This window comes from Ammospiza caudacuta, chromosome 13 (assembly GCF_027887145.1).
Source record: "Ammospiza caudacuta isolate bAmmCau1 chromosome 13, bAmmCau1.pri, whole genome shotgun sequence".
In the NCBI taxonomy this organism is placed as follows: Eukaryota; Metazoa; Chordata; class Aves; order Passeriformes; family Passerellidae; genus Ammospiza; species Ammospiza caudacuta.
The window spans coordinates 4,191,254-4,335,432 of record NC_080605.1 but is presented as its reverse complement, the minus strand read 5'-3'; the positions used below and the strand labels follow the sequence as shown (position 1 = coordinate 4,335,432).

The 144,179-nt window shown below is 42.4% G+C and overlaps 2 protein-coding genes and 1 non-coding gene across 4 annotated transcripts; 2 read left to right on the top strand and 1 right to left on the bottom strand.

Annotated features, from left to right (window-relative positions):
• The first annotated feature begins 1,400 nt into the window (after positions 1 to 1,400).
• Positions 1,401 to 1,474, top strand: TRNAT-AGU (transfer RNA threonine (anticodon AGU)). The gene has a single exon. It is a non-coding gene; the product is annotated as a tRNA-Thr (tRNA).
• Positions 1,475 to 23,469: 21,995 nt separating this feature from the next.
• Positions 23,470 to 50,982, top strand: LRP3 (LDL receptor related protein 3). Of its 2 annotated transcripts, XM_058813501.1 has the most exons (8): positions 23,690 to 23,723; positions 25,276 to 25,354; positions 28,523 to 28,570; positions 36,240 to 36,378; positions 45,037 to 45,245; positions 45,530 to 46,616; positions 48,631 to 48,763; positions 50,149 to 50,982. In XM_058813501.1, exons 4-8 carry the CDS (start codon positions 36,365 to 36,367, stop codon positions 50,953 to 50,955), a joined length of 2,250 nt encoding a protein of 749 aa, XP_058669484.1. In that variant the 5' UTR covers positions 23,690 to 23,723; positions 25,276 to 25,354; positions 28,523 to 28,570; positions 36,240 to 36,364; the 3' UTR covers positions 50,956 to 50,982. The 2 variants fall into 2 exon arrangements, with proteins under 2 accessions (XP_058669483.1, XP_058669484.1); XM_058813500.1 differs by lacking the exon at positions 25,276 to 25,354 and having other exon boundaries at positions 23,470 to 23,723.
• Positions 50,983 to 60,644: 9,662 nt separating this feature from the next.
• Positions 60,645 to 101,119, bottom strand: SLC7A10 (solute carrier family 7 member 10). The gene is made up of 11 exons (XM_058813480.1): positions 101,026 to 101,119; positions 78,087 to 78,291; positions 72,014 to 72,165; positions 70,195 to 70,320; positions 69,116 to 69,269; positions 67,384 to 67,507; positions 67,185 to 67,288; positions 66,066 to 66,162; positions 62,182 to 62,331; positions 61,741 to 61,918; positions 60,645 to 60,870 (listed from the first exon to the last, which is right to left on the bottom strand). The coding sequence occupies exons 1-11, from the start codon at positions 101,117 to 101,119 to the stop codon at positions 60,719 to 60,721; spliced, it is 1,536 nt and encodes a 511-aa protein (XP_058669463.1). The 3' UTR covers positions 60,645 to 60,718.
• Positions 101,120 to 144,179: the final 43,060 nt, after the last annotated feature.

Sequence of the window (144,179 nt, the reverse complement as noted above, 5' to 3'; positions counted from 1 at the left end):
TCCGTCCCTCCGGCTGCTTGTGGTCTGAGACTCGTTTGGATTTCACAATCTTTATAAAATACATTCTTTGATAGCATGAATTATTTCTAACATGTATTACAAGAGGATTCGCTGCCACTGCGGAGTGTTCATCCTGCTCTGACTCCACTCTCTCTATTCACTCTTACTCTCGCAAGAGCAGCTCTTGGATCGGGACCTTTTCCAACCCCGATCTCGCCGGGAAGGGAACCCCGACCCCAATCCCTTCCCGGCGGCAGCGTCTCCAGGACTGCAGCAGCCCAGCCCTGCTGTTTATCTGCCTCTGCTGCCAGGGATTTTTGGCTCCATTTTAACGCGACACCCCGCAGGTTCCGGCAGAGCTTCCCGCGCTGCCCCAGCCCACGCTGTGCCGCCGCCATTCCGCCGCCCTGAGGCACCGCCCGCCCCTGCGGCTGGGCAGGGGAAACCCCGTGTGCCTCCCTCCCTGCCGCAGCCACAGCGCCCCCTGCAGGCGCGGGGGAGCCACGGCCCGGCCGCAGCCACAGCGCCCCTGGCGGCGGAGGCGGAACTGCAGCCGGTGCGCGGCCCGGCTCGGCCCCGGTTTATCGGTGTGAGAAACACCGGCACTCCCCTGGGAAATCAAACAAGGCTAAGGAAGGACGGTAGGAGACAAGAACCACAGATCAAAGGTTATTACAGACGGGTGCATCTTGGCACTCGCTTCGGGGATACGCCTTAATACCTTTTCCCTTCAATCAGCCTGTTGCATATTCATAGTCTCTTATGCATAGTAAAGTTTTCCCCTAAAATAGTTTACATGCTCTAAGAATTGTTCAGCATGGCTTCTCCTTGGGTCTGCCTTTTCAGAGCATGCAGATTCCTTGGTTGTGGTTTTAGTCCATTTTTATCCCCTCCAGTTTGGGCCTTGGTACATTCTGCCTTCAGAGGGTGAGTGCTGATGGCTGGCAGATGTGTCCAGGTGTGCTCATCCTGTGTGCATTGGGTGTTATCCCATCCCAGCAGGCATTTAACACAAGCACATTGATATCAGCTTAAATAACAAAAGAAATAGAAACTGTATCTTTATAACAAGTAACTTTAACACCACACATATAAAATCCATTTAAAATTTGCAAAAATCCAATATTATAGTATGTATCTATAACACCATGAACCGCAGCCAGCTGAGGCCCTGCAGGATGAGGCAGAGCTGGAGCTCTGGAGGCAGTCTCGCCCATAAATGCCTGAGAAGCCGACATTTATGCATTTTCCTCGCTCTCTATGTGCGCTGTGCCGCAGCCAGGGCGGGCGGAGCGCGGTTCGCGGTCCCGCACGGGGCAGAGCCGGCAGGGCGGACGGACAGACCAGGTCCAGCCCCTCTGTAGCCGTTCAATGGCGCACGGAGGAGCCGCTCAACGCGCGGCGCCGTGGCTTAGTTGGTTAAAGCGCCTGTCTAGTAAACAGGAGATCCTGGGTTCGAATCCCAGCGGTGCCTGGGCCGGGGAGCCGGCTTTTTGTCCCCGCGGTGTTTTACCGGCCGCCACGGGCCCAGCCCGAGAGAGGGGGAAACTGCGCGGGGCGTGTGAGTAACTACAGCAAACTGTGGGGTGAGTGTGAGTAAACACAACAAACTGCGTGGGGCGTGTGAGTAACTACAACGACGTGTGCGGTGGGGGGTGAGTAAATACAACAAACAGCGCGGGGCGTGTGAGTAAATACAACAAACAGCCTGTGGGTGTGAGTAATTGCAACAAACACCCTGTGGGTGTGCAATGGGTGTGTGTGTAAATACAACAAACAGCGCGGGGCGTGTGAGTAAATACAACAAACAGCCTGTGGGTGTGAGTAAATGCAACAAACACCCTGTGGGTGTGCGATGGGTGTGTGTGTAAATACAACAAACAGCGCAGTGAGTGTGTGAGTAAATATAACAAACAGTGCGGTGCATGTGAGTAAATACAACAAACACCCTGTGGGTGTGCAATGGGTGTGTGTGTAAATACAACAAACATGCGGTGGGTGTGTGTGTAAATACAGCAAACTCTGAGGTGGGTGTGAGTAATTGCAACAAACAACGTAGTGGATGTGCGGTGGGTGTGTATAAATACAACAAACACCTCGGTACCTGTGTGTGTAAACATAAGAGCCCATGGGTGTGTGTGTAAATACAACAAACACCCCAGTGTGTGTGTGTGCAAATACAACAAACAGCCTAGTGTGTGTGTAAATGCAACAGCTCTGTGTGTGTGTGTGTAAATACAACAACCCTGGTGGGTGTGTGTGTAAGTACAACAGCCCCCTGGGTGTGTGTGTAAGTACAACAGCCCGTGGGTGTGTGTGTACACACGGACCCACAGGAACAGCCGCAGCTGGGGGTCCAGGCTGTCTCCTGTTGCCTTTATGGGAAGCTGTTTTCCAGGAGTGTTTATGCACACAGAGTCGGGAAATGCCTCTCAGCATTTTTTCTTCTAATTGCCACATCTTCAGCAGCCCCTCGGGCAAACAAAGCCACGATTGCCTGTTCTCCTGCCCTCACAGCCGGAGTGCCGCTGACTCCGTGGCTGCTCTGAGGCTTTTGCTGTCCATCAGCACTGAGTCCTGCCTGTCACCCCTTACCTGCTACTGTCACATTGAGTCTGGCTTTGCCAAGTGACACTTGCAATAAGCACTCTGTGCTACCACGTCATCAGTGACACAGCAGAGGTGTTAAAAATAGCTTAGAAAGTGTTGTAAAATAGTTGATAGATCACTAAGCATGTACTGTTAGTTTGGTTGTTATATTGTAGAAGGGGTTAAAAGGGGAGTTATAAGTAATACAGCACTCAAGGTGCCATAACACACCTCAGTAAAGTGCAGCACCAGCCAGCCTGGACAGAACTGTAATGGCCAATCAAGGCCTAAAACCTTCATGGAAATGAAGGATCCAAACAGAAGCCAATCCGGAGGGACAAAAAAAGGGATAAAAAGGGGGATCTGACCCAGGGGAGCTGTGCTGTTCCCCTGGAACCTCGGGGCCATCGCTGCTGAGCAGCCCCAGCGCCGGCGCTGCTCCATCCTCTACAGCAACGCTCCTGCTCGGCCCAGGCCCCTCGCTTCAGGCCTTTATTTATTTATCATAAATGCTGAAATCACTTTAGTACCGGGAGCCTGCTCTCTTTTTATCAGAGGGACAAAAGGGTTTTCTAGAAATCCTGCAAAATTAAAAGCCAAACCGTGTTCTGTTAGGCATGGGAATTAGGTTCAGCAAAAAGATTCCAAATTTGTGTTACTCTAAAGAAAGGCAGAATCCATCCTTAAATCTAAAGGTGAAAGGCTTAAAATCCATTAGCACAAGTTCCAGCCTAGCAACCATATCCTTCAGGTGGTTTTTTTTTGCACTCACACAGCAGTGATGGGAGTAAAGGGATTCACAGCCACATTTGGAGATCAGAGTTTTGAGGACTCAGATCAGCACCCAAATCTCAGTTGTCTGAAATGTAATGTATGAGGCTTAATGTCTAGGATGAACATTTTGGTTATAATGTTTACCTGCAGAAAACAAAGAAAAGAAAGGAAAGAAAGATTTCTTTGAGTAGCACTTACTGTAAAAATGCAGGCTAGATAGTATTTGGTATGTCATAAATATAAGTATCCTTTCAAACTGCAATATGTCAGCCTAAAAAGGTGTAAGTCCATCTAAAAAGGTGTAAGTCCATCTGCTTTTTTCATTAATTTTTTCCCAGTGTTCTAAATTACCTCTGTGCATATTGCAAGGAGGAAGGGTAAGTGCTGTCTAACGAATGGCAAAATTATATTTTCTCCAAAAAGGTTGGGTTTTTTGAGTGTCCTGAAATGGAGAATATGGGCAAGTTTCAATTTTCAGATTAAAAGGGTGTCTATGCTTGTTGAACTTGATTTTGGCTGAGCACTACACCACTCACTTGTTTTCCTTGCCAAAGTGGGCAACTGGACTATTCAGTCAATCCAGCCGACCTCAGTGAAACCATTCCTTGACAATTTTTTTTTCCTTTTTCCCCAGGATTAAGGCTTCAGGTGTCCTCCCTCTGTTGCAGGTAATATTTAGTTCCAAAGATGAGAGTAAGGGGAGCAACCCAAGGAAAACACTCACCAATGGGGATTGTGTAAAGCGCTTTAATGAATTTGATTAAAAAACCTCTGTTAAAACATCTAAATACTAATAATGCCGAAAAGATTTAGTACTGTTTATCATTGGACTTTCTCCAAAGTCTTTAAGGTAGTTTAGAACTGCTAAACAAATCACTAACTCTTAAGCTAAATGCATATGTTGAGTGTGTATGGGGATTTTTTTTGTTTTGCATTTATTTGTGGAAATAGACCAGAAAAAAACTGTTTTTGGTCTACTTTTCCAAAGTAGAATTGTAGTAACAAATTTGTGAATATTGTTAAAAATTGCATTAAAGCTTATTCGTGGTGTGCCAGGTAGCAGGCAGTAACAGCTGTCTTTGCATAAATATTTGCTTTTTTATTTGTAACGTGAGCTGAATAAGCTTCCTTCTCCCACCCCTCACCCAAATGCTTTGTCATCACATCACTATCCAGAGAGGAAAAGCAGCTGTACTTTTTATATTAATATATAATTATAGATATTAACTACTTTAAAATATGTTATGTTATATTGTATTATATTGTATTATATATTATTTATATTATATTATATTATATTATATTATATTATATTATATTATATTATATTATATTATATTATATTATATTATATTATATTATATTCAGCATGCTGTCCTTGTAGGCCGCCTGGCCCTTATGCTACTGGTATTTGCAAGGCTGTATTTGGATATATATATATATTATATATATATCCATATAAGCTCTGTATATATTTCTCATAGATATAGATATAGATATAGATATAGATATAGATATAGATATAGATATAGATATAGATATAGCTCATATATGATCTATTTAATTTCCAATGAGCAGGAGCACCTGGTCAGAATAGCCCAGTGCATCAAGACCTGTCCTTGTCCCTCAGCTGCTCTTTGGCTCTGCACAAGCTGCTCTGACCTTTTCATCTCTTCTGCCATCTGCAGAATGACCACAATACCTGCTGCTCTGCTCCCACAGAGTTAATGAATGTAGTATGAAGCACTCTGAGCCCTCAGATAAAATCAATGTTATTAAAATCATGTTTTTGTTTTTCTCCTCAGTGAGTTCAGGTCATGCTGGCACCAAACCTTTTCAATAATGCTGGCAGGATTCACAGATGCATTTAGATTGTTTCTGAGAAAAGGAGCCCCATCCACTGATGAGACAGAAAAAACAACCTGCAAATAAAACTTTTGAAATTATTAAATTGGGGAGTTCATGTACAATTTAGTATGTAGGACTGTTTTAGCCTTCTTGTTGAAGGTGCTTATTAACTGTTAAGATAATTTTATGTTTATCCACAGAAATATATGTAATACATGTTTTTACAGGCCAGTATTTTTCTGGCAAGATACTTCTACCTTAATCTCTCAAAATACTTCAAGATTTTACATGAAGGTGTGTGATTATGATACCAATATGTGATTGATATTACTATTATTATTATTGGTATTACTATTATTGTTATTACTATTATTATTATTACACATGTTTTTACAGGCCATATTTTTCTGACAAGATACTTCTACCTTAATCTCTCAAAATATTGCAACATTTTACATTAAGATGTGTGATTATGATACCAATATATGATTGATATTATTATTATTATTATTATTATTATTATTATTATTATTATTAGTAGTAGTAGTAGTAGTAGTAGTACTACTACTACTACTACTACTACTACTACTACTACTACTACTACTATTATTATTATTATTATACATGTTTTTACAGGCCAGTATTTTTCTGACATGATACTTCTACTTTAATCTCTCAAAATATTGGAACAGTTTACATGAAGGTGTGTGATTATGATATCAATATGTGATCGGTATTACTATTATTATTATTATTATTATTATTATTATTATTATTATTATTATTATTATTATTATTATTATACAGGTTTTTACTGGCCAGTATTTTTCTGACATTAATCTCTCAAAATATTGCAATATTTTACATGAAGGTGTGTGACGATGATATCAATATATAAATGACATTACCTGAGAAGGGTTAAGTGTAATATGTAGGTTATGACGAGTATTTAAGAAACACTTTAGAATCTTTCCAATTGCAACATTTATTGATGCCAAATGTAAACCAAATGGCCACAGTCTGTAAGAAAGCAGGTGGATACCCAATTTATGTTCCCATTATGATTGCCTCCTTCAAATGGAAGCCTAAAATGCTCTCCATTATCTGTCAGCCCTGGCTCAGCAGGGAGGTCCCAGAGGTGCCAATGTGATGCCAATCCAACAAGAACAGAAGGAGGCTCGGGGAAACTCCAGATGTGTCAGCCTGGCCTGGTGCCTGGCAAGGGTCTGGACCATAAGTTGAATGCCAGAGCATTGAGTTTAAACAGGACCAAGTGCCTGGTTGTGCACTTTGGCCACGCCAACCCCCTGCAGCTCCCAGCTCTGGAGAGCAGCTGGCGTGAAAAATGTGCGTTTTATTATTGGCTTTTTGCAAATATTAAAATGAATATTATATGTGTTATGTTAGAAAGTTATGCTGTATTAATTCTCTTAAGTAGTGTGTTAAATATAGTCTTAGGTTATAACATAAGGTTAAAATAGAAACTATGCTATGTAGGATACTTTTTTTTTAAAGAAAGGACTCGCAGTGAGATATCAGCCACAGGACACCTGAATCTTTCAGAGAAAGAGAATTTATTGCTCCATTATCAGAAAAAATGAACTTCTTCCTGCCTTGCTCGGGCAGGATGATGCCATCAGGATTAAGAAGAAGAAGCTGACGCTGCCCAGACAGAATCCTGTGTTTGAGTGGAATTTATGCCTCTTGGATGAGGTGTATGAATATGCAACAGGCAGTTGTTTTTAAGGGTTAATCCTCTGTTAATGTGGGTCCTTTTTCAGGCTTGTGCTGCCCAGAGAAAGGTACCTGGACCATCTGTAACTCTTCATTTTTATTGTCTCAAATTGTCCAAAATTTTAATTTATTTTTATAACCATTTTGTTACAATTAACTTTTAAAATTTTAAAACCAAGCGATTGGCGTTTCTCACAGCTGGGAAGCTGATTGAGAGCAGCTGAAGCTGAGCCCAGGTGTGCCCAGGGGGGCAAGAGGCCAATGGCACCTGCCTGGATCAGCAGCAGCAGGGCAGTGATTGTCCCTCTGTGCTGGGCCCTGCTGAGGCCACTCCTCAGTGCTGTGGCCCCTTCTGGCCCCTCAGTTCCAGAAGGACATTGAGGGGCTGGAGCAAGTCCAGAGAAGAGAAGGGAAGTTGATGAAGGGTCTGGAGAATAAATCTGATGAGAAGTGGCTGAGAGAGCAAAGGGAGCTGGGGAGAGCTCAGTGCTGAGCAAAGGAGGCCCATGGGGAGCGTTGTCCCTCTCTACAGCACCCTGGCAGGAGATGGAGTGAGATGGGGATTGGGCTGTCCTCAAAGTGACAGGACAAGGGGACAAGGGCTTAAGCTGTGCCAGGGAGGTGAAGTTGGACATCAGAAGGAATTTCTTTACATTAGGAGTTTTAAACCATTGGAAGGCACTGCCAGGGAGGTGGTGGAGCCACCATCTCTGAAGGTGTTCAGGGCCCAGCCGGATGTGACATTCAGTGCTCTGTCTGGTTGACAAGGTGGTGTTTGGGCTGGAGCGTGATGCAAAGATCCCAGAGATCTCCTACAACCTAACTGGTTCTGTGATTCTCTGAAACTAACACCTGGTGAAGACAGGGAATCCTTTCAAGGTAAGTAGGATAAACCATAACATTTTGTAAAAGGATTTTGCACAAGGTCACATATTCCGCTGACCAATCTATAGACACAAATCCCTAGAATTGTTAGCTGTTCTCTGGTCTTTTTATCCACAAAGCACACAGTGTTCTACAGTTTTAGAGCTATAATGAATCTTTGAAATCGTATTAAGGTGAAACCAAATAATAATTTAATTGCCAGTAGCAAGAATCCTGTTAAATTATTTGAGCAGGAAGAGCAAATCTACCTGCATTTGAAAATTTGTGATGAGGTTAATGGTGTGAGTTCTTCAGCAGCATTTGTTTGGGTTGTCTCTGGATATAACACATGGGTAATTTAACCTTGATTGTCTTGAATGGTTCCTAAATTGCTCGGTGTTTTCTTAATGATTGTGCATGCTTTCCTTAATTTTCTAGCCTGTGTGGGCAAGGACAAAATGCACAGATACAAATTCATGAAGAAGTCAGGAGGTTCTGGATTATTCACATGTAGTCTGTGACCAAAGCCTCATGTCAGTCATACAGTGCAGTCTCAAGCTTAGAGGTTTTCAGCTTAGAAAAGCACAGTTTATATAAACACCTATGTTACCTCTATGTATCTGGTGGCTATTTTTATTATGCCTGCCTTTGACTTGGTTTAAAAGCAAGACACTCAAAATACACTCAGCCAAAAGAGCTCATCAGGTGAGTCCAGCAGGTTCAAACCAGTGCTCTGGCCAGAATCTGCTTTTTGGTTTTCATGTGGCACTCTCATGTGTTACAAGTTGAAAGTGAAGTCTTGTCTTGAATTAGTCTAATAAAAAATTTTCCATCTGCAATGGAAAAGACTGTAATTCCAATCTTTCATGAAAGCCTTACAAATTAACTTGAGAACAATAAATAAATTATCTTTTAATGTATGTTCTAGCAGCTTCTGGTGATTTATCCTAATGGTGGCAAATTTATTGAGATGAGAAAGAGAGGAGCAAGGAAATCTGCCTGCCTATGTGTTTCCTCTTGTCTAACAGCAGCTGCATCTCTGGAAAATGTGTTCTAATGAGAATATTTATTTTTTCAATAGGAGACTAAACTGCTTTATAGAGTTCTGGATTGAGCCAAATGACTTTTAAAGCCCAGAAATTAAATTTTGAAATGTGTCAATTTAGGTTCTAGCTTTGTTTTCAGCTGCTGCTGATGCAGGTTTTTTCTTTTGGAGTCTGACTGACATAATGTGTGAACACTTAATAAATAAGTTGCACATAAGGTGATGGAAAAATATTATATATTGCCATACTTTCTTTGACTTAATCACAGCCTATGCAGTATCTCTAAGGACCTGTGGGGAATAAATTTAAGTTTTCCTGATAGGTATATTTTTAATAAGCTTTTATGCTAGACAGTTGCCAGAATGTGATCAGTATCTGTTATTGATTAATAGCTGAATTAGGAACACAAAACGAACCTGTTCTTGAGAATCAGCTCCTGGGATTCTATCAAGCTGCTATGGAAGTACAGCACGTGCAACAATACATTAGCAGCTTAGTATTTATATAAAAATATGAAGTGGTAAATAGAAAGGCAGTATCTGGCAATAGAAAGAATTCTTCAAGTGGCAGAATTGCTGCAGAAGATCTTTAACTCGTGTGCTGTTGTGATTAATAATTGTTTTAGGCATTTCATAGCTTGCCCTGTGAAATCGTATCCAGAACTTACCACAATAACAGTTAAGTATTACTTAACATAAGAAAATACCTAGATTCAAACTGAATCAGACTGATAGTGGATCTGCCCAGTGTCCTCTCTAATAACCATGGCCAGCAGCTCATGTCTGGGGCAGAACATGAGCACAGGGCAAGCAGGCAGCAATATTTGCCAGAATACCCTGCCAGCCTCTGGTGATTTCCAGCTCAGGGTCCTGAACTTTCAAACACAGATCTGATCAAATTGAATTTTTCATTCCTCCATGTCTGTGAATAGGGAAAAGCAAAGTGACTCCTGCAGGCAGATTTGCTCATTGGAGATCTGTTTTATCAAAGTGGCAGTTGCCTAAAGAAGGGAATTAGAGGCTGCCAGATATTTACTGGCTGTTTATTGCAACACTGACTGTAGGCTTGGGGGAAGAGATCTCCACTTTGCCTGGGAGCTGCCACTGCTGCCTACACCTTATTCACAAAGATGTGGGTGAAAACATTTGACAAAAACATCAAGTGAAGCCACAGTGCCTGTTAACCCCGGTTTGTAGGACTGCTTTTTGTCTGTCCTGACGTGCTGAGCTGTGATGTGTCATTCCTCAGCAGGCATGTTCAGCCACACGTGTCATGTACAATGTGATGTCTGTATCCTGGAAGGATTTGCCAGTGTCAGCTCTGGATTTTGGGGCAGAGGGAGGGGGAGAACTGTTTGGGGTACTGCAGTCTGCACATTGGAAAACAAAGACATTTCCCAGTTACTCCTTGTAGAAAACATCCATATGGATGGTTTCATTTGTAAGTAAATTGCAGAAATCGTACCTGTTGCTTGTTTTAAGGTTTTCATTGTCTGTTCTTACAAAGTAAGCAATGACATCAGAGTGTCTTACTGAGAGAAAAGTGACTTGCCTCCATCACCCAGCAGAGAAGGCCCTGATGCATTTTGCTATTGATGTTTACAGAGATGGAACTGGCCTGTGAACTTGGAGATAGACATGGTAGATATCCCATAGTGTCACTTTAAAGACAAAAAATTCAACAGAGGCCAGGAGGAGAGGGAGCAAGAGGACACTGAGCAATTTAGATTGTTTAGGACCTGTGCTGCTCCATCCTCCAGACAGCCTAGCTCATAAGTACACCAGATTAAAAGCATTTTTGAATTTTGGTTCATCATGAAACACTGTATTTTGGTTCATAATGAAACACAAGTTTGTTCAAGCTGTGAGTGTAGCTGGCTAGTAAATTGCAAGTTGTGTGCCTTCCTGCAGCAGATAGAACATTTTTCATCCAAAAGGCTGAAACCCATAGCCCCAAAACATGAGATTCTGTGGGACTGATGGGAGAAGTAAGGCAGTTTTGGAAGTGTTCTTTGACCTCTTCGAAAAATGTTTTTTCATTAGCTGTGCTTGGCTCATGTGCAGAATTTTGCCTTTGTGCAGGTGTTTACACTTCTTACATTTTAAAAGTCTATTTGCCTATCTTGGCAAATTGTGCTTGCATTTTTTTAGATGGTGAAGCCATTACACTTCAGTTTATTTTCAGTTTACTGTTCTACTTTTGTTCCAACAGGGAAGGAGTCTGTAGGGATTCAAATAACAAGCAGTGCCTTGTAGGTGCAGATGAAGTCCAGTATACAGAAGTGATGTGGCATCAGTTTCTGCAGAGTGCACCATTGCCATGTGCCAGCTCACTGGTGTGCACAGAAAGAGAACCAGCAGTAGATAATTTGGTTGCCCACCAAATGAGATGAAGAAAGTTTCTTTTCTCATATGGGCCTGTGTCTCAGCTGTGAAAACTGTCCAAGTATGTTAATTTTCTCATTTCATAGCTCTTTCCAGTAAATAGTTCTTAACTCATGCTTTTTCTGTGCCTGCAATTCTCCTCTCTGTCCCACTGCTGTGTGAGGGAGAAGTGAGGGAGTGCCATGTGGTCTGTGGTGTTTCACTGGCAACACTAAATCATCCCTAAACATGACATAGGGCCTCCTACATGTACCATTCCTGTTTGGCCAAAGACCCTTTCAATCCACAAATGAGTTTAAATTTAGTGTATTTTGAAGGCATTTATTACTGGCTGTGGTCTCTCTGCAGTCTCTGTACATCTCTTTCATTGTGATAAAGGTCGAGAGGTGCAGGCAGGCTTGTGGAACCTGCAGCACAACTCGTGCCGGTTCAGGGCTATTTTCTCACCCTGGAGATGTGAGATTGCACAAGTTGCATGGGCACACATGTGTGAGGGTTGTGGGAAGCTCTGTTTCGCATCCTGTAAGGCAGGCATGCATGTTTCCATGCATTCAGCAACTATCACAGAGCCAGCAGCTTCTTTCTTTTACATCATTGAAAGATGACACCAGGGGGAAGCATCTGTCTTTTGTGGTTTTGCAACAGGACTTCTTTCTTTCAGAAAACTGTAGTTAGGCTATGATTAAGGTTTAGATATACAAGTTATTTTTAATATTATTTGGAGAGGTAGTCAAGCAGTGGCCTCACTTGACGTGGATGGCAAACTCCCACTGACTGTGCCATGGTGAGGTTTTCATTCAATACAAAGGCAATAAAGAATCTGATTCATAACGAAGGGAGGAAAAGATGAATCAATTCAGGCTGTGTGGGCAGATTCTTTCCTGTGCTGTTAACTGTGCAATGCCATCAAAACAACAAGGTCTCTCCTTATCTCCTGCTGTATTAATAGTTGTTCTTTACTTACAGATGACTAAACACAATTAGCCCCTATAATTAGCTGTTGTTGTCAATGGAAACTGTTGAGTGATGGCTTTTTCTGAAAAACCCTTGTAAATACTTTAACATGAGAAATATTTTGAAATTGTCTGAATTACAGCTTTTTAAAAATTATGTAAGGGTTGACCAAGTGTTGTTTGTAGACTTTTTTAAAACAATGTGTTTTTTAGTATGTGTACTACATCCATCAGAAATGTCTTTCTTTTTGTCCAGTGATAAAATAATTGTTAAAAATATCATAAGAGTTATAACTGTCATAAAAGGAAATAATATGACCTTTTATTCATATTATTTCATTTGACATATCTTGCTGAATGAACCTGCTAGAGTCATAGCTCAGAAATAATTTATTATAGTGTCCCTAATTACTATGAGTATGGTTTAATATTTGAAAAAATTACTGATATAAACTATTCAATTAACTCTGCATATTTATTTCTGATTAATTATACTATATATAGTGCTTCTCTATTAAAATAAATAATATCAGTTACAAAAATTGTCAAATAGTATGCTAAGTCAGGTCTGTTTGGCCAGCCCAGAGTGGCTATTTTTTCAGTACTAGACTTAATTTTTTTTTTTTAATTAACATTTTAATTTCCATGTCATTTTCAGGCAGAACAGAATTACTTTTCTTTTCCTTCTTATGGGTTATGTTTTTCTATTATGTGCTTCTCAAGGTACTTTGAATTATCTTTATGTAATAAATATGTATTGATGCACTGTCTTAATTGATCAGTGTACCACTAACCTATTATTTCCCTACCCTTGAAGCAAACCAAACCCAACCCTTATTCCATATTATCTATACTGGCTGAGTCCTAAAGTTTGCATATTGAATGAAAAAAAACCTCAAGACTTTTACTTCTCAACTCTAACCAGCTGAAAAGATATGCAGGTCTCTGTCTGCAGTTCTTTCACTACTATGTTAGAAAATTAAAGCATTGGGTGAACAGTTAACTTGGGACACCTGGTCAAAATGAATAAACTGCCTTGGTGGCCATGGCCAGAACCTGCTGCCCTTCTAAGAACCGGGTGAAATTCATGTGCTCCTTAATATTGATTCCCATGACAAGCTGTGATTTCTTCTGGCATTCTCTCTGGCTGCGGTCTGTGGGAACAACACCAGAAGATTAAGGGAGAATTGAATTAATGAATTAGTAGTTGCAAACACAAATTTGGAATTATTAGAGACTGTTATGAAATAGTACATCTCAAAAAAGGTGCTAAAACCTAAGGCATCTCTTGGACACATAACAGTGATGTTTAGATATTGTGGTCCAAATTCAGTGTCATGACTGTAAGAGAAGGGTTTAGTCACTTCTTTTGATGTTGTCTTGTTGAATCTCTGACTTAATAGTTGCCAAATGTTTTCACATAAACTGATTATGCAGCTGCTGCTGGTTTCTGTGTTTCAGCAGCTCTAAATGTGGGGCCCTTAGGAGAGCACAAAAATAGATTTGGGGCTGGCTGGGCAGGATTGGGTTTAGGGCTGCCTGGCAGGGATCACAGCTAATGCAGCTGCAGAGCTCTTGGTTGGTACTGTGCAATCTGAAATTGATCCATTTATTTGCTCTGCATCTGCTCTTCCCTGTGAAAAACTTCAGGAAGAACATTAGTAAATGACCATGGCAGGGAAAATTGCCCATAAGGAAGAGGGGCATAGTTATGCAGTAAATACAAATATTTCTGAAACAAACTTACATTGTGGGAATATTAAGATGGTGAATGCTTGCACATCAAGATTTACATATCACTGATGGGGTTTGTGTTAACTTTTTGTGCCCTTGAGAGGCTTTGCAGAAATCTGAGCCCTTCTGTGCTGGGATGCATCAAGTAAATTACCAGCAAAAGCAGTGAGATTGGTGCCATGCTAAATGTGGGCACTGCAATGAATATTTGTGTTTACAACTGGGAATAATGTACTTTTAGTAGATGTATAGACACAGGATGAAATATTTAAAGTTTCATGACATTAATTGACAGTTAAATATTTGCTAGTGTGGTGTGGTTTGCTTTTGAGAAGTAGGAAGCCCTTGTGATTTTTTCTTCTGTGTCACTGTGATCAATGGACACTGCTTTGCCATTAAGCTCAGCAAATGTAGGATTGAGAACAAATTAACTCATCACTATACAGCAGGGGAGGCAAGAAGAGGTGAATTTGTGATTGCTGCACCTGTGGCCATGGAAAAAGATCAATGCCATGTTGGCTAATGAAATAATGGTATTAAATATTATCTCTTTCAATCACTATCTTTGTTCAAGCTAGCACAATGCCATTTTTATGGACATAACTACTATTTTTTCATAGTTAGAGCAGAAGAGCATGGAATAAGTAAGATTAAAAAATAGCAATTGTTGTAATTACTGTCATTTATGAATGCTGGCAAATTACTATAGTAAAGGAATAGTTTAAAAGGAGTAGGTTTTCCAAGTTACATGACAATTATATGTGAGCTGCCATACTTTTGGTAGTCAACAAAACAAATGCATACACATAGTTTTGTTCATTTGTTCCAAGAGGGTCTGTGAATAATGATAGATTTATAAAAGCTAATTACAGTTAACTCCCAAAACAATTGGTTGTGTGAGATAGTAACTGAAAAATCTATAAACATCTCATGTGTGAGTCTGACAATGTGAATACAAATTTAAATATAAATGAATACTTGGGTATTTTATTCAAACAGGTTTTAAAGCTGGTTTAATCTTTACAGCACCTCCCCTGCCATGGGCAGAACAATCACAATGGGAAGAAGCGCCCTAATGAAGGGTATTTGAACACTGATCACTGCAGATGTGTGCACCAATCTGGAGATCATGGGATTTTCTGTGCTATGTATGCTGTGTTACCCTGGAGTCCTCTCAAATCTGTACAAGAGCAAAGAACTTTTCTGTTAGCTACTTTCAATTTAGGATTTGTGACCCCAGTGGTTTTATCAGCTTGATTGTTTCCTGTTTAAAAGAATTCATAAATGTGCAATATATAAATATAGAGCAACATATGGAGCAACGTATGTATAAATTGATTTTATTATTGTTGCCTGCTGCAGGATTCTCCCCTGTGCCCTCTGAAATATGATTGGTTCTGAGATTTCCCAGAGTGAGAACTCTGTACAGAAATTATTTATTTAGTAAAGTTGTAGTTACCTTCAGGTAATTGTGATTTTAAGTAGGTACCTTTTGCAGCATCCCTGTTCATCTGTCACGATAGACACTCATGGATTCTATCCTAAGTGGTTTCACTGCAGTTTTCTTTGATTTTATTTCCTAATTTTTATTAAAATAATATTTTTCATTAATTTAGTCGGCTGCCCTATCTGGCACCTTTATTTTCTGCTGAGGAGATAGCTGGAATGTTTGACAGCCACGTGGATGCTGGGGAGGGGATGCCCCCTTGGGGAGCTCTGCATGCAGCCCTGGCACTGCTGCCCTGGGGATGAATGAGTGAATGAATGCCAGCTCAGGGGAGCACCACTGATCCCTGTCAGAGGCTGATGTGTATTGTCACAGACACATTTTATGAAAAATCCTTTCCTTAGGATATTTCCTCCTGAGAAGCTGGGAGGCCTCAGGAACAAAATGTAAACAATGGTTATCTGCTGCTGTGGAATGCAACAGGTGCATCTGGGATTGGTCTCATGTGGTTGTTTCTAATTAATGGCCAATCACAGTCAGCTGGCTTGGACTCTCTGGTCAGTCACAAGGTTTTATTATCATTCCATTCCTTTCTATTCCTTTCAAGCCTTCTGATGAAATCCTTTCTTCTATTCTTTTAGTAGAGTTTTAATATATAATTTTCTTTTAATTTCATATATATAATAAAATAATAAATCAGCCTTCTGAAATATGGAGTCAAGATTCTCACCTCTTCCCTTGTTGAGGTTGCCTGTAAAATTCAACATTTGGTTACCCTGAGTGAGGAACATTGCCACAGTGTATGAAAGGGGATCCCAGATGACTCAACCTTCACTAACATGGAGGTGCACAGGCAGAAATTTTCTTGATATTGTCTTCCAATTTTTGACAAATATCTCACTGCCTCAGGCATTGGGTTCACAGATGATGTTGTGTCCTAACAATAGGTATAGTTTAAGCTTTGTCAAAACAAGTACCAATGCTCTCTTAAAACAATTTTGATCATCTAAATCACTGATTATCCTCATACCCGCTGCCCTTTTTTTTCCTTCTCTCTAGGCATACTTACAGCTCAATCCACAGTCCTGTTCACTCATTGTTCAGCTGTTGAAATGATTTGCCCTTCTCGTTCTTCAACTCGTCACAGGCTCTTCTCTTATTTTCATGCATTGGTTGGAACATACAAGTAGGATCCACAGCTCTGCTGCACAGACTGTGTCATAGTTAAAGGATATATTTGATTACAGAGTTTTCTTTATGCATGAGAAAATCTGACTTTTCATGGTTTTAAACTCCATTGAATGTTGAAGCAGCTTTGATTTTTCTAGAAATCTCTGACAGTAGTTTTGTTCCATGGTTTATGATTATCCTTTTTTTTCTCTCCTCTCTGTAATGTAGCATGCTGGTTTGTGAAAACATTACTGGGTTTTATATTTATCGGATTTCACTTGTATAAAGATTTTACTTTTTAGAAATTTTGTACAACGTGCAATAATACAACCAGCCTAGGCAGCATGGAACAGAGATGAAAACATTACACCTCCAGGGCAGGGGTAATTCCCCATCCCAGCTGTGAGCCCACCACCCTTGATGGCATGCTACCAGTTTTTGCCACTCTAGCTGTCACTGTCAATGGCTGGCAGGATCACTGAGGATCCAGAAGGACAGTGTTTGATGATCCAGGGGACAAACCAAAGAGAGCAGAGCATTCTGTGTCATGGAAATCCACCTCATGACTCAGTAGTGATGGACTGGAGATGTTCTGTGATCTCTGCCTGGTAAGTGTTGGCTCAGCCTGGGTAAAGATCAGACATCCACACTTTAACACAGCTTGGTATGTCTTCTTTCTTAGTGCTTTAAACTTATCTTTTAGTGAAATTAGCTAATCACTAATTACACTGATACACTAATAAATTGTCTTTCCTTTTATTTCCTTTTATTTCCTATTTATTTCCATTTCTATCCTTTTTCACTCTCTCTGTGGAACAGTTTCACTGAGGCACAGTTCTAAATTCTTGCTGTGTTATCAGTCTACTGATTTTAAGAAGAGCTTTAGGAAATAAGATGTAATTTGCTCTTTTATGCACACAAAAACACTGTGCTATGAATATATATTGAGAACATTAGGAAGAAAATTTAGAATTTCAGTAATAATTATTCTAGTTGATTCCAAGGATACCTTCAGACTGTAAAATCATTAGGACTTTTAAAACTATGTGGGGTTTTGCAGCGAATAAGAAGTCCAACCCTTCATGCAGAATGGGTGTAACAGAAATTTATACTCCAAAATATACCATTGGAACTTGAAAAATATAATTATAGTAGACAAATAAGAGAAACAAAGCCATACATCAGTCTTAGTGACAACTCCTGAGACAGGTGAAACACAAATTGCATTTTTTAGGGCCAAATAAGCCCCTTAAGTATCTGGGCCAAATTTTAATGAAGACTAGCCAGAGACACTAAATTTTAGCTATTGGTTACACAAGTAGTAGGAAATAAAAAAAGTATTTAATTGTCAATGAAATGGGAGAAGACTGGCTATCCTTACTCTCTACTGTGCTTTTCCCACCCAACTGGTAATTGGGTGTAAGTAAAAAGGCAGTCCATAGTAAGTGTATAGACTGCAGCTTTTATTCAGTTGACAGTGGCATGGCTGCAGTGCTTGTAGTCTGGTTCAGAGCTGTTCTGTCAGTGTTGCTGTGATTGTTAACCCAGAGCTTCTTGGTGAAATGGCAGAGCACCAGCTCTGTGGTATTTTCTGGGTCCCCCGTCATTGGGAGGAATGAATGAATGAATCTAATTCCCTGTTCTTAGAGGGCTAATTTATTATTTTATGTTACTATATTATAGAAAAGAATGCTATACTAAAGAATAGACAAAGGATACAGACTGAAGGCTAAAAGATATTTATGAAAAACTCATGATTCTCTCCAGAGCCCTGACACAGCTGGCTGTGATTGGTCATTAAGTCAAAACATTTCACATGAAACCAATCAAACAATGACCAGTTGGTAACCAATGTCCAAACCACATTCTAAAGCAGCAAACACACGAGAAGCAATCAGATAATTATTGTTTTCATTTTTCTCTGAGGCTTCTCAGCTCCCCAGGAGAAGAAATCCTGGCAAAGGGATTTTTCAGAAAATGTGATAGTGACACCAGCTCTGAGTTCCTTGCTGCACCACTCCTCAGCCAGCAGTTTGCTGACCAGCCTGCTCTGGCTGAATCTTTGCACAAGTTTCCCAGCTGTAAGAATGGATGGAAGACAGGTCTAGGAATTATTGGTGTTCCCAGCTAATGGGTAGCACTGCAGCAGAGAGCATTTTCTGGGCTGGTAGGGGGAACACTACAGGGTGGTGTGACAGGGGAGCTGCTCTGCAGCCTCTGCATCTGCACTGCAGTAGTTTACAACCCTTCTCCACAGCACAAAAAACAGTCACTGAACTGATCTGAAGTGTCTGTTCAGTCCTAATTTGCTTTTCTGTGCATGCTCCATTTCAGATAAGCCTGATTGTATGTAACACTTTAAGTAATTTCTAATTTTTTTTCCTTTCTTTTTAACAGAATTGGAGGCTGGGAGCACATTGCTGAGCAACCTCAGGTGGCTATTTTCATCTGTTCTGATAACAGTATTTATTCTGAGCAAAGATATTTGTTCTCTCCCTAGGAGATAGCTTTAATGTGCATTCATTCTGTGAGTTAGAGGAGCTTTCATGCTCCTAATTCCAATCTGTTTGATCTCCTACTTAAATTCTAAAATAAGCCTAGTAACTCATGCAGCTAGTATATGTTGGATAAGAATGTATTGATAGTTTGTTCCATTTCCTTTTGTAGAAAAGAAGTAAAGTAATAAAGACAACCTCAGGCCCCACTGAGCCTGTTATTTCTGTGAATTTTTGCAGGTGAAGGGGTCTGAAAACACATTAATTCACCTAAAATGTGATTCAGCCTTATTTTAGTACTGCTCTTCTATGATTTACAAGCAGAAGAGACTTCTTGAGTCACTTTAGCCCTCATTTACCAAACATTTTGTATGTCAAGGAAAATGGTAAATCCTTTAAGACTCCAGCTACCAGAGGGAGTAAGCCCCTAATATAACCAAAGCACAAAAGGATCTATCATAAACTAAACTAAATTATCCAAACTCATCTCATCAGTAGATTTGAAGGAACTGGCAGAAGAGAGAAATCAGTTCAGCATCCTAGAAGACAAAGTCAGCAGGGAGGTGGGAGATGTGATGGTGAAACAACCTTTCAGGGTGGCACCACAAGTGAAATCCATGTGCAGGAGCTCCCTGTCCTTGTGAGAGCTGCAGAATTCCTGTGTGTGCAGGGCACTGGCAGGAGCTCAGAGATTCCAGGGCACGGGGATGAGTGAGCTGTGCTGGCCTGTGATGGATGGCAGCTGAAACAGCTGTCACAATTCCTGACATAAAGCAGCAACTTGAGATTAAAAACCCAATCACACTGAAAATATTTAAAGCCGCAAAGAAGAGAGAAATAAAACAGTGCTGGTTGTGGCCTGGCTTCTTTTTTCAGGTGTCTGGAATGACTTGTCCAGTGGAGCTTAATGATAAAGTGCAGCTTGAAAAATGTGTTAAGGAACTGTGATAAACTTCCTCCAATTATCTCTGTAAGTATTTGAAACACAGACAACTCTAATCCTCCTCTGTAATTATGTTGCATGTTTCAAAAATCTGATCTTAGTAACACAATTAAACACAAATGAGACATAATTTACTTAATGGAGAGGTTGTGTGGACCTTCAGTTTTGTTAAGAGAGCTAAGTTACAAGTATAAAAAAACCCCTAATATGCAATTAATGCTGCCTTGATAGTAGTTACAAAGACAACTGAACCCTTTCAAGAGAGAATAATTTTATTTTGTTTTTCAAGCAATTACCCTAATGTAATTGCTGCTCATAATCTGGTCTGCTTGATGCAAGCTCAGAATTTCATAGAATGTTCAGTGTAATAGAGGAATATCACAGCTTTGCACTGTCTTTGCCTATACATTGGTGATGTTCTTACACTATTTCTCCATCAAACAATTTGTATTTGCCCTCCTGTGATACCAAATTGCTCATATTTATTCCCATCACATTTCATGAAATGAATGTGAATTATAACAGGCTTTTTTCAGCTCTACACAGAATTAATGAATAACAAATTCCTAAAGAAGAGGAAGGAAAATAGATCACTGTGGAGTTTAGTAATGATCTGTAATGGATCAAGGCTGAAATAGTGTTAAAGTTGGTGCAGCAAAGCACCCTTGAGAATTTCCTTCTCTTTCAGGGAGAGTGCAGTTGTCACTAAATGTAAACCTTATTAAATGCAGCTCGAGAGTGCTGTGCAGTGATGCAATAAACCCAGGGATGAACAAATAATGTCTCACCACACCTAATGTTTTCTACCCAACTTTCTTTAATGCCAGCTGTCAAAAGAGAACAGTGGTGATTATTATGGGATCACAGCCTTGCTGATCTGCACAAGGCTGTACATGCATTGAAACTGATACATGCTGAAAAGGAGATAATGCATATAAATTACTTGTGGAAATGGTAAAATTATAGTCTTAGTTTAAAGACATCTCAACCAAATTAATCCATTAATACAGATGCTTGTAAAAGAAGCATTAGTTTTATTAGTTACAAAAACTAGGTACAGGGGGAACTGATGTGAAAGTAATAAAATGACATGTAATGAGAATAAGACAGGTATTACACACATGGATAGGCTAATGTTTTTTATTTTAATGTTTTACTACTAATGTTGATGGAATCCATAATCTTATGTCTTCATTTTTCTAATGCATATTTTAAAAAATTGTAATATCTTTCGACTACACTCAGTAAACCTTTATCAAAATTTTATTTTGGTGGTGTAACATGACTTTTTTGTGATCCAATTCTGTCAAAAGCATTAAAATGAATGAATGTACCTATAGCTCCAGCATACATAATGTATAATATCTACTCCTAGAGCCATCTCTGCACCATGTTTTGAAATGGGATATGAAGGTTTGACACGTGGCTTGAGCAATGATTCAGTTTGGCACAACTGTTTTAAAGGGATTTTAAAATAATCTGCAAATCACCCTGAAGTAGAGCACCTAGGATGGAGTGTGTTTTCAAGGTAGATGTTGTGATGTGATAATTAATTCCCCCAGGCCAGCAGATGATGGAGCATACACATATCTACGTTCATATATGTTTTCTAAAATATACATATATTTATGTCAACACAAAAGTGTGTGACTGAAAATCAGGTCTCAAAATTTTAAATTAGTCCTATGTGAACATCAAAGTATAACTCTAAACTGAGTGGATTTTATCTTAACAAGTTAGTGGCATGGACACAATCTGTTAAAAAAGGAGTCTGCAGCCATCATTTTGCTTTCAATCCTATACAGTGTGCTGTTTTTGTGAGATGCAAAGGTGTTATTTAATGGAAATGAGAGATATAACTTACTCATAATTATCACAAAAAAGGTTAATGCAGAATATAGAAGTGACTGTATATGTTTTTCAAATTATAATAATAGACTCACCAAGGAAAAATTCTTTTATGAAACATTCCATTATTGCCTTTACAGACCCATAATTTGAGGATTACTGCTCAAAACCCCAGATGAAATGATTTTACAATCTTGGGTCCATTAAAGGTTTAAGAATTGTCTGGTTAGATTACAAAGAATTTAGATGTGAAAAATGTTGTGTGATTTATTATGCCATTTAAAGTTGCACAGACACATGTGAAACAGGCTGTATCTGCAGAACAGACAGATACTGCTGGGCTGAGTGTGGGGCCTTCTCACCTACAGGCAAACTTTGTACCACTTATTATTTCTGCATCTCTAGCACAGTAGAAGTATTTATTATGACATCCATTTCTCTCATTCCAGGTACACCCAACATGATACTGCTGATCCTCAGGCCAATTATCCATTAGGCATTAATTAAGAGCCAGAGTGATAGGAAAATGCAAATTACAATTATAATAATTCCAACAAAGGAGTTGATAAGGAAAAGGTAAGGCACAGGTCTGTAGCTCAGTGAGGCTAAGGATCTCAACCTGAAGCACTACTATAGCCACACTTTATAATACCGAAATGAAAAGGCCTAAAGCACCGGTACTGGTTCTCAGGAGCAGTGTGTGAGCATCTGCAAAAAGGAAAACAAGGAAAAGTTCAGCAAACATGAGGTACAGCAGGTTCACTGTCGCTGTTAGGGCAGCCTGGGCAGGGGTTCCTGTCCCCTTGCACTGCTTTGCAATTCTCCTCGTGAAGTTCCCAGTTAACTTCTGCCCTCTTGCTGCTTGTAAACACATTAAGCTTTGTCCGTTTTCAGTGGGAGAGGATGGGTTTACGTCGTTTACAGCAATCCGAACCGGCTGCCTTGCTGTGGATACGTTACCTGTGCGATGACAGATGAGTTGTTTCACGGTCGGCAGGGCCTGGGAGGTTCGGGCCTGGGTCCCAGCGCTCGGTACGGCTGAAGGCGCTGAGAGCTCCAAGGGCAGCCGGGCTCCTGGGGAGCTTTTCTCTGTGCGCCCATCACCGATCACAGCCTTCACTCTCGGGAGCTGCAGCGGAGCCAACTCAGCGTAGCTCCGGAGGAAACTGCCGGGAAAAGGCATCCGGGTGACCGCAGGGCCGAGGCGGCTCCCGGCCGGGGGCTGGCGGCGGCGGCACTGGGCGCGGCCTCCCGGCCTGGGCCCGCAGCCCCGCGCACCGGCCCGGCTCAGGGGCGGCCCCGCGGGGCGCAGCGCTGGGCCCGGCCCGGCCCGGGGGCTGCCGGCACCATGGCCGCGGGCGCAGGGGCGCGGCGGGAGCCGGGAGAGCCGAGCCTGACAGGAAGCGCGGCGGCCGGCGCGGCGCGGGCGGGCTCGGCCCTCGCCGTCCCTTCCGCCCCCGGCCGCGCTCCGCCCGGCGGCCCCTCAGGTGTGCGCGGAGGGAGCGGAGCGGGGCGGCGCTGCGCTCCCCTGCGCTCCCCTCGCTGTCTGGCCCGGCCGCCGCAGCCGCTCGCAGGCGGGCCCGTCACGTGGGGCAGCGGCGGCGGCGCTGCGGTCGGGTCTGTTCTCTGCCACCTGCCCCGGAGCGGCGGCGCGGGCCGGCCATGGGGCCGCGCCGGCCGCCCGCTCCACTCCCGGCTCCCCGGCGGGCAGGGACACCGCGGGCCGGCGGCGCCGCCGAGGACTCCTGCGGCTCGGCGTAGCGGCTCGGCGGGCGCGGAGCCGCCGCGGTTCCCCCCGCGCTGAAGGGCAGGCGACAGCGACCCGCCATGGAGAAGGCAGCGGCCGCGGAGCTCCGTCAGGGCGCGCTGGCGCCGCTCACTGCCATCTGCCTGGGTGAGTGCGGCCCGGCCGCTCCCTGGCGGCGGGGCACGTCCGGGCACCGGCTCTGGGGACGGCTGGGCTCTCTCCTCCCCTGCGGGAAGTGCCCGTGGGGCGCGGGATGGGACCAGGCTGCACGGCCCGAATGGTGCCGGCCGAGCTCCCTCCCGTCACCGCTTCCGAACGGGCCCCGGGCCGGCGCGGCCCCGGCTCGCTCAGCGCCGCTCGGGCTGCTGTGCCCGGCCGTGTGGGTCCGCGCAGAGCGCTGCCGGGTCCAGCGGAACCCATCGCCTTGCCCTTGGCCCTGGAAGCGCTGCCATAACCTCGCATAGCCGTGAATAAAAAAAAAAAAAAAGTTTAGGAGGCATCAGCGGTTGTTCCGTGGGTTCTGAGCTTGTGCTGAGTGCGGTGCGGGCTCGGCCAGGGACTGCCCGGCGCTTCTCTTGAGTGGCAGCGGGAAGAAACATTTCGTCTCCCTCCGTGTCTCTGCCATATTCTGCTCTCTTCCTTCCCTTCTGCTTGAAGCCGTTGCTTTCCGCTCTGCTTCTCAGCAGGTGTTAATTTATGGCAACGTGATGAAGCGTATTGCTGCTTTCCAGTCTGTCAGCCCGTTCAGGCAGGGCATGGTTTTTGTTCGGCAGAAGCTTCGGCGCCTGGCTGTGACAAGAAGGAGCGAACGACAGGCCCGGCGTGTTTAACAGGGACACGAGAAGTTAGGAGCTGCTAGAGCTGCCTTAACTCTGCCAGGGCATCCTGGTGGGGCAGCGCATCAGGAGCAGCTGAGCAGAGCTCTGCTGAGCCCTCCACACTCACTTGGTAAACTGTCACAGCTCCTTGATGCAGAATGCTTTAACTCACATCTCTGTGCTAATGAAGTGGATTAGAGTTAATTTTTAATAATCCCGAGTGACAGTTACTATTCGTTATGCAGACGATCAGAAAGGGATAGCTTGTGGCCAGACTGCTTGTTCTGTAAAGCAGACTGCTTGTTTGTGTAAAAGTGCTTCCTTAACATCAGCGCTTACCTAGAAAAATGTAGGAAGTTGAAGTTTAAAGGCTGCTGTGGTTATTTCAAATGTATCTAGTTTAATTAACATAAGTGCAATGTAAAAAGCTAGCTAAACCATAAAACACTTTGAACATAGAGGTCGTGCAACTCTTCTTTTTTGCAGAGTCTTAACGTGATTTGAGACATGTGCACAGCATGAGAATAATGTCTGCTGCACTTCTTATTTAAAGTTAGAGAAAGATACAGCTTTTCCTTGTATCTCTGAATTTCTTATTGTTTTTTGGGGGTGTTTCGGGTTTTTTAAAATTTTATTTAGGTTTTTTTTTGTTTTTTTTTTTTTTGTGGCCCAGTCAGACCTTTCTTAAACCTGTTATTAGTTGACATAAATAGCATGGTTGTTGTTAAAATGATTAATGAGATAATAAAAGGTTATGTAAACTCCAGAGCTGAAGTGAGAACACTTCTTGTTTTTAGGTGTGGGTGATGTCAGGCTGAAAGTTTAGTAGATTTCTGCTTTCTATGACTTCTAGAATTTCACTGTCTGGCTCTTCTTTTCAGCTGGAATGTTTTATTCCTATTCCTTGCACAACTGACAGTAGTGGAAGTTAAGAAACATGAGAGGTGGGAAGCTTGTAAGGTATTTTGCTTTAGTGAACCCGTAAGAATTTAATGCTGCTACTTTAACTATTTTTATGTTTTACTTCCTGCTTGTCTGTCCTTTCCTTTCATCCTTGTTTTTGGTCCTTGCCATTCTTTCCTTGTTTTCCCATGGGCTGTGTGTGGGTGTTTGGTGTCTGTATCAATGCACTGACCATTGCTGTGTGACCTCATCTGTAAACTGCTGCTCCAAAGGCTGCAACTGGGTTTGATTCAACTGCTCTTTTGTGAAGCCATTCTGTTTATCATTTTGAGAAATTCTGGAGGACACAGAAAGTTACCAGATAAGAAGGAATCAGTGAAACTGAAGTCTCTCCTTCTGGCTGTGGGGAAAGCCTGGTAGCTGTCATTTGGTTTGGAGGTGCCAAGATGTAAATTTCCCTTTTGATCTAAACAGCCACTTTCCAAGCTGTAAACCTCACCCTGAGAATTATTTAGCAATCCAGATGAATGCCACAGTAAGTTTCTTGCATGGAGTTCAAGCCTACTGAACCACTTCTGGGATTTTTTTCTGGCTTTCCCATAACTGCTCAACAGTTAAGAAAAAGGGAATCTAGGAAACTTTCTAATACTCTAGTCTCTCAGCTGTTTTTATTTTGACAAGAGACAAGAAGATCAGCAGGGAATGGGTGTTCTTTCTTATGGGCCTCTGCCAATTTTGAGAGCTGGGTGCTGGTTTAACAGTGCTCTTGTGGCTTGAGTTGAGGGGTTTGAGTGAGCAAAATGGATATTGGAAACTGTAAACTTATTCAGTTGCTTGGAAAAATATCTGGTGTGACACTTAGATTTTATTTTAAAGAGCTATTTTGGCTGACTTCTTGAAGAACTTGCAACTGCAGCCAATAAAAGTTTTTTGCAGAGATAAAGGAGTATTTTTGGGTGTTCTCTTAGGTATCTGCCAGGTGTGGTGTGCAAGGCTGCCTATATTTACCACTGCATTTGTGGTAGTAAACTGGGGCTCACTGTTTAAAAGTCCTCTGTAATGCAGCTCTGAGTTGGCTGATTGCACTCTATTATGCCTTTTGTCTTTATCCTACTTATTTCCATTTAAAGGGCATAGGAGCCTCTTTTAAGCCATGTGAGGAAACCTCTGCTTCAGAGCTTGTTTCTCTTATGGCTGTTGGGAGTGTTCAGGTAGGAAACATAAAGAAGGGTTACAGTGGTAGTACAGACCCAGACTTCCATACATTGGATCTTCAAACCCTGCTTTCAGTTGTGCTGATGTTAGTTATGCAGAGTATATTCCCGTACTTTCTTTGGAGCAAAACCAAGTATTTGACTTCTCATGAATATAAATTTGTGACATAATCATGGATTAATTTCATCTCAGCCTTTAGGACTATATTTCTATGGTTACAGAAGTAGTGGCACTTTAATACTGGATGAGGAAATGTTGTGTTGCTGTTGCTGCTGTGATCCTGAGTTTGTCACAAACGGACGTGCTGCTTGCCAGAGTTAACAGGGCTGTGTTGTTTCCTGGTACAGGACAGTATTTTTGCTCCTAGGTACTCTTACTCACCTAACAGAGCAAACCAGCTCTGTGACAGAAAAAATAATTGCATGGCACACTGTTATTGTCACATAACAAATGTTACAGGTGTTAGCTAATCATGTAATAAAACCAGTGCTGTTAGGGTCCTTTGAACATCATAATAATGCTTATTAACACAAGTCTGTGGCTCGGGTGTGTTTCTCCTCAAGCTGTAGCATTACATAGACTGCCATTCCTGGTTTTGTGTATTCCTAAAAGCTCAGTCCCAAGACTTAGAAGGAGGGGGAGGTCACTGCCCTTGTCCCTGAGGTGGAGCCCTGAAGTCTGTGATGAGTGACCCCAGGAGCAGTCCTTCTCTCTGTTTTGTAGGGCCTGACCTCATCCTGAGCTCTGAGGTCCTCCCAAAAGGAGAAAATCCAAACTGTGGATAGCCAGATACATGCTATGGAGGGACAGCTGTAGGCACCTGGGCTGCTGCACTGTGGTGGTGACTGAAAAATGTGACTGGGCCTGAACTGGGAAGCTGAGGGATTGTTTTTTATTTCCACCCCTTTAGGACTTCTTGTACCGGTTTAAGTTATAACAGAAGGTAGGGCAAGGGTCATTGTTTAGGGATGTGTTTGGACAGTGTAGAAGACAATGGGGGCCCACTCTGAGCCATAAATAGTGTTAATTGTCAGCTGCTTCCTAAATGAGTGTTGGGAACAGGGACGGTTTCTCTTCCTCTCTTCTCCTATTGTTGATGTTTAAATGATGTTTTTAACTAAATTCTTGCCAAGAGATTGCCTATTAAAAGATTTAGGACTTAACATGTGCAAAATAAAGCCAAAGCGAGTTCTCAGGCTGGGATGTTGTAAATTAAGTTTTTGCTAACATTTTAAACCTTTCTAATTTTTTAAGCGTTTGTAATTTTACTGATAGGCTATCTTTGTAGATTACAGATTACAGCTGAAATGAGAGCAGTCAGTGGGACAAGCTGTAATTTTTAAAGAATGTGTGGGGAAGCTAATTGGGAACTACATGTTAATGCTGACTTCTGGAGCAACAATGACACAGGACACATTTTCTTTGGCAATAACTACTCTTTCCAGATCACTTTAATGGTATACACTGTGAGAGGAGACTTGAGAAAGTGAAGAGTCTTTGGAACTTAATTTGCAAGTCAGATATGTATTGCAAGTACTGCCTCATCCTGTTTTGATTGTATTAGTGGACCTTGTTGAAAACTTCATTGCTTTTGCTTAGTCAAGGCAATCATGTTAGCTTTAGCAGCTGATTTTCAAGGTGACATTTACCTGGGGGGAGCAAACTTTGCTGTATTCAGAGAAGTATTTAAGGATAATAATGGTGTTTTAATGTGATTGTTCTTCTGTGTTCTGCAATTAAAATTAATCCTACGGGAGATAATTTGAAATAGATTGGCAGTTGTTTCTTTTGGTAGCTGTTTCAGAGATACTAAACTTCCACTGTGTATTGACTTGTTTTAGCTGCAGTGAAGGATAACAGTTGAGTACACAACTTGCCTGTGCAGATAAGCAAAGTTCTTGTTGGGAAACTGGAATGAGTTTGTGCTAACACCCCAGGGATGGTGAACTATTGACTGCCACCCTGTACTGCTAGAATTTGTCTGAACGTTGTTTTTCTGTCTTTACACAGTGAATCTCTTCCTGACTGGGAAAATAGAGAGTGCTGTTACCTCATTAGGTAAGACATACTTTCCTTACCTCTATTTACTGTTCATTTGAGCTGTTACCATTTCTTCCCTGTGCAGAGAGATGTTCTAATGAAAGAGTGACTTTTTAAATGACATTTGTTTAAGACAGACTAACGATGACATCTTAGGAAGTTTAGGACTTCAGGTCTTCCTGGGCTTTGTCCTGGTGTCAGCCAAAGTGAAGGATCTCTGTCCTGCTGTCCCCAAGGCCAGGGATCACCATCCTGTTGTCACTAAGGCGAGGGATTGCTGTCCCACTGTCCCCAAGGCTTGGGTGGCTGTCCCTGTGCCAGGGCTGTCCCCATGTGTGCCCGGTGGGGGGACAAGGCCAAGGTGCCATGCAGAGGCCACGCCACTGTTCTGGTCACTCTGGCCCTGTCTCTGCCCCTGTGCTCTGGTCACTCTGGCCCTGTCTTCTGGCCACCCTGTCCCTGTCCCTGTGTTCTGGTCACTCCTGTCCCTGTGTTCTGGCCACCCTGGCCCTGTCCCTGTGTTCTGGTCACTCCTGTCCCTGTGCTCTGGTCACCCTGGCCCTGTCCCTGTGTTCTGGTCACTCCTGTCCCTGTGCTCTGGTCACCCTGGCCCTGTCAGGCTCCAAGGGCTTTGGCCATCGCCCTCTGTCACACGCTGCTGTCATTGGTGGTGTCACTGTCACTGATTGTTCTCTCATCTGGTTGCTGTTAAATTGTGAATTGTAACAGTAAATTGTTATCTCATCCCCTAATCTGTGTTTCATCTCTCTCACCTGTGGGTTGGGGGACAGGAGTGGCTGTGGGGTTTATTTTCCACTTGGGTTTAAACCAAACAGGATTATGGACTGCATCATTGTCAGTGATAGATAAAAATTGTAAGCTTGAGGCTAAGGTCATAGTGCTGGGTATGTTTAGAGGAAAACTCTGTTTGGGAAGTGTGCCTGGGAGCACCAAGTCAGGGAAAGTGGCTCATTCCTGAAGAAGCTAAAACAAGAATATTAAAAATGTCTCATGAATGTCAGTGTGGAAATTTAACCAGAATCACAGCACTTAGTGTAATTTCCTTCTCTCTAGCAGTGCTGTGACTTAGTGGCATTATTGGAACATTGCAGTCAGGGTCTTCTCAGTGATAAAACCTTCTTGTGACTGTCACTCCACCATCATACATGTAGATGTACTTTATTCCCAGAGAGGCTGCAACTTATATTAAAACTGAAAATGGCAAATAAGGGAGATGGGAGGAAAGATATTGGAGAACAGAAAAATAATTCTAGGACAGCAGATTGAATAATACTGGAGCTTGAGTGTTCAAGTCAAAATTGGGGGTTGAGAGCAGGTTTAAATCAGGAGAAGGTAGTAATTTTATGATTAGGTAACCTGCTTAAATTAAGCCTTAAATTAGAGGAAGTGTGGATAAACCATGCAGGACATGTTGTTTGCAAGACAGTATTTTCCATTCCTTCACTGGAAAAAGTACAGAGTGTCACTTATGTCCTGTATGTTCTGCCTGGATGGTTCTTTAGCTTTTGATGGAGTTTGGCATCTGTTTGGTGTATGATGCATGAGTTTACAGAATGTAAATTAAGTAATTACACAGTTACTTACTGTTGTTGCTTACTTAGACTGGTGGTACTGTCCCAGCCTAAAATACATAGAGCTTCTTCCAGTTGGCTCTGCTGCTTTTTAACACTTTTTTCACTAGAAATAAGTTGTAACATCTGGCTTTTATTCCAAAAGTATGCTGAAAACCTCAGAGTACTGTACCCTTCATGTTTTCTTGTCTTCATAGTTTTGAGTTAGCTTGTCTCCTGATGGTGTAACTGGAGCTTGGGATGAAAATGATCATCAAAGGTCATTGCAAGAGAGGGGTAAAAATGATCATCAAAGGTCATTGCAAGAGAGGGGTGAAAATGATCATCAAAGGTCATTGCACCAGAGGGATAAAAATGATCAACAAAGGTCATTGCAAGAGAGGGGTGAAAATGATCATCAAAGGTCATTGCACCAGAGGGATCCATCCCTGTGCAGCTTCTCTGACCTGTGCTCACACCAAGCCAGGTGGGCCTGTTGATGGAGCACTGTGAGCTCAGGGTTTGTCACATCTGTGGGTGGAACCCTTGACTCTGCCTTCACTGGCTCTGGTCAGGGACAGAAAAAGTCAGCTGGAGCCTGGGCAAAGCAAAGGGGAGCCTGAAATCTTCTTTTTCCACAGGCATAAGGGATCTGCATTAAACCACGTGTGCAATCCCCCCTTGAGGGAGCATTGTGAGAACTTGGGGAGAGTTTCCTGCTGACACTGAGAGAGCTACTTGAGGAAATGTGTATTGCCAAGAATTTGGGTTTGAGAGGAGGTTCCTGTGGCAAGTGCAAAACATCTTTTATCCTGGAGCAGATGGTTGGGATGTGTTCCTTGTGACTGGTGCAGAAGAATGTGAAGCTGCAGGATTTATTTTTGTCTGGGATTGTCTGAAAATGTATTCCAGCACAGCATAGAACCCTCAGTTCTGTCCTTTGCTGAAGCTTAATGTATGTTTTATTACAGTTACTCTTGCAAAAATAAGAGTAATATTATTAATGTAAAGATTTTGGAAATGTCATTGCACGTATTTGTGGCATACTTAACTGGCAGAGGGAGTCTACTGCTGTCTACAGTAGAAGAAATCCATTTGATTGTTACAGAAAGCCTCATTAAGATTTATGCCCTCATTAAGATTTATATCCTCTTGACAGAAACTCTCTGAACTCAGATCTCTTCTGGCATTTGTTTAAGTTTGGGGTTTTCTTTTTCTTTGCTTGTTTAGTTGTTGTTGTTGTTTAGGGCTTTCTTTAACTGTGAAAGATTTATTATTGTTAATTATTTCATAATTTATGTTTTTTTTAAAAACACCATCTCAGTAAGGTTTTTGGTGGGTTGGTTGGACAGTCCAGGAATTGGTATTTTTATGTTTCTTCAGTAAGCTAAATGTGGGAAATTTAGGCAGTTTGGAGTTTTTTAGTAAATTGGGATTTCACTTTTCTTCTAGGTTTGTGCAGAAAGGCTATGGAAAGACACTGAATTGTTGAAAAAGTGTTATCACTATTCTTTTGTGTTGTAACTGATGATAAGGTCTACGGAATCCAGGACTGTGCCTTTCTATTTAGGAACTTCCCTTTCCTTTAGATGTTTTGGCAATTTGAGCAGGCTTTTGTTTGTTTTCCTGAAGGAATCACAGTGTCATGCTGAAGCCCTAAGTACTTATTAACACAGTACTTAGGCATGTGTGTGATTTTGCAGGCTTCATGGCCAGGAGCTGAGGAGGGAATTGGGACCCTTTTATTAATAATGAAGCCCCAACAGTATAAATTCTGCCCTTGTGTGGTTTTACTGTTTTGTTGTCAGCACTGAAGGCTGTGTTTAGTAAAGTATTTCTTTCAAGATTAAAGTGTGTGAAAAAAGAGCTGCTGAAAGCTGTGCTGGGATATTTCACCTTTTCTTCCTTGCAGCAGTCAGAGCACAAGGAGTGGAGGGGCAGGGGCTGCTTTAGGAGGAGATCAATTGATGTTTGCAAAGGCTGTAGTAATGAGCATTGGTGGGAAAAAAGGCACCAAAAATATGAGGCAATTAAGTGAGGTTTGGGTAAACACTACAGTGGTTTTGGGAGGGGTGTATGTGTGTGTCCCCAGTTTGCTCCAACAGGTTTAGGGGACTGTGGACATAGAATTAAAACAGTGTAATTAAGTTTTGGCAGTACTGGCTTGGTGTCTTTCATAATGACAGTGTACCCCATAATAATCTGTGCCCAGAAATCCTTCCTGTGTCTCGGAGGTTCCCCGGCCAGGAGCGGTGTGTGTGTGAGCGTGTGTGTGTGGTGTGGTGTGTGTGAGCTTCTGTGTCTTTGAGTGCATTGTGTGAGTTTGTGTGTCTGCGAGTGTGGTGTGTGCGAGTTTGTGTGTCTGTGACCGTGCTGTGTGTGTCTGTGACCGTGCTGTGTGTGAGTTCGTGTGTCTGTGTGTGGTGTGTGCTAGTTTGTGTGTGTGAGTGGTGTGTGTGTCTGCATGTGGTGTGTTGTGTGTGTGTCTGTGAGTGTGTTGTGTGCCAGTTTGTGTGTCTGTGTGTGTTGTGTGCCAGTTTGTGTGTCTGTGAATGGTGTGTGCGAGTTTGCTTTGGCGCGTTGTTCAAGAGCTGCCCGAGCAGCCTCTCTGCCCCTCATGGTGGCGGGCTCGGAGATAAGGGAAGCTGCAGCGACGCCGTTTCTAGCCCCAAGCTCGGTGTCTTCTGAGAGGCAGCAGCAGCCATCAGCCATTTCCAGCCCTGGTGTCTGTCGGTCTGTCCCCTCCCCGCGGTTTCGGGACCCCGGTTGGACAGGGCGCTGCCGCCCGCTGCCGTTCCAGCCGCTGCCAGCCGAGCACATCCTGCCCAGCCACCCTCTGACCGCCCCTGCCTCCCGCGGGACAGGTGCCCTCCGTGAGCTGGCAGCCCTGAACCCACAGAACTTCAGGCCGGGCTCAGCCCACAGGAGATAAGCCCAGTGAGAGATAGGAGAACGGAGCGGGGCGGTGGAGAGAAGACTGACACCATTTCCCCTTTGCTTGCTCGAAATCCAGGGCACCACCTTGGGGGCTGTGCCTGGCAATTTTTGTTTGGGGTCTCTTTTTGTTCTGGGGAGTCCACAGGGTTGAGCAGTTTTGTATTCAGTCGTTATTTGCTGTTGTTTCTTGTCGTTGTTGGATTAGGAACGGTGAGAAGCAGTGACATTGACGCCGAAACTCAGGAGGCATCAAGTGAAACTTTGTTAGGAACTTCAGATATTTATAGGCAGGATTGTTCACCCAAAGCCTGACTGGTTCTCAAACAACACCCCTCTCACAACTGGTTTAATTAGGAACAACACCTTGTTGTCCAAAAACGTCACATACAACATTCCACATGTTTTCACAAACACCAGGAGTACAGACTTGAGATAAGAATTGTTTTATTTCTTTTCTTTGAGCTTCCCACAACTTCCCCAGGACGATGCCTGGGAAAGTTCTCTGTTTCTCTCTCTCTGACTAAACTGTCTCAGCCACAGTTTCTGACTGTTGCTATTCTGCTTTTTAGTAAAGGGTTGTTTTCTCATTTAATCTACTTACATTCATTGCTTATTTTGATCCCTGAGGGAGATAGCTAGACCCAGATGCTTCTCCTTTAAATTGTCTTAAACCAAAACAGATATTAATTCAGATTTGTGGTCCATTCAGATCAGGACCCTTTGCAAGAGCTAAGCAATTGTCCTTTTGATTTTGAGTAGGACAAGTCTGAAAAGCTTGATTTGTGTCAGAGGGGCTAAGGCCGTGGTAAAGTATTGGCAACAATAGCCATTGTCAGAGGAGCTGCCAAAAATGGCACATAGTGTCAGTGCAGCCCTTTCCTTGCTATGTCCTTAGATTTGCACAGCTACAGTTCTTCTGGTGAAAGGAAGAATCTGTTTCTTTTGTCACTTGTTTTTTTCTTGCCTCACTTTTATATCAGATGTGCAGTGTTAGTAAGAAAAAGCATTTCTCACTGAAAACCTGAACTGTGATGTTACAGAAGATCCTCTACATAAGGAAACAATGGTATTCCAAAAGGAAAATATGTAGTGATATTACTTCAGAAAAGCTGGGATACTTAAGTAACTATTGTTCAGAATCTTTGTAATTACTTCCTAAAACTGAGAAACAAGTATTTGGGACAATAATAGTTCCCCTAACTACACTGATGGATGTGTGAATGGAAGTTCTCATGCAGAGCCATCAGCCTGTCAGTGGGACTTCCTCAGAATAGAAACTAAATCAGTTTTGTGTAATTTTAACTCTTTTTTTTTATTGCAAGTACTATGAATAAGGGATATTAATCCAAAACATAATATGGTAAAAGGACAGCAGATATATTTGCACAGGTGTCACTGGAAGCTTCTCGACAGTGCTGTCTGCTGTATTTGTTCTTTCACTTTCTGTTTCCTTCCCATTTTGAAGTGTTATTAACCTGGCAGTAGGAGATGCAGCCTTTGCAGCTCCTTTATGTGTTTGCTAGCTCTTGGTCCTCTGCTACTGTGATATGTTGATGCAGTAACAAGTATGTGGAGGAGCCCAGCTATGGACCTAAAGAAACTGAGAATTGGAGTTGGAAAGTCCTGTGGATCTTAAATTTCTTTTATAATTCTGTAATGGCAACTGCATCTCAGTATTTGCCAGCAGCTGGCATGGAGCTGCTCTGGTTTTAGAAATGTGATAACAAAAATCTTGTTCTTGTTTTTGTAACTTCATTACTGCAAAATATTTGTTTGGAAATAGATATTTTCATGTATTTATGTATTCTGTATGTTTTTGTGGCCTTTGAAACTAGTAGGAATTATATACTTGTATTTCAGTGCAATGCTCTACCTGGAGAGTAAAAATAATAGCATTTTTATGTTTTGCCTCAGGTAAGTTACTCACCTGGTGCTTTTTGTATTCCTGTGGCTCTCACTTCAGAAGTGCTTACTGTGAACAAACAGAGCAGTGCCAGCCTAGGTTCCTGAGGGGATGTGCTGCAGCCCTGCCACCTGACCCCACTGCAGCCAAGCAGCTGTGCTGGTTCCCCTTCCTCCATCCCTCCAGTGCAGCTAAATCCCATCCCAGCTGGGAATTGCAAGTGGTGTATTTGTGTGGCTGGATTTCAAGCAATACTGTAAATCTCTCATTTATAATGCAGTGTATTTGGATGTGTGTGTGGATGAGGTGACAAGGTATAGGCAATCTTTTTTTTCCCCTTTCTGTATTTTTCAGCTACAAGAATGTAAGCTTCTTTCAAAAATGAAATATTCAGCTGCAGTCCACAAGTCATGCTCTAGATAGTAATTTGTTTTAAAAATAGTTTAAATAATATTTTTGGAGAATGTTCAGAATAGCTATTGCATTGCAGAGAATTTTCCCTCTTGTAATCTGCTTGGAGTATGTTTTCTTATCAGAACAGCTTTTCAACTTGTCCTCAGAACATTTAATTTTCATTTTTGAATTGCTTAATTACAAATTAAAAGTATTTGATAAAGCCTGCTGTTTTCCATAGGAAGAACTAAATGTGCTTTGAAAATGCTGAGCTTTATTTGGCCTTGTTTGCTCCTTTCCCTGTCTTGAATTTTTTCCCATCTATGTGGGTTCAGAAGGAATTTAGAGTACTTTAGTAATGTTCAGTGAAAACATTTAACATTAGATTGCAGTTTACTTTTTTGTGGGAGGTGTGGGGGTGTGGTGGGTGGTGATATTTTGTTAACCCTTACAAACTCTTCATGTGGTTAAGAGAATAAACAGCATGGCCAGAAACATGGCACAACAAAATGAGTTCCTAGTTACTTTACAGTTAATACAGATCATCTTCACTTGCTGGGTGACCTGCCTAGGCTTTGGAGGCTGCTCAGAAGGATTTCTGTATTACATCCTCTTGGCAATCCATGCAGTAATATTGATTGTAGCCTGTGGTAGATTCATACAAGATTATTGATTGGTCCTGCATTGAAATGCAGGTTATGCTTACCTACACTTGGTGTGGGTGTCTTAATTAAAAAACAGGGCAGGGAAGAGAGCAGTAAGGGGATAAAACTGTTCACTCTCATATGTCTGCAGTCTCCAGAAACTGATGAAAGCTCTTGAAGCTAATATGAATTGTTGATTAGTCAAAGCATTAATAATATTTTTCTCCCTTTATTAACAGCTGCTTGCAGTGGAGAGCTGGAACAGCACACAGAGAGACGGGGAGTCATCTACAGCCCTTCCTGGCCATCCAACTATCCTCCAGCCATAAACTGCAGCTGGTACATCCAAGGAGATCATGGAGATATGATAACAATTAGGTATGGCTGGATATATGTGGAGGTAAAGCACTGCTTTGCTGAAACAAAACAAAATGGGAGTTACCTGGTACACCAATGTGAGGCTGTGTTCAGAGCCACTGACTGATCAAAGAGAGCTGAAATTGGTTACACTGGAACTTGGTTCCAGGTTGGGCACCTCTCTCTAATTAAAAGTGCTTCACTGTGGCTTATTGGCTATACTGGAACTTGGTTCCAGGTTGGGCACCTCTCTCTAGTTAAAAATGCTTCACTGTGGCTTATTGGTTATACTGGAACATGGTTCCAGGTTGGGCACCTCTCTCTAGTTAAAAGTGCTTCACTGTGGCTTGTTTCTGTAGGCTGCTCCTGACATCTGTGATTACAGAAGTCACTTGTGGTCTGTTAATGTATTTATCTTCACAATGCCTGTGTGAGATTTCATATAGCCCTGACATTTGAGGGAGTGGGAAACAGCAATATATTTACTCACATTATATAGTCCCCTTTCCCTTCATTGCTTATAAATAGGAGTTGGTGAAGGCTAAAAAACCTGCAACAGCTTCAGTGGGCATGTAAAATTTTTAGAAAAAAATTAGCATTTTCACCAATGTCTTGAAATGGTGTTATGTTTAATAGACAGTTGAAGATAATTATTGCTTATTGTTACTTGTTTACCAAAAGATACATGCTTTTCTGCTTAATATTAATTTCCAACAAATCAAATAATAGTTAGCATTTGTGGTACAATTTCAGCTCAATTCTAGAAAAATGCTCTTCGATAAAGACTAAAATGTACTGTAAATGGTTTGTTAAGAATGTTTAGGGTATAAAATGAGCATAGTGTGAATGTGCCTGATTTCTCTGGGCTAGTGGTGGGATCCATCATAAGCCAATAATTTCTTACTTAAAAAATAAAACCTAGGAAAAGTTTTTTGGAGGGTTTTAGCACTGTTACATTTGACACCATCTGCTCATTCTTTGCTCAGCTGCTTAAAAGGGTTGCAAAACCTCTTCAAGTGCAGATGCTCAGAAATTGAAAACAAATCTGCCACAGATGGAAAATAGGAAGGCTCTACCATCCGTAGTTCAAAATAGGAACTACTCACCAAAAGTCATGAAGTAAATACCTGCCAGCATTTGACATTCATAAATAGAAACATGCATTTAAACCCCATTACACTACATTGGATGTGGGGAATTTGTTTCAAAGCAGAAATTGTTGGAAGCTGAGAAAGCAGACAAATGAGAGACAGGACTTGGCTCTGGAGAATAATGCTGCAGTTTAGGCTGTGAAAATGTCCCAGAGTTCCAGTTAGAATTAGAACTCTCTTCTGCAACTGTGAGTGTAACAGGCTGGAGAAACAACATATGAGGTGTGGCAGCTGGTAATAATGTGTGTACAGTTCAGATATGTGCACAGCAATATGAATGGCAAGATTTCTGAATGGGTTTGTTTTCTCTCACTGAATGCACAGCCATATCCTGCCCTCCTCTGCACATGCAAACAATAGAAACAATGTGTTTACATCCCAGGGATGTGTTGTGGTGTGTTTGGGACTATGAATGTGCTTGGAATGACTCACTCCAGGGTATGAAATGCAAAATATTACAGCATCTGAGGATTCCTTGACAAGGCTGTTGCCCTTGCAACGGCAGGGATGTAAAAGAAGGAGCTGACTTGCCTGGGCTGGGAGGTTTCAAATGCAAACATGTTTCTGCTTTCCAGTTGGGTATGCTTCTTATTCTAACAATGTGTTGGTAAGGGCATTAGAGTGGCTTTTTAAATTTTCCTAGGAAAATCAAACACAGTTGTTGTGCTAACATCTGCATTTTGAAAGGTTTCAGAAAAGCCCATCTCCTTTGTGTTATGTTACACAGTATGCACTTCCTTTGATCTTGAATTCTCGTTGACAGCAAGACAGCAGTGTTATATAAGAGAAATATAAAATGAGATACAGCAGGAGTCATTAAGGGATAAAATTGCAATTGAAAGTATTTTTTTTTTTCTAAACTGTTTGCACTTGGTGGTTATTTTTATAAACCTATTTTTCAGCAGCTTTCAGTAGAACAGTGACCAGATCTACATGTGTGTGTAAGATGCTGGCTTCTGTGTCCATCTCCTTTAGAAGCTGTGTCTTAATGTCTGTCTTTCATGTGTTTTCTTCATATCCTCACATTTCCATGCCTATTGTTTTGCTTTACAGTTTAATTTTTATAAATCCTTGAGGGAGCTCTCCCATGAACAGGAAGTTTATGTTCTTTGTGCTTATACCACTCTGTATGCATATTTCAGTACTTTCTTTCAAGTTCATGTGTCTGATGGAATGGTTCTGTTGAGACTGTGAACAAGCCTATAGCCACTGTTTTCCAAAACTATGTTATGTTTCTTTAAATTCACTGATCAGTTGCTAGTTATTGTTTTGGAAACTATTTGATTTTCCCACCCATTTTCTCTATTTTTGTTCTTCTTTTCACAGAGGATTATATAAAACCATGTCAGATCATATAAACACATCATATGCAGTAACTGCCTCTGTGCCATCATTTACAGGCTTTATAGGTTTGTTTCCTCACAGCTATGAAAAAAAATTGTTTAGCAGTTGCTGTTACTTGATGGTTGTAATTAACCCTGGTGTGGGTGGAGTATAAATTTATTATTTTATTACTGGAATTTAGGGGACTGCAAGTCCATGTTCAGAATTCAAGATAAGAGTATTGAAAAGCAATCTCCTTAGTGGCCCACTCAAGCTGTCTCTTATTAATTGAGGTGAGGGGATCACCTTCGTTGGCTTTCACTTCAGTGGCTTTGTAAAAAAGAAATTGTCAGATACCATTTGAGTTTCAATTTCTGCATAAAATTGAGGCCTGTTCATGTATTCTTGCTGGTCTGTAATTGTGTGAAGAGTTAAAGGGACTGCTTCACAATCTGTGTACCAAATTCATTGACATTAATTGGAGAAAACCTCACAATAGCCATTTACTTGAAGAAATAGCCCCTCCTAGGCAGTGTCTCTTGTCTAAGGTCATGCAGTTAGCTGCTGCTTGGGAGCTGGGAGGGGAGTGGAGCTCTCCTGACTTCAGGTCCTTGTGCTTCAGTGGTTAAGCAGGAGTTTTTAATGAGCCAATTAAGTCATCAGTTGTTCACAGTCTACACTTTCTGTGAGAAGTTGGCAAATAAAAATAACTTTTTTGCTGAATTGGTTGGTTTTATTCTGGGACTGTGCTTTACTGACCTATCCATAATATTTATTCTCCAATTTTAAAATTAGTTGAGAGGGCTAAATTGGACATTTACTTTTTTATTTATTTACTAATTGCTTTCATTCAGATTTTGCATCCCATGTTTGTCCTTTCCCAGTTACTAAGAAAGCTTTCTTTTTCTTTAATCTGTAGTCCCTCGTGCCTAAATTACTGAAAGGGTTGTGGAGAATTCCCTACATTATTTATAGAAGTACTTTTTTTTCCCTAGCTGCTGCTGTTCCTTTCAGTGCAGATGGCAAAAAACTAAGCTCTGCTAAGCATTAGTTTTGCAGGAAGCAAATTTTTCTCATATGTATAGATTATTAATGTGTGTTTATGGTAGTCTGGTTTAATGAAATACTTTCCAGCAATGTAAAAATAGATAATAGGAAGACACCATGGTAGGCTGTTACTTCATGTGAGTACATAGGCAAAAACTGATGTATATGACTAATACAGTAATTTCCTGTGAACTCCTGGAGGTCTGTTTACAGTTGGTAACTTCTATTTCAGTGTCATTTCACTGGAAAAAGAATCAGATGAGTTTACTGATTTCTGCAGAATTCAGTGCTGCATTTCTCGGTTCACACTGGGTTGTTCTGATCCTCAAGTTCTGAATACTTTCAGTGTTTCATTGCCTATTGTTGTACTTCTCTATAAAACTGTGGAAGAGACATTCCAAGAGCAAGACAATAGCATCTTTCAGGACCGTCTCAGACATCTGTTCATTAAAAATCCTTTCTTAGGATTTTTCCTCCTGAGAAGCTGAGAGGCCTCAGGAACAAAATGCAAACAATGGTTATCTGCTGCTGTGGAATGCAACAGGTGCATCTGGGATTGGTCTCATGTGGTTGTTTCTAATTAATGGCCAATCACAGTCAGCTGGCTCAGACAGAGAGTGTGAGGCAGCTGCCTTTGTTATCATTCTTTCTTTTCTATTCTTAGCCTGCCTTCTGAGGAGAACTTCTCCTTCTATTCTTTTAGTGTAGTTTTAATGTAATATATATATATAATATATTTATATTTATATATATATATATATAAATATATATATAATAAATCAAGCCTTCTGAGCATGGAGTCAACATTCTCATCTCTTCCCTCACCTGAACACCATCACACAGGAGAAACAAAACCTGCAAATTTCGATCCAATAATTTTGATCTTGTACACCAGTCTCCTTCTACATTCTTGTATTGTTTTGGAGATCCACAGGTAGCAGTGAGAGCAGCCTAAGGCCAGGCCATTTAAAAAGATGTTCTGTGATGGGTGTTGCATTTTGTTTCCATTGTAGTTCTGGTGCTGGAAATACCAATGTTTTACTGCTTTTCCTCTCCCTGCCCTGTGCACTAGGGCTATGTGCTCTGCTTGTGGAGAGGAAAAAAAGCCTTGAGGAAAGGCAGGTTCTGTTCCCTTTATCACCAGGTGCCAAGGGTGCATTTATCACCAGGCAGGGGAGCTTTGCTCTGTTAGAAGCCCTGGGGTGGAGGGGGTGTCTGGAGCAGCGGGGTAGGGCTGGAATGGAGTTTATTTAACACCCTGTGCCCTGCAGTTTGCATGGTAGGATCACCCCTGGGTCCCTGTTCCACTCCTGCAGAACTGTCAGAGGGCTTTGCTGGGGAGGATTAGGGACTGAGCAGAATGTCTTTGCTTTTCCTCTCAAACCCTGTGCTTCCCTGCCCAAAGTATTTAAAAATACTGTGGCACTGGCTGGTGCTGCATGAGATATGGATGATGCTACAAATGAGTACTCTCTGTTTCAGTATGGCTCCTGCTTCTTCTTTCAGTCACAAAAAATGTAGGTTTTTGATACAAAAGGTCTGGGACTTCCCTCAAGATCAGTAACTACAGGCTTGAGTACTTTTCCAAAGACTGTACGGTGGCTGTGTAGTCCTACAAGCAGTACAAGCACAAGTCTTTGTCCTGTATTTCCACTGTATACCAATACTCATTCAATCCTTTTGACAGAAAAATTTGCATTCCAGTTTGACAAAGCTCAGCTGAATAAATAAATGTTTTGTGGGTAGCGGGATTAAGTTATTCTTCAGAGGATATAACAGAGCAGCTCTAGATCTAATTAGAGATGATGAAAGAAGTAAAACAATAGAGGATGAGTGCAGTATTCAGGAGTCTTGGCTAAAATAAATCATTAATGTCAGAGTAGAATGGCAGAAACCTCTGACACAAAACCTTGTCACAAATACATTATGAAGTGAAGCCAAATTATTTATACTTACAAGTGCAAATGTATGTATTCAAATTGTTTTCATATTTCTTTAGAAGATAGTGGGTTTTTTGTGGTGAGGGCTTGTTCAAGTATATAATGCTTTTGTCTTGTAAAATCACCATCAGTGTAAATGAGGAAAAATATGCTTCTAGTAGGGGTATAACTTAAAAGGGTGCTGAAATAGTGACAATGCCTTAATCAAAGGAAAGTTTGTTGAAAATACATCTGTTGATTAGTTTGCATAAGGGAGAACATAATTGCTTTGACTTTGCTTTGTCTCTTAGCAGAAGAAACTCTCTAACTGCTGTGGTATCTATTACACATAAAACTTCACATTAGAACTAGAACACAGAGAAATTGTGTTTAAACTTTTGGGCACTTGGGATTAAGATGTTTGTTTTTGTAGCAGCGTTTGTTCTTGTGAATATTCTGTATTTCCCTTTTTGAATAGCAAGGCATTTTTCCCAGTAGCTTGTGTATCTCTGAGAGGCATGGTGTTCTTGGGGAATCTTTAAACACAGTGTTTCCTTGCAAGTCTGTTCTGCCTCATCACCCTTGTACTCTGTGGCTGAAGTTTGGATTTGTCAGTGAAGAAATGTGGGATTCTGCTCTGAATCTGAGATCCATAAGTGACACTCGGGAAAATCTGTTATCCTCTGTATGCCTGGGCTTCTGCATTGGAAGCTGGAACTAAAGGTTGTTCCTCTTCCACAACCAAAAAAACCCCTGTTTATTAATAATGTACAGTACTACATTTCCAAGGTGCAAGTAAAAGGTATTAATTGTACACAAATGCAGCCTCTTGAGGGTACTGCTGTCACCTGCAAAGGAGTTTGTAAACAAGGTATGTGCATGTGGCTGACTTTTCTGTACTCTTCCTCTGTATGAATCTTGAAAGTGTTAAATATTTTTCTTTTTTTTTTCTAGAAAGAAGTGCTTTTTAAAGTAAGTTATAGACAGCTTATTGCATAGGCAAATTCTCCCCTTGGGTTGTGCAGTCTGTGTTGTGTAACCATGCTATGGCTGAATTATTTACTTGATAGACAAAAGTAGCTCTTTTCAACAGAGCAAGGAAAATGAGTGGCTGTGGGACCCAGTGGGAGTGCTGGGAGCTGGGTAAGATAGGAGAACAATTTGTTGGCATCTCTAAGGGTCATTATGGTACATCTAAAATAACTACAAAAGTCAAGCACCAAAAGATGTAGTAAATGAACTTGTTTGTAACATACAAAAAGAACTTGTTTTAGTCATTCTCTCCCCCCCCTTCCCAGTTTTGAGTTTCAATTTCTTGATTTAGTGACTGTTCTTTTTCCTTAAAACCTTCTGTTGTTGGGCAGATGGATATTTCTAACACTTAGTCAAAAAGTTTTCATTAAAAAATTCCTATGAACAATCCTCCAAGGAGATGACAGAAACCCTGCATGATGTGTGGTGCCAAAATGAGTCACAGAGAGCAAAACTGCTGTGGTAGCTCAGTAATGCTGGCTCACATCTCATAACAAACAAACTTTATGTGAGTACCTATAGCTTCCCTGATGCTTTGGATAATTCCCTTTCATGGTGCAGTGGCTGTTCACTTCTTGGTCATTAAAAACATTTTATGCAGAACACCTGTAACAGAAATGCTCTGGTTTATCTTTGAATGGCTGAGTACTTAAATATTTTTATTTTGGCTGCACAGCCATCTAAAACTTCCTTGCAAAATATGCTGGTTTCAGAAGCTTGATGGGATTGCTTATAGCAAAGAATTAAGTGCTGTGGGAATATTTCCTCACAGCTGGGAAGACACACAGAGGTTGGTGGGAGAAAGAGTTAGAGGAGGAAGGACATTTCTGGGTGGAATGTCCTTGCACATATGTTGTTTGTCATCTCCTAATTTCCATTTTAACTTATCACTTTCAGTGTTCTCTTACTTCTCATGCTCTTGCTGATAACATTTTTTTGAGAGTTATTAAGCCAATGTATTTGCAGGACCTAGAGGTGTGGGTAGGCTGTCTCCTGCCTAAATGAATTAGCTAGTTTATATATTTGCTGTTCTTTCCTTTTCAGCTTCAAAGGTCAAGATCAGGCAGGCATTGACAGCCTTTTGTAAATACACATTGATATCAGAAAATTCTTTCCATTATCTTTTTCAAGGAATTTGTCTTTGATTTTGTGAAAAATCATTTAGGGAAGGAGACCTGTATTTTGCAAGTTTTTCTGCCTTTTGGAAAATTCTGTCTAGATATTTGCATGGAGTATGGACAGCTTCTCCCAAGTTAATTTGGTGTAGCTGAGTTACATAAAAAAGGACCAAAATTAATTTCTGAGTGTTCTGAACAGTGTGCCCTTTCCTAATGAGTATGCTTTTCTGTGCAGTCTGCAATCTGCTGTTGTCATTGCAGATTGCTGCATACAAATGCAATCTGTTTCATCAGACAACAAATACCACATATGGTTCCTGAGCCACAGGTAGGGATTATTATCCAGTTGTGTTCAGTGTCCTGCAAACAGTCAGACTGCAAACTCTTTGCACCAGATCAGCTACTATTGAATAATCACTTGGCTTGTCTCAGCACAAGGGTTAGAAATTTGACTGTGTTCTAGTCTTGTTTGCTCTGAACTTGCACTCCCAGAAAGAGAATATTTTAATCTTTGAATTAAAACATAATGGTGTTAGATTTTAGGTTCCCTTTCCACCCCTATTCTCTTCTTGGTCTCTCCTTACCCATCCCTGGCTCACGGAGTGGATTTGTCTCTCATACTTAGCCCTTTAGGATTCTTTGTACTGCTTTCAATTGTTCTTTTTCCAAGACAGTGGTCAACCCTGTCATCCCTAGTTTCATAACTTGTACAGTTGGAAATGACTGCTGAAATTTATCTATTTTCTGTATAATGTATTCTAGAATTTTGCTTTTCCTCCTATCTGTATTTTAGGAAGCAGTTTTGTTTAAGGACTGAGTAAAAGAGGACTCACTGTTTCAGATTTTGGAGCTACTTTGGTGTGATGTTTATGCTTGTGACATGGGTGCTTTTTCAGATTAAGGGATGTGCTTTGTTTCTGTATACTCAGGGTGGTATATAAAAAGTATTTCATTATCTTTGAGTTGTTACCTTTATGTCAGCACTGTTTGATGCAGAAAGTCAGCCATTAGAGTATGTTCTTTCTCTGTTAGCTTTTGTTCTAGATACATATTCTTTTTGTAACTTGTGCTTTCTTTTGTTCTGAACAGTTTTAAGAACTTTGATTTGGAAGACTCTCAGAAGTGTGCAGTAGACTGGTTGATGATTGGCCCATCTTCCAAGAGGGAGGAGTACAAAGTGTGTGGATCTTCCATACCTCCATCTTTCATCTCTGCAAGGGACCATGTGTGGATATTTTTTCACTCAGATGCATCAAGCTCAGGACAGGCTCAGGGATTTCGCCTTTCTTATATTAGAGGTAAAATCTTGGGGGTTTGTTGACTTCAATTCATACTCTCTCTGGCAAAACTTGCAAGACAGGAGTACTTTTTTTTGACAAGCATCTTGGGCCGTTGATGACTGTAAGGTATTGGTGTGGTAACACTGATATTATTTACATGTGGCTTTTTAACTGTGTTGCTGAAGTGTTCTGGCCTGACTAATTAGCTTGTGACATGCATGGTAGTAGATGTTGAAAAACGATATCAGATTGTTCCAAAAGTTTTCAAACTGATTTTTTTTTCTTCTTGTCCTCTTTCACAGGAAAGATAGGTCAGTCTGCGTGCCAGTCAGATGAATTCCACTGTGCAAATGGGAAGTGTATTCCCAGTACCTGGAAGTGTAATTCCATGGATGAGTGTGGTGATAACTCAGATGAGAAGAATTGCACTGTCCCCCCAACAGACCCTCCATCCAGCATCTGCCCCTCAGGAATGTTCCAGTGCAGCACAGGGCACTCCACCAAATGCTTGCCAAATGAGCTGAGGTGTAATTCAGTTAAAGACTGTGGGGATGGTTCTGATGAAGATAATTGTCCTGATCTTTCCTGTGGCAAAAGGCTGGGGAATTTTTATGGATCTTTTGCTTCCCCAGACTTGTTCCGTGCAGACCACAGCAGGTCAGACCTTCGCTGCACGTGGTACGTGGACACGCAGGACAACCGGCACGTGCTGCTGCAGCTCGACCTGCAGCTGGGCTACAATGACTATGTGAAGGTGTATGATGGCATTGGAGAGAGAGGTGATAAATTAATGCAGACATTCTCACACCACAACAACAGGCACTCTGTGAGTGTGGAGTCGTCCAAGGGCCAGCTCACTGTCTCGTACCATGCCCGCTCCAAGAGCACTGGCCACGGATTCAATGCAACGTATCAGGTGAAAGGGTACTGCCTGCCTTGGGAGCACCCTTGTGGAAGTGATGAGGAGTGTTTTACAGATAAGCAGCATTGTGATGGCTGGTGGCATTGTCCCAATGGTAAGGATGAGGAGAACTGTCCTGCTTGCCAGAAGAATGAATACCCATGTGAAGGAAACAGTGGGCTTTGCTACTCAATACTTGACCGCTGTAATAACCAGAAGAACTGTCCAGATGGCTCAGATGAAAAAAACTGCTTTACTTGCCAGCCAGGAAATTTCCATTGTGGGACAAATCTGTGCATCTTTGAGACCTGGCGCTGTGATGGGCAAGAAGACTGCCAGGATGGAAGTGATGAGCGTAACTGCCTGGTGATTGTCCCCAGGAAGGTCATCACAGCTGCCCTCATTGGCAGTCTTGTGTGTGGCTTGCTGCTAGTCATAGCACTGGGTTGTGCATTTAAATTATATTCTCTGAGGACCAGGGAGTACAGGTAATTGTTTTGCTTTGTTGATGTTTTTATAGCTGTGGTAGTTTTTACTGTTCTGTTAAAAGGAAAAGAGAGGCAATTCTTAACCAGAGAATTTGCAAAATGCTATGAAATCAAATCCAAGGACCTGGTGACAGCTAAATAGTTTTCACTGCATTAGGCTCAGAGAAGATTTCTGGAAGTAGTGAGTGGAAATAGCAGCTCTTCTGTGGTCTGTGAGAAGTACATGGTTATTGTGCAGTATGGCAGAATCTGTTTGTGACCTCATCTGCCTTTTCCTTCTCATCCCCTTGCAACAAACCCTGTGCCCCTGCCAAAAACTGAATGCTGAACTGCTTCAGTGAAGTCTTCACTGAATCTGAACAGCCATTCATCCGTCCCCAAATACTCCAGGTCTCAGTTCTGCTTAAAGCAATGTCCTGCTCTGATGGGGCCTGTTCTCAGTGGGTGTTGTTCATGGTATAAGCTGTGCCCCTTTCCCCTGGTTCTGTGTGCCTCATTCTGGGTGTAGTGTGTGTTTCTTTGCCTGGGAGAAGTGGGTTCTGCCATGTAGGATTCATAAGGGACTTTCTGGTTCTGCATCAGCCCTGTGCTGTGCTGCTAACACTGTGTTTTTAAACAGTGTGCTTTACATTCTCTCTTGATCAAATCTGCATGATTAAGGACCTGCAAAAGAGCTGCTGTGCTAAGGTGGGAACTTCAGTGCCTCTGTTCTGGCAGGACTGGCAAACCTCTCTGCACTGCAAGCTGCCCTGTTGTGTGATTGTTTCCAGTTCTTAATGTCTTTTCCAAAATAACATTTGGGCCCTAGCTGAACAAGTTACTGCTGTTACTGGCACAACAATTACTGGCCACTTGAAAAAATTTCAGTTGTCACAGTGTCCAACCTGAGACTGCACTAGAGAGTTTGCTAGTTTGATTAATTAATGTTTATACCCTGTAGTCTTCATACTTTTGTTTATTTTTGCATCCTGATAAGATTTTCATGTGGTTTTACTCCTAGCATGAGCCCTTTGGCAGTACTTTTGTATAGTAGATATTTTTGCCCCTGACAAAGGAGAGGAATGATGAGGAGGACTCCATCTTATCAGAAGGCTAATAAATTACTTTATTATACTGTATTATTCTATACTATATTACATTACATCTAAACTGAACCTGCCAAGCACCCGTGACTGTCAGCTGACAGCCCTGACACACCTGGATCCAATTGGTCAGTGAATCAAAACACTCACACCAGAATCCAATTATCAATTCCCTTCAGGTAAACAATCTTCTACAATGCATTCCACTTGTGAACAACACAAGAGCAGTAAATGAGATAAGAATTTTTTTTTTTTCTCTGAGGGTCAGAGAACATGAAACCCAGAAATATTATTGGGAAGAATTGTGCTTTGCTTTTCTCTGGGAAGAGAAACGTGGCAACACTCATATACATTAGTGTCAGGGAGGCAGGGCAAGCTGTTACTGTGTTCCATGTTTTCTGTGTGTTGTGTTGAGTTCCATGTTTTCTGTGTGGTTCTGCTGTGCTCCATATTTTCTGTGTGGTTCTGTTGTGTTCCATGTTTTCTGTGTGTTCTGTTGTGTTCCATTGTGTTCCATGTTTTCTGTGTGTTCTGCTGTGCTCCATGTTTTCTGTGTGTTCTGCTGTGCTCCATGCTTTCTGTGTGTTCTGTTGTGTTCCATGTTTTCTTTGTGTTCTGTTGTGTTCCATGTTTTCTGTGTGTTCTGCTGTGCTCCATGTTTTCTGTGTGTTCTGTTGTGTTCCATGCTTTCTGTGTGTTCTGTTGTGTTCCATGCTTTCTGTGTGTTCTGTTGTGCTCCATGCTTTCTGTGTGTTCTGTTGTGCTCCATGCTTTCTGTGTGTTCTGTTGTGTTCCATGCTTTCTGTGTGTTCTGTTGTGTTCCATGCTTTCTGTGTGTTCTGTTGTGTTCCATGCTTTCTGTGTGTTCTGTTGTGCTCCATGCTTTCTGTGTGTTCTGTTGTGCTCCATGCTTTCTGTGTGTTCTGTTCCAGAGCCTTCGAGACTCAGATGACGCGGCTGGAGGCAGAGTTTGTGCGGAGGGAAGCTCCACCTTCCTATGGCCAGCTGATTGCACAAGGACTCATCCCCCCTGTGGAAGACTTCCCTGTCTACAATGCATCACAAGTATGCAGACAATTTATATTTCAGCAGCCAAACTGCTATAAATTAGATACAATCAATCTGGAACTGTATTTCAGTGGCTAATTATATGGAAGTAATATAAAAATGTGTATGTGTTACACAGAGCTGAAGAGCCACAGATCTTGCTGTGGGTAGTTTTGAACCCATATATTTTTTTAATATATATTTTGAACACATTTTGAATGTATTTGTTGGGAAGCAGCAGTGAGAATCACTTTTGCTGTACATCAAGATAGAATGGAGACAGAGAGAAAGGTTACAAAGCAGATAGAAGAAAAAGGCTTTTCAAGCTGAAACTGTAAATAGGCCTGAACTGATAAGAAAATAAAGACTCTATAGCAGGATTTTTCCAAAATGATTGGTTTTCATTTACAGGTAAATTACACTGTCAAGCCACTAAGTCATTCTGTTTCATTGCTAAGTACTCAGAAAACTCCTTTATAGTGTCAGAAGTACCCATCTGAGATACAGTTCCTAATGTGATAAAGCACTTGTAGTTTGTTACTCCAGTGGGAAATTAACTTTCTAGGCAGACAAGCAGAGCTGAAACTCATAAAGGAAACACTGTAAGGAGCAGAAGTTGTGGCTGCTCTTCCCTGGCAGTGTTCAAGGCCAGGCTGTTTGGGGCATTGGCCAACCTGGTCTAGTGGGAGATGTTCACAGCAGGGAATTTGGAATTAGATGATCTTTAAGGTCCCTTGCAAGCTAAACCATTCTATAAATCTATGAGAGTCTTTTGGTACAGGCAGAGCTGTCTTTGGTTATAGTATGCAGGGAATGGTTGGCATCTGACTCCGTTGATTCAGAAAGCTGAACTTATTAATAACTTATAATCAATAAATTATTAGTTATTATATTAAATAATAACTGCTTTATTAAACTATATTCTATTACATTAATACTATATTATATTAAAGAGATACTATACTACAAAGAATACTAAAGAAAAACCTGTGACTGTCTCAAGACAACCAGAACACAGCTTTGAGTGATTGGTTATGGTTAATTAATATAAACAACCATCCCCAGAATCCAATTACCAAATCCCTTCAGGTAAAGAATCTCCATAACATATTCCACATGTGCAAAAACAACAGGAGCAGCAAGTAGGGATAAGAATTGTTTTCTCTTCTTCTCTCTGAGCTTCTCCAGGAGAAAATCTGGGAGAGAGCGTGATCTCTCGCTGTTGAGAGGATGTGAATGCCACATTTGGTGTTCTCCAATAGTTTGTTAGATAATACACATTTAAGAAGCAAGCACAGGGATGGAGTCTGAGTATTGTGGCAAAGTGGAGATATTCGTGGGGAGAGGAGGGTGTAGCAGTCTCTGCAGTGTTGTGCAATGCTGGTCTCTGCTGTGTGTTGCAGGCCTCTGTGCTGCAGAACATCCGCACGGCCATGCGCAGGCAGATGCGGCGCCACTCCTCACGGCGCAGCTCGTCCCGCCGGCGCCTGGGCCGGCTCTGGGGCAGGCTGTTCCACAGGCCCCGGGCGAGAGGACAGATCCCCCTGCTGACACCTGCCCGCACCTCCCAGACCACGCTGGGGGATGGCATCATCAGCAGTGCTGCTGGGACTGCTCGGAGCCCTCCCCCTTCCCCAGCAGCACCCGGTTCCGAGGCCAGTGGCCAGGCCAGGGGCCCACAAGAAGCTGGATGTAGCAGCCTGCAGCCAGAGACTGAAATCACAGAGCCATCGCCTTCCAGCACCTTCCAGCCAAATACTTGCACAGCAGCACATGCAGAGCCTGAGGCTGGACACACCAATAAATCTTTAAGTGCTGACTCTGACCGAGAGCTTAAGCAGTGCAGTAAAGCAGATACAGGAAAGGCTTTCAGAGATCCTTTATCTGAAAGCGTTACAGAAACGATCCATGGAGGGTCAGTATCCAGGAGGACTGTCCCAGAGGACAGTAGTTTAAGTGGAAGTCATCCACTGAGTGAAGATCCATGTAGATTACCCTTAAAAAAGTGGGAGTCTGGTTATCCAGACAGCCCTATGAATGTTCATATCCAAGTGAATGGACAAAACCAGTGTTGCCCTAACTCACACCAGGAGGAGCCTTTGGGTGTTCATGCAGCTTGTTGCCATTCTGTGGAAGTGCCAATGTTACAGTCATCTACTTCCCTCTCTGAAAACAATACCAGTGATGATGAATCTTTACTTGTTTGCTAATAAAAATTTTTGTTTTGTCCATGTAAATCTTGTAGCTTCATTGTTTCTGTGGCAGTGCACTTCGATGGTAGGTGGTATGTCTGTGCTCCCAACTTGCTCACTAAAAATGAGTGTGCTTTAATGCCACAGAGAGTGCAGTCAGGGCTAAATGGGACACGTTTATGTCACTGTGGCTATTCCTGAAACTGCAATGGGGCAGAAGTAGGCCAGTGTGTGAGTTAGGGGCTGGGAGAACAGCAATGTGTCACTGCAGTTTGGAGACATCTCATCCTCTGGTATTTCTTTTGTACTTTTACTCACTCTGCATTCAGTGTTTCTTTGCCTTTCAGTGGTCTTATTGAACTAGAGAACTCTGCTGGAACCTGGGGCAGACACCAGTCATTGTAACTCTGAGTACTAAGCTACAAATAACATTGTCTTTTTAGGCATAATAATTTAATTAAAAGTTTAAATCATTTTAATTAAAATGCTTAGGAGGAATTAAAATCCCTTTCTCTCTTATGGAAACTGCTCACTTCTTTTGCTCCCTTCAGGAATGTTTTGATGGCCATATGAACCTTAAAGCATCCACTAAATCCACATTTTCTGTGTGGAATACCCAGAATGAAACCAGGTGTCTTAGCTACTAAAGCTTTGTAAGGAGAATGTAGCAGTGTTCAGTGTGAGTGGAGTGCATTGAATCTTAGTTGCAGCAATATTTCTTTCTGGCATTGTCATGTGTTGCATTTTCTTCATGGTGATGTTGGGAGTTGCAGAATTGTTTCCTCCTTCTCTACCCTTTGTCCTCTCCTCCCTTGTGTTTTTCTGAGTATGCTGGTACCACTTTGAGAGTGCCTGAAGGACCCTGAGGCTTTCCAGCTCCTTGGGGCTGCACTGAGAAGTGCTGAGCCCTTGGTCAGGATCAGACTTCTGGTTTATTTTGAAATTAAATCTGTCTCACACATTGCTTTTAAATCTGCTACTTAAGTGCAGATGTATAAACCAGTAATTTTATTTATCGTTTGTTTTTAGAGAATGTTATTTTGCTTTTTTTATTTTTGCTTTTTTTTTTTTCTTTGAAGAACTGAAATACATCAGTGCCATTTTTAAAGCTGACACTTTGTAGATTGTACACACTTAAATGTAAACTGGTGCCTTTTTGGTTTTTAGAGTGTTATTAGAAGTAATTAAGTTATTTACCTGTAAGAAGGTGGCATTGCATAACAAGGAGTCCCTGCAGAATGGCAGAACTCTGCTGGATGATGGCTTGGTCCTGTTGTGGTGGCCAGACTGTCCCTACTCTGACAAGAGCTTTTCAGTTCCCCCCTGACACAGTGACACACAAAAGTGCTTTTTAAAGAGGTCACCAGGAGGTTGATGCTGCTGCTCTGTAAATATCTGAGTGCTCCAAAACCTGTTTGTTGTGGGAATTCAGGTTGTGCAGAGTTATTACCTGAACCTGTGAAATTTGGCATCTGTGGGCCTGAGTTGTGCTGCTCACAGGACTTTCCTGGCTGTAGAGGCAGACTTCTGCAGTGAACAGTTTACATCAAAGTGTCACAGATTTTTTCCTTTAAATGGGCTATATTTTGCCCTGGATCTTTCACTAGGACTCTTTGAGAGACTCCCTTGAAAAAAACAAGGAATAGGACTTTTCCTACTAAAATGTAATACAGAAGAATTAAATAGAAGTGATTTTTTTTTTCCTCTTCTATTGCAAATTGGTTTCATACTGTGCATTCCAGAGTTAGAAGATTCAAATTCTTGAGGGCATTAATCCCAGGAAGGGCTTGTGGCAAAATGCATAACAAGAGTTGTAGTTGCATTAAATAAATACTGCTCAGTATTTTTTCCGGGTTCTTCGGTGATCAGAACTCATTTCATGAAAGAAAATGCACTTTTGAAAGAGATCTTGCTTTCCTAGCATTTGTAAACATTTTGGGTACATTCCACTTTTGCAAGGCCATGTACTGTAGTCATTGCACTGCCAGAGTATTGTTTCCATCAAAGGCTACAGGTTTTAGTGTCTTTATTTTTTTTTTTTTGTCTAGGGGTAACTTTAAAGTTTTAGTGTCTTTATTTTTTAGTGTTTTAGTGTCTTTATTTTTTTTTTGTCTAGAAGTAATTTTAAATCCATAGTTTTGTATGTCTAAGGTAGTTAAGCACAGCTGGGAGAAAGAGTAAAGATTTATTTTGTGTAGATATGAAGGACCTTAAACGTGTATATTTATTTCTGTTACAGAAAAATATTTCTATAATAAAATAATGCTGATCATGCCATGCCTCAAGCCATCACCATCATAAGGCTCATAAAACTGAAATATGTACTTCAGAGTGCTGCTGTATTTTGGGAGCAACCCTGAACAGCTAAGATGTGTAACTTCCCATTATTTCTTAGGTGTATCATACATATTTTGTGTATTGATTCATTTGGTAACTCAGTGAAAATTTTACTGAGAAGGTTTTACTTTCAGAAACTTAAAAAAAATCCAGGTTAATGAAAATTTGATGTTGAACCATACAGAAGTATCCACAGCCCTCATTACTGGACTCTATACAGCTTTGCATCAATGGGAAATACAAGCCTGGTGCTCTCTGTAAGCACTGACTGCTGTGTGCTGAAGGGCAGGTTTCTCTCCTAGCTCATACCTTGGAAGGGAAGAGCAAAAATTCAGTATTAATTTCACAGAAGAAATCTCTCTGTTTGCACTGTGAGCACAAAGAGGTGCAGTGCCCTGGAATGTCAATACCTGTGTAAATCACAAAGTCTGCCTGAGTGTGTGTCTGCCCTTCTGCCATCTCCTGTAAGTGCTAAACAGGGAATCAACCATCCTTGAAGGCACCTCAGTTCTGGCTCATATAAACTGCATCCCGGTATTCAAAACTTCCTAAAATTAGAAAAAAGTGGAAATACAACACTTTAAAGGCTTTACAACCTTAAGGTAATTGGCTAGTAAACTTGTTAGAATTTTTGTTACTTTAACAATGTTGATCTGCGTTCTGTAAGGATTTTTGTAGACAGGATACAAAGTGTTTAAGTTGTTTGGTTGGTTTTGGTTTTTTAAGATACAAAATTCCCCTGTCCAAGCAAGACAAAAAAACCCCAAACAACCCTTCTAAAAAACCCCCTTTCCAAAGAACACCTCTCTGAATAGAGAAGAATAGCTACTGGTTTAAAAAGAATGCAAGCTCATAGGCAGCATAAAGGGGGAAAGTGATTCTCTTAATATTTCCTTTATTGCTGTTAAAGCAGGGAATATTTCTGTTAAAAATTCTGTTCCTTCCTGCTTGTCTAGTACTCTGCAGCATCCCTTAAGCATACTTTTTCTCTATTTCTGTTTTCTGCTTTTTGGCTTTTTTTTTTTTAATTTGTGTTGTATGTATTGATTTATCTGCAACATTTTACCATAGTGTGTGTGCAGGCAAATGATTCAGGTATGGCATCATGTTTGTCAGTGTCTGCTGCTGCTTGCTGGACTACTGAGCAAGATACTGAGCCAGAAAGATGCTGGGCATCGTGCTTTGCCTTGCTTTGGATCTCTTAATTTTTAATAAAATTTGATATGCCCAGACCTGTGGGTTCCTGACTGTCACTCTTAACACCTAAGCTTGAGGATTCTTAAATTCTATTCCCATGGTCTTAGTTTGACTCAGACTCTTATGTGTCAACCCATGACTCCATCTGTGGACAGTAATTTGATGGGGGAGGGTGTATTTTGGTTTGGTTTTGTACCTTGTTTTTTTTTATCATCTGCTTTTTCTGGTAGCTGAAGCTGGTCAAAGGGAGGTATGTTTATATATTTAAATAATACATGTGAAATCTTGGTTCTAGGAAATTCACTGTGGTATACAGCTGCCTTTGATGTGTATGTATGCATATATCCCAACCAAAAAAAAAAAAGAAAAAAAGAAGCTCTGAAGTGTATGACTGTTAGGGTGGTTAAAAAAATAATTTCTGAAGTACAGTCTCTGCCTTTTCTGAGGCCAATGCTTGTTTTGCTGATGCTTTTCCATCCTCATATCTTTGAGCCACTGCTGGCTCTGTCCTGCTCTTTTTTCAGAGGAAGGTGAAAGCTGAATTATTTTGCATTGACTGTGTTCCAGACTTGGAAATCTGTATCTGTATTGAAGAGAATTGGACAGACTTCATGATGAGCGCAGATTATGAAGGATGGAAGGACCCAGCTTGATGCAGCGGGATGCCACCTTCTAGCCTAGCAGAAAGGCTTGGCTTTGCTGTGCTTTGCGTTTGTTTTGCCATGAAATTCTCATTCAGCTATAGGAACAGAAGCATTAATGTTTCAAACCATACCATCATACCCTGATGTGAGGCTGCAGTGAGAATAGAGTTGTAAATGATACCTGAGTGTTTTGACAGCCTGTGCAGTACAATAGATCTGTCTTAGAACAAACCAAGGGACAAACTTGAGAAGCCTGAAGGGAATTGGGTACTTGGAAGACCTTTCTCTGAGAGGAAAAACTGCTTTTGCTTATTTAAGATTTTTGGACTTGGCTGGAAGTTGAGTTTTAATCTCCCAAGTAAGTGCCAGGATTTAAAATCTGATACAAATAGCTGTCTGAACCTGAGCCTTGCAGGCAGCACACTTGGTATCCTGTTCTTTGTCAGTCTGTCACCCTAGCAAACGGCTCCGTGAGCTGTTCTTCCCTCTTCAGATGCTGGCTCTTGTGTTCTTGGCTGCAGGGATTAAATGATTACCAAGGCTGAGGTGAGTGGTGGAGGTTTTAATTTTATTTCCTTTCATTCTATGTGTTCCCTGCTTTATGATGCTCTCTGGATCTCCCTCCCTTCTATACCTGTGTCTTACCATAGGACTTTAAGACAAATTTGGTTTTGGCCTCTCAGCATCTTCTTACTTACTTTCTAATCCTCCTTCTTGGATTTTCCTTTCCATTTTCCAAGTGCAGAAGTTTCTCATTGAAGATAGAGCCCTGGTGAGAGGTGTCAAGGACCAAGGACAAGAGATTTAAAACCCAGAGTTTGGTTTGCCTGTACTCACAGCTGGGAGTGGAGAGAGGACACAACTCTCTGAACTCTAAGGCTTCGGGAAAAGACAAATTCTAAGCAAAGTTTACCCTACATTTTTCTTTCAATATCTCTCATAGAACTCCTCAGCAGGTGAATAACTGTGAGCAATTTCTGATTTGGTTCTTGGTACAAAGGGGCTGGAAACCAAATGATTTTTCCCAAGTAAGTGAAACATGAGAAATCCCTTGACAAAGGCCTCTGCATATGAAGTGTGGGACAGCATGTCTGTTGAGGGCTAGTTGGTTGTTCATGTGTTGTCTTTCCTTTGAAGGTGAATTATTTTGTTTAACTCAGTTCTCAGCACATTTCTCTCACAGCAGTAGCTTGTTTGGAGCTGGGCTGTGGCTGTGGCTCTGTCCTGGGCCCTCAGCCCACCCCAGCCCACCCCAGGTAAAGGTGGCCTCCCTTGGTGCTACCAGCCCCTGTCCTGAGGCTGGCAGCTGCACCAGAGGTTGTTCATATGTTGTGTTTCCTTTGAAGTTGAATTATTTTGTCTAACTCAGCTCTCAGCACATTTCTCTCACAGCATTAGCCTGTTTGGAGCTGGGCTGTGACTCTGTCCTGGGCCCTCAGCCCACCCCAGGCAAAGATGGCCTCCCTTGGTGCCACCAGCCCCTGTCCTGAGGCTGGCAGCTGCACCAGGCCTTGTGCTTTCACAGTGATGGAGGGTGGCAAAGGAAATCTGCTCTTGTGGTTTTTACATTTTAGTTAAATAGTTTGCTCTGTCTCATCCCTCAGAAATGTAGGGTTTATTGCAGGCCTGTGATCCTCCCCTGAAGCCTCGTGGATCTGTAATGCCATTGGCCCAAGGTTTATTCCGTGCCCATTTTGAATCTCTCTGGTAAACTGTGAGGGGAGACCACAGATCCTCTCTTGGCCCTTTGCTCTCTTGGCCCTTTTCTCCCCAGGCTCTCCCTCTCTCCCCCCCGTCCCTCCCGTTCCTCCCTTCTTCAGGAACCCTGCTGCTCCCAGGGTGGGACCCCAATGAACCCTCAGCTGATGAGCCCCCTCCGGAGCCGTGTGGAGTCTCCTCTCCTTGCCTGCTGCTACCAGCGAACACACAGCCCCCCAGGGACCCCTCAATCCAACTGCAACCTGCTCTGAGTGGTTTTGGATACATCTTTTGGAAAGGTGCTTCCAAGTCTAATGTATTATTAAATACACAGGGACTCCTGTGTCCTTAAGTGGAGGAAGGCTCTGGACTGAAACAGAGCTCTGAACCCAATCCCCACATGGGCCTGTTCCTTCAGAGCTTGGTTCCATGTTCCTTGTGGGTCCCTCCCAACTCAGAATATTCTGTGAGTCTCATCCCTTGATCCTTCTGAGATCAAACTATTCTGGTTTATGTACTAGTGTGAATGGAAGACAATAAATTCCTTTATCAAGTTTTTGAAAACACTTGAGGGTGGCCAGGCCAGCAGAAGCTCTGCCTCGTTCTCCCTGTTCTTCCCAACTGTGCCCATCCAGCTCCTGGAATTTTATCTTCTCCACTTCTGTCTTGCAAAGCATGTAGCACAGTGATGATATATCTGTTGCCACTGTTTTCAGTCCTGTGATAAATCAGGTAAGAATAATCCAATCAATTTTTTACTGACTTTGCCTTAGGCTGACTTACAGGTGATACTCCCCAGAGTATTTTCTGCATTACACCCCCTAGTATTTTATGCTATATAAATATATAGGCTTACATAGTATTGCATTGCTATTCAAGCTTTAACTCCTTTCTGTTGGAAGCAGCTTGCCTTTCTGTATCAAGTATCACAGTAGTCTCAACATGCTGGTAGTGTCAGCTGCTTCAAGGCTTTTTGTTCAGTGGGCTTTAAAATACCAGTAATTATGTCTCCTTTGGGGCTAGTTGCTTTGTCTTTAGGAAAAATCTCTCTCATATGGATTGAGTGTGCTGCTAAATTTCATTTAGCATATGAATTTAAATTTCTAATTCTGTACATTGATTTCTGTGCTTAGAAATTCTGCACATTAGGCACTAACCTTTGCAAAGGCTTTCATGTATGTGATGCTGGGAGCAGAGATGAAGCTGTTCCTAAAAATGAAACATTGTGGAACACTTTTTGGGGATTGGCATGTAATTCAAAGATGAAGTCTAGTAAATCAGCCTGTTCAAAATTAAGCCTTCTGGTTTAAGGCCAAATGTTGTTACTTTTAAAGCATGTCAGTATAACCAGGGAAAACATGAGCCAAACTCAATTAACAATTATGAGGAAATTTGTTCTTTAATTTTGCTTTTGATTTCCTTATATAACAGCCAAGAAAAGCCTTGGTAGCTGTTTCAGCATTACTACTATTACTATTATTAATATTTTCTCATTACCATACAGACTTGTCTCAAGAGCTGCAAAGTTTCATTGCTGGCTGATTTACATGTCTTAATTGTTTAAACAAACAAAAATAAACCCATGCCAAAACTTAGCAGTTCTGTAAGCAATCAGTATTTCTGATGCTGTAGTACATGTAGTTTTCCCACTAACTAGTAAAGGTATTGAAAGAATTAATCTGTTGGAAATTATACCTCAGAAAGTGGATTTTGAGCTATGGAAAAGGAGAATTAATCATGAGAGCCTCTGATATTAGTTAAAGGTTCAGGAGCTGCTTAGCCACAGGGATGTCTGCTCTGAACTTTTCTTTTAAAAGCAAGCTGAATATTTATGATTCCCATTAACAAACAATATATTCATGCTATTATTGAAAATGTGGAATCTTTCTTTACATGTGCGGATATATATACACAAACCACACCTTTTTTCTAGCTAAATATGTATTTTAATCTCTTACAGTTAACAGCTTTATACAGAGAGAAGAATGTAAACTGTGTTTCTTTTTAGTGACTACCCTCTGAAAGATGGAGATGAATAGAATTTTAATATATAGATATAGATATTATTATTATTTTATTACAAAAGTATTTATGAATAATTAACTAAGATAATAAATCCACAATTTTTGTGCCAGGGCCATGGAAAGATACTTTTAAAATTACATTCAGATGGCTGTTACCAAGGCTACTGAATGTGATAGGTTTTGTTTTCAAATACTGTGAAAGAACAGTAGCTCAGTGCTGTTCTCACATTTTGCATTTTTAGAAGATTCCCTGGTGTGAAAGTGGCCATACTGCTACAGTAACAAATCTCCATATATTTATTAAGTGCATGATTTTTTTTCCCCCTAGTGTATGGCACAAATAAAATATGCAAAACACTTTCTGAGGAGCATCTGATGTGTGAGTGATACTTGGCTGAGCCCAGCTGGAGAGGGGAATTGGTCTCTGGAGCAGTGTGACAGCACCTGACACCTGCCAAGAGACAGGAGCAGTATCAGGGTCCTCTCCTGTGCTTCCCTTGAGCTCCATGCTGAGCCTGCTGCAAACTTCTGCATTCTCCATCCTCCCCAGCTGGCACCTGGAGCAGGCTGAGCTCCCTGCAGGAGCCCTGTCCCATCAGGGATGCAGGAACCCCCTCCATCTCTACATCAGGGCTTCAAAACTGAGATACTTGGGTTTTACATCACTGCAAAACTGAGATACTTGGGATTTACACCACTGCAAAACTGAGACACTTGGGATTTACATCACTGCAAAGCTGAGACACTTGGGATTTACATCACTGCAAAGCTGAGACACTTGGGATTTACATCACTGCAAAACTGAGATACTTGGGATTTAGATCACTGCAAAATTGAGATACTTGGGATTTACATCACTGCAAAACTGAGATACTTGAGATTTACATCACTGCAAAACTGAGATACTTGAGATTTAGATCACTACAAACCTGAGACACTTGGGATTTAGATCACTGCAAAACTGAGAATCTTGAGGTTTAGATCACTGGAAAACTGACATACTTGAGATTTAGATCTTTACAAAAAGGAGATACCTGAGATTTAGATCACTACAAAGCTGAGCTACCTGAGGTTTAGATCACTACAAAGCTGAGCTACCTGAGGTTTAAATCACTGCAAAGCTGAGATATCTGAGGTTTAGATCACCACAAAGCTGAGCTACTTGAGATTTAGACCTCTACAAAACTGAGATACTTGGGATTTAGATCTTTACAAAAAGGAGATACCTGAGATGTAGATCACTACTCTGTATCTTTTTCCTGTGTCCCAGAATGATGCTGCAGGGTGCAGGGGTTGTTGGTGCTTTTACTCTGCAGCCTGTGCTCAGTGCAGCCCTGGCTGTGCTGCTCTGTGGAGCTGGGCTGGGGGTGCTGTGCTGCTCCAGGTGTGTGGAGGGCTGATCCTTTGGGTTGTACCTTCCTGGGCACTCACCCCACTCAGGGACAGCAGCAGGTCTGCTTGTGCTCTCTTGATTTCTGTGCTTTGATTTTGTGTTGGGAGCTGCCCTAGTTTTGAAATGCCTAAATTTGTGTGTCTCTGGTGGACCCTCATGGTGACTAAAATCAGTATTCCAGAGCTGTGTCTGTGCTGCTTTCCCCTGCTGAGCAAGAACGCTGCCAGAAAAAAAACCAAAAACAAAAAAACAAAAAACCCAAAAAAAACCCAACAAGCTCCTTATTTTACATTTTATTTTTTCTTTTTTTTTTTTTTTCTTTTTTTTCTTTTTTTTTTTTTTTCTTAGGGAATAACTAAAAGCTACAGAGGCCATAAAGGATGTAGCTCATTTTATGGGCTTCACTATTGGTGCTCTAAAACAATTTTTTTTCCAGAAAAACTTTTTTTTTTCAAAAATCAGCATGTAAACAAGAAGCCACTTCAGCCTCAAAGGCCACGCTGGTGTGATTTCCTCACTGCTGTGTCGCTCACCAGCCTCCAGGAGTGGGAGGAGGAGGAGTGGGAGTGCTCTTCCTCTGCACTTCCACACTGAGGGTACACCACAAAACACAGCTTCTGCCCCCAGCACGTCAGGGACTCTGCAGGGAGCAAATCACCAGCGTTAGTGGGGTTAATGGGGGCTTCTAAACAAAAATAGGATGCTGGAGCAATGCCCTGAGGGCAGGAGCTGCACAGCCCTCCAGCCCTTCTCCCTCCAGCTCAGTCTGCAGAGTGCTCCTGAATCAGGGAAAATGAAGGTGGGACAGCTCTAGGGACACCTTTAGGGACAGCTCTAGGGACACCCCTCCCCAGCCCCTCACAGAGCTGCCAGTGCTGCCCATGGCAGCCTGATGGGCTGGGATGGGGATGGGATGGGGATGGGATGGCAGCCAGCCCTCCTGGCCCTGTGTCAGCCCAGCTGCAGTGACCACTGGCCAGGGGGAGCTGCTGGCAGTGCAGCCAAGTGCAGCTGACAGAAACCCTCTAGAGGGTTGCAGTGTGCTTGTTTGAGAGTCCTCACCAGCAAAGCAAAGGGATTAAAAACCAAGCACAACCAAAACATAAAAGACTGTTTGCAGTTTCAATTTTATATGAGGAGTAATGTAAGTCTTTGTAAGAAACATTTGAGTATGAGATAGCTCATCATGTCACCAAGGCTTGGTGCACAGGGGGAGGAGGCAGGGCAAAACAAACTCTTCAGTCCCTTGGTGACTGTCCATTCAGTCTCTGTGTGTGTAAAGTGACACCCTGTGTATTTGCTGGGACAGGCTGCTGTGAGCAAGCTGAGTGCATGGGCACAAAGGCATGAGAGGAGTTAAATGTACCCAGGAGTGTGCAAAATAGCTGCCCAAAGCAAAGCAGTGCCTGGCCAGCCTGTGCCCAGGGGCTGCCATGGCTGGGAGGGGTGGCCAGGCTCCTGAGGCAGTTCCCTGGCTGGGAGGGCAGGGAGGCACACAGTGCTGCCTTACCTATTAGCCTATTTACACACTTTGGTTTATTTCTCCAGTAGACTCCCAGGAAGAACACTGGCACTCCAGTTAGAATGATAATGAGTCCAATCCCACAGACAATGGGCTCAGAGTAGAGGCTGAAGACCAGCAGGAATGCCCAGAAGGCCAGGTAAGTGATGGGGATGAGGAGGTTCACCTGCCAGGAGAGAGCAGAGCAGAGCAGCACTGTGCAGAGCAGCAGCAGGGGCTGGGTGGCTCTGGGGGCTGCAGGCAGAGCAGGCTCCAGCCCCCCAGGCTGCGTCCCCATCCCTCCACCACTGTTCCCCTCTCTGCCCATCCCAACCAGCTCACAAGAGATGTGCCTGTGTACCCTTCTGTTACACTAATGGCACTTTGGGATATGGTCTGAGAGGTGTCCCCACCCATTGCAACCAAGAGATTGAGCTCTAACAGTGTCACCTTGATAGGTCTGAAGATTTTGGGTTTCCTCCAGCGTAGAACAATCAGGCCAATAATTGTCACTCCATAGCAGAGGTAGTTAATGAAGGACACATAGTTGATCAGTGTGTAGGTGTCTCCAACAAGCATGATGATGAGTGTGGCCAAACACTGCAACGAGAGGAGCACAGCCTTCTTCAGCCATTACTAGAGAAAGTAGCTTAAAAACAACAAAACCAAGCAAAAATCCCATTAAAGCATGAAAAATCCCTTTCTTTGTGGCACCTGCTGGGCATGTGCTGCTTCCTGGGGCTCTGTTCCTTATCCCAGAGCTGTGCCACCAGGACTGGGGCTAAGTGGGTATTTGGGTTGATTTGGGGCATGCTGAAGCCAGAGGCTAGAGGGTCTCTATAAAAATACCCTGTGCTGGCAGAGGTGTCTCTGCTGCCCATAGGCAGGCAGGGCTGGGAAGGCTGGTAAAGCTCCCACTCCACCTTTTTCTGTGAAGTGTTTTAACCTTGTGGTGAGGACTCCAGGTGAAAGGGTTTTGTAGACTTTACATGCTGTGTTTCAGGCACTGTGTTGTTGCTCTGTATTTTATAAAGAATTAGAGGTTTGCCCTTTCTCCGGCTGGCTCATGTCACAGCTAATCAGCATCATGAATCTTATGAGCATTACTATTGTTTAGAAACTGGCAGATGGATGGTGGACATTTCCATGCTTTTGCTTGCTTTTTGAACTCTATGTCTGCCTAATGCTGATAGGGGATTGATTTCCACCTTTTTTGCTTTTATATTCTCTCTATATTCTGTACACATACAATACTATTCTAGTATTCATAGCAAAAATACTATTCTAGTATTTTTACCTACTCTCTTAGAAAGACAAAATAAATTCCCCTGTGGCTCCAATCTGGGGGTCCAAGTTTAGATTTTCTGGGAAGCCAAGGCTTAAACCAGCTCTCCAAGACACATTTTCATTAACACAGTTTAGTTCCTGTCTAATCTGGGGGGGGGGATTGAAAGGATTGAAGGGGAATTATCTCATTATTTATGCCTCTAATTGGGGTTTCTTGTCAGTTGTGCTAATTACCTGAACATATAGAAATTGTATGCACTTTAAACATAAACTGTGCATCGTTGTTGCTTTCCACCAAGTTGTGCACCTAATGATCCTTGGAAAGGTAACTTCTCTTTAGCACCTGTGCCTAGCTTGTGATTTTAGGACCAGCAAAAAGGCATCAATACTGCAAATCCAGGAGAGCTGAGCTGGGGGCCAGGGCACTGCTCCTTGAGCCCCCCACCCACTCTGGTACCCCAGGGGCTGAGCACTCACCTGCACAAAATACCAATCCAGTGAACACTGGGGCCCAGAGCCTGAGGGAAACTAAATACCCAAATCCCTCCAGAGAGTGCTCAAGGTTTGGTTTGTGTTGATCCAGGCTCCCTTTTTCCTTAATTAGCTGTTTCAGCAGCGCATTCCTCCCAGGAGGGAAGGTTTCTGCACCTCCAGCAGAGGAATTAAGCACCACCATAACCAAATACTCTGTTGGTCCCTCTGCTCCCCTTTTCAAAGTCTTGCAGGCTTGGCTGGGGGATTTCAACACCTTGAACTGTCTGAGCACAAAATGGATTTAAATTTGGGCACCATCTCATACCACTGCCATATAACACAGTCTGTGCTGTCCCCTGCAGTGTGCACTGTGTCACACAACTCCCTGCTGCCACTGAGGGCTTTGCAGGGGTGGCACTGGGAGTGGCAGAATGCCACTGGTGTGTCAGATCCACTCACAGGGTGGTGCCAGCCCCTGTGGCTGAAGAGGGGCTGTGGGGGGATAGAAAATAAAGATAGTGCAGAAGGTAATCTGACCCCTGAGGAGCTGCAGCTGTACTAATCACCAAAGATTAGGAACAGCCCTGCCCTTAACAGGGCACAGCTGTGTCCAAGAAGGATGAGTGCCATAAAAGAGTGGGCTAGCTGGGTGAGGGGAGAGATGGAGTTTGTTGGCTGTGCTGTGAGGACCTGCCCATGAGAAACCACGGAGAAGGTATGGGAGCTTTGCAATAAGATGATAACAAGGGAGTGCTGCCCTCCAGCTGGCCTGGCCACAGCTCCCTGGCTGGCATCCACTCCCCACCATCCTGCAAAACAACTGCAGCTGAAATTTTACATTTAGCTTGGCCCCTTGATTTTTGGCAGTAAAATAGGAAATCAGTAAACATAAAGGTCTCACTGGTAGTGTTGAAATAGCCATTCTTGATGTACAAACAAGCTGCTCTCCATGTAGAGAGCTAGGTGTGATTCCATGGAAGAGACAAGGAACCTGATGTATTAATTAGGTTTGCCTGAAGTGTGGCCCAGTTTGCTGCTGTAGATGCCTACACTATACTATTAGTATCTTTCTATTTGTTAAGAAATAAATATTTCCTAACAGCATTTGGTGTGCACTGAGCTGCATTAAAACACCTTCAAATGATGAATTAATGTGCCATGCTGGTTCTGTGATTGGCACTGTGATTCAAGGGGGTGGCATGGCATGGATCAGCCAGTTCAACAGGCAGTCTGCTCTTTTTGGGGCTGTTCCACAGAAAACAGCCTCTGACACTCAGCTGTTGTTTCAACTGATGTATTTTTAAGGACAAAGGAGTTCTGCCCCTGTAAAACAGAGGATCCCATCCCATGATGGCTGCCCAGGGCAGTTTACCCCAAACCTTCAATGGGCAATACACAAGATGTTTGTGATGGGGCACTAAGCCCCAGGAATGCCATAAAACCTCAACAAAATGCATATTTTGTCATAAAAGTGGAATGAGCTTTTATGGTGGGGAAAAAAAAGCTTATTTGGTGAAATTTTGTATGGGTGTATTGTGCCAGAATTGTTGTTAGAGCCAGGAGACATGTAAACATGTATCTTTCTAGTGCATCTGGGGTCAAACCCTTGTGGTTTTGATATCAGTGGCAAATCTGCAGTTGGCAGCCATTGACCAGCCTAGCTTTCAAGCAAATGGCCTTTGGGGATTCCTTTGCTTGGGTCCTGTGGCCATGGACAGCAGCGGCACAAATCACTTTCCTCTTTGTCATCTTCTATGCCACTCTAAAACCCTCCACAAATTCCAGTTGCACTATCAATAAAAGCATATAAAACTCTTTGTTTAGAATAATAACTTCCCTAAGTCATTAGTATTGTGGAAATTTCTGCTGCCTAAAAAGTGAGGGGAGCCTTTTCCCACGGAGCAGAGCAGGAGCTGTACCCCCAGCACCCCCAACAGCTGGCACATTGGTGTCTGGCCTTTGCAGGTGACCTCTTGTCTGCCTGGTGTGCCATTCAGCAGATTCCCTGCTGGAATCATTGTCCCTTAATAATTTCTTGGCTGTGGAAAGAAATACCTGTGGCCCTCAGAGAACTGCCTGGCTACCCCTCACAAGGTGTCTTGGTTGTTGAAAGTAATTTTTGGAGCACTTTGTCCTTTCTCTGGGACTCCCCCATATCTTTGTCTTTGGAGGCAGGACCTAAAGCAGCCCTGCTGGAGTGGGATTAGGACCATGGAGGTTTCCAAATTCTGGTGGGAAGCAGGAAAATTGGTCTAAGGAACTTGTCTTAGATGAAGTTTCTCTGTTTCAAAAGCCAGTCCCGGTCTCTTGCTGCAGGACAAGAGTTAATGAGCTTACACTGCAACTCAGGTTATGAGGGAAACCCTTCAGGTGCCAAGGGGACTAGGAGGAGGAATTATTTCTGAGGCTGAAGGCTGCTTGGTTGGAGCTGCTCAGCTGGCACCTACCAGCTGCTATTCAGGACCCACTGCTCCTCTCCTGGGGTAAAACCACCTCTCGAGGGTTTTTCCAGCTCACCTCTCAGTGGCTCAGTTTTTCTACAAGCAGGTGATGGAGCAGGGATAGGAACTTACACAGATGAGGAGGGCAGGGATGGGTGTGCAGTTCTTGACATGGATCATGGCCAGCAAACTTGGCAAGTGGCCCTCCCGAGCACCAGAGAAACACAGCCTGGAAATAAGAAGGGGAATGATGAATCCACTGGGTGTGCAACAGCCTCTCCAGTCCCTACTCATATAAAACCTCTTATCTCAACCACCTGCTTTGGTTTTCTCATGGAAAGGAGCTGTGGCTGCAGCTGCAGAGACAGCTGGAGACTGGGGAAAGGCATTTAAACTGAACCCTGCAGTGTGCAAGGCCTTTAACAGCTAATGTCACCTGGGAACATCTCAGACATGCTCTGAGATGCCAAAATACCTCCAAGGACCATCTGCTGGCCAGCATTGTCTCTTTACCCAGTGAGGGGTGATGGCTCTGAAGGTTGTGTGGGTATTTACAGTGCCAAAAGGGGTTTGGATAAGGTTCAACATGCCTTAGCTTTTCACTTTTAAGTGTACAGCCTGTTACATATGCACTCCAATTTGTTGCATTTCATCACACCCATGAAAAGGTTGGGATAAATAATTTTCCCAAGGTACTTCAGCTGTTTCCTCAAAAAACATTGTAACTTCTAAATTAAATTAAGACAGGTCAGTTATTATAAACAGACTTTGTTTATGACAATCTTACAGACTTTACAGATTCTGGCCCAGCTATCAGCACTATGCATGCAAAGCATCTTGCTTGAAAGGTGATTTCCCAGCATTAAAATGCCTGTAGCTGAGTGCAGCACCAGGCCCCAAAACTCCTCCTTGAGCAAAGCACAGTTTAACTGTGAGCTACTGGAACTTTATTGATATAAAATTACTTTGGTTCCATGCTAAAGCTGTATTTGGCTCTTACTGTGAATTATTCCACACCTGCAAACACTTTCAATAACTCATGAGGATTAATTTGCAAGAAATTTCATGATTCAATATTACATTTGCTGATTTGAAATAGAATAATTCATAACTGATTGTATCCAACACACCCAACAACAAACTCATGCTCTACAACATCCAAAATGTCTAGCTAGCATTTCTCTAGCAAATGCAATTAAAACAGCCCCTCCCCAAATTAGATAACGTTCATAAAATTGTACTCCATCTAACCTTGATGAGGTAAAAAGGTATCCATTTATTCCTCCAAATGTAGATAGGGCCACTGAGACTGGCATAACCCAGGAAAAATAGCCCAGTAACTTTTCACCAAATGTCTAAAGCAACAGAAGGCAGAGAAACTGAAACACACTGCAAAGCACAGCACTGAAATCAAAGTGTGGTGGTACATGCAGGGAATGGTTTTACTTACTACAGCCACAGCGTTGGAGGACAAGAGCTCGTGGGGAGACATGGCAGTGAAATATGCAATGTTGGTGAACGTGTACACAAATGTCACCAATGGGATGGATATGAATATGGCACGAGGCAGGTTCCTGATAAGAGAATTGGGAGGGTAGATAAGAGATTACAACCATACACAGTGAGATCATGACAGTGGGGTGGGGCCTGGGTGAGTTCCCTGGCTGTGCCTGTGAGGGAAGCTGAGCTTCCCACTGCGGGTGAGAGAAGGCTGAAATGAAATGCTGTGTCTGCAGGTGGGTGCCTTGGTCTGTGAGGGATGCAGAGCTTTCCCAGCTCTCTGCCCCACTGCAGGTGAGAGAAGGCTAAAATGAATTGCTCTGTCTGCAGGGACCTCCAGGGGACAGATACCATGAGCTGCCTTGGGGCTCTTGATGGGGATTGGGACAGACTGGGACTGAAAAAGGAAACCTCCATTTCCCAAAAGCCCTGGGGACAGGCACTGTGGTGCAATAAAATGTGTTGTTTTGCTTCACCTTCACCTGCTCTCAAAAGGAAGGGGGTCCTGTTGTTCAGCTGCTGCCCTGGCCCATTGTGTACCCTAAATCTGGTCTGGTTATTCAACTCACAGTAGTACAGATGTACTTGATATCCAACCCAGAGAGCTTCCTAGAGGTGCACACCTGAAAAATGCATTCTATATCTAACAGAATGCATCTGTGTCAGATTTGGGAAAAAAAGTTTTTTGTTTAACCTTGTGAATTTGAATAGATTAGTAAAAGGAGAAAATGGTTTCTGTTATCCAATTTTTTTTAATTTCTCCACTAAGACTGCAACAATAATTTTTAAAAAAGGCCATTTGCTCCATTCTCTATTTCTCAGCCAAGGCCATATTTACCTTATTTAAGTAATAACTTTTTTATTGTTCAGCTTTGAAATCATGGTGGTCCATTAAAATATTATTGTTTAATAAGGAAACACATTACCACACTTTCTTTATTTCTGCCAAATCCCTGGACACTTTGCCACTCACTGGTGTGCACAGATGCTCATAAGGCTGTAGCTTTAATTCCTTCCCATCCAAGCTGTAATAGCTTCCATTTCTTGCTGTTTAATTGCTGTGTGCACTGGATGCCCAGGAGTAACTAATGCTCCAAGAGCTGCTCTTGACATTTGCCATCCCACTTTATTAACTCAGAAATGTTGAAACATTTGAGCTTTGCTGAACTAAAATTCCCTTTCCCTCCAGCCTTCTCAGGCTGCTTGTGATGAATCCTTTCCAACCCTTCCCATAGCCAGGATCAGCAGTGACCCAGGGTAAGCTGCCTTGGCAGTGTGTGCCACTTTTGCTGCACAAATCATCTTCTCTTTCAGGCGTCTGTGGGAGAGCTTTGGGTGAAAAAGCAAAGCAACTTCCAAATAATTAAACTATTTTATGACAAAGAAGATTCTTATTGTAGATATTTGTGTGGCACCTCATCCATGGTTAATTTTCTGCTCTGGAATTGAATAGTGACATAAAGATCCTGCCTTGTCTGCGGCTGCTTTGATTCAGTTCATACCTAATTTCAGTGTTTCTGTAACTTGCCTGCTATCTGTTCTGAACAAAACTCTGTCTCCTTTGGAAAGACCGGTCCCACAGCCATGGAATGACATTGCAGCCCCTCGTGGAATGAGAAATGCTCCCAGAGAGCTCCCGTGTCTCAGCACTGCAGGGAGGGCACCATGAGGGGGATACTTGCCTGCGGGGATCCACCAGCTCCTCTGTTACATAGTTCAAGAAGTTCCAGCCACTGAATGCAAAGGACCCTTGGAGAAAAGCTAATGCTAAATGCCCCACAGATGGAGTCATCCAAAATCTGAATGCATTGCTTGGTGTCAGCTCTTTGTAGTTTCCTGCATAGAGAGTGCAAGGCAGATGTTAGGCCATGCCTACCTACCTCACAGACTTTAAATATGTAAGATTTTGCTTTTTATTCTTTCTTAGAGCTGAGCCTTCATGCTGTTCCTGGCACCGTGGGCTGACAGAGCAGTTGCAGTGCTTTGTGCAGGACAGTGTCCTGGTGAGGCAGCTCCTGCTCTCCACCACCACATCTGTGCCACAGCGACTCATGGGACCCTTTGGCAGCCTGCACTGGCTGAGGGTGGATCCTGGGCAGTGCAAATTCCTGCCTGCTCTTAATGACATTCTCTTTTACAAGAGTTTGGTGTTGTTTAGGAGATATCCTTTAAAATAAAATACCTATGGGCCTGAAAGGTTTGTCAAGACTGTAGGACTAGCACCACTGAGAAAACAAGTTTTCTGTTCTCTGTAAATGTCACATTTCTTCATCCTTTATATGACCCATGATAAAAATATTATAGGTCTTTTGTACTTTTGGCTTTCCAATAACTGGTGAATCAGTGAGACATTTTTCACCTTAGTTTAATCTTATAAGTGACTTTTTGTAGGAAATTGGACTAGTGCCTGAAATGAAGCAGATATCATCCTGCCCTAGGCAAAGCATTGCTTATTCATTTTACATCCAGAACACTTCAAATTAAGGAATGCACAACAGATTAAAAATGTTAACTAACTATTCCAAAACATTTTATTCTATCAAAGCCTACAAGGTGGGCTGGAAAGAGACTTTTTAAAGAGGATATAGCTGATTTCTCCCTGGTGTCATTCTTTCCCCAGCTGTGTCAGTGTGCAATCCCACAGCTTGGCAAAACCCAGCACACCTCCAGGTCAGTTTGTAAGGAGGAAACATTGCAGTAAGTGGGAAAAATCAGGTCTATCAACAGTACTATAGCAATGACAGAGTGTCTCACAGAGTACCTTTAAAGATCTGGATGAAGCCCACAACAATGATGAGGGTCAGGGCTAAGAGTTTTCCTGCTGTGAAAATATCCTGGATGCGCGTCGCCCATCGCACGCTGGAGCTATTCACCCATGTCAGGAGCACTGCAGAGCAAAAGGTTGAGTTCAGTGGGATGAAACTGTGCTTATTTGAGAATGTACAGCCAAAATAGTGAAAAACACACTCATGTTCTATTGAAACAGGCTGACCCCCATGGCAAGGAGAAATGATGAGGAGTCCATCTTATCAGAAGGCTAATTAATTACTTTATTATACTATATTATTCTACATCATATTACATCTAAACTGAACGTGCCAAGCACTCAACTGCTCAGAATCTCGTGACTGGTCCCTGATAGTCCCACACACACACACACACCTGGCCCTGACAGACCAAGGAAACAAAACACCATCATTGGGTAAACAATCTCCATATTGCATTCTACTTTGGCACAGCACAGGCACAGCAAATGAGATGAGAATTGTTTTTTCTTTCTCTGAGGTTCAGAGAATGTGAATCCCAGCAATATTCTTGGGAATATTTCCTTGTTTTTCTCTGTGAAGAGAAATGTGGTGACCGTGTTCCTGCAGGGAGCTCTAGCATGGCCAGAACGAGGGTGAGGAGGAAAATTGCCTTTCCCAAGCTGCAGGAGCATCCCTGGCAGCCATCAGCCCCTGGGTTCTGCCACAGGGGCTCTCCCCAGCTCAATAACTGTGCCTGAGCCCGTGCCCAGTGTGTTTGGGTTTTGAGTTGTTAGAATGGCTCTTGAGGTATTAAAAGTCTTTTTTCTTAGCCCTGTGCTCAAAGAAGTTGGGATTTTTTGGGTTTGGTTTTTAAGGTTGCTTTTTTTTTTTTTTTTTTTTCTAATACATTCTTTTTTGGATTTGTGCAGGTTTGTTTAGCAGGTTGGGTTGAGGCACACTGACCACCCTCGGGGCAGTGTTATCTTTTAAACTAAAATCTACGTGTACTTTATTTACAGTTATTTTTTAATACTTATGACTTATGTTAGACAGTTTGTCTTTATTTTAAACTAGAGAAGTGTCACTATCATAGAAGTGTCACTATCATAGCACAAGATAGAGGACAAGAAGAAGAAGACGACAGGACATGCTTAGATTCTTCTATTTTACTTCTTGAACCCCCAGTCTAAAAACTTTAAAATTCTACTTTTTCACTTTGTGATAAATTCACTATCATTTTATTCAAACTTTTGTGGCTTTTAACTCTTTGCACAAAGTTGGTCATTGTTTCCATGGGCTAAAATCAAAGGCACAGGTGGTTTTGACTCCATGCCAAGGTCTCTGAGCCCCCTGCCAGGGTCTTGAGTCCTCCAGGGCAGCCAGAGGAATGTCCTGGGTTCTGACAAGTGTGAAGGATCATTGCCTCCTCTCAGGAACAGTGAAAATTTCCAGTCCTGCAGCTCAGCTTTGCTCCTGCCAGCCCCAGCAGTGGCTGATGCAGAGCTGGCTGCACTCTGCACACTCGTGTGTGAGTGTGAGAGAGAACAGGAGGGGCTCACAGGGTGGTGGTGACCTGTGCCAGGTGCCCATGGGATGGTTCTGCAGTTCTGCCCCATCCCACATGCTCACCTGCCACCACTTCCCCTGGACCCACAGGGGTTTGGGTGCCTTTGTGCCTCCCCCCAGGACAGAACATCCCACACCAGCCACCACAGTGCCTCTCCTGGGACCTCCCCACTGGCCTTTGGAGCTGGGGCTGACCCCAGCCTGGCTGGAGTGGCCCCTTGTAAAACCAGGGCAAGATTTGTGTGTGTGCAAGAAGCAAATACTTACATAGGCACACCATGGAGAGGATCCTGGAGGCATTATAGGGTGGGATGCAGTTGGGGAAGACAGGCTGCAGGACATAGTTGGAGAAGGTCAGTGCAATGACAGCCAGACTGGTTGGGTACATGATAAGCACTGCACTCCACAGCAGCAGAAACCTGCAGAGACAAGGGAAAGCACAAGAGAGCTGGTGCTGTGCTGGAGGAGGTGACACACAGCCAGCTGTGCACAGGGAGTCAGGGCTGGGCACCTCCACCCTGTCACACACAGCAGTGGGACCCTCCTCAGCCCTTCTCCCGTGTGCTCAGCACAATATGCATTTTAAATCAAACATTGTAAAGCAAACATGGCTTAGGAATGTGTGGAAGAGTGAGGATTATGACCAGCAGGCATGTTTGGGTTTAACTCTGTGTCTAGAAAGGAGCTCTGCTGCTCTTGGGCTCACATGGCACCACAGCAGACAGCAGTCCCTACACTGAAGGCACCTCTGAAGGGTTTTGGCTGCAGCCAAAGGCAGCAGCTGCACTTTTGGGACTGCTACCAACTCCCTGCTGGTCCCTGCTGCTGTTGGCTCTGTGACCCAGACCAGGGCAGATTGGTGCTGCAGTATTTGTGATGGATCTCACAGCTGGGCTGGCTGCCTGCCTCCAGCTGTGGCTTCAGGTGATTGCACCCAACAAGGTATTGTGCAAATATAAAGTGTGAGATATTTTGTTTTTCCATTCTGTGCAAAGGAAAAAAATACTTAAAAAGTCAGCAGTGGATCAGGTTAGTCTTTAAAAATATTTGAAGTATTATTATTTCTATTGTGAGAAGTAAGCATTGCAAGAAAGTGAAGCTTTCCTTGCCATGTATATACACACACAGACACACACACACACACAGAGTCATTCATTCACATGCATGCACAAATATAATGTGCAGGGATGCATGACACAAATGAGGATTTGAGATGATATTTCCAAATAAGACAGTATAATTTCTATATTACACGGGCTGCTCTTTAGGGGCTGCACCCACCCTGCTCCCAGCCCTGAAATCTGCACAGCTGAGGGAGCCTCTCTGTGTCAGCAGCCTGAAGGCAGTGCTGCTCCTGGCTGCTCCTCAGCTGAGCTGCAAAATGTCTCAGCCCCATCCTTCACTTTCCCTTCTTGCTCCTGAGAAGGATGGGGCAATTAATTAGCTACCACAGTTAATTTGGTGAACCAGACCAATGTCAGAGCTGGGTACCTTCCCAGCTGCCACTGTAGTTTTTACAACAAACTCAGCAGTTTTTTCTTTCTCTTTATTTGGTTGTGTGAATCCCTTTTTAGGGTTTTTTCTCCCCTCAATTTCTAATGTTTTTCCTTGTGGTTCAGAGCAGTTTTCTCCAGTGATTGCTTTGTGCTATTTGGTGTTGCTGATGATGCACCCAGCTTGGGACAGCTCTGCAGGTCCTGCTTGCTGAGTTAACTCTGCTGGTCCACACTGAAGAATAAACAGGACCTAAAGACTACAATAACAATTTGCTGAATATAATTTGGATACTGATGGTGCTGCCTGAGCTGTTTTGTGTGGCTGTTGACTGGCAGGGCCTTTGCAGAGGCTGCCAGTTTTTCCCTGCCATGTTTTTCTTCAAATTTTACACAAAGTTTTAGCCTACATATGTAGGCTGAGAATTGTGTAAAACATTCAGTGGGGAGAATGACTCTGAAAAGACTATTTCAGACAAAATTTGCCCTGGTTTCTATGCTGTAATATGGAGTGTGGGGTAGCTGGTATTGGGTCGAACTTGGTTTAATGGGAATGGATTAATGACAGTCATGGAACTGAAATGCAGGATTGATAACACAAATTAAAGAAAATGCATAATTTTAGCAGAGGGGGACAAAGTTGCACTGTCAAATGTGAAGCTCAAAAAAGAGATGGCAGCAAAACAAGAAGGAAGCTTTGCCTAAGGTATAGGCCCACTTTAATGGTGTTTCTACATGTAAGTCTTAGTTAAAACCTATTTCTGAGAAAAATATCTCCTTGCTGGTCACTGAGATCACATTTCCATCCTTAAACAAGCAGCTGTGGGGGCCAGGGGGCAAGGCTGGCATGTGCCATGTGCTCACAGTGCCAGCAGCTGCCAGGGCTGGGGCCCAGCTGGGAATGAATGGCTGCTCCTGGGGAAAATGGCTCATGGGAGATGATGTGGGAGAGAACACAGCATGGCACACCTGGAATCACTTTGTTCTTCAGCTGGAAAGTGGCAGAATTATTGCCCTGAGGGCTGAGCTGCAGAGCTGGAGATGGAACTCAACCCTACAGCTTTTCATAGTTACTCTGTAGCTGGGATCACAAAAATAAGAGAAGTCAAATCTTCTCTTGTTGCTGACTGAGAAGTGATCAGATTTTATAACAGGTTTGAGACAACTGAATGTAAAGAAAAAGGAAGATGTAACTCGTTGGTTGGGTTTGGTTGGTTTTGGTTGCTTGGTTGGGTTTTATTTTTCTGAACACTGGAGTTTGCATGAGAAATTTGAGCTCCTGCACGTGCTGGTGGTCAAGGAGCAGGTGAAATAATCTCTGCACCTGTATTCCAGCTGCTGGCTGGATGGGCTCTGCTGTGTTTGGTTGTTGAGCCTCATCCAAAGTTCCCTGAAGTCCATGGCCCACAGTCCATCAGTGTGTACATGAGTGAGACCCTGTCTACTCAGAGCCCTCCCTCTGTCCTAGGAACAGCCTGGGGTGAGTGGTGCCACCTGCTACCCCTGGGCAGGTGTGGCATTCACGTGGAGTGCCACCCATCCCTGGACCAAAACTGAATTTTTTTGCAGATACCTCAGCATACTAACTCCCTCACCTGTGGAAAGAAATAAACAACATGGTTTCACCTGGGTCCTGAATAGTCTAGTGGACTTGGTGAAATTGGTTCTCAAATATCTGTTTGGGATATGCCTGTACTCCCTCAAGGATCTCAGATATGTTATGGATTCAAAGCAGCCTATGGAAATTAAAATTCCAGTGTACCCTACTTGTGCATTGGCAAAAGGAAACAGTTTGAAACAGGTGCTGTAGTACAGCTCAGGAAAAACTGGACTGGTTTAAGCTGGAGCCAGTTTGAATACAATTAATGCCATCCTACATTGCTGGATGACTTACTGCCTTTGGAAAATTCAAAATTTTGCAATAACGAAAAAGAAACATGGAAGTATATTTGAAGCATGTTACACTTGCAGTTTGGAGTGACACTTATGAAAGCTCTGGCTGCAAACTCTGCACTGATTTTGGTGGGCATGTATGTCCAGAGAGCGGGCTCTGCTGTGGTAGCTGCAGCATGACTGCTGAGCATTCAGAAGGAGTGGTATTGATCAGAAACTCACTGCAGGGTTTGTTCTTCTGCAAGAACACCTATTAAGACCTCTATTTAGCATTTGGGGTGATGTTCTTTTTCCTCAAACAGACTTGCAGGCCCACATCATGCAAGGAGAGCTGTGCTCAGAGGGCTCCTGCAGCACAGACTGCAGCCATTCCCTGCAGTTTGTGCTCACACACAAATGCTGTTTAAAACCACAATGATTCCTAAATAGAGAGGAAAGCAGGAGTAACTCTCTGGTACCAGACCAGAGCCTGGTAATACTGGAACCCTTCCTCACCTGTTCCTCCTCCCTTGGCCAGAGGAGCTAGGCAGTGTCCCTGCTCAGGGCTGTCCCCAGCCAAGGTTTGCCATGACCACCACTTTCCAGCAGTGCTTCATGCTGTCCCTGAGCTATCCAAGGTGGCCCTGTCCTGCCTCTGTTACTGCATTCAGCTCCTCACATCACAGCAATGTGATTTTTTCAATAAACAGTTGTGCATCCAGCTATCAGTAGTGCCAGACACAGAAGCTGGGGCATGGAGTACTCCAGTAGCTGTCACAGTCAAATGGTATTTATTTGTGCCTTGTATCTGTGCAGGAAAACCTGCATAGATATATAAAAATTAATAAATGGGAGGATTTTGGGAGACAGGGACAAGGCAGCAGAAGTGGAGTTGTTGTGGTCTGGGTGGGTACAGCTGTGCTCTTACAACAAACACCTTTTTAAAAATAAATATAAATAATAAACCAAAACATCCAGCTGGTCACTGGCAAAGTCAGATGCACGGGAAAGTCAGGTGCACTAAAGCTTTGTGTGCTGAGTTTGATGTGCTCAGCTGTAGAAGGATTAAATCAAAAAGCAGCAGTGGTTTTTGTGCCAGGGAGGCACAGGGCAGCCCCTTGAAGCTCAGCCTGCCTGTGCCCTGCCAGGGCTGGATGGGCACTCCCAGGTAGGGAGCTGGGGGTGCTGGAGCTCCCAGAGCTGCAGCCTTCAGGTGGTGGCTCAGCAAAGGCAGCAGGGCACAGTCCCAGCTTGGCTTTACTGGAAAAGCTGACCCAAATCCCCCTTTTACACCAAAACCTGCCTGATGGCTCTTGCCTAATGCACCCTTTGTCACAACAGTGGGGCTATTTCTTTTCTTGAGAGAGAGTTACATCTCTACACAGGAAGGATGGGAGCACTGCTTCCCTTCAGGTGACAGGTTGTGTTTTTTTAATATTGCCTGTGCATTACAAGCCTGGACACCAAGTGAGTGCTGCCCAAGCCGAATCTCCTGCCTTGGGAGGTGAGGCTGTCCCCAGGTACATGCTGGGCAGTGATCAGTCAGCTGCTGTGTGGTTTGTTACAGCAGCTGCACATCTTGGTGGTTGCAGGGACCAGACAAGTTCTCTGAAGTGGCAGAGGGAGCTGAGGAACAATTTAAATTAATTTTAATTGAATTAAATTAAATTTTAGTTGTACTTGATTTCTAAGTAGTTTCATTTTCTCCCCTAGAAAACACAATTCCTTTGGTTTTGTGGACCTCTCATGTTGCTGGCCTCCTTACAGTGATGTTCCAGGGATGGGACTTGTGGGGTTCTGTGCTCCCAGTTGCCCTGTCCCTGCTTGCAGAGCCTGCTCCTGTCAGCAGGCACTGGGGGAGCTGCTGCTGCAGGGCCCTGGGGAAGCAGAGCTCTGCTGTGCTCCTGCCCCATGAGAGGACACACCTGAGTGGAGCTCAGCTCTGGTTAGCCAAGCCAGTGCTGCTGTTGCCCCCATCTGTTCTGCGATGTCAGTGTAATTTTCTGTGCAAAGCAGGACAGCAGTCAGAGGAGAGATCCCATCAGCTAAAGAAACACAGACTTCATGAACCAGCAGAAGGCAATGGCTGAAGCTTGGCAAGCATCAGAAATGCCCCTGTGAGCAGGCATGTCTGCAGTGCTGGCTGTGCCTGTGTGGCACTGAGCTGAGGCAGAAATGAGAGGACAGCCTTTGGGACAGGGTGACAGACTGCCTGTGTTATGCCTGTTCTGATCTGTCCTTGCTCAGCAGCCAGCTCAACTGTTAGAAGCTCATTTTCCATCTCACATGAGAAGGAATACTCTGGTTTGGTGGGGGTTTTCCTTACTCTTTCTCTAGTTTTCTGTACTGGTGCTTATTTTTCTTAACTAAACCACCAGCATGTGGTCTGGCCTCTCTACTCACAGTGAGGGAGCTGCTCAGAACATTCTGGTGCTTCTCTAGTAGTCTGTGAGTACAAGCTGACAGCTTAATTAATTGTGTTGAATGCATCAAAAAGTGTACACTAAAAAAGATAACCTCCTCTCACTTGTCCCTTCCTCACATCAGTACTATTTTCAAAGAGAAATCCTTCCCCGAGTTAGCATTCCCCCTCTCTGTATTTACTTGGTGATTCTGGACAGCAAGTCAAGCAGCTTTGTTTTATTTGTGGTGAGCAGCTCCAGCCTGGCCTGGGATGGGTAAAACTCTTCCACACAGGCACTGATCATTCATGGCTTGCACACAGGAACATCACTGAGACACAGCATCACCTCCTCTGTCATGGACTTGGAGGGAAGTGAAAGGATCTGTCACCTTCCCTTGGAAACAGCACTGGGAGTTCTGTGTGGGGACAATTTGGTATTTCTAACACAGAACAGAAAGATTGATTTTGCTGAAGCATTTTTATTAACAAATGTTGTCTCTTCCAAGTTTCCCACAGCAAACACACAACATAAATGTGCTTTCAGATCAGTTTATAGAGAGAGGGTACTTACCCAGCCAACCCACCAAAAATCTCAGTGACATAGGAGTAGTCCCCTCCTGACTTGGGGATGGTGACCCCCAGCTCAGCGTAGCACAGGGAGCCCAGGGCAGCCACGCCGCCCCCCAGCACCCAGATGATGAGAGCCAGTCCCACCGAGCCTGCGTGCTCCAGAACTCCTTTGGGGGAAATAAAGATCCCAGAGCCTATGATGTTACCTGCAAAGGACAACATGACAGCAGTCAGGGAAAAGAAAGTAAATAGTTGGCTTTTATTTGTTCAAAAGAAGGGAAACAACCCCAGAGCCCCTGCTCTAATAAAAAACTCAGTCGTGCCACCCCTGTGCTCCCATTTCAGATTTTGTATGACTGCACTGTTTCTGATTATGCCCTGGCAGAAGTGCTGCCATTTGTCAGCAACCAAAGATGCTAAATGTGTGCTCAGCTTTGCTGATGAGGATCCATGAGTTTTCTGGCACCAACTTCCTCAGCCTGCATAACTCTCACCTGCCATGCCCAAGTGTATTACTGCAAGGAGTTAGAAGTGACTTTGTAATGAAGACTTTTCATCCACTCCTAAGAGGAATTTGAACAAGTTAAGGCAAATTTCCAGGGAGTTTGGGAGGTCAAAAAAGAAGAGAATAGCATTGTCTGTAGCGATGGGCCCAAAAGGTGTGCTTGCCACCAAGGATGGATTTAAGATTGTGCTTGAAAAAGCAATCTCAAAGTCTGAAATATTAAAAATCCATAAGCATTTTGTACTTGCAATAGCTGTGCTGCTTAGTGATCAGCCATAAAATGTAAAGTTATAATGTGGCATGGCTAAAATGTTGGACAGCATGAGACAATTGAGATGATGTGAGTTCAGGCAGTGCTGGGTATAGAAAAGGAGTGGTGGAAACCTCCAGATGCTCTTTTTCCATGTGGGACCAGTGTGTGTTACATTGTGGGCAGCTGGCTCAGGGCTGGGCACAGAGGGTGACAGAGGATGGCAGTGGCTGGGGTGGCACCAGACTGGGGCCTGTCCCCAGTGGGGCTCTGCAGGGCTTCACCCTCAGCCCTGAGCCCAACACCTTCACTCATGGTCTGGGGCCAGGGCCCAAATGAGCCCTCAGGGATTTGCTGATGGCACTGAATGAGGAGGAGCTGTTGGCTCCTTGGAGGGCAGAGAGCCCTGCAGAGAGCCCCAGGCAGTGGCAGAGAGGGGCAACCCCAGCCATGGGAAGTTTTCAGGCCATGGCAGAGCAGGGCAATCCCAATGCCAGCCATGTGAAGTTTTCAGGCCATGGCGGAGCAGGGCAATCCCAATGCCAGCCATGTGAAGTTTTCAGGCCATGGCAGAGCAGGGCAATCCCAATGCCAGCCATGTGAAGTTTTCAGGCCATGGCGGAGCAGGGCAATCCCAATGCCAGCCATGTGAAGCTCAGGCAATGGCAGTGCTGGCTCTGCCCTGGCTCTGTGGGCACACTGAGAGCTGCAGAGCAGCTGCAGGAAGGGCCCTGGGGCTCCTGGCCTGTGGCCACTGGAGCTGAGCCAGCAGTGCCCTGGGGACAGCAGGGACATCCCTGTCCTGGGCATCAGCCCCAGCACTGCCAGGCCTGGGGGATTGTTCTGCTCTGCTCTGGGCTGGGGCAGCCTCACCTTCAGTGCACCAGAGCATGAGGAAGACATGAAGGCATTGGAGAATGGCCAGAGGAGGCCATGAGGGTGGGGAAGGGCCTGCAGGGGAAGCCTTGAGAGTCTTTGGTGCTGCTGTGTGCCACAGTTTAACAGTTGTACTTGTGCATATGGAGAAAGACCTTAAATGATAAAAACCCCTTAAAAATGATTTGCTACGTGCCAGCATACATACCTGTGTACCTGCATTTTCCACAGATCAACGTGCCTGAGCACACTGCACTGCTGGGAGGAGCTGGTGGTGCTCTGGGGACCATGCTGAAGTTCAGACACAGTGTTTTTTACCAAGATAGACCTGTAGGTTTCCATACTGAACAAATGCCCAAAGACAGAACAAGCCCTAAATGGGTCCACTGGCTCCTTTCCTGCCATCTCCTCCTACCCTTGTTCACCTTAGCTCAGGTTTGCTGGTATTTTGGCAGCAGAGAGCAGATGCAAAGGCTCACCCTTAGCAGGCTCTCAGTTTCCACCCCTGTCCCTTGGGTCACCTTTCCATGTTGTCCATGCATGAGGAAAGGATGCAATCCAAACACAGCCTGGCATCCCTCAGACTGGTAACGGACAAGAAATCCAAGGTTCCAGGGGGTCTGCATGGTGCTGGCAGGGTCTGCCCTTTGTGCTGGCCAGGGGCTGAGCTGGGTCGGCTGTGCCCACTCAGCTGTGGGGGGTGGACAGAGCTGCAGGGGGGTGGCAAGGGTGGGGAATGCAGAGGCAAACATCAGCAGCACCAGGGGAAGCGGTGGGATCTGGCCATGCTGTGAGACACCCAGGGGACAGAGCTGGCTCCTGGTGAGCTGTAACTGCAGAGGGAAGGTGGTGGCAGTGATGTGGCACAGTGCAGGCTTGTGGGGATACCAGTTCTTGGTTTCTCTGGGTCTGGATTGAAGGCACTTGAGGTAGTTCATGTTCAGACTCAGGTGGTCATTATTTCTAATCAGTAAAACAGTCTCACTGCTGTGAGTTCAGCAGCTTTTCATTAACAGGCACAAAATGCCCAATAATCTCTTGTTACAAGGTCTTTTAAGACTAAACTCTCCAATTAAGAGCTGACACCTGGATTATTTTCCCTTTTAACCCAATAGCTGATCCCAAAGAGCCCCCCATGGGAAGTTTTCTATCCAATTACAAAATGCCACCCAAACCCATGGAGAAGAAACCCAGGATGACACCCTGTGCCCTCATTCTTGCTGCCATCCACAACACATTAAAAATCCCAAAACCTCAATTTCTCACCCAGTGATACACCTACACTGCTCTCTATAATCTGTTTCACACTTTTGTGGGTTCCAGTCTATCTTGAAGTCTGGGAAACTTTCTCCAGAGTGAGGGTCAAAGTCAGCGCTGCCCTGGGGGTCAGGGCACCCCAGAGCAGACACAGAAATATTCCCTGTGTGCCCTGGGTTTGCACAGAGGCTAAATAAAGATGATGTGAGTTTTGAATGCTTACACTCAGCACTGTCAGAGCTCTCTGTGTTTCATGTTTCTGCCCCCAGGAAGGAGCTTGGTTCATCCCTGGCAGCCTGGGTGGTGGGCACTGAGGGGCACTGGCACTGGGGCTCCTTCCCAAATCCACATGGCTGCAGGGAGGAGGTGTCCGTGGCCTCCTGTTATGGTAAGACTTCCAAAGCAGTCCTCCTCATCTGCAGCTCTGTCTGAGCTGGAAACAGCCAGAACTTTCTTTGTTTATGTAGAATATGTTCTGGGTGCAACTATCTGCAGGAGCAGGACAGGGACCAGACAGATTTCTGGATAATTCTTTCATACAAGCATTCTACTAATTTTTTTTTGTAGAAGATTAAATAGTGATTTAATTTTGTAGAAATTAAATAGTGAATCATATTTTAATAAATGTAATATCCTTCATGAATGAATAAAGAATAAGGCAAAATTACCTTCCAAAGTCATTATGGATTTCATATTACTTTGCACTCACAACATGTGCAAAAGCCATATCAGTAGGAGTGGAAGTGCTACACCCCTTCTGATAACAAAATGTTCGTATGAAAATCTGCCATGAATGTGGTAAATGTGCCCAAAAAGTACCTTTGCTTCACTTGGTGTAGGACATGTTTAAAAATAGGTGGAGATACTGAAATGCTCCAGAAACGAAGATGTCAGAAACTGCCTGGTGAGAAGCAATTTTCAGGAGGTCTTGGTCAGCAGGATCTGGAGGGAATTTGGTGAGCAGCTTTAGGGGTGAGAAAATGCAGCATGCGCTCTTTCCCATACACAGCATTGTATTTTGTCATCTCTTGTTTCTTGGTGTTTGTTTTTTCCCCTCCTTTTCACAATAATATGGAATCATTGGTATAAAAATACCATGACAACCTCAGCTTTTGTTTAAAAATTACGTTACCAACAATTATGAGTCAGAACGCAAGCAAAATATCCTGAAATATATATATATCACTTCTGAGATCTTATCCAGTGTCATGATTATTTTCTTTTTTTGGGACAATGTTGAGAGAAGTTTCCACATCCTAGAAAAATAGGAAATGGGGGAAGGGTATACAAAAGCAAAAAAAAAAAAGGAAAAAATATCTGTGTCTCTTTATCTCTCCAGTCAAGTAACACATCCAGCAGTGCTGGTAGTAAAATTGGTAGAATGTTTGCATGGAAGAACCATCAGAAATGTGTCTGGTCCTTGTCCTGCTCCTGCAGATAGTTGCACCCAGAAGGTATTCTCCTTAAAGAAAGAAAGTTCTGGCTGTTTCCAGCTCAGACAGTCCCAGATGAGGAGCCCAGCCTGTTCTCTGTGAGCTGCATGCTCAGCCCGAGCAGCCAAACTTGTGAATCCTGGGCCAGGTGAATGAACCCAAACCAGCAATGTGGGTGTGAAGCGGGTCCAGCCTCTCCCTTCAGCCATGCTCCATCTCTGCCTCAGTGGAAGTGGGTCCCAAACCTGGTTTTCTGTGAAGAGAATGCCAAACCCCCCATCCTTTCAAATCTCCAGTTGTTTATCTAATTGTGTTTAGGATCTTTTGTGACCTGGCCCTGGAATGGGTTTCCAGACCAGTCACACACATGCAGTGTGTGGTTTGGCTCTGAGGTCAGCACTTCATGTGGAGCTAAACCATTTGGGAACTGTGGTAATGATGTGACAATTAGAACATTTGGCTTATTGAAAAATCCAGTGTTTTCATTTTGCCTTTGGCTTTTGGACCATGAGAGTGCGTTTGGGGTTAGATGTGGGGTTTTGATGTCTTTTAATATAACTATGAGAACTGAAACTCATTTCTTAAACAAAAGCTGAATTCTCACCAAAACACTTCAAGAACTGCACTTTGAAGGAAAACAGTATCCCTGTGCTTGTGAGAAAATAAAGGGACTTGGTAATACTTGGCATATTCACTTAGTATGCAAAATCCTTAGGGCATCTTTCATTTATCTGCAGCACACAATACACACAGACTATAAAAACTGGATCTTGCAGCTTGTTGAAAGCATCCCTCAGTTCTGTAAAAATTGATTTATTATATTTAGAGACCATATTTGGTCTTTCTTGGATAAAACCAAGCAATTTCCTGTATAGCTAGCAAAGAAAAATATCACTCATGCCTTTTTATTGCATGCACATTTCTTTAAAGATCTGTTGTACATCTGAAATTCTGGACGTATCAGTAATTATCATTCCATTCCACTTTTTTCCTTGCAAGCCTTCTGATGAAATCCTTTCTTCTATTCTTTTAGTATAGTTTGAATATAATATATATCATAAAATAATAAACCAGCCTTCTGAAACATGGAGTCAGATCCTCATCTCTTCCCTCATCCTGGGACCCCTGCGAACACCACCACAAACCTGATTTCAGGTTCAGCTCTCTCTTGATATATTGGTGTACTGTATCCTCAACAGGCAGTTTTCACTGAGAATAGAATAATAATCAAAAAGTTCTCCCATTCTCTCAGGACTCCCACATCCAGGTGGACATTGCCCAGGCCAACAGGATGACAGTCTGTGTCACTGCATAAAAAAGTTCTCTTATCAACAAATGCTGAAGCTTTGCATCCTGCCTAGGAATTATAAATAAATATATCTTTTTTCAGTAGAAAATATTGTAAAGAATTGAGAATCCTGTTTGGCAACAGCAACAAAGGAGCTTAATCAAAAGGAATTGTGCTTTGCAAACTGTCTCAATCCAAATTAAATATGAGGTGGATTATGTCAATAATGTAACTCATCATGGATATTTATTTATGTATGTATTTAGCAGAAATCTGCTAAATGAAGCAGCTTCTGGTGCAGCTAATTGCCAGTTAATTGGCTCCCAGGAGTTAAGCACTCCCAGCTGAGGATGCCAGTGACAAGTTTTGACTGCCACTGCCCCTTTGTGCACTCAGGGCATGACACAGATACAAAGCCAGTCAGGAAGTAAAATGCCCAGCTCATAATTTTGGTGCAAACTGGAAATTGTGTGGCAGCACAGACGGTCCCAATGGCTCTGCTTATTCCCAGAAAATGAACGTGCTGCTCTCTGCCCTGGCTGAGCTGGGGCCCTGGCTCAGCCACGTGCCAGGAGGGGAGGCTGCCATGCAGCACACAAGTGCACATCCAGTGCAAGGATTGAGGTGTCCCCTCCTCCCCCTCTGAAATACAAAGACTAAATGAAATTCTGCATCAAGACAACAAGGTCTATAAAATTGCTCGGCTGTAGGGACTCAGTGGAATTAAAACCATCAAACACTTCAAGTGCATTTTCTTAACCTCTAGTCAAACATGAATTTAGGCTATGTGGCAGTTAAGGTATTTGATGCAATTTCCTGGAGTTTTTTTGCTTTTAAATAGCATTCAGAAAACTCTTAGTGAAAAACAGATAAAGAAAAAAAAGGATCTATAAAGCCTGGAATTAAAATAATAGCCATTTCATTTCATATGCAAGTAAAAAAAAGGAATTTCTGTATCACTGGAAAATGAATTATGGCTGCTCTGCTAATATGCTTGCAAAAAAAAAAAAAACTCAAAAAGGGCTGTAAAAATAACAGTGATAATTTAATGTTTACATGGATTAGTATTTAACAAAATTAAACTTAAAACCTGACTTCAAATATTTATGTTAAAATTCCTAGCAAGCCAGAACACGACCAGCCATTATAAACTGCTGTTCCAGCATTCCAACAGGATTTTACTGTGTTAAGAATTTATAATCTGATTATACTACACACAACTTTAAAGATTTAAAAAATCAGGCTGCTTCAAATACTGAGAGTTTTCCTTAACTTCTGTTAGATGTATAAAGATCATTTACCTTCTGAGCACCAATATGCAGGTGTAGTCCATGAGGGCTTGAACAACCAAGTTTTCTAACAATGAAGGTGTGGATAGAACAGAAAACTGAGTTAAGGAAAGAAAATATTTCAGGTATAGCTTCACTAATGATACCTGATGCAGCCTTACTGTTCCAGTGATTAGGGTTAGATTTTGCTATTGCATGAGGTACTGTGGAGAGCTGTAAATAATTTAAATTTCTATATATTAAAAATCAATACCTGCTCAGCAAGGCACAGCTGTGCCCTGCCCAGCTGCACAAAGGACAGGGAAAAAGCAGACTTGCCCATGTGGTGGGAAATGGGCTGGAAATATCTGTTATCTGGAGAACCTGTGGCAAGGATGGAATATCATCCTTATCCTGAATTTTAGTGAATGTTACTGTGGATGCCAGATATTTGGGTTGCTGTTCTCCCTAGTAATCATCCAGTCTGCAGGATGATGACATGTATCCTTCCCCAGAGAGAGAGAGAGCAACCTCTGCCTTCTCTTCTGTTATTGTAAGAAAATATAGGAGTTACTGAATTGCAAAGACCACTGATAAACAGAACGAGCAAGTGGATACACCTTGTGCATGGCAGCTGCATTGTTGTGATTTTGGGAGTATGTTAGGCAGCTGTGCTGCAATTAGATGAAAAAATCACAGTCTAGAGAAGAGCAATCAAGGTAAATTTTAGCTAACCTCAGTCTTCACAGGACCTTTAATATATCTGGGGCCATTTAAATGGTTCTTTAAAAGTAGTAAGCCACACATTTGGCTCTGGCTTAAGGTATATAAACTGCTTAATGATGAGGGTTTGTTTGGATTCCCTTTCCACTGGCAGTGGAAGGCAGCCTTGCAGGAATGCAGTACTCTAATCCTGCAAGATGCATTTATGGCACTGCAGTGCTTTGCTCTTCAGCTGGAGCCTGCTGCTTGCCACAGGAGACTGACCATGCTCAGGCCATCAGTAATCCAACCTCTGCCCAAGCACCCAGCAGCTTAAACCCACAAAAATCTGGTGGTTTAAAATTTCTACCTTTTTGTAAAATTAGTGATAATTTGTCAATTACTGTTGTTCAACAGGAGCAGGTTAACCAAGAGAAACTTAATCAGGAAAGCTTTTAAGCCTCTGTTTTGGTAACATGGTATTCACAAAATACTTTCAAAGCAGGTTCCTTTGGCATGTGTTGACTACTTGTAGGAAGGGCACATCTGTACCATAAGGACCTCACTGAAGGAGATAAAATGTGGGGATATTCTCATTATAGTACTTGAGTCAAATGCAGATGTTCCAATAACCAAAACCAGCCCTGGAACCTCTGATCCAGTCCTCTGGCTGGCAAGCATCATGCTCTCCTGCAATTAGATGTTTGTATGTGAGCAATCCTGAGTATGTATGTGGGCATACACTAGGTTTGATAAAACAATTTACAAATCCTTTTGTCCTTTGGTCCAAAATTGCAGGACATACAACTGAGAGGGAAACCTGGTTGTCCCTATCAGTCAGTGCCAGTCTTGCCCTGCTGGAGAGCAAACATCCAGCACAGATCTGCACCAAGGCAGATAAATGGCCAGAGGTGCTGGGGATCAGGCCTCTCAGGAGAACATGAAATAATAAAGATGACAGATGTCTGCTAGTACATGGTTTTATTCAGTTTGATTTGATTAACACTTTTACAGTGTGTTTATTTCAAAGAAGAAGTTAAAGCCTCTATGATAGGATTTTGTTGTTGCTCTAAACTGAAACTCCTTTTATTCTGCTAATCCTTTCACAGGCTGCAGGCTCTGTCTCCTCTTTTCAGGCACACAGTCCACTGCTTTATTTCCTGCTCCTCTGTTCTGACTCTTGTACTTGGTCTGACTTCTCTACTTCCTTAACTTCTGACTTGCTCTCCTCTTCTCTTGCCAGCGTTGGGGTATGTGGGCTGCATTTCATTACCATGGAGAGGAAACCTCAGCCTCCCTTGCCCTTCTCTGTGGCTGCAATGATAAGGCAGAAACATCAGGAAAAGCCTTCTCCTGGGGACTGGGAGACTTTTTCAGTGGGATATTCTCACTGGGAGCTCCCACACCCTGTTGCACTCAGAGCAATACAGCTGTGCCAGGAGGGGATCACAAAACCCTGCTGCTTTTGCTGAGCTCCATATTGCACCTTCCTCTTTTGCCTTTTTCCTTGGCATCAGGGGCCTTGAGCAGGGTTTGGGGCAGGGCAGTGCTGCCAGGTAAGCATGAGGGAAGCCCACAGACAGCTGCAGAGCAGCAATTCTTGGTGCTCCCACTGCATCCCCACTGGCAGTGGCACCTATGGGGAACAGAGGCTCAAACTTCCCCCTGACTGTGGGACATAAAGGAGCTCTGTGACCCTTGAAGCAAGGGAGAGAGGCTTCAACCCTCCTGCTGATTTCCAAAGAGAAACCGAGTGCCAAGCCTACCTCGGTGTTGTGAGAGGGACATGGAGGATCCCTGTGACAGTGCCTGGATTGCCCTGGTAAGAAGCTGCAGCTCTGCCCACTGACTGCTCTGCAAACACTGCAGCTTTTTGTGGCTTTGGCCCTTGGTATCTGTCCAACATCTGCTTTCTGTGCTCTCTGCATCTCAATATCCTGACTGGGAATTTTACCTGCAAAGGGCAGAAATGTGTTGTTAAATCCCCTGGTGTAGAAATGGGAGTGGGTAAAGCTCTGCCCTGCAAGCATGCTGGAGGACATGGGGGTCTTCTCTAGGACACTGTGAGACTGATAAATTCTGATTTTAAGGAAAGCACCTGACAGTGGAGATTGGACCTTCAGTGGTGGCTTAGGGGGCAGATGCCAGCCCATTCAGCTGATTTAATATTTGTCCCTCAGCTGAGAAATCCCACAAGTGACAGCTGCATTTCTCACAGGGCTCTCTATACCTGCAATGATTTTTGGTATTTACCAAGAAGAAAAGCAGTTCCAAAATGCTGCTGTAAAGCTCACCAACGCAGCTGTGAAAACAACCAGAGTTCAGCTGTGCTGGGCAGTGCTGTGGCTCAGACAGGACAATGTGACAGCCACAGCTCTTCAGCAGGCCACCCTTCAGCCCTGCTCATGCCAATGGTAAAGACCCCTGCACCATCTTTGAAGCATCATTTGTTTTATGGGAAATGCTGGATTTTCCCCCTTTTTTCTCCCCTCAACTCTATTCTTTTTGCTGACTGATTGATCACAGTGAACAGATTATTCAGTCTGGAAAATCCATCAGCAGCTGCTGCCCAGTGGAAAAGCCTCTTGCTGTCCATTCCTGAAAGCTGTTAGTCCTTAAGGATGTGCCATTGGCCAAATCAGAAAGATTAAATAAAACATCAGGATGCAATTTGGAGAGTTACACAGCACACAGAAGGATTTTTTTGTCAGACAGGTGTAGACTCTAGAGGAAGAAAGCAGCCTGGAAGTTGGCACATTTCTCTGACCCCCTCATTGCTCCACACTCCCTGCTTACCTCTGCAGCTTTCTGCTCTGAAAAATGTTCCTCCTTGCAAATTAAAAACTTTGTTTGCACATATTGGTGTCCTTGCAACCCTCAGCTATGGCTGCCAGACACCCATGTGTGCCCTGCACCAGCCAAGGGACACTGTGGGGATTTATGGGGCAGCATGACAGGAATGAGCAGGTCTGGAGAAAAAAACACAGCTTGAACTTGATGGCTCAACTGCAAATAAAGCAAAACCTAATTCCCACTCTTGCCTCTGATTTTCTCTCAAATTACTGGGTTTTATGCCTTCTGCTCTGATCCCACAAGGATGAGCCCTGCAGAAGTGTCCTCAGGCTAGCTGGTGGATTTTTGACTGTGCTTACACAGCAAACTTGGGATCCATCAAGAGCATCTCTAAACCAGGCATCACTTCATCCTTGATTTCTGAAAGGATATAATGGGAACTTCAGGATGCTACACTTTCAAGGTAAAGCTTATTCTTCAATAATACCCTGAATAGTAAAAGGCTAAAATGTTCAAAGTGCCTTCCTGAATTGCAATTCCTGGCAATACATGTTTAAAACAAAGCTATGTGAAAATGGCAGTAACAAATCATCCAAATACTTCAACTGCTGTGTTATAGCTCATGTTATTGAGAAGATTGATTTAGAGTCTCCTGTAAGGTCTACTGCCACTGCCTAGGATCTTACACAACCTTATTTTGGATGCAGATGTAAACAAGACATGAACTTCTTAGCAAAGCTTGGGGATGTTGCAGGTTTCACACCTCCCTAAAAGAAAATCATTCAATCTCCTGAGTTTACATTCTTCTGGCTGTAAATCTGTGTTAGTTTTACCTCTTAGCATGGTAATCTCAGCATTCACATCTCTAAGTGGCTTTATCTCTGTTTTATCAAGGAATACAAAGATAGGCTATGGTCAATGAACTGAGGTGGAATTTAAAAGCAATAAATTAAAAAAAAAAGGTATTTATGCTTCCTGGGGTGTGCACAGCTATTGCACAATGATACCTGATTTAAAGCTTGCACTTAACTCAAAATGCACTTTGGTAAACAGCTCAACCTGAGTTTAAATGAGATTTACAAACACCAGCTCAGTGTACACTTTGACAGACACCACTTATGATGCTGTGTTGCTGTCCTCATGTATTTAGAACCAGTTCTGATTTGTATCTTGACTTTATTTTTAAATATGATTTATTTTAAAGAACCTGTTTAGACAATTTTACTGCAGAGAATCCTGGATTTCCAAAAGAAATGGCAGCTTTTCTTGCAGTTCTCAAATATCTTTGATCTGGGAATTCAAGGACCTGTTGTAATATGATCAGGATTTAGCAAAATTGCTATATAATATTCTTATCCATGTATGAATCTTGTATTTGCAGATATCACAACTACCTTTTGAAATTAGGTATCTTGAGAATTATGAGACTTCATGTTGCTCACTGATGTCTTTATGTCACAGGTTTATCTAAGCAGTTGATCAGCTGTATAAAAAATTCATCAAAAGAATGTCACTCCTGTCCCCTGAACAGAAAAACTTGTTCATAGAATAGTTTGAATACACAGAAACATGGAATTAAATCAGCTAATCCTGCAAAACAGATGTTAACACAGACTTGAACATCCCTGTATCACAGTGTATGGGACCCTGCTTATAATCCACATTTTCTGTTCTAGCTTTGTAAGAGTTGGAGATCTGTCTTTTTTTCTGCTTTCCTGGTTTCCTAAAGTATCAGACTTATGGTTGAAGCATGTTCTTTACAAATGTCACTTTACAGAGGTTTTCTCCTTGGTTTTTGGTTTTTCAGTTCTAGTGCTTCTGAGCAGCTCAGCCAAGAGTTCCTCAGACTATTTCAGAGGGCCTCAAAGGAAACAAAGGCATTTCAGTAGATGGAATATTCACAGACCTTTTCAGGGATGTTCTGTGAGATGGTGGCTAGAAGTGAATTTGCTGCTGTTTCCCTTTGTGTGCCCCTCTCCCTGTCTGAAACAGAGGATGATCCCCACCCCAACAGAGGGTGCTGCTCCTGTCCCTGGCTGTGTTTGCTCAGTGACAAGAGTGCTCATTTTTGGATTTGGGGTACAATGAGGGAATGGGCCTGGCCCTGTAAGTTCAGTGAATGAGAACAGATTACACTTGTTGGCTTTGCTCTCTGCTGTGCCAGCTGAACACAGCAAGGCTCATTCTCTGACTGCCAGCCTTGCTCAGGTATGTAGGCAATCAAGGATTAATGAGTTTGCATCTAGCTGCTTTCATTTAATTTAAAGCCTATGAGGCAATGAAGTCCTCCACTCCTGATGCCTTCAGCAGGATTTGAGGGACTTGGGACCAGTTAAGAAAAGGGTCTTTAATTTTCTGTCAGGAGCACAAGCATGTGAAGGAGAGCTGTTCCTTCTGTATGCACTTGTAATATGTACAGGATTGGGCACCTTTTGTAAAGTCTGCTTAAATCTTGCTGTGTTGCTAGGGAACTGGCCCTGTCCACAACCAAAAAACATGGAGACATTGTGTCCTACTGGTTTCTGGCAGAGTTTACCATAAGAAATGGCTTAATTGCAACAAGATCTACTAGCAGGAGTACAAAAAATGTGATTTGTCAGCTTTTTTGTCAGATTTTTTTAAATTACAAATATTTTAATTCTATCACACACATGGAAATCCCTTTCAAGCTAAAAGCTAGGCATGTGAGGACAGCACCAGAATCAAACACTTCTTTATTTTTTAAAATACTGATTCAGCTATTTTTAAATTTACTTGAGTCAAAGTACAGTGTTTGCAAGCTTAACAAGCTTGGATACTCTCTGCTCTTTTGTACTAACTAAGGCTATTACTATTTTCAAGACTCTTATAAAAAGAATTCATTATCTGTTTCCAAAATGTATGGTTTTTCAAGTTTTCAGACTGCATTTAAAAGTATTAGAAAAAAGAAACCTGTATTTATGGAGAGCTAGAATGACATTTCTGATACAGTTTCTTAACCCTTTCAGGATATAAGAATTGTCTGAGTTGGTTTAAATTAGTGATAAAACAAGGCTTAGAACCCCAGATAGCAACGAATAAGTCTGCTATCAAAACAGGACAAAATTTGGGCAGAGAAAAAAATAAGCCATGGGGAAATCAAAATGAAATATAGTCTGAGGTGACCTCCCTTAAAACAAACAAGTAAATCCTGTCCTATTAAGCTCTCAGGAGAGCTGCTAAAGAATTTTGAAATAATCCAGACAAGGAACTCAACCCCACATTTTCATTCTTGTCAGTCCTTTTCTTGCAACTCCCTAAGAAAAAATGATCCCTTGTGTGTTTTGTCCAAAAGGATGAATTTTTATTGTATAAAAGCACACACTTTAAAGCTGTAAGCCCTCATTCCTTGGCAGTCATTAACTTCAGGTTTATGGAGAAACATATATTGATCCTTTCCAAGGCATGGGTGGGCAGGGAGGCAAAAAACTCTTGTGGATTCATCAGCCTTCTACATGGGACCAGGAGGAATCTCACAGCACAATACCATTAAAAACCTGGAATATCTGGCACCTGTTAATAGCTTTTTCTGCTCCTCTCAGGATAGTTACACAATTTAACAGCAAAAAGATGGAAGACACAGGAACTGGGAGACCAGCCAAGCAAGGATGTTTTTTCTTGTCACAGCTGTAGCTTATAATGTCATTTATGTGTACACAAGTGCAATGGCCTTTCACAAAACTCCTTGTGTTACAGAGAAGGTGTTTCAATATTCAGACCTCAGCTTTTGTCTTCCACTGTCTGGATGCATCTCTGTAAGAGAGCAACTTTTTACACTGACTGCTCCTCCCCGGATTTTCTAACCCAGAGTTAATGTACAATAATTAACGTGTCTGTGTGTTGATCAGTGCCACATGTGAATTAGAACATGCTCATCCTTGGATTTTCTAATCCAGAGTTAATGTACAATAATTGACATGCCTGTGTGTTGATCAGTCTTACATGTGAATTAATAATTTTGTGGTGGGCAGCCTTGTGACTTTCATTGCCACAGATCACATTAATATTGTGGATTTTACCTTTCTGACCCAGTGTATTCAACAGAGTGAGTTTCTTCCTTAACTTGTTTTCTCCTGGATGTAAATAAGGCCCTTATGTTGTTCAGACATCATTTTTTGTGGTATACTGTTTTAAGATGTTTGGCCTGATCTAGATTAAGCAGCTTCATATAACTGATGAAAGAGCTATTGTTTTTCACAGCAGAAAAACTGCCACTCATCCAGATCACTGACCTATTTCTTGCAGTTAGAGGTAACCTTTCTGAAGTTTTACTGCTTTTAAATGGGATGTTTTACACTGTTGATATTTTGGTCCCATATCTGAAGTGTGATTACGCCATTATTTAAGGATCAGATAAAAAAGAATTCAACTTGATTTTCAGATGCCAAAAGATTTTAGTTTTCTGTAAGTTTTGGTACTATTCTAAAGAAAGTGTTCAATGAGTCAGAGCAATTCAGCTCCAGGGGTTATTCCATTACTCAATGATACAGAAATTCCTCAGGCCTAAACATCACCACTATAGCCCTCACCACTTTCCTTGCTCTGGGATCCAGTGGAATTTGTCTCTATTGCCTGAAAGGGATGATGAACCATGTCTAGAAGGAACAATTTAAACAGCTCACCCTAACACTACACTGGTTTGTGCATTACCCTGCAATCAGAAAACCAGCACCTGCAAGTTCCTGAGGATGGAACAGTCTGTAGACAATCACTCTTCAAATCTTGCTTTTCACTTTGACTTGCAAAGGCCAGTGCCAGAAGAAAACATTAGGAGAATAAACTAATACTGCATAAACATATTTTGTGGAGGCTGACATGAATAAATGTATTTAATACTACACACATCTTTTCTCTGCAGGACAACAGAGCTTGCATATTCTCTATGCTCTCTCACTGTACAGAGAGGGCTACAAGCATTTTAAAAGGAATTAGGGTGTTGAGATTCTCAGTCAATGTTGGATTGCTGGCTCCCTGCTCCTTGCCATGGAACATCTGCTAAAGAACTCTTTGGGAGAGTTCTGGGTTTTTAAGGACCAGCAGAATAACACAACACTGTTAGGATGTTTTATATTTGGGGCACTTCAGTACTGACAAATGCCTTCTCATTTTATCATGCTGCAATCAAGATGACAAAAAAGTGTGGCAGCTAGTAGAAACTCCCCCCACAGCACAACAAAAACCAGGGTCTCAAAAGGAAAAGTTTGGCACATGAAAAGCTGCAAACAAAAAAAAAAGCTAAACCTCCACCAAACCATTTCTGCTTGTTGTGAGCCTGCCAAAGCAGAGCAGACTTTCTCAACAGAAAAGGCCACATTATGCTAGAAGGAAATGAGCTGCAAGGCACAGGAAAAGGGAACACGAGTGGAGATTTATGGCAGTGCTGAAAGCAGGCACTGTACTGCCAGATCAGGAGTGAGACACTTACCAAAGGATGCTACCTTTGTTAGTTCATCTGTCAAGGAAGGAGTTGCTGTTGCATCTGAACTCCTGGCACTCACTGCAGAGCTCATTGCTTCAGCCTTGTGATCAGAGTCACTCTGTCTCAATCAGAATTTTCTACTTTTTTTAGAAGGTAAGAAGGTAAAAACCCCCCAAAACTAGCAAAAACTCACCCAAACTAAATCCATTCAAACCAAAACCATCAGTCAATGAATGCTTGATAGCTAATGACTTGGAAACAGAATTGTGTGGCAGTCATTGCAGAAAAATACAAATTCAGCTTTTTTTTCCCCTTCATATTGAACATGAGGGACTTCACAGGCTGAATTCTCCTTGATATAGACTGCAGCAGAAAGGCACATCTGTGGACAAATAAAACCCTTTTCTTTCTCCAGAAATATTCAGTAAAAAAAATTATAAAGTTTTAGGGCTCTTTCCTCCCTTCCCCCCAGGAATTTCTAATTACAGCTCCTTTTTAGACTTCCTCTGTAAGTCAGTTTACTCTCAGAGGTAAGCTGCAGAATCTCCCTGAATTTTGACCAACTTTAATTTGAACTTTGCCATGGTTTTTACTTTCAAGTGAAACTGCAGCTTGTTTTCAGCTCCCTAAACTCAAGTGAAAGGCTGCTCTAAACAATTCTGATGGAGAAGTATAGGTTGGAACAGTCTTGAAGAACATGGGAATATGTAAAATATCATGCCATAAATGTAACTTGCATTTTGGTTGGGCATCTGCTGCACCGAGGGAAATACAGGTTGGATGTTAGAAAAAGTTTTTACACAAAGGGTGATAAAGTTCTGGAATGTTCTGCCTGGGGAGGTGGTGGAGTCCCCATCCCTGGGTGTGTTTAACAAAGCCTGGATGTGGCACTGGGGGCCAGGGTTCAGCTGTTGGGGCTGGGTGGGACTCGATGATCTTGAAGGTCTCTTCCAACCTGGTCATTCTGTGACTCTGTGATCTCCAGCTTTCTTTTCTTCCAGCTACAGGATCCAATCTTTCTCAGCAGTATGAACCTTTTTTCCTGTTGGGTACCATACCAAATTATGGACACCAATCAGCTTAAATGTACACATGGACTGTGGACATGTAATTTTCAGTAGTTTTGAATTTGAGCCTAAGCCTCTGGGCTATATGGAAAAAAATCATTCACAAGTCCCTCAAAAGTGTCTTTGTGGTTTCTCACTAGTAAGGAATCTGTGCCATTTATCTCAACAAAGATTGACTGCTGACTTTACTAAACCATAATTTGCATTTATGAGAGGACAAGACACTGAATTACAGTCCAGAGCTCAATCCTGAACCATTGCCCTGAAAAAAAAACCCCAGTTGTGCATTTGTAATTACTTTGTGTTCCATCAGTAAGTGCCATGTGGAACTAAATGCTCAAATATTAGTTAGCAAGGTGTGTAACAGATAAGGAAGGCTGACTCCTTTCTACAGTGTTTAGAAACATTTTTTTTTTGAGAGAGAGAAGCACTGAAGTGTAATCTGTATTACTCTCACAAGTCACCAAACAAAAGTGTGTCCTGAAACTTCAGTTAGCTATAAAAGTGAAATGCTCTCACACGGATCCAGAGAGTGAGAAAATTCTTGCTGCAACAACACTGTTTTCTGTGACTCCAGGCAGGATCACAGAAATCAGGAAAAATCATCTAGTAATGTGGGTGGTGGTTCTCTTTTTCTTTTTTCATACATCTTTCTGCTGCAGTTCTGTAACTTGGGTACTGCTCCAGTGAAGTCCATTGGGTCTGACTAGAAATGATCTCCTAATGATTTGAAATGTTACTTGATTAACAGATGGATCTGATTCACTGACCAAAACCACTTAAAAAATGGTGGCACATAAACATGAAACATGACCAGAGAGGACACGGCAAGCACTGTGCATTAACACCTATCCATTTCCACTTGGAAAAGAGGAATATGAAAGCAATTCCCAGTTCCACGTGTTCTCTCTCCCCAGTGTTAAGCTAGCAGCTTGCTGAATCCTGTTTCTGCCAACAAAGACTATCTGTGGGGTTTTAAGGGATGTCAGAATGGCAGGGGCACAGCAGTAAGGAGACAGCTAATTGACACACAGGGAGGCTGGCAAATGGCTTTTTGTTACTGACAAGGAGGAAAATCACATTGGGGTGCAGCCCTGGGAAGTGATATTTATGCAAATAAAAACTTCTGTGCACATGCATATGCAATTATTTGTATAAGTATGATGACAGGCAGATATAATTACAATTATAATTATAATTATAACCAAGGCAACTCAGTTGTTCTCCTGATGGATTACCATGGTGTGGGCAGTAAATTGCAGTACAGGCCAGGACAACTCTGCCTAAGGAGGCATCTCTGATGGAAGGAGGTTTCTGAGCTTGGGGGCATTCTGCTGAGACCATCCAGGTCATGGGGTCAGCTAGGATGGAAGTAAAGCCTGTGCTGTCATCTGGGCACTTGGACAGATAAATTCCAGAAAGTTACTTTCAGAACTAGCAAAAGTTGAACATATTGCTCACTGAACACAGTTTTGTTGCTATCACTGGGCCTGAATCAGGAACCAGTTTATAAGGGATCTTACATCAAATTCATGTGTGAGCAGAGTAAGTACCATGAGCATTTTTTAAGCAATGCCAAGTCAGCTGATGCAGATAACTTGCCTGCCTGTGCTCAGCAAAATAAGATGTATTTAGTTTTAGCTGAAATATTTCATTGTAGTTGAATTTGTAAGTCTTCTAGTCAGTCTCATATAACCTGATATTAAATCATTCATGAATATACAACAGGTTTCATCACAATGCTAGTATGACCCTATGGCTACTTTCATGCAGTTTTACAACCACATAAATAAAGCTTTTAAGAGATGTTTAACTGTTTGTTTTATATAATGTTACTTGATCTGTATTAAACAGTTAAACAACCCTTTTTACATGTGTTATAGATACAATTTGTGTATACAGTTAAATATACATTTCTAGTATATGAATGGTGAATTTTGTTGTTCAGACCCAAGGACCAGGCTGCTTTAAGACATTAATCAGCCTGCACTTTCTAGTTCTTGTAACTTTCTAAAGAACAATGGAATGTGGTAGAAATTACATCAAGTCATGGATATTTTTACTTAGCTTTTTATCTGCACAGGCAAGACTCCAAGGGAGGCACTGTATAGCTAAGATGCCTGTGTTCAAAGAAAATACACATAAAAAAATCTTAATTACATATACAGTCCTATGAAAGCATGTGCATGAAATAACTGTTCAATTAAATACAACATTGATTTCTGTGCCTGCCAAATAAATCTAGTGTGGATTTCAAACAATGATATACTATCTCTATGTTATTATCTAGGACATAATAACACATGTATGTCACTACTTTTTAAGCTGTATCCCTTCATTTAAGTAGTGGCAAGATTGATTTGCAGTGCATGTGAGTGCATTAGATTATTTGTTTTCACTGTACATAACCAATTTTGAGACAGAGCAGTTTGGGTGTTTCTACAGCCTGTCTCAGGCACTTTCCAAAAGTGCTCTTTCTGTGACAGAGATGAACTGCCAGAAAGATTTGTTACTGCTACTAAACACTGTTCAGTTTTACAGTCATTGACTACCAGTCTCTATTTGGAGTTAAAGGGTTTTGTATTCAGTACCTTTATTTACATCAGGATACTCAGAAGAGCTGGCTTCTGCCTCAGTGTGAAATGAACTTTGGAAATAGCCTTCTTCTCTGATCAGGCTTGTTTGTAAACAAGTTTAAAAATATAAATGAAGTAATGAAAGACAGATTTATGTTGTGCAAAAGTTAGGCTGCTGAGAGAGATCAGGAGACTGTTCTATGGGGTGGATATAGGAAGGATGTAGTCCTAATTTGATGTAGTTTATTATGGGGTTTTTTTCTGCATAGTTTTTGTTAGATGAACTGATATTTCTTATGGCAAAACCTTTCAAAGCTCTATAAAAGGAGGATAAAAATTTGAAAGCTTAAGTTTTGTGAGTGCATTAAGACAGCATAGCAATTTATTGTGTTGATAAATACCTCAGTTGTGAAAGTAGTAAGAAAATTGCCCAACAATTCAAAACATGTCAGGAAGATTGAAAAGTAAGACCTGTTTTCCAGGGAATTAGCACAGGGCATGGTGACTTCAGCACAACTGGCAGGGTGCAGGCTGTCTGTGCCCTCCCTGCTCCCTGAAGCAGACTGTGCCCTGTACCACAGGGCAGGCTGAGCCCCCTGAGCTCAACAGCCTTGGATGTTTAACCTGAGGTACCCACAGAGGCTGCCTTGATTCTCTTGGCTGCAACTCTGATGGAGTACTGCTGACAGACTGCAAATTCTACAGACTGCATCCTGCCATTATTGAAATATTCTCAAATACAGCGTGCTCCCACCCCCAAACCTTCTCCTTCACTCCTGCTGATTCCTCCCTAGCACTGACTCCCCAGCTCTGCAACTCATACAATACCTTATTTCAAACAAGCAGAATTAGTGTATAGAAGGCAACCACAAACTTATTAATAATGTATTTATAAGCTCATATTTACAGTATTTTTCAAATACTCCCTCATGTTTCCTCTTCCTAATTATTAGAAGATTATAGTTCTCTATATCCATCCTGCAGCTGATTAGAATTGTAGAACAGTCAGCTAAACCAGAACATTTGGTGTAATGCTGGCAGATCACAGCATCAAATTTCTATTTGATAATATTAAAATATGCTCATACATTTTCTGTACCTGCAAGAACATTTAAAGAAAAATAAGAAAGCATAATCCTTATGTCCATACAGAGCAAGACGAGTTTTTTTTCACAAGTGATTTCCGGTTTTCTTGGTGTTCTCAGTATGACTTTGCTGCAGGATGCATTAGAATCTGATGTCTAAACCCTTGAAATGGATTTCCCTCCTCCACTCCAAACCAGGAAATGTAGTATGATGGCTGACATAAAAGTCCTGGTCTGTCCTTTGGTCTGTTCCACAGGCTCTGACACACTGACTGCATCTGTTCTTTCCATGCTATTCAATCACTTGGAAATAAATCTTCCCCTTGTGTTAAATTCTATCAAACAGAAAATTTGCGAGTTACCTTGTTGCCGAATATCAACATAGATGAACTAGTTTATTTTTTGTATAAAGGAGCCTTAAAAAAGATTTCATTTAGTTGACTCCACTAATGGCTTGCAAGCCTATCTGATGTAATTTCGTGTCCTCTGATTTGAGGTTGTCATGTTTTATGCAGTGGCACCTACAAAGTCAAACTATTCCTACTACATACCACTTTGTTACAGAAGTCTTTGATACATGATATAACTTCATGCATCTGCACACAAACAAATCAAACTAAAAAATAGGATCCTATGGTTGTGTTTCAAATGTCTTCTATGAAAATATGGGGAAATTGGCAGAAGAATTTTCAGGCTTTATGTGGCAAAGCAGATAACCTTCTCTAACACTTAGACCACTTGAGAGTACTACAGTTTGTCAAAAATGTCAGTGCATTTCCTTGCTCAAATGTCCCTGATTAGATGAGAAGCTGTTTCACAAGATTTATTTTGGACAGGCATGACATATATGAATTCTGCTTGCAGGATATGGCAAATAAGGTTGATGAAAGGTTGACTGGGAGAGAAGGGTAGCAGTCTCAAGGTACCATTCTGTCATACCTAATAAATGACAGAGATGCCATAAATCTTCCCTATGGCCAATAGCAACTCGGGGAATTCCTAACCCTGGAAGTGCCTTACCTACAGCAGAGTGCAGCACTCAAAACTTCACTCTAGCACAAGGTCATCTGAGCTCCACTGAGATCCAGAACCGAGATTTCCCCCTTAAATATGCTGAGGGATTCAAAATAAAGGTATCTTTGATATGTAGAACACATCTCCCCAAAAACTGCAGATACAGATTTTAGTGTTTCACTGTGGGAATGGATTGAAACATTTTCCTTTCATATAACACCCTTGTTCACAATGATCCTGTTCAATGGCACTGAAGTTGTTTTTTTTTTTTTGCAAGACCATATCCACCTACATTGCATATAGAGGCATACATGACTAAGAGCATAAAATTGCAGTAGGGCACTGTGATCACTACCAGTTTAGTCCTTTTCCTCAAGCTTGGTGACATCAATCACAGAGACACATGGGGGTGTCCAGGCAGTTCTGCCACTGAGCCGAGCATTCCCATGGACGTGGCAGGTCCTGCTGTGCCCGCTGTTCCCTCCCTGTGCTGCCATGCACCTTGACACAGCTGTCACTGCCAGCCTTGTCCCCGGGTCCTGGTGACAGAACGGCAGGGTCTTCCTGCGGGGTTTGGAGGCTGACTGCGTTAGTACAGGCTGCTTTTATTGACCTGGGCGAATCTTCCTTGCTCTCACATCCCCAGCAGTGATGGAGCACACGGAGGGACAGAGCTGCCCCAATTTCCCAGTTTTGATCTGTTACGGGGGCAGCAGCTCAGCCCCGCTGCTGACCGCTGCGCCGGCGATGGCTGCTGGGGACAGCACCGCTGTGCCAGCCACGGCTGCTGGGGACAGCACCGCTGGCTGCTGCGGGACAGCACCTCTGCTAGCCACGGCTGCTGGGGACAGCACCGCTGTGCCAGCCACGGCTGCTGGGGACAGCACCGCTGGCTGCTGCGGGACAGCACCGCTGTGCCAGCCACGGCTGCTGCGGGACAGCACCGCTGCCAGCTGGCGCTGCCGCCACCGCGGCTCCGGGACAGCCCGGCGCTGCCTTCCGAGAGCCCGCGCTGCCACCTGCACTTCGCAGAGCCCGATCTCAAATAGACGAATCAACCTGGTTTAGCCTGATAAGCGAGCGCCGCAGAAGCCTCAGCAGCTCACCGGGCATCAGGACAGACTTTAGGACACCTCGCGATTTGGCGCTCGCTGAACGGCTGGGCAGAGGGGCTCACTCTGGCCGGCCCCTCAGCACGGACCGGGTGTCAGCCCCTCGCCGCCCATCCCGCCGCGGGCCGAGCCGCACGGAGCAGCGGCGCGCTGTCCCCGGCCGGTGCCGCACACCTGCCCGCGGAGCCGCGCATCGCCTGTCCCCGCGCCGGCCGGTGCCGAGCCCCGCCGCAGCGGCAGCACAGCCCAGTGTCAGGGCTGTCAGCGGTGCCCTTACCGATGATGATGGCACAGGCGCTCACCAGCCCGATCTCCTTCTTCAGCGCCACCCGCTCGGGGCCGCCGGGCAAGCGCTGCTCCCCGCCGGCCATCGCTGCCCGCGCTGCTCTGCCCCGCGGCCCCGCGCGCATGCGCCGCCCCTCGGGCCGGAGCCGGGGGGGCCGCGCCGGACGGGGCCGGACGGGCCGCGGGACCCCTGAGGGTGGCGGTGCCTGAGGGCTGCGGTCACTCGGGGCGCGGCCGCTCTCCGCTCCTGCCAGTGCGTTCCCGAGGGGCCGCGGGGACAGCAGAGCCAGCGCTGTGCGGCGAGGGCTCAACGCCGAGCGCTGCGCTCGGACATTCGGCGTGTCGGGCAGCGGGTCCTGCCCGGCGCCACGAGCCAGCCTGGCGCCGTGCCCGGGCCCCCTGGCAGAGCCGCCCCGAGCGGGCTCCGGGGCCACCGCCTCCTCTTGGGCTCTGTTAGTTGAGGTGGTGCGATAACCTACAGAATAAACGTTTTATTGCTTGTCATCGGTACTGCCAGAGTTAAAACCAAGACGGCAATGCCCGAGATTGGCTGCTTTCCGTACTTTTTAACTTAAGTTTCTCCGCTCTTTCTTCCCACGTTGTTTGACACTTCTGAAGGGCTCTCGCACCGGCTCCTCCGCACCCGCGGGGCTGAGAGGCTGCGGGGGCTCTGTCCGGGGCTCTGTCCCCCACATCCCTGTGAGGCTGAGGGGCTGCCATGGCTCCCTCCCGTGTCCCCCACATCCCTGCGGGGCTGAGGGGCTGCCATGGCTCCCTCCCGTGTCCCCCACATCCCTGCGGGGCTGAGGGGCTGCCATGGCTCCCTCCCGTGTCCCCCACATCCCTGCGGGGCTGAGGGGCTGCCATGGCTCCCTCCCGTGTCCCCCACATCCCTGCGGGGCTGAGGGGCTGCCATGGCTCCCTCCCGTATCCCGCACAGCCCCGCGGGTCTCGCCGGGCCGGGAGCAGCTGCTGACGAGCTACAGCTGGGGGTATCTGCCGGGGAACATAAAGAAAGAAATGTTTTCTTTCTTCACACAGGGGATGGAGCTTAAATGTTGGGATCTGCGTTTGGCAAATCTTTGCTCTGTGAACAAACTGCCTTCACAAGAATATCAGTGAATGAAGTCTGCTCTCATGCGATATCCAAAAGCTGAATCGTAGCTTGGACACCTGGGCTCTTCCCTCAAGTTATAACAGCCAAGGGTTTATTGATGGGAATGCCCAGATCGTTACTTGTTTCTAAGATTACACCGTGTTTATACGATGTTTATAAGATGAAGATACCTTCCTGAGGCCATTTCTGTGTTCAGAGAAGACCCCCGTGTAGGTGACCTATTCTGAAAGTGCACAGGTTAGAAACATGTCCTAGGAAGATTTTGTGGTAACTGACAACGTGCACCAGTGGGACAAACAACCAGTGCAAACTGGCGAGGTTGTGGCAGGGTGGGACAGGCAATGTCTGGTTTTTCACCCCAGTGAAGGAAGTTGGGAGGTTTCTGTGGTGACACCAATCTGATTTTCGTTGTCTTCACAATGAAAACTATGACAACTGATAAGCCTTTTGAGAAAATCCGTGGATTATTCTTAGAAAGCTGATAATTGTAAGCGATTTTACTTTATACTGCTGCTTTATTCTGCTCCTTTTATAGGAAGGCTTACAGATTTTCAGAGGCTGAGGCTTGTTTCCTAAGTTGATCTACTGCTCTGTTTTTGAATGAAGTGCCTCACTAACCACTTCTAAAATGTCCTTTTTATTGAATGACTATGTGATTTTTATAAGAAAGTTTACAAGAAGAGTTACTTTCTGGACTATATAAACAGTACTACTGTTCTTCTTTTAAAGACTACAAAATATATATACAAAGACTGGAAACAAAGTTTCAGGTATTCAAAAGTAACCTGAAGTATTGGGTGTTTCTTTTAGCTGCCCTAATCGATTGCTTCATAGCCTTGTTTCTTAGTAAGCCATGTATATTTTAGTAGGTACTTCTGAAAGTCTCTACATGCTTGGCTTATATAGACAAAATAATGTATTTTGGGAAAGTTTTCTATGATAGTCTATTTCTTTTGTAAAAGCTAACAAAAATTAGTTTGAACATCATTTAAAAAAATACAAAAGTCAAGAAATATGTGAATGAATGGTGTTTCTAACTCTACTGAGTTTCAAGAACCTAATGAAATTTAGGTTTAATTAACCTTTACAGAAAACCCACACAATCTGTTAAATGAATGACACTTAGGAAGGATAACACTGCACTTGTTTTCTCTGGCTGTGGTAAAAGTGTTGGTTTGCTCTGAAGTTTGTGTGATAGAAATCCCAGTCAGCCCTCTTCTACTGATTAGTGAGCAACAGAGCCTGCTGGCCGTGGGGTGATGGAAATGCATACTAGAATTCAATTAACTCTAATAAACTTCAAATCAACTGATAAGTAGCTGTAGGATTTTTTAAAAAAATATTCTGGCCAGTTTATAGGGCTTTCCCAGGGAAAATGCTAAATATTTTTGTGCCTGTGTGTACTCTTCCTTGCTGATAGGAAATATTTTGTTTTGTAATTGTTCTTCCTTACTGAAAGCCAAGAGGAACAACTAAGTGACTTTACCGATGTAACAGGTAATAAGAAGGAAAAACCTAACAGAAAGGTACCAGAAATCTCTCCTTAGGAGAGGCAGTCAACAAACCATTACAGCTGTGAAAAGCAGAGGAACCTTAAAGCATCTTGTCTTGCTATCCAGTTTCACCTCGGGTGCCTTTTGAACAAGGCTACAAGAGCTGGCACTGGAGAACCATGGGGTGAAATCTCAGCTTCATCCCAGTGAAACCTCTGGCAGCAAAAACATTAATGAGCTGCCACATCTCAGTGTAGCTTAGATGGCAGGATATTGTCTATTACACCTTACAGTTTCAGCACCAATCCTGGTTTGTTTGATCCCTGAGGGCAGCGTTGTGCCCCTGCTCCCAGGAGGATTAGGCAGCTTTTGTGGCTGGGCAAGGTGTGCTTCCAGGGGCTTCTGACACAGCAGACCCAACACTCAGCTGCCTGCCTGAGGAGGGACCTTAAAAATGTCCATTTGAGAGGACTTTGCCCAGTCTTTGTATGTATTTTGTGGTCTTTAAAAGGAGAACAGTAGTACTGTTTATATAGTCCAAAAAGTAACTCTTCTTGTAAACTTTCTTATAAAAATCACATAGTCATCCAACAAAAGGACATTTTAGAAGTGGTTAGTGAGGCAGTTCATTCAGAAACAGAGCAGTAGGAAACAAGCCTCAGCCTCTGAAAATCAGTAAGCCTTTCTATAAAAGCAGCAGTATAAGGTATACATTTACCTTTTTCTCAAGAAGCTTAGCATTAATTTCACAGGTGCTGCTTTGTGGCATCTCTGCCAGAACATCCTGCCTAATGCAGTAGGACCCTGTGGGCAGTGTAGCCTGGTTGCTTGGTGGGCACGTGGGGTTCTGGGTGCAGCTGTGGGGTGATGAAGGAGGATGGTGGCTGTGCAGCAGCAGCACAGTCCCTTCCTGCCACGTGAGACTGATTTCATCTATGGATTAAAGGGCAAGGGGTGCAGCCAAGAAATCTGTGCCACTCACTTAATTTAGGATTGTCGTCCTGGACCACTCTAGAGAACTTTATTTTTCTCATTTGTCCCAGGACAAATTCTTTCCCTAAATCCATATAAAGAACACTGATTTACTGATTCTTTTCCCAGGGTGTGCATAATAATTTACTTTCCTTTTCAAAGTTTTAAGTGTTTTACTACTGGTGAAGGATTAAGCAGGTGGCTGTTTATGACCCAAGTTTTCAATATGCCCACATCCATAGCAGAACACTGGAGTGTAAAACAGCAGTGAGCCAGAAACCTGTTGGAAAAGACAGCAGTGACAAAGGTTGCCCACATTAACTGCCAAAAAACGCTCTTTCTTTATTTTCTTCCTATTTTTTTTTCAGGCTGAGTGCCTGCCTGCTACACTGTGGTTTTTGCATGAGGGTGAAGAGAGGACTTTTCTCAGTTTCTGGTGGTGTTGGCTTATTTAGGTTGTGTATTTTGTCCTATTGTTAATATAGTTTCAAAATGAGCAAGTCAGAGGGCATGTAGGTTCTAATTAGTAGTTATCTGAGGCAACTCTTGGAGCAGAAAACTCATTTAAATTGTTTTGGATTTGAACATACTGTATCTACTTGAGTGACAAAACGTTAGAAAGCAAAAAAGCCAAAGTTCTTTGTGGGAAGGCAATTGCTGCATAGCAACTGCATAGAGAGGATGCAGTGAAGCTTGCATGTATTCTCCTTTGTTGCTATTTTTGTCCTTATTTTCTTTATGTTCTGAAATGTACAGAAATTCTTGAAGTTGTTGGAATGAGTTATTTCATTCATTGCTACTTATGCCTAAAAAAAAGAGAAGTAAATAATAGCAATTTGAGTTTTGTATTTTGGAAAGATAAAAGGAAATTTAATATGCTATTTGTGAAGGGATGCTGTGACTGAATTTTCAAATGAATGTGATCTTTGATATATGGAAAGGAAGCAAGCTTAAAGAAATATAAAGATTCTCCATGATAGCAGTAGTTTTGCAGTCTCACTCCATTTTGTATCCATCTACACAAATTTCTGTTTTCCTAAAACCTTACAAAACTGAAACTTACAAGAGTTATTAAAACAATTCAACTTTGAACGTAATGGGCTCCATGAACAGCAGCTGGGAAACAGTTACTTGGAAGAATGACGTGTTTGTTGTATATTGTTAAATAGAACAGTGGGCTGGTTGGCTTAGCAAAAGGAAATTTGGAGACTAATGGGATTGTAAAGCGTTTCTTAATTGCTAATAGACTTGTGAATAAGGTTTTCCATGCTGTGTCTGTGGAAGGCTCATATGGAATGTGGGAGACTGATCTCAGCTGTGCTCTGGATGTGCCCTGCACAAGTGCATGTTAGAGGGGTTAGTTAGGATGTGCCACCCCTGCAGCTGATTTGGGCCTTTGGGCTCCCACTGCAATGGGATTGCTGTTTCTCTGTGTTTCTCCACACTTCTGTAGCAGGGCAGAAACTTGGGGAGAATTAGGATTAAACAAGAACACAAACAGGAGAAGGCCACCCCATTATAGGAAAGTGACATCAGTGGGAGGAACTCCTAGGAAGCCTTTCCACTTTAATGGGATGAGTCCCAACACCTAAATCAAGCCCAGGTGCAGGTGGATCAGTTACTTGTTGAAAGCATCCTGCTCTCCATCATCTTTCTCTATTGTGTTCAGTCTCTAAGACAAAGGTGAAAAACGGTGACCTTTGCATTTCTGGTACTGTTTTCTGTTTTACATCTGTTTCAGAAAGCTGTAGAAGAAGAAGGCCCATGAGTATGTGATTACTCTGTGCCTCCCCAGTGCCTGCACAAGAAGAGTATGTAACTCCTGTGTGACTCCCCAGTACCCACACAAGAAGAGTGTGTGACTGCTATGTGACTCCCCAATACCCACACAAGAAAATGAGGGATGTGTGTTTGAAAAGGAAAAGCAGAATCTTTTTCTCTAACTCAGTAAAGTAGGAAAATGTCCAGAGTAGCTTTAATGGTGGGTAGCCACTCTTCTCTGTACTCAGGGCAGCAGGAGAGAGGTTCCCTCAACTGTGGGACTGTTCTGGCATTATGTTAAAGAGGCTCATGGAATCCCAGGCTGTGCTGAATTGGAAGGGACTCCAAAGGATCACTGAAGTCCAACTCCTGGCCTTGCACAGAACACCTACAAGAATCCCACCCTGTGCCTGAGAGCAGTGTCCAAATGCTTGGACTCCAGCAGGCAATGGTGTACACCTTCTGAATTCTGCTGTGCGCTGCATTTGTTGGGCACTGGGAAGAGGCACAGGTAGGGCTGGCTGTTTGCACTGACTGATGCAATGGTTCCATGGCCCTCTGCAGGATCTGGGAACTTGAATTCTGCAATTTGGGAATCTCAGGACATTCTATAGGCAGTGTCATTGTGCTTTGTTCTCCCCTAACAGGAATGTTGGTCTTATACAAAGCAGGGGCTTGCCTGGTGTTGATAACTCCATAGCTTCTATAAAGGACAGTATTTTGACAAAGTGCAGAAAATTCAGGGCCAGCTGCTTCACATCCTTTGAACAGCACACTTTTATCTGTAGATTCTGGTGACTGGAGTGTTTGCTGTCTTTTAGGTAGATAATTCATCAGGTATGAACTGCTAGATACTTAGATACCATTAGATACATATATATCTGTGCAAAAATCTATTTCTAAATTTCCATCTACATGAAACGGGTCATTTAATGTTCAAATTCTATCATTCTATCCTCCCTTCAAAGACATTTCATGACAACTCATAAGTAGATGAGTGTAAGTAAATTATGTGTAGAGTTATTTGTGGGTTGTTGATGAATGAGGTTTCTGGAGGCAGAGTTATTGAAAGAACCTAGATTGAATTAAGCATTGCCTCATTTGCTGTGTTATGAGAGTATCTTGAAATGCAGGGTGAAAGGGAATGAAAGGATGATCAATTTCAGAATAAGCACTTGTTTTATGCATCTTTTTAAAGCTCTCTGATAACACTGTAGTATTTCAACATTTCACCACTATAAAAAGCAAAAAGATTGTCTCAAATCACTAATCTAAATTGTGCCTGTTGACTCAGGCATTTAGCTTGAGGTTCACTGGAAATTTTAAATATCCTTTACAGAAGGAAGAGACCCACCAAGTCCTTTCCCTCTTACCTACCCTGCCCTTCCCTGTCCTGCATGGGTATGGATGTTAGATCCTTTCTTTCTTCTTGCCCCACTTTTCAGCTAAACATTAGCATCCTAACTTTACACCATTTCACCAGCCAGCTGAGATTGTCCTGAATTTTATTCCTCACTTCTGCATTTGGTGAATCCATGAATTTTTAGTCTCTGTTTTGTAACTCAAAGTGAATTATATTGGTCCCTGGATAGATCCTAGGAGAATCACTCAGAAATTTCTTTCTGGCTTGCCAGTATATTTTGAATAATTAAATCAAGAGGAGCATTTTTAATTATTATTTTTTAAAAACTAGTTACACAGTTTTTAAATTTAATTTAATCACAATTAAAACTTGGCTCTAATTTTATATCTTTAGCTTATGAACATAACACATTTGGCAGAGTTAAAAGCTCTAGTTTGAAGGAAGCTAGTTCATCTCTGCCACTTCCTGTTTATCTGCTGAAAGAAGTTCCCCATCAGACACAAAAACCTCGACTCACATAAAGCCCTCTCTGAGAACTCTTGTCACAGAAGTGCACTAGATGGCACTCTGGATCTGTTTTACACTAAATGTGATCTCAATTGCCTCCTCTGATGATTCTTGGAAGTACTTACTTTTGAAGTTTGGCATCTAAGTTTAAAATTACTGTAGCAGTAAAAGGCTTGTGTAAGTGGGTTTGGGTTCATGCTGTCATTTACTTCTCCCCCCTCCCCCCCAGTAATCCTTCAGCATCTATTTTTAAAGCACAATTTCATGTATGCCACTGAGGGGGTAATTCAGCCCTGTGAGGGCAGCTGGGCCATGTTCCAGTGCTGGCTGGGCACTCATGTATACATGTTTGATGATGAAGAAGCAAAATAAGAGAAGCAGAGGATGGGGATCATCCTGCCATGTGTTCTCCCAGTCTGAGTATGGCTCAGATATAATTTGAATGAAGGCATGAAGGTTGATGAGACCAGCCATTACTACCATGATCCATAGGTTATCTATCTATCTATCTATCTATCTATCTATCTAGATATATATATTTAGGTATTTCCAGGATCCACAGAAAAGGTATAGTCTGTGCTAAAGAATTTAAGTAACATTAGTTTTGCTAATGGCATTAGCTCTGGAATTGTGTTTCTGTTGTATCTAAGTTACCTGAAGCCATACCTACTGCTTCATTTCCAGCCTCATGTGAGCACAGCTTGGATCTATTGACTCTGCTCATGCTGGGTGCTCTGTGGGCTCCTACAATGGTTTGGGAAGTGGAGTGTGGGTTCTGCTCTCTGTGGGGCCCAAGGCATGGCTCTGTGGCTGTGCTGTGGGCCTGTGATCAAGGTGCTGGGGCAGGGCAGCTTTCTGCACGCAGGGGGCAACTCAGCTGCCAGAGGAAATCTCCAGACTGCTGCTTCAATGATTTACCACTGAGACATGATGGGTACACTGCTGTCTCCTGCCTTTTTGAATACTGTGTCCTGATAGTTGATTTTGTTAAGGTAAAGTCAGTGGTGCTTAACTTACCTTGTCTTGGCTTTGCCTTCAAAGGGCAATGCTTAGGATGCCTCATCTAGGATTTTAGAGCTCCCTCTCAACTCTTCCTGACCTGTGAACACTCCTGAGTCCAGGACAAAATAAAACAAGTTAGCTGAGCCACCTGACAGTGGTTTGAATGAACTTGTTTGATTTTGCCCTAGAACTGACTAGAAGTGCTTACACAGGCAGTTACTGGGACTCAGCTGTAGGATGTTAACAGCAGAGAAACAGAAAGGAACAGCTTTTTAAAAGGCCTGTGAACTGTGTGCCCTGGGTGAGAGGCTTTGTATCAGCCTGTTCATTTCCCTGGGAGAGATAAGGTGTGCTTCTATGGCCTGTTCCACCTGAGGAGTTCAATGAAAAGCTGTCATGTCTCAGCTGTCCCTTTCCTGCCAAGGTGTGTTCCTTACCTGTGCAGCACAGATGACATTCCTGTACCCAAGGTGTCCAGTGGTGTCACACAAAGTGCTTTACAGGGCTGCCTGTGTGAAGGCTCCATTGCAGAGCCTTGTTTTGCTGTGTACTTCAGAGAATGGGGAAGGCAGTTTGGCACACTAGGTTTTCTGAAATACAGAAATGCTTTTTATTCCCACTTCTCTTAATAAGCTGGTGCATCTATTGGATAATGGAATAGTAAGGAAATTATAACACTTTTTATCTGTACAACATTATAATTTCTGAGAAGAATAACAAAGTTAGAACATGTATCCTGCTCTTCACTTAATGTGAATATTAGTGAATTTGTGCACAAAGAACCACAAATAAAGTAGATTCCCCTGTTGTCCAAGAGCAAATCTGTCTGCAAGATGAAGAGTTGTCTTACAAACAGAAATCTATATTTGGTTTAAGTGATGTAAGAAAGGCTCCAAAAAGTGCTTTTTCCGAAAATACTTCATCATTAAATCTGCTTATCATCACCACTCTTGAACACCTAAGAACTGTGTGTGGTGCGGACTGCGGGTAGCTCGCCATGAGGCTCATTAAAAGGAAGGCAAAACCGGTGCAACATGTGGAGGGGAAAGCGAGGGGCAGAACCCCTGACCTTTCATGGCCTGAGGCCTCCGGGAGCCGATGCCGCCTGCCCGAGGATCCCCCGGTGCTGCAGCGCTGGCCCGGAGTGAGGAGCGAGCTGTGGAACCCCGGCTGCTGCTGCTGCTGCTGCTGCTGCTGCTGCGGTGAGAGCAGCCCGGGGCTCGCTGCCGCCATCTGGCACCGCTCCTGCCTCCCGGAGGCGGACGGGCTGCCCATTCCAGAGATCGGAGACGGCAGATAAGACACTTCAAACAAACAAAAAAAAAAAAAAAAAAAAAAAAAAAAAAAAAAAAAAAAAAAAGGACAAAAATTTTCTCTGCTCCCCCATCCCTTCCCAGCAGCACCTATCCTATGCTTTTTAAACTATGCTTTTTAAAGTAACCTTGGTTTTTTCTAAACTTTTCTCTACTTTTTCTTTTTCTTTGCTTCCCTTACTGTTAAATAAAACATATTAATTTTTTGGCATCAACATTTAATCTCGTTTGGTTTTAATCTAGTTTATGGGAATATTTGGAACCTTCAAAGTTCCTTCTGGTTTATACATAGAGACTTAGCTTTCTTTGTTCCTCTGGGTTTAAGTCAGATCATAACAAGTGCATTGTACTTGGAGTTCACACATGTCCCCTCCAGTACTTACTTATTAAATGAGTTCACAGAAACTACACTGTAAACCTGCTGGAATAATTTTTATGAAATAATTTTCTCTGGTGAAGAGGGAAAACAGAGCTGCAAGGAAGTTAAAACCTGGGCTTGGCTTCCCCACTAATGACAAAGGCAGGCCCCAGAATTTGCTGAGACAGAGATGACAGGCTCTCGCAAGTACATTGGGTCATCCACCTACCCCTCCTTTCTGCTCGCTGCAGGGTACAGGTGCACTCAGACAAAAAGGACTGGGGCTGCTTTTGAGCTTTTTTGTTGCTTTTTTTTTGTTAACACATAAAGCAGAGCAGGAGTGAGATGTAGATAATATGATACACCTGTTCAAGTGCACTCGCCCAGCACCACCAGACCTTTTTTCCCTCTCAGTGCTTGAAGAATATAGATTGCAAGAGTGCTGCAGCACTGCTGGTTTTCTGTCAGTTCTGGGGGGGCATTTTTAAATGTCAGCCTTGAGTGTGAGTGCTTCCCAGTAGGAACAATTTGTGTTTAAGGAAAAGCTACATGGGAGCAGGGATGCTGTGTGTAGGTAGGATTGCCTGTGAGCCCATTCACTCACATCTGCTATGTGCACCAGCCCACACAACAGTGAATGACCCTCAGATACTGGTGCAAAATGTGATCTAGGTTCTTACCTCTCTGGATTTGGTTGCCTACCTCTAAACCAGATGTTTCCATCCTGTGGCAATCTGCCTGGAGAGTTGTATATATTACATTATCCTTTGGTATTACCAGTGATGGACCTTTTCAAGAGGAGGCACAGGATGCCTTTTCTTTGTGTTAGGCTTTGACAGCATCATTGCAGGGGAAGGGGATTTGCTGTGGAGTGCATCACCACACAAACATTTTTGATGATAGCATCAGATTTTTCTCCTTCTTGCCCTTTTCCTTTGGAAGAGGTTAGGCTCTGTGGCCTGATGAAATTCAGGAGGTGGGTGGGTGCAATGAGATTTTTTGGCTGCACTTCTCTGTAGAGTTACTGAGAGTGGAGAGGGCCCTCAGTCCAAATAGGGAGCAGCCTGAACAAATGCAAGTAGAATCAGAAGATTCTCCAAGGCAGGACATTTCTTCTTTCTGGAGCAACTCACCAACAGATAAGAAGATTATGTTGGAAGCAGCTGGGCTATTCTCTGTGTGTGTGTGCATTTGGCTAGCGATCCTTCATGTGATCACATCAGTCTCATGGAAATATGCAGTTTTGGTTGGGTGTTGGTATTCACATGGAGTTGGTACAGAAGAGTAAGGAAGGGGAGTTTGTAAACTATGAAAGGTTCTGTCCCTAACAGAAAGGAGGGCCAGAATCTGGAGATCTTCCTTTACTGGTAATCTCACTGATCTGTCAAAGATTGCTGCTTTTTCACTGTAATTTCAGTGTCTTCTTTCTCCCTTTCTTCATTATTCTGCCTTTAGAATCCCTTTCTTGATACCCTCCTTATGTGCTTACATGCCTCCTGATCACCTTTCATACTCCTTTCAAACTTGGAAGATGTGGACAGACAGGCATACACATAGCACGACTGCAAATTCTCATTTTCTTGGGAAATCCTACTCAAAAGTATTCAAGAGTTAGTCCTAAAGTACTGAGATGCAGGAATCTGGCACAGCATGATGCATAGTGTTGGAAATATTGATAATTTAGACCTTGTATTACCTGTAGAACTATAGGACAACAGCCTGTTCAGCAAGTGCTGGTAATGAAATGTGTTAAGTGCTTTGTTGAGCTGGAACCATGGTCCATACTGTGGCACATGGAACCTTTTCAGCTGGAAAGTCTCAAATTGTTAAGTCAAATCCCACAGTGTTTTAGGAATAGCTCAGGAAGCTGCTGACAACTCAGACAAAATGGTGTTTTTCTATCTGGGCTGTTGGCCATTCAAACTGAGCTCACACCAGATCTTTGGGGCTTTGGGAAAGCCAGTGACAAGTCAAAGAATATTGTTTAAATTTGTTGTAGCTGAATGCTGCACTTGCTTCTGAGGCTTGATCTATTCCTTTAATTCACCAACAACATCTCCTTCTTTCCACAGACAATTCCTAAGATGACCTCTTGAAGAAAAGCACAATTTTCTGCTGTGCTGGTGATTCTCAGTGGAGCAATCACAGGTGTGTGCAGAGGGCCAGAGCCAAGATGAACACCTGCATGCTTCACCTCCTTCTCTTTGGTTACCCAGCAGTGATGGCACCGTGTGGTGCAGGATTGCAGGCTGCTCAGCTCCTAAGGGGCATGGTTCAACACTTTGCATGGTCTAAGAACCAACATGCATCTGGGTGTTCTTTCTGCTATCTGGTGTTACATGCTACCAATATTTAACAACATCTAAAGGTTAGTGCCTTCATTTCTGCTAATTTCTAGTCACACTATTTTCTGTCTTCATATACATATCTCCTGTCTGTTCCTCCCAATATACCCACCATGCCTTATGTGCATTTTATCTTACATGGACAAAGTATAAGTGGACCTGGCTAGAAGTTTTGTTTGACTAGAGGCTTCCTGTAAATGGCAACCAGAGGGCCTAGCCCACCCCTGTGGCACAAGCTTTTAAAGTCCCATTATTGCTCTGAATCACACCTTCATCTCCACACCCTGAGTCATATATTAAAATAAAACTGTGGGAAATAATAAAACCCAGTTGTATGAATGCATTTTTTATTATAAGAGTTCTTCTTTTTTTTTTTATTACTGCTTTGAGGCTAACTCATCATCTTTTGTTATGTTCATTACAAAAGGTTTTGCTCTAGTCCCTATTAACTCGAAGGGAAAGGAACAGAGTGCACAGACAGAACAGTTCCTTGCTGACATCCATTCCCTTGTCCTCAGTATTCCTCAGTCTTTACCACAGCTGCTCTACAAGAGCCTTCTGGGGCAGGCTGGGTTACAGGGAGGATTGACAGGGCAAGTTTGCAGAAGACAACTCAGAAGAGGGGGGCAGATCAAGTTCTCTTTAAGTCCCATATCTAGCTTCTGGCCTGTTTTTCCAGGTACACCTCATACAGGTCCTTTTTCAAGCAAACAAACAATTTTCAGCTTTGCCCCAGCAAAGTGAGAAGTTTTACTCAGTCACAAAGAGGTGGAAGATGAGATTGGAGGGGGGGAAAGAAAAAGAAAGTAAAAGACAGAAGACTTGCTTATATTTACTAATTAGAAAAGTGGGTTGTTTCCATTTAAAAAGGAATATTCTACAAGACCATGTTTTTGTTAAGTATTAGGTCTCTGTAGATTGGGGAAATAGATGGAGCCCTTTTCTTTCTTGGGCTTTCTAAATTAAAGTATTTGTATCTTGACTGAAGCTTGAGAAATTCCTGTTCATCTTCAATTTTAGATTGTACTTGTTTATCACAGCAGTACCAGGACTCCTTGCTCAAAATACAGCACATACTCTGTGCCATTTTCTCTCACCCTAGGATGGAGCTGAATGTACAGAAACTGAGTCCTGACCCAATACCCCACTGGAGCTGGATATCATACCAAAAGAATTTCTTTGTGCACCTCTGGCTATAATTTCCAACCTCCCCCCCTGCCCCCAACCCCCACCGCCTTTTCTTTTTTCCCTTCCCTTCCCTTCCCTTCCCTTCCCTTCCCTTCCCTTCCCTTCCCTTCCCTAAACTTCCCTAAACTTCCCTAAACTTCCTAAACTTCCCTTCCCTAAACTTCCCAAAACTTCCCTTCCCAAAACTTCCCTTCCCTTCCCAAAACTTCCCTTCCCAAAACTTCCCTTCCCTTCCCAAAACATCCCTTCCCTTCCCTTCCCTTCCCTTCCCTTCCCTTCCCTTCCCTTCCCTTCCCTTCCCTTCCCTTCCCTTCCCTTCCCTTCCCTTCCCTTCCCTTCCCTTCCCTTCCCTTCCCTTCCCTTCCCTTCCCTTCCCTTCCCAAAACTTCCCTTCCCAAAACTTCCCTTCCCAAAACTTCCCTTCCCAAAACTTCCCTTCCCTTCCCAAAACTTCCCTTCCCTTCCCTTCCCAAAACTTCCCTTCCCAAAACTTCCCTTCCCAAAACTTCCCTTCCCTTCCCAAAACATCCCTTCCCAAAACTTCCCAAAACTTCCCTTCTCTTCCCTTCCCTTCCCAAAACTTCCCTTCCCAAAATTTCCCAAAACTTCCCTTCCCTTCCCAAAACTTCCCTTCCCAAAACTTCCCCCTCAGATAATAGCACAAGCCTTAGCCTGTGCTCTAGGAATAGTCTGATATTCAAGATTTGCCTCTGTTGCAGGACTTTCTGCCATTCCTGTCACACATTTATCCAGATCATCTTAATTTCTTTTGGCTTTTCAAAGAACAGTTCTTCAGAGACTGCAGCCTGAAGCTCTGATGCAGCAGGTGAGACAGGAGGTTCCTATTTGCTCTATGGGGAGAGGATGCTAAAATCCTCATTACAGATTTGCTGTAGCTTTTTTCTTGAATTTTCTCATAGAGCCACTACTCAAAAAGGTATTTTTATGATGTAGGCTTCTGTTACTCTAAAATTCCTCTGCCACCAAACTTTCCATTCATAGAACACCCAACAATTCTCTGGTGGTGGTGGATGACTTCCCAGTAGATTTTTTATATACCTACTTCTGTCTGTTTCTGAACATGGATTAAATGATGCTCCATCATCAGAAATACATTAAATGTACCCTGAGAGACCATCTACAAATAATTTAAATAGTATTCTTCTGTTTTACTGAATGTCTTTTTAGACATATATTATTCTCTGCTTAATAGACCATGCAGGATCTTAAACTATGGCAGGTCTACTTGATCTCCAATTATTGCATGTATTTTAAAATTATTTTACCCATAGACTCATTAAATCATGAGGTATTTTCTGCTTCACAGCTAAGAAATAAATAAAATAAATAAAAGTTCCTGTCAGGTAATTAAAAAACCCAACAGACCAAGGAACTGGCTCTTGAAAGACACATTAGATCATCAGGATACCCCAATGTGGAAAAAATTCCTGGAAACTGAGAGCCATCTGAAAATAATGTAAGTCTCTGGACATGGTTGTGAAATCCCTGCAGGTATTTTATTCCCTGTTTCTCAGTAATGCAGGTGGCTTTTCTTTGGCTAATGTCTGGAGAGCTCCCATGGAAAAAAACCTAATGGTGGAAATAGAGCTGAGGGAAACACGTTACAAAGACTTCATACAAACTCCTAATCCATGAGATCAAGCATATTCTGTGGAGGATATTGAATAATGGATTTGCTGGCTGTACAAACATAAGGCTTGTTACAGGCCCCTTTCACTTACTGGCCTTCTGAAACTGCTCATCCAAGTTCCAATGCCTACCTCTTTTGGTACTGAGTTATTGTAGGATATATCATGGAACTGAAATATTGTCTGCTTCATTCTTTCTGTTTCTGTGGTTGGTCAGAGCTCCTGCCTTTCTGAAAAGAAGTGAATTAAGGGAAGTAAATGATAGCTTTGAATCTGGGTGGGAAGCTGTTCATGGTCCTTTTCTTTGTGTGAGTAATTGGGCTGGTCCTGGGCACTCAGTATCTAACATTTTGCATGCAGTGAATGGGTGAATGACTTATATCCGTGACAGTGGGGCCTGTGGGAAGATAGAATAACTGGGAAATTCAGTTCTTATAAATCTATAAAAATAGCTAAGAGGTGTAATGTGCTGTAATACTGCCACATTAACACACACCAGGCTGTCTTTTTATTGTTTTGATATGCAGCAACAGCTTTATAGCTGTTGCAAAAGGTGTTATAAAGCTTTGTTTCAACATGGAGGATATTCCAAATCCAAATTTTGTTTTATTTTTATGTGGTTTCAGAAAACTAATATTAACTAGAATACATTTGCATTTACCCTGCTTGTCACAATTACAAGGCAGGTGCAGGAATAATGAAAGTTAGTTTCATTTAATAGCAATAGTTTGTGCTATCCAGCTGTCTATTTTTTCGCCTTTTAGGTGAATTGAGAACCAGAGCTTGTGATGCACAATCACTGTCTTCAGCTGCCTGGTCTTTCTTTGCCTCTCTTTCCCCATGTGTCAGGAGAGTATCTCAGGAGAGCCTGGTGTGTAGGGCAACTCACACTGAGAGTCAAACATGCAGAGTGTCAGGGCCCAAACACATGGAAGCAAGGTAGCCAAAAGTGTGTTGTAAAGTGGCAAACACCAGTGCTGTTTTATTCCTGAGACATTTGATGGTCACTGGTAGCTATGCTCACTCTCCCTGTTTAGTTCACCCTTCTTCCCCTGCAGACAAGCTCTGGACTGCTCCCTACACCCCCAGGATGTTCTCCCTCCTCCTCCATCCCTTTCAGTGGAAAAGGCTCTCTTGTTGTCCTTGTGACTTACATTCATTATTCTCTTCATAATTTCCATCCTCTACCTGACAAGGAAGGGAGGAGAAGGTGGTGAGGCCCAGAGGTGACAAACACCAGATAAATCAGGTTGCCTGTGAAGAGATACACCGTGTTTCCCCTCCTGAAGTCCACAGTGGGACAACTGTCAGGGTCTTTCTTGTGTTACTCCACTATCCTGTTGCAGAGCAACCAGCATTTTTTGCAACAGTTCCCAGGGAGGAGGGAGCACAGAACACAGCAGAGAAGCTCTGTGGTGTGATAGACTCTTATTTAGACCTGGCGCTCATCTGCATGATGCCTAGACTAGGGGGAAAAGCAGTTCTAAAAGGAGGCCAAGAGCAGAACAGTTTCCACCCTAATAATGACTGATTTTACTGTTCACTCTCTGAAAACTGAAACAGCTTGGAATGCTAAACTTCCCTCACCGTGTTCCCCTGAGAAAACACCCTGACCTGTCCTCCTCCTGTGGGGTTTTTTTGGGTGGCCTGTGTATTGTTCTGTGTTCATAACCATGAATTTCATGAATTCCTGTGACCCCGGAAGCCTGACTAGAGCAGTGTCCACTGCCTACCTGGAAGTTTTTGCTACCTACATGTGAAGTTGCTTGGCTTAGGCTGACTTTTGCCTATCTCCATGCTAGCACCTGTCTGCCATCCTCACAATATCACAGGTGATACCAGCTAAAGGGCTGGGACTTCAGTCCTTCCCTGAATTTTCAGTTTCTTGTTTCACATCCACAAAGAGGAGATTTGGTTTATTTTAGTCTGTATAACAGAGCTGATGTTGAAGTACAGCTCATGCTCTTTCTGAAGCTGTCAAGGGAGGACAGCTAGAACAAATGTTTGCACTTGGAATTATTACTGTGCATTCTGGAAATGCCATATACATATCATTCCTTAGTGGTTTAGGCCTGTGTCTGTCCAGCTGATTCTGGCTAATCCTGTCCTGGGGCTCAGACCTGCAAAGCAGTGAACAGTCAGGTTATTGTGGAGAACTTGACCTCACAGAGGTTAAGAAAATAAAGGTTTCAGCAGAGAGTTGACCTAACATTATGCATGTATTTCCTGTCTTTATGTACTCTGTTTGGTGTCAAATGTACTTCAGGTGTTTAAAATAATAGCAACTTTATTTTTCAGGTAAGAAATGCCTTCTGAAAGTAAAATTTTCTTATGGCTGTATAAGAACTAAATAAATTCAAAGCAAATCATGCTTAGTGTTTTAGTTCCAAAGATGACAAACATTTACATGCATTCAGCCTGTGCTTCATATGGTTAGAGAAATAGAGCTGAGGAGGTTTGGATCTACATTTGGTTGTTAAAGGGAATTGTTTTAATGGTAGCAATGTAGTCCAGGAATTTTACCCAATTTTTGTTTATTCTCTTTCTAGTCAGTGGAAATCTCAGGTCTCTCTCAGCATTAAAATGGGGATCATATGTCATTATTTTTTGTGTAAAATTGGATATCCATGTCAAGGTGATTCTAGAAATATTGCTAAAAGTGAGCAAACCACCTTGGAAATGATGGCCTGCAGGTGGTGCAGGCTGCTAGGAGGTCCATAATGGCCATTTTGTGCAACTCTCCTGTAGAGCTTGTTACTTTAGAAATATCAAAATACTTCTGTGATTTACTAAGAAAACAATATAATCTCATATTTTTTAACTGACTCTGCTTTATGTTGGGACAGTGTATATATTGCTGATAATTTTTCTTTTACATTATACCAACAGACAGTAAGTCTAGCTGAAAAGTACAATCACAACAGTATTGATAAGGAGAAGGATGAGTACTGAACACAGATTTTTAAGTGGTGAGTGTTAGAAATTAGTCCTAAATTCTTTTACAGTGTAGGAAGTCCTAGTTAATATTCACATTTCAATTTTAGTGGTCATAACAATTAGATCACCCTGATTATCTTGTGTGACAATGCACAAATAAGCATATTTTGCCAGAACTCTGGGACTGTTATGACAGGAACCATAAGAGATGGGGTGAATTTAAGTCTCTGTTCTAGGTTCTGCTCCTCACTATGTCTCTCTGCATCTCTTCCTGTGCTGGTAAGGGAAGAGCTGGCCTATTCCTCTCTTCTGGCACGAGAGACATTGCCCACATTCTTTTCCCTCTACTCAGAAGTGAGCTGGGGTCAGTACTGTGCTATGTGAGACAGCTTGCATTCTTTTCCTGCACTCTTCCATGGTTGTCTTTCAAACAAACAAAAAACCCAACCAACCTGAAACAAAAACCCAACCCGTCCCCCTACAAAACCCCACATTTGCCTAAAGCAGGCCCATTTCTGGTTTTGTGGTGTGTGAAACAGTGATTTCACTGTTGATAAGGCAGCTGAACAAAGTCTACCTGCTTTCCATTAGGGTAATACAGTATTTATTTCTTCACGGTAACCCAGAGTTGTAGTGGGATTTCATCTGCTTTTGCACCACTCTTTACCAGAATCAGCCTTTCTCCTGTGTTTTCCATGGAGAGGGGATAATAGGGGGAAGGCATATTTTAGATTAGTATTTTCTATCGTTTTTTTTCTTCAAACATTGTTTTTACACTGATTCCCATACAGGACCCCAAGTTGTCAGAAAATATATTTTACTTAATGGCAAATACAGATAAATCTTGCTTATAAGAGAGCCATTTTAATTTCCTTAGTACTAGCTCTATTGCAGGATTTGCAGAGGAGAATATAGACCTCTAGTGCCTTAATTTTTTCAAAGTTCTAGTGTTAGAAGAGTTGCAAAAGTTCTCATCACAGCTTGCTTGGATTTACTTTCACTTTTGGATTCCTCAGTTATTGTGGATCACATGTACTAAATGAAGGGGCTTGGGTTTGTTGTCTCCTTGTCAGCAGCACCTCAGAGGGAAAGTTCAGCATTTAAAAATGCTAGAAGTAATTCCAAGGAAGAATTGAAAGATTAATGTAAACATGAATGTGAATGATTTTGAAGTATCAACACCCCTGATGTGATTTCTGATCTGAAACTGTTTTGAGCCCAATGAATGCCACTGAAGGAAGGACCTGATTGGGTAAATTGAGAGTAATGCCATGAGATGCTGGCAAACCAGGTGTTAAACTCAACAAGATGTGTTTGGAGGATTGGGGCCCCAAATATGATTCTCTGGTTTCATCTTGAGCTCTGGGTGAGTAGGTGTATGCTGTATGACAGCAAGGTTGCTGTAGTAATTATTCATTAGCTTTAAATAACAGGGTAATTATGAAGTTAAAATTCATATACCCCAACACACCCATTTTTCTTAGCCTTTCAATTTCTGCAGAATGCCTACAGCTGTCTCCTTTGTGTTGTAAAACAGGGCACTAGCCCTAGCTGTGCATGGTTGTTTCTTTGATTTTTGCATGCTCCTTGCAACAAGAATGTTAGCTGGGGTGAAAAGGTAACATGAATCAGGGAGGCCAGCCCCAGAAGAAAATAAAGACTCATTTTCTCCTATGCCTCCAAGGATAAAGAAGATCACTCTGGCACTCATAAACACATGTATAATCCACATAGGATGGGTTTCTCTGTGAAATTCTCAAATTATCTGGTTTTGTTTAAATTTCTGTTCACTTCTATTCTAGGGCAAAAAACAACCAGCAGAGCAGAGATGGAGAGGACAAGTGGCAATATTTTGGAATGACAGGATCCATTCTGGTATTCTATATGGTAGATATTTAACCATCAGGTGCTTTTGGGTGACAAGGCATGACCAGTGAACAGGTGAACAGATAGAGTTGGAATGCTTCTGAATAAAAGTTCAGATCCAGGAGCTGCTTTATCTCACATAGATTGAACCTAATTCAGTGTTTTCAGAATCTGGGAATGAAGTCTGCAAAAATGGCTCTGTCTTTATATGTATAACTGAGGACCATTGCCTGTGATATGCTGTGGCTGGTTCTGCATGGCAGCTCTGATTTACTCACTCAGTAAATTTACTCACTCAGTAAATTTACTCACTCAGTAAATCAGGGCTGCTGCAGGATGTGGGGCAGGGTGCCTGGCCTGTGATGTGATGTGTAACCTGTAACTATGATCTAAGGCATCCCCTCCTACAGTGCCTGTGCTGGAAACCCCAAACCTGCCCTGCACATTGGGGTCCTCACCCAGTGAAAGGGCTGGGTGGCTCAGCAAGGGCAGGGTGCTCAGCAGGGCTCTCCTGTCACTGTCACTGCTGGTTTTCACTGAAGTCACTCAGTTTGCTGTTCTTGACAATTCAATGTTGCAAGCACAGGTTAAGGGTTCATTCTCTGTTTCTTGTGCATCATATTGTGACTGTCCAGTGGAATGTAATGGAGCTTGTGCCTGTAAAGGTATTTCTGGCTCAGGCCCTCACACAGACTGGGGTACAAGTGACATGTCTCACATTGCAGATGAATTTTCAGTGCACTGAATTTATGGGATAGAAGGAATCAGCAACAGTATCACATTTGTTTGGTTTCAGATGTGTCTTCTTCAAGGTCCAACCTGGTAAGTCTGCTCTGGGATCTGACAATGAGCTTTTTCAATGAGATCAACCAGATGGTTCTGAGTTTGAAATCCCAGATATATCTTAAATAAAATATGAAACTAAACGTAATGCCTAATGATTTTGCAATTTTTTTCTTGCCACCTGTAAATATTTGCAACTTGGTATCAGTAAAGTGCTATATAAATTCTAAGTGAGTCATCTGATGAGTTAGGCAAGAACTTATGAAAGAACTTATGATCTTGTGTGGAAATTGCATGTAACATTTTTCTGTTCTAGTGGAGAGGATGTGAGCAAAGATGGGATTCTAAAAAGGCCTGTGTGGACCATGGTGTTTTCTGAACACAGAGCTGAAATAGTTCTAGTCTGGTGCATTTTCTAAGGGGAAACAGTGACAAGAGTGCACAGTTGGACAGACTTGTGATAAGGGAAGAAATAAATTGAAACTTGAACTTTCTAAAGAAAACTGTGTTGCTGTGCTGGGAAGTATGGAGAGCAAATCTGTGAGACTAACCATTTGAAAACAAACTAGTTATATTAGTTAGCTAGTTCTTGGAATTAAGGAGGCTTTTCAGCAGCGAGTGCTTTGTTGCTGCAGTGTCTGGGTGCCACAACCCTGCACTAGGGTTTGTGTCATTTATTCAGAGGTATCCTATTAAGTTGCAAAATCTGGTTTTAAGAAAAGCTGAAAAGAAGGAAGCTGTTGGATATCTTAATGGGCAGCAAATGGTTTTCATGTTAAAAAAACTCCAAACCAAATCTACTTCTGCTCATTCAACTCCAGCAAAAAGCTTTTTTGTGTTGTCACTGAATAAAAAAAAATAGCAGTAAGAGTTTAGGCCTGTAAATATCAGGAGAGCTCCTATCCAAGCATCCTGGTCAGGACAATTCTTTTTTGAAATCCTGAGCATTTTATTAGTGGAGCTTTATCTTTGCCTGCTTCTGTTCATCCTCTTGCTTTTTGTCCTCAAAGCAGGACTGTTATTTTTAAACACTTTGGTGGCTTGGAAAAAAACTCTTATTAGGTTTTCAGTAACTGTGTCTCTCTATCCACCTGCTCCACTGTGCCCCCCAGCAGCAATGAGACACTCTTGGCCATGCAGTGTGGATACTACAAGAGTATCTGAGACCTCATTGAACTAAGGTTAGTGGAGCTGTAAGAAATACACTGAATAAACAGTGTTTTACACAATAGGAAAGTGGAAACTGGTACAAAAGCAATTGGTAACAGATGATCCGTGGTTGCAAAATGCTAAGAGTTAAAATAGAAGGTGGTGGTTGTGGTTTAACCCCAGCCAGGAACCAAGGCCCATGCAGCCACTCACTCACTCACCAGTGGGATCTGAGGGAGGATTGGAGCAGTAGGAGCTGCAAAACTTGTGGGTTGAGGTAAAAACAGTTTAACAGGGAAAGCAAAAACAGCACACAAAAGCAAAGCCAAACAAGGAATTAATTGACAGATTCCCATGGGATGCAGGTGTTCAGCCATCTCCAGGTGAGCAGGGCCACATCCTGCAGAACAGTGACTTGGGAAGACAAACTCCTTTGACACTGTTGAGTCAGGGATGGAATGAATGACTCCAGTCATCAGAAGGTGAAATAGAATTCCTTTATTCGGAAAAATTCTGACTTTTATAGTCTGACTCACTAAGCTGATCCCTGATTGGTCTCAAAGTGAAAACCTCTCACACCATTGGTGACCTATGAACAGCACACTCTGGAGAACCATATCTATAAACAATGGTCACAGAAAGAGAGGTAACAATTGTTTGAATTCTTTCCTCTAAGTTTTCCCACAGCTTCTACACAGCTTCCCAGGATTTTCCTGGGAGAACCATGTCTCTGTTCAGAGAATATGTAATTACTACACTGCATCACTCCAGACATCCCCCTTTCCTCCTTTTACCCCCACTTCATACACTGGGCATGATGTCAGATGGTCTGGAGCATCCCTTTGGTCAGTTTGGGTCATCTGTCCCAGCTGTGTCTCCTCCTTTGCACCTGAAATGTCCTTCTCATTATGGCAGTACAGAAATCAGAAATGGCCTTGGCTCTGTGCAAGCCCTGCCCAGCAATAACAAAAATGTCTCTCTGTTGTCAACACTGTGTTCAGCACACACCTGAAACACAGCCCCATACCACTGTGGAGAAAATTAACCCACCCCAGCCCAAAGCTGCACACAGATCAATACCTCCTCGATGTTTTCTTGCACAATATTGTAAGTTGCACACATGTGATTATATAAATATATACCTTCCTCTCTTATGTGCGTTCCTTGGGCCTCACACTGTATTGTTTCATAAAGAGAAGCTGTAAATGCCTATTATAGTGAGCCTTTGGTTATTTTTATTTCATAACACGATCTTGTTTTTGTTTGTTTTCATTTGAAAGCCTCTGAGAGCCAAGCAGGTGTTTATAGGAACCATATTTACCTGTATTGCTGGATTACTTAGCCAGTGATCCTGACCCTATCACACATTTTGCATCCTAGCATCACAGGGACATTAAATCAGCTCCAGAGTCACATAAATATTTCAAGCACACATTTTGAGTCCTAAAAACTGAGTGCTTTATATTTGCAAAGAAAATCTTGAAAATTTGAATGTCTACCTTTGGATGATGATGTCCATGATGGACAATCAGGAACACAATCGTCTTCACAGAACAATTGGTGCTTAGTAGCTCTGAGAGTTTAGATGTCTTGGGCAGGATGGCATGAATTATTAACACTTCTGTGGGTCTTAACCTCACCCTGATGAAATTTATTCAGGATTCTTACAGACTGTTGATGTATCAGACATGAACAGCAACTTTTCTCTTTGCCTTTCAGTGCTCTGTGCTAACCATAGAGTCATTCTCCTCTGGTTGCTCCAATTAAATGATTGACATGCCAATCCATTGCTTCAGAGGTTAATGGCTACCTGGAAAGTAATAAAGCAGGCCCTTGTGGCAAAACAGAAGCTTATCACACAATTTCCTTTCTGATCCTCTGAGTTTTGACACTCAAAAGAAAAAAGAAACATTGGTCAGTGAAACTAGAATTTTTCAAATGGAATTAATTCAATTTTTGGGCTTCTTTTTCCTTGTCTCTCCATTAAAAAAACCAAACTAAACCAAACCAAAAAGCAGTGCGTGTTAATTTTAATTATTTTGTAGATTGAAGTGAATAAAAATTGGATTATAGACTCTGAGAAGCTGAGGATTGTAAAAACAGAATTCTCATAAAACGAGTGTCTGCTTATTAAATAGGATTAGCTCTGTCATGCAAGTGTTCAGGTATAGCAAGCACAAGCAGCACACAAGCTATTTTCTCACCTTTGTAGAATGGTATCCTATCCTACCCCTTATGGTGTCCTGCACCACCATAACACTACAATTTCAGTTAAAAACTCTACACTAAAAAATAAATACACCCCCACCCCCCTCCCCAGTGATGTAAAGACTCGGCAAAATTGCAAAATATATTTTAAACAGGAAACATTGCTGGTAGAGTAAAAGAAAGAGGAAGGTTTCATTGCTAAATTGGGAAGTAGAAGTTCATCTGAGAGAGGTTTTCCTCAGGAAAAGCTTGGTAGATGTGAGGCAAGGTGACAGAGCAGCTCCCATCTCCCACCTCCCCCATCCCAACACAGGGTCACAGTTCTGCTCTGTACCTCGTGTACCTGGAACCCAAACAATAGCAGCAAAGAATGAAGTCCTATGTGATGGTCTGTGTGAGGGTTCTGTAGCTGCAAGGAATTTTATATTAGTGACCCCTCCTTGGTGCAGTACTTTGCCACCTGGTTTTTTTGTGCATTAGTTTACCTGTTCACTCCAGAATGCATGCTAAGGTTTTTCTGTTGGTGACTCCAGCTATTCAGTTTAATTAATTACAGTTTGCTCCTAAGCCACACAAAATACCCAGTCTTCAACTAAAAAAATTTAAGAAAAAAAGAAAAAAAAAACAAATATCCTCAAATATCCTCAATATCCTATGACTTTTGTGGATTACATGGACAAGATGCAGGAGTTCAGATACCAAACATGGTCATGTCATTGTGAAAAAGGAGCCTCAGCAAGGAATTGTTTAATTCCTCTTTCTGCTCAGAGGGATGCAACAAAACACAAGGTCAATGGTCACATATTATAACAACAGATGTTTCAACCAGATATGAGAATTTTTTTATTCACTAGGGTGGTGGTCCAGCACTAGAACAGGCTACCCAAAGAGCTGGCAGTCACTGCTCTTGGGCTGTTGAAAAGCTGAGCCTTCAGCAGCCTGCTGTAGCTAGATTTGTGCTGAGCAAGGGTGCTGGACCAGGGGACTCCAAAAGTCCCTTCCAGCCTCAGCTGTTCTGTGATCTGTGTCTCATTCTGTGTATCTTAGTGCCAGAAATGACTTATTGTAGACCAGATTTTTAAATACTGTGACACAAAAATAATAAGTGGTTTTCAACTCATCAGAATATGTAATTTTTCTATGAAAAAAGGCAAATTCAGCAGACCCGCTTTTAAATAAACTTCAGACTGTGTTATGTATTTTAGTAATTTTAAGCATAATGATTTGTCCTGTCTATTGTCATTTGCTTGATCATGTCCTTTTATAGGTGGTTCCAATCAGATTTGTAATTTTCTATCTTGCTTTCCTTCATGTAGAAAGGACCAGTAGTGTTAAACTGCATGTCAATGCTGTCAGCTTCAGTTGTTTGGCCAGTGGGAATTATGTAGGATATAGAACTGTGAAAATGAATTTTCTTTGGAAGTTAGTAATAGTTTTCTCCTCATTTCCCAAATTATGTATGATATTCTTAATGAAAATCAATGACATTTTGAACTGCATTGATGAAACTAAGAATCCAGAACAGTTGGTTCTTGTATATGAAATCTCTTCCTTGATGACCTTCAAATAAGTACTGTAATTATTAAGTTTGCTGATATTTTTCAAGTAATAGATTTGAGGGATATTTAACAAGATTCACTAGTTAAAAAAGCACTTTTTTTCTACCTTATGGTTTAAAAAACTATAAGCTAAGAAAAAAAGACAAAAAAATCTTCACTTTTGCAGATGTTACATCTCTTGTAATGTGAAATGTTATTCTTATGCTTTAGGAAGTGTTTATCTTTAGTCTAAGCAATTATCTGATTGGCACCTTCTTTCTTTTTCATCTCCCACTATCTTTTCTCTGGTCTGGATTCTTCAGTTCTCTCTTTCCTGAGAACTGAATAATTATTAAAAGAAAAAAATCTGATTAAAATACAGTCAGTTAAATATGTATGTTTGAACAAGTGTTTCTAATGGAAAGCACTACTTGTGATGGCTGCTGCTATTATGTGTATTTTGAAATTTTTCTAGATTTGGAAAATGCATCTTGTGTGGACAGACAAAAACCTCTTTCTCTTCCAGAGGTAATTTCCATCCTTACAGTGCTTGATTCAACATGCTTAGACTATGTATGAGATTAAAACCCAGGGAATGGAGAAGCATATATAGAGCCTGAAGAAAATAGTCAGTTATTAAAACAATTTAGCTCGTCATTAAATCTCAAATTTTGGAATATAAATAGGTTGCTCTTCCCTTTGCCTCATCTGTCATTTTACTACAGCAGAAAATCTGGTGCTGGACAGAAGAGGAAAGGTGGCTTAGCAGTTAAAATTGAACTTGAAGTCAGGATCTGGATTTTTGTTCTGACTCCACCAATGACAAACTGATCATCCTGTGCAACTTACCAAAGCTCTGAGTCTCACCTACCACTCTGTAAATGTCATATCACTCCACAGGATGCTGCGAGGTTTAATTAGAATTAATTTTAGTCTTTCAAGTACCTTGTGTTTCTCAGATGAAACGTGCTATTCAAGTGTGAAGGATAATTATTATGTTGCGTCTGTGTTTTTCTGATACATTATTACTATTTTATTAACCATGTTTTGGAAACAAAACCCCAAAACCACCGTACTTACTACTTTTCAGTTGGGTTTGTAGGGTATAAAGTTAGTCCCTATGAGCACAGTAAATAATTAAACTAATATTGGCATTGAGATGTGAGGTTGTTTTATTTGAGAATGTTAACGACTATTAGCAGATTGTCACAAAATGTCTGGCTGGATACTTTGAGCACTTTAAATCATTCACTTAGGTGTAGGATGGTCATATTGCCTCCAAATGTGGTGAATTAGCCCAGCAATTGCAGGCTGGAGAGCCTCAGCTCAGGGCTGCCTTGCAGCTGGTCGGGCTTGAGCCAGCTCAGAAAATTGTCCTGGCAATCCGTGCCTGGTGCCACCTTAACCTTTGCCAGTCCTGCGGGGAGCTCAGCACACCTTATGCAACAGGCCACTCCTGTTTCTCTTCTTATTTTCCTCAATTGTAGCGCTGAAGAGCAGGGAAAGCTGAGATACCAGAGGGTGACAGCAGGCAGGTGGAATCTTGCTGTCTTGGTGGATATGAGATAACTGTGTTGTTTCCAGTGGAATCACAGCTACATCAGAAATAAAAATACTGACTGAAGCAGCAACTCCACATCCCAAGGACATAATAATTCAGAAAGTGTTGAGTTATTAACTGTTCTTTAACATGGATTTGAGCATGTGATTGGGCTTTTCTTGTAGCTGAGAGTTCAAGAGCCTGAAGTAGAAAGGCAGTATTAGCAAATAAGGTCAGATCATTTGGGGATAATGAACTTCTTTCAATAAGGTTATTGTTTTATCAGCAGGTCACATTCTTTTTGTCCTCACTTGCCATGTACTATAAAGTATGACTTTAACACACAGGACTTCTGTGTTAATTGCAATTAGATAAATGTGTCTGGAGAGAGAGTCTTTACCTTGGCCATAGACACACTCACTGGAAAACTGCTTGAGCTGCTTTGGTGCCATCCTATTCCAAAGTAGGTTAGAGCAAAAAATCGAAAGGAAATGAATAGGTTTATGCTATTCTTACACTTTCTAAATCTAGCAGGCAGATGCATATCACTGTACTGCCTAAGCAAAATGCAGACCCAACTCATCCACTGAGGCTGAATTTTTTATTCTGCTTTAATAAAGCCACCATGAAGCAAAGCCCTTCAGAGTGGCAGTCTTACTGGTGTCATTGTCTCCACTGTCCTGGGTATAAAGTTGCATTTGATAATCCTGACAGATGTAGAGACAAATGTGAGCTTTGTCAACCTTATGCAAGAATTCTTCACCAGCATAAACCAGATAGTAACTTCAAGATTCTAAATTTACAGAAAATGTGTATCTTAAATGCTAATCCAGCCCTGATTAAGGTACATTCACATGGGAACTCCAAGTTGACAGCTAAAAGCCACATCTAGTTGGCTTTTCTTTTGCAAGTAGGCATCTTGACTTTAGTTTATCTGGCAACTTGTGTAGATGTAGGATAGATGCTAAATGAAAAGCATATGAGTTTTGTAGGGCTTATTAGATAAAAAATGTCATTTGACATTGCTATTATCAGGAGTGCTGTGGAACTGGAACATTCTCAGAGCAGGGATTAGGCACTGGCACATTTGATGACTCCAGCATTTCCTTGTTTCTCCCCTCCTGTGTGTGTCAGCCTGTGATGCCCATGTGGGATGTGAGACCTGAAGTCATGTACCAAACCAAGTGCTGCTTGTGCTCTGGTGCCTGATGACCATTGAATAGCTGGGGTCTGATGGGTCTGGCATCACCCTGGGCACTCAGCAGTTTGCTGTCTGCACATCTCTGCTGCCCTTTAGGAATAACTGGTCATGGACATGATCCTAGCTGAGCCCTTAACAAAGAGATTACCAGCTCTGTGAAGACACTCACAGACTGAAAGGGCACTCTGTGTTTCCAAGTGTTTATTATTTAAAGTCAGTTACTGGGAAATATATAAAATGGAAGGGTCAGAGTAAGACATTGTGCCTTGTTGGCTTTGCCTTTTAGATTTTAGGAGATCAAAAAGAGAAAAGGAGGAATATGTCATATTGCAGGTAATTAAGGATTCATCAGGAAATAAGGAACACTTGGTCCTTCTCATAGCTTTGAGGACAAAAGGTGAAGGGTAGCTGGTATAATATCTTCCATATGTGGCATGCTAATTGGAAGAATAGAAATGAGGCATTTGGAAAGCTGAATCTAAGCTCTTATAAATGGAAATTGCTTTTGCTTAATGAGTTTGCTGGTAGGCTCAGTGCTTTACACTTGGAAAATAAGAAAATATTTTTTATTATATGTTTGTAAATTAGTGTTAGCCTGCTTGTTGAGTTAGTCCTAAGGATTTAATAACTCATAAGTGAAAAACTGTGTTTTTTCTTTCCCTATAAGTACTTGAAATATAATGATGATTCCCAAGCATTGCAGTATCTTCTTACCACTGCCTTAGTCTAGGCTTTGAGTATTTTAGTTTAAGCCTTTCAAGAGTTTTGAAAACCTCACACTAGGAATGGCATACAGGAATAGCTTGTTTCTCAGACCTCAGGAAAGTGTGCGGCTTATTCAGATTAGGCATAGCTTTGTCTTTGAGGACAAAAGAGCATCACCAGTGCTTTGTTTTGATAGACACCTCCTGGCCCAGAAAAAATAGATCCCTGTCCAGGTGAGCAGAGGCAGTGGAAACACCTTCTGGGTAGTTGTGTCCTGCCAATATAAAAGTTGTTCTGGGAGGAAAGTCAGGAGTTGCACATGGTTCCCACTAGATGGCAATTAAACCCCACTGATAAAACTGCCAAAGCTTTCCAGCCTGCTCCAGAGTGCTGAAGGCTGGGCTTCAGAGCGAGGTTTGGGATATCTGTGTTTTCCTTGGACTGGAACGTGCAGCACTTTCCATATGGCAAAGGAAACACTGTTAAGGCTGAGCAGCGATTTGGAGTGCACGTTTGGAGCCATCCATGTTTGTGTTTAGTAAAGGGTGTATTTGGTTTCTGTGCTGTCCAACTCCCACCTCCTTGGGGGGTAGAGCAGTGCAGTCAGCAGCAAGCAGGAGAGCCCTTGGCAGGGTGGCCAGCTGGAAATTGGCTGCCAGGAACCAGAGGAGCCCTAATTAGGCAGGCAAGCAGAGCCTGATCCAAAGCCTGCTGAAGTTAATGGCAGTATCTTGGGTTAGTGCATTTTTCCTATTTCCAGGTAAACCACCCAAGTGAGTCTCTCCTTTTAGCAGTCAGCTTTATACACATTACATCATCTAGTGCAATTGTTGGTGTACTAGGAATAAATGCATGTCTGTACTGTTTGTAATGAAGATACAGCATTCATGTGCTCTGTATGAGTAACTTACAGGAATACTTGTGAGGTAATTGAATTGTTTTTCTATGTTTTTCCTAATTAGAATTTGCAACAATATAACTTTCTCTTTAACATCTCTGCTGGAGAGTATAATTTCTTTTGATTGAAGGAGAGGGAGACCTTTTATCCTGACTATTGTCTCAATATATTTCAGCTAAAGTTCTAATTAAATGTAGAATATCAAAAGTTGTGCTGCCCTAACATGTACCCAGGGACCTTAATAACAGCTGGTTCTGGACTTCTAAAATGTCATAGTTAGCAAAATTCAGGCAAAAGCTACCACAGTCTTGCTTCTCTGTTTAAAGTTGCTCTAGTACTGGCAATACTCATCTCAGAGATAACTAATATAAAATACTGGAAATTACTCTGTGCTTTATAATCAGGAAAAAAATCCCTGTAGATTCAGTGGGAATAGTGCCTGGGTAAACCCACAGGTATTGTGTGCACTGTGAGATTGCGTGCAAGGAAAGATCATCCCTATAAACTAACTTTATGGCCTATTTAAAAAAAAAATCTAAATAAAGATTAATGGAAACAGTTTCTCTGATTACACCACTGCTTTATGCTTATTTGAGCAATTTTAAATAGATAAGAAAATATGAGTTTCAATCTGTGCCTGGTGCCCCAGAGTAATTGAAACTCCCCTTTGTTGCAGAAGTGCTGGCTACAACCACTGTAAAACTGCAAAATGTCTGCCAGTTATTCTTGCAGAATTCTGGCTCTCTCTGTCAAAGTTTTTTCACCTCATTCACACAATTTTATTGTAAATTTTATGTTTATTTTAAAAGAGATACCTAATCTTTTCATTACAGGAGCACAGCATATGAAAAAAATGAAAGATAGCAGTGTCAGGTTTTCACATTGATCAGTCACAGCTGGATTCAGGTAGCTTTGTGCTGGGTTTTGTACAGAATTGATTTGTGATTGGAGAAGGACACTAGTTTCCTAAGAGCTGACAGTGACTGCTACACATCACACACAGAGAAAGGTTTTCATGTGTTTTAGTCTTGTTGAGTTGATGTTGCGCCCCTGAAAGGCTCAGGTTTCTTCTACAAAGCTGCTGCACTGCAGCTCTGAGGAAGTAAAGAAGTTCCCTGTTGGTATGGGCAGGTGATGAAGCTGTTTTTGAACTTAAAGACAGATGAGTTTGTGTGTCCCCATCTCCTCTCAGCCAACTATGGACACTCTTCAGGTGGACAGTTTCTTACTCTAGGCTTGGACTCCCTCCTTATCCTTCAGTTCTTCCATGTGCTCATTGAAATTCAGCCGTGCCATCTTTTCAGCACAGTGGGCAGAAGGGAGGAATTGATCAGTTTGCAGAGGATCATGGCCAGATCAATTTGGAAGGGAAATGCAGAGGGTTTGGTGCTCATGTGGGTGCTCAGTGAGATGGGAGAAGCTGTTGATTGCTGTCCTTTGTCTACAGCTTTTAGATGATCAGGCAGGAGTGTGGTTCCTAAGCAGGGGGGGCTCAATGCCCTGTGTGCAGCAGCACAGGGCTGTACAGTGCTCCCAAGGCTGCACAGGCTGGTTTGGGCATGGAAAACAGTGTAAAAACCTTCAGGAAGAGTGCAGGGCACTGAATCTTCAGCTGGGGATGTGTAGGCAGGTGGTTCACTGGGCCTATATGAGGCAGGAGCTGTGGATTCATTGTTTAAACAACCCTCCCAAGGACAGGTGCTTTCTTTCTAAAGATGCAACTCTTTCAAAAATTAGGTAGAGATAATATGGTTTAAAAAGTGATTTTAGCCCCTTTTGTATATAATAATCCAGCAGTTTAATGAGGAAGCCAATATTCAGAGGCTCCTCAGGTAGGAGAGTCTTCAGCCACCTTCTTTCTCCTGGGAGAGCTGTGTTGATGCCTCTAAGGAATACAACTTACTGTGGGAGATTGAGTGCAAGGAAGGGAATGAATCTGTCAGGTAGTGACTGAGGAATTCACCAGAAGTCAGGGTTTCACCCCAGTTCAAAACAGTTCCCAGGTGAGCTCTTTGGCTGGGAGGTGGGCTCCTGGTGGCTTCTCCTTCTTTTCTGGTCCAATGAATTCTGAATTCCCTCTTGCACATGGGCACTTTATCAGAGGATGCTCTCTGGCTGCATTTTGAAAGAATGGCATCTTCTGATTGCTGTCATGCATGAGAACATCTGCCAGATCAAGAGACTTTGATGGGGAGACAGGGAATTCTTGCATCCTGATTGATGTTAGCAGTTGTGTACATGCTGAGCAGAACTCAAGGAACCAGACAATATTGTAAAAATTAAGGGTTCCTCTGGAATTAGGGCATAGCACAGAATTACAGAATATGCTGAGTTGTAAGGGGCCTACAAGGACCATCAAGTCCAATTCCTGCCCTGCAGGGGACCATCCCCATGAGTCCAGCAGGTGCCCAAGAGTATTGTCCAAATGCTCCTTGAGCTCTGTCAGGCTTGGTGCTGTGACCACTGACCTGGAGCCTGTTCCAGAGCCCAACCCCCACTGGGGGAAGAATGTTAATCTAATATCCAACTTAACACTCCCTGACTCAGCTTCATGCTATTCCCTTGGTCTTGCCACTGGTCACCAGAGAGGAGATCAGTGTCTGCACCTCCTCTTCCCCTCATGAACAAGTTGAGGTTACAATGAGGTCTCCCCTCAGTCTCCTCCTCTCCAACTGAGCACACCAAGTGCTCTCAGCCACTCCTCATAAGGCTTCCCCTCAAGGCTCTTCTCCATCTTCTGATGCACTCTAACAATTTGATCTTTTTTTAAATTGCAGTGGCCAAAACTACACACAATGTTCAAGGTGAGGCTGCCCAAGCCTCCTGCAAGTTAACCCCTAGATCTCTACATATCTTTGGAAACTAAAGCATCTTATTTGGAATGCTTGTATCTACTGCTTTAATTTACTTCAGCTCCTTTAGAATATACACAGGTCAAAAATAACCTTATATTTAGTTATTGCAAAGCCTTGAGTGACAGGTTCTTGGTAGAGTTGCACCATGACAAAAAGGATGTATGAAAAAATGCAAGATGGGACGACAGCAAGATGGTCCCTGAACACTGACTGTCAGAAACTGAGAGAAGCATGTGTTCAAGCATATTAACATTGTTTCACTGGTGCTTAAGGATAAATTTTGTAGGATTTCTTGTAGTGTTTGAACTAATTTGAGCCTGTCCAGGACTGAAATATGTGGCATAAGTTAGTGCAAGATTTCTTTGCCCTGAATGAGGTGCTATGACAGATACTACAAATAAAACATGGAAACTTTAATTTTGTTGGCAAAGGAAAACATGAGCAGAGCAAAGGCCTTAGAGAATAGTGTGATAACCATTGGAGGATCCCTGGTCAGAGGGGGCTGATGTGCTGATTCATGCTCTGACACTCGGAATGATCGTGCTCCTTGTTGGGAATCACTTCATTGTATCAGAAGAACTGAGGTGGGAAAAGGCTAGGAATTCATTCTGGCTCTTCATTAGACTTCATGTCTCCTGGCTGTATTCTGCATTTCAGTATCTTCCTGCTGCCAGAGAAGATTTGAAAGAACCATGTGGCAATGCTCCCTGCCAGCAGTGAGTAGATACCAGATTGCCCGTGGGCCTCTAGCCCATCTCCTCACAACCACAGGTGACCTTCAGCTTCCCTTTTTCAGTAATCCCAGGCAAGTTAATGGTTGCTACTGGAGGTTATTGAAAAGGTGGAGAGATGCCCAGAGAATGGAAGGAATATATTCCCAGTAAATAATGGAACAGGGCCCCATGTACTGGGTTTCAGTACAAACACTTCTGCAGAGCTGGTACTTGTTTGCTGTCTTTTCCTTTGTCTGTGAAATAAAGCTAGAAGTTTTGCCCCTGCTTTGAGGATGAAAATTTGTGGATGAAAAGCTAAGCAAATCCACATTTGTGGATGAAAAGCTAAGGAAGTCCTATAAATTGCTGTTCATACTGTGGGACCATCTCACTTCAGATATAAGCTCTGAAAATACATAAAAAAAAATCCTAACTGTTTAGGTGAATTCATTTCAGATGCAGTGAAATTATAACAATATTATAGTGCTGCAGTGTTTGAGTTTCTCCATCATTGGATGAAGAGAGGACTTAATTTTGAAAATTGCCAGAGGTTGCCAGACAGCAGAAAAAAATGAAAACATTATTACAAATAATGGAGGTAACATTATTAAAAGTAATGGGCAATATGATTGTACAACTAGTACTTATGTATTTATCCTGAGCTGTGTTGCTTTTTTGCTGAGGGATGGTAAGGGAAGGTGTAATGGCTTAGCAGCCAGTTTGAAAGGTGTTTTTCTGAGAGTTTTGTCTGATAGTGGAAGCAAAGGCCACATTTAACACTCAGTATGTGAGAAGATGATTTCCAAGCTGATTTTCTCTATTGCTGTGTTCCAGCAGCAGTTTCAGTGGCTATCTGCTGTGGTTCTGCTAGGAAAGGCTTCCAACTGTTCAAATTATGTATGTAGCATGAAGATATGTTTTAGTAAGTGCATCTTCTGTATATTATCCTCAATGATATGCATTGCTTGTGCTTGACAGTCAGCTGTTAGCTCTCTTTGCTGACATGGGTTATCCCATTTGAGATGTTTGGGTTTTTTCATGGTATAGTTTGTTAGCTTTAAAGTCTTTTATTCTCAAGTTACCTTAAGGAAAGCCTTAAGGCAGCAAGTAAATACATCCCACATTATATGAATTCTGTGATGTATGCTCCAAATCCCCATTGGGAGCATGTCAGGAGGAAAGAGATCAGCTGTGGGTGTTTGTACATTAGCATTCAAACACAGAAACTCATGTCTCCTTCCTGTCAACTTCGTTGTCTTGCAGTTACAACTTTTCTGGTTGGTATCCTGGAGCAGATAAGGAGCCAAGTATGACAAAGGGAGCAGGTAAGTATGACAAAGGGAGCAGGTAAGTATGACAGAGAGCAGTTCTTTCTCAGCAGCTCGTGTCACATCACTCCTGTGACTGCCAAGGAGGTTCATCTGAGGGCTCTTTATCTTCCTCTGTCCATGATGATTTCCAACAGGGCATGGAGCTATTGAAGTTCCAGTTGAGGGCCAGTGTGAGACAAAGATCCTTTGAGAACCACACTACTGAACCACACACCCTGTTGATCTCAATCTGTACTGCTGCTTTTCCTTTGATGAAGTGAAAAGAATCCACACCAACTCAGTCTGACTTGTCTTCAACTAAGTTTCCTAGGGAAGCTGCAGTTGAGTATTACTTTTTGGCATTCTTCACCTTCAACTTGAAAAGTGTGTCTCAGTGTTTATGTTTTTTCTTTGTTTTTATTTTTAAGCTTTTAAGTCTTGTCTAGATTGAAAGGTGATAATAACTAAGTGTCATTAAGGCAGTTTTCACAGTTTTAAACAGTCATTTTCCTTTCATGGCAAAACTCTGGAAGTGCAGTTTAACAATAGAGGGAAGACACACATTAAAAATTCAGTAATTTAATAGTAGCTGCAATAAATAAATTAAAGCAGACATACCTCTGAATTTCTTGTGCAAACATTGTGTGACAGAATTGGTTACAGTACATGTGTCTGTATACTTGTCTATGCAGATACCTTTATGGTACCTGTCCCTGCAGGTAATCTTATCCAAATGTGGTATTTGCATATGCCAATTTGTTCTTTGCATTCTTCACTGGGAGATTTGTACATTATGCTCTTATTTTTGATGTTTTCATTGGAGATTGTAGAAGAGTAAAAGGTAAAGAATTGCTCCAGGGATTAATATTCAGAAAATTCATTATGATAGAGACAAAACTTAAATTTCTGTGATGTGTTAAGAGAAAAGAAAATCTCAGCAGAGAAATCCTGGAGTGAAGAAGTTCTTGTATTCAGGAGGATAATGCTGGTCTGCTGTGGAAGACACACACGTAGCCAGCTGGAGAATGAAGCTGCAGCAGTGCCAGCAGTGTGAGGACAGGGGACAGATCCCAGCTAGCTGAGCTGTGCTGTTCCAACATGTTCAGCATGTCTGTACCTCCTGCAGTAACACAGCACTTGCCTTGGCTGGCTTCCTTCTCAGTTGGTACAGCACCCTCCAGGCCAGTCCCTGCCAGAGGCACAGCCAGCCTGAGCAGGGCTGGAGCTGCCAAAGGGGCACTAAGAGGGGTTTGACCCTGCAGAGCAAACAACAGCACTTGTTCTGTTGCAGGAGATGACCCAAATCTGTTTCATTACTTCTGTGCTCATGAGGTTTACCTGCCTTGGTGATAAAATCCCAAAAGGGAGGATGACAAAAATCTGATGACTAGTGCTTGCAGAGGTGATGTGTAGATCTGCTGGTATAGCACATGTATTGATTATGCCAGCATGATGACTGATTTCAGTGGGACCTGCAATGGTTAATGTCACCCTTTGGCAGTGGTGTGATTTTAAATCCCACACAAGGTCCATTTAGAGAGTTTCAGTGAGGCTTTAGCAATGTGTGAGATCTGCCAAGAGTTTTTGTGCTGGAGGAGTTTGGGTTGACAGGATCAGCCCTAACACGTTAAGTGCTGTTTATGGTATTATTATTGCTTTGTGAATTCATTTCCCATAGAGACAGACTGGAGATGAAATGTTCTCATTCAAACTTCCTCTCTGTTCTGGGCTGTCAGCTCCATGGCTTAGATTTGCACTCATGTCCTTCTAGTTATTAACAGCAATAGTCACTATTGTGATTATAGACTATAAACTCTATGAGGAATGCAAGCAATTTTCATGAAAAGGCTGGGAAGATAGTATTTTCAAGAATAAAAGGAACATAATCACCCTTCCTAGGTAAGATATGTTATTTACACTATGGGGATTCATGTCAGTACATTTTAAGTAAGTTGCTTGGCTGAACTTGTTATCTAGCTGCCAAGAACGGAAGTGAGAGAGAAGAGCCAGATAGAATTATTGGACTCTGCTCTCCAAGCTTACATCATGTAAACATTTACAACATGACTTTTATTTTCAGCACTGACCATTCTGGTGGGGTCTCTTTGTTGCTTTGTTGCTGGCAGACTGCTTTTGAAGGCATCTTTTGGCTTATTTGTGATGATGCAGCTAGCCAACAGAGCTGGACCTACATGGCATTTGCAAGATGTGCAATGAAAACTTCCAGTCATCCTTTTCTCTCTCCACATTCCCAGGCACAGGCAGCTGCTTGGGTTTAAGCACTTCCTTATGCCCCTGCTGTTAATGCTCCCTTCCAGTGATCAATGATCCCACCCTGCTTTCTCAGCATATTGTGGTGAAATCAATAATCATGCGTGAGAGAGCAAGAAAGAGGTTGACATTTCCATTTCTCTTTTTCTCACAGTTACCAAAAAAAAAAAAAAATTAGAAAACTGGAATATGTTATTTTCCTTTGAAGAATAGAAACAGATAACAGTTTGCAGTATACCTGGCAACATGCACCTTGGCACAGGAAACAATCTTCTGTTGCAGTCCAGCCTTCCTGCTGGTATCAATAGTGCTTTTCTTTTTCATACTATCAAGTTATGTTGTTCCCAAATCACTACAGTTCATGTTAAGAATGAAATGCATAATCCAACAAGTTACCTGTTTCTTTGAGATAACTCTTGTCTGTAAAACAACACAGAGCAAAACAGTGGGGTAGAGGAGAATAATTCAGGTTTTTTCCTTCATGCAGATTTCAGATTTCTGATGATGCTACAAGTATCTGACCCAGTGCAATTATGTGGGTAAACTCCATAAGTTGTTCTTAGCATTTTATTGCAGTTCATCAGTTTGTACTATTTAGGCTGTAACCACAGCTCAGTTTATGCAGGAGTTTTGTTTGTTGTTGTTGTTTTCAGAGCCCCTTAGTGCTCCTCACTGACCCTTTTATGAGCTATAACTTTTGCTCACACTCCATAAGTCAAGGAGTCTTTAGTAAAAGAGCCTATCAAGAAAAAAAATCTGGGATGCTTTCCAGGGAAACGTATGTATAATAGAGAATTCTGGCAGTTTTTCATCTGGTGCTAATTTATTACTTCAAGCTGGCTTGCTCTTTAGACTATAATAAACATTATTTTACATCTAACAAATCACTTTTAATATCCCTGACCTTGACAATGGGTATCTATATGGGTTTAAAAGAGAAAATTGTAGCTAGAAAAGCAGTGTATCACAAACTGATGTAATCATGGTTCTTTGTTAAGTTTCAGAGTTTCTGGTGAAATGAAATATATATGGAAGAATAGGTTGTTTTAATAGAAACATCTCCTATCTCCAGCCATGCCACATATACTAAGCTTTGGAGAGTAGAGTCTTTATGTTTAGTCTAAAAGAATCTGAGTTATGTAGTCATGGAAGGAAACATTGAATTCTGTGAAGTAAAGGCAGCATTTTGCTGAAGTCAGGAGGCTGCTGTTTGTGTACCCTTAAGAATTCACAGAAATGCTGTACCAACACACTCAAATGTGTTTAGATGAAAGTTGCATTCATTCATAAGTTTCTTAATATCTCAAAGCTAAAAGTATTGGTCTTACTTTTATTAAAAATCATGTGTGAGCTCCCAAAAGAGAATGGTGTCAGGAGACCTGCCCTCCTTCTCTTTTAAGACAAGTGGGAGCTAGGGAATTGCTTCTCAGGTCCCTGGATGGGAGAAAGAATGAGAAGTTGAAATTTATCTTGATTTAAGAGCAGGAAAAGACTGCTTGCTTCATGATCCCAGCCACAGTTTGATTTGTCAACTCTTTCCTCTTTCTTAGCAGCAAGTGTACCCCTTGAATTCCTCAGATGTATTGGAACATGGTACTGGTCATTAGGCAAAGGTTTTTCATCTTTTTCCAGTTTACATCATCTTCCTTTCATAGTTCTAGACCAATTAGGGTAACACAGGTAGATGTTTTGCATAATTCAGAAGCATTTGCTGCACATGTATAGACACACACACAGAGTCAGACACAAAGTGTGTCAGTTTACGTTGCTGTTGGGATTGTCTTAATCACTTAATTGATAAAATAAAGCTGTAAGCCCTAGCTTATTATGACCATTCAAGATGCAAAGAAATTACTTCTTATTTGTGTAATACTATTAGTAAACCTGCTCCCAGAAATGCTAACCCACTGTTTTTCTTAATAGCCTGCAACTGGCTTCAAGGCTCACTGAAATTAACTTTATTAGTTCTACTCATGTTGTTATTATGCAGACACCTGTTCAATGATAGCTCTTGTGCTTTTCTCTTTCACACCCTTTTCCCCCCTTTTCTTTCTTCCCTTCTTCAGCCTAAAAGGTGAAACTTGGCTCTGCTGTGCACACTTTTCATTTCAAAAGTAAGGACTGCTGGTTGTCTTTCTGTCCTGCACTGCTAGTATTTTTCTAGGGCGTGGAGATGGACAGTGGTTCCCAAAATAAGTGGTAAATGTTTAAAGGCAGAAGAGTAGGGAGCCCTTGTTGTGATGTTAATGTGTCAGTGATTAGATTAGTTTGGTGTTGCTTCTCCTTAGCATTTCCTTCCACCAAGCTAAATGTGTGCATGTGGATTTCAAATGTCTCTGCAAAGATGTTTTTGATTCAAAACCTGAATGACATAAGGAGTCCTTCCTTTATTATTCTAGAGGTTAAATAGAGCTTTCTAGTGTAAATTTAAAGTTTTCTGGATAGGCTATTATGAGATTTTTAAGACCAGAAAAAATAAGTTGTGACATTTGCTAAAAACTTTCCAGCTATTAATTGTTTTCTGCTTAATCTGTGTAACAGAGGGAAACTAGCTGGCTTTTTCAAACTCTTATCATAGAGGCCCAAATTCAGCAGCTCTGTGGTCAGGATGTGTGCAACAGTATGAACACACTCAAAGAATTTAAAGAGCAATTTATTATGATTTTTAAAGGGGATGTTGGATAAATCCTGTCTATCTTATTCAAGCACACACCCCTCTGAAGCCAGAAGATTGACTGTATGAGCAGAAAATGATTGAATGTATACAAAATGTCATGTAAAGTTACAATGCTAAATAGAGGAATTAGAATAACTCCAAACTATGCAGACCTCCAGACGTTTTGGGCAGCCCAAGTCTAGTCATTGCAGCAAAGAAATTAGCTTTCATCTCAGCTGTTGAGCTAAAGTTAGTCAAATGCTTGTTGTATGTGAATGCACTGAGGAAAAAAACCCAACAGCTTTTTAAAGAAACAGTTTAGCTAAAAATGGGCCAGATGTTCAGACTAAAATACCAGTTATCCAATTTTCTTGTGAAAAGTTAATCTTCTCTTACATTTAAACCATGCTGTGTTATGTGAGGTTACACTGGAGTAAAACATGAAGGAGTGGAGAATGCCATATTGTCAGCAATACAATGGAATAGCTTATATTTGAATGGAGAAACACATCTTCAGATTTGTGCCAGGAAGATTTGCACATTTTATGTTTCATTGGGAAAGTCAAGCAGATTTCACAAGCTGTGCTATTGAAGAACAAATTAACACTGGCTGGGGCCTGTGCCATAATATTATTCCTCAAAGTACAGCTTATGTATTAATTAACATTTGCAAGGCACTTTGAGGTGCTGGATGAAAGGCACACAGAGTACAAAGTTGTTGCTATGATTAATTAGTTATCACACTGGACATGTGAAGGGCTACGTTCAAGTGTTGCAAACTATTATTTATTAATTGTTGCTTTTGCCACTGGCCATCTTTGTTCTGTCCTTTCAGAACTGCCCTTATTATGCACATTCTTTGGGCTGGGAGGAATGCTCTGACCTGTATGGCAAAGGCCAAGGCTTTCATCAAGCAATACCTGCAGGAAAGCAGTATCCTCTAGTTACGTGCTAAGATATCCAACCTTGATGTAAAGACTTTAATACCACATCCCTAATGACTTGGTAAATCACTAAGCACTATTAAAAATGCATGGCATGGCTCTTGCCTGTCTAAAACATATGCTGTCTTAGCATCCTGTTATTTGTTTGTAGTGCTTACTGTAATATCCAGTGCAAATACAGGAACCAAAAAATTTAAATTTTTCAAGTGGATGCAACTGGCCATCAACAACATAATAATCTACTTTGTGCATAGAGTTTGGATTCATTGTTAACAGGGTGCATCTTCAATAAAATACAGCCCATTCCTCTGACCTTTGATTTCCACACCAGAAAACACCTCAGTAACTCAGTTCAGCAAGTTTTCTCAGTTTTTCAGGAAACTAGATTATGGAAAGAAAAGCCTAGTCCATGGTCCCACTAGCTGATATGTTTTATATTTATGTAAAGAACTTTGGGAGAAACCAAATCCAGACTGTGGTTGGTGTTTTCAGGTCTATGAGGCAAATACTGCTACTTGTTTTATCCAGAGTTGTTGGAAGCTGAGAGTGGGCCTTTGCTTCTCTTTCTCTCTTTTTCTACACTTTGAATAATGAGAGTAGAAAACCTGTATGCTCTAAGATCATTACTACATGGGGGAAAAAGCAAAGAAAAGACAAGGACTTTTTTGTTTTTATTTCTCCTCCTTTTGGACAGAGAGTTCTATAAATTGTCCCAAAGGAGCTCCAGTGCCTGCAGGTCACTCCATTCCACTCCTGCACTGCATTAGAGAACATTTTCTAGTAGTGAGCTGCAAAGTTTGCTTGATACTTTTCCAAGCAGGAATTTTTGTGGACCTGAAAATTCCTTACCATGTCTACACCAGATATTATAAATGAAGAGAAGAGAAGGGAAGGGAAGGGAAGGGAAGGGAAGGGAAGGGAAGGGAAGGGAAGGGAAGGGAAGGGAAGGGAAGGGAAGGGAAGGGAAGGGAAGGGAAGGGAAGGGAAGGGAAGGGAAGGGAAGGGAAGGGAAGGGAAGGGAAGGGAAGGGAAGGGAAGGGAAGGGAAGGGAAGGGAAGGGAAGGGAAGGGAAGGGAAGGGAAGGGAAGGGAAGGGAAGGGAAGGGAAGGGAAGGGAAGGGAAGGGAAGAGAAGAGAAGAGAAGAGAAGAGAAGAGAAGAGAAGAGAAGAGAAGAGAAGAGAAGAGAAGAGAAGAGAAGAGAAGAGAAGAGAAGAGAAGAGAAGAGAAGAGAGGAGAGGAGAAGAGAAGAGAAGAGAAGAGAAGAGAAGAGAAGAGAAGAGAAGAGAAGAGAAGAGAAGAGAAGAGAAGAGAGAAGAAGCAATGCTAAAAGATTATACAATGGTATAACCCATTAATTGCAATTGATTAATTTGATCATGCCTACGAACACCTTTAATTCCTTAAAAGTTGTTACACAGACAGATGGAAAAGCTCAACCTGTGGAAATGGAGAAAATTCTTGGATTGCCTCACCCTTGCATATATCTTCAAAAGCTATTTCTAATCTTGCACAGGCTGTTAATGTGGAGATAGCAGCAGTTATGAAACCTGGGCTGGATTCCAGATATGTGGTATCCAAGTGTAGCATGAAAAGGAAATCAATAGTCACTCTTCAAGGAAAGCTATGCCAGAATTGTCCTGTATGGTCTGTATTAATCAAAGCCATAACAGCTTTTTTTCATTAGTGGAGCATTAACAAGTAAACAACACTCCTGTTTTGTTATTTAGTTACACTAACCTTTTTCAACAGCTAGGCCTAGTGATAAGTTTGGATTTTCTCTGTTTATAGAAAATTGGTACATCAGCAGATTGAGTACAACTCAATATTTATGGAGTGCCGGCTTTCTGGAAATGGAGGAAACTGTTATTACTAGAAGAGTTCATTAAAATGTAAACAAGAGTGAAGAGACAGCAATGACAATAACTATTTATATATTTATGTGGGGCTTTTTTTTGCTATTGTCTGATTATGCCATGGTTGTGACATGAAAGCTGGAGTTCTTCTGGGCAGTTTTCTGCTGGCTGCCTGAAAGGAGGTGAAGCCAGCAGAGTGTAACAGCTCTGATTCACTGGTACATCAGTGTACAGATGTGCTCCAGCAGGACCTGTCTTCTGATTATGATATGTCCCTGTATTAAAATTAGAACCATTATATTATTGTGGTATTTATTGTGGTATTTTAAACAAGTTATTACAATGGAGAGGCTGAGGAATATGGTTTGTAAATGACTGGGTGAGTTCCTATCAAGTTGAGCACTTTAGAGTTACTTTGATTTAATTGACTAATAGCTGATGTTTTCTGAATACCAAATAAATATGTATATTTTTGCTGTTACCCAAGCCTAAAATACATTTATTAGAAGATGACAAACTACTTGGCCCATTGCAGTAAAATGAAAAAGGAACAAAACTTGTTTTACAATTTGTCATCTGGGGAAGGGGGAGAGAACTTATTCATAAGTAAATAGTGAGCCACACATATTTTACCTATTATTTTTATTGTTG

Coding starts and splice junctions, on each gene's coding strand:
- SLC7A10 (XM_058813480.1), bottom strand. CDS start 101,119: ATGGCCGGCGGGGAGCAGCGCTTGCCCGGCGGCCCCGAGCGGGTGGCG. Junction 66,163..67,184: donor TACCTTTTTACCTCATCAAG/GTTAGATGGAGT, acceptor TCTTATTTCCAG/GCTGTGTTTCTCTGGTGCTC. Junction 61,919..62,181: donor AAATCTTCAGACCTATCAAG/GTGACACTGTTA, acceptor CTCTCCTGGCAG/GTGAACCTCCTCATCCCCAT.
- LRP3 (XM_058813500.1), top strand. CDS start 23,657: ATGGAGAAGGCAGCGGCCGCGGAGCTCCGTCAGGGCGCGCTGGCGCCG. Junction 28,571..36,239: donor GAGTGCTGTTACCTCATTAG/GTAAGACATACT, acceptor CTTTATTAACAG/CTGCTTGCAGTGGAGAGCTG. Junction 46,617..48,630: donor CTGAGGACCAGGGAGTACAG/GTAATTGTTTTG, acceptor GTTCTGTTCCAG/AGCCTTCGAGACTCAGATGA.